Source organism: Schistocerca piceifrons, chromosome 3 (genome assembly GCF_021461385.2).
Source record: "Schistocerca piceifrons isolate TAMUIC-IGC-003096 chromosome 3, iqSchPice1.1, whole genome shotgun sequence".
Classification (NCBI taxonomy): domain Eukaryota; kingdom Metazoa; phylum Arthropoda; class Insecta; order Orthoptera; family Acrididae; genus Schistocerca; species Schistocerca piceifrons.
Window position 1 is genome coordinate 811147672 of NC_060140.1, and position 144179 is coordinate 811291850.

A 144179-nucleotide genomic window follows, 5' to 3' on the forward strand; every position below is an offset into this window, starting at 1 on the left:
GAAATTTCTTTTGAGGGGTAGCCACCCGACCCCATGACGTCTGGACACAGCTTCACCTTGGTTTAGCCACGTGTTGAAAAATCACCAAAGCACTGCTCAAACACCCTATGAGACATGCAGTTTCTAAAAAGCTCGTGCCGGAGCCTCTGGGCCATCATAATCTGCCCTCAGTCAAACTCAGACAGGTCATGCACTGTCCCCCATTCTACACACGGACAGCACACTCACTGATGCTACATGCACCGTGCTTGTGACTGACTAGTAGTCATTCCTTGCCAGGTGATTCTGCTATTACCTGGATGAGTTTATACTGACAGTAGTTAAGCAGTCATAATGTTCTGGCAAATAAATGTAGTTAAGGATAATGAAGGAGGAAGAAGTACTGGTCAGTTTGATTTTTACAAAAACTTACATCTTTTTTTTATTCACAAACTGCTCTACCACTAGTAAATTCCACAGTAATTACAATGTGACTGAGCCAAAAACAAAACAAGTAACTTCAGTCTTTGCATGATATTCACCACAGCATCACAATTCCACAGCAGACAGACTTAACTGAAAGTAACAGAGATTTAAACTTCTTATCCACTGACAGCCTGCATCAGTTTTGGCTGTTTGATCCCAAGTGATCGTAATAGTGCTTTGGCAGAAGGATCTCTACCTCTAAATCTTCTGAAGACTTCACCCGGATGACAAGCTCCACCAAGTGCCAGGTAAGTGGAACGAAACCTGTGCAAACAATCATAACTTACAGTTTGCAATACACAGAGAAGTAACAAAGCAATACGACAAGTAATTTTTATTCTTGCACTCACTCATGAACTTCTGCTAGGTCAATGTAATTACACTTAAAGTAACACTTTTTTAAATTTATCTTTAGATTTCAAACAACTAATGTTGCTTTAACTTTGTAAAATGTTTAACCTAATTTTGACTACATATTACGCAACACAAGGAAGTTGCCCATTTATTTTACACTCCAATAATTACAAGCAATCTACTCGAAACTGATTAACAGCTGTAGCTGCCACTGACAGGGGGAGGTTGGAGCTGTAATAGTATCAACAATGGAAGAAAAAATCAGTGAAAAATACAATGGGGAAACTTACCACATTAAGTAGTAAATACAGAAAATAAAGAGAGACATAGAATAATAAAATGCAAATTTCAGTCTTTTACTACTGAAGCTTAATTGTATTCACAAAGGACAAAATGTGCAATAATCTACATAAAGATGGCAGGAAGACCAAAACAGAAGTTGTTGAGTCACATATCCTCATCCCTGTTCAATCCTTGGTGAATAACCTGGTAGTATTAAAATACTACCTCCCATTTTCTGATTCTATCATTTCTCTTCAGATATTGCTCGTCTGCCTTCAATCTCAATATTTTATGCATCTCATTCATTAGCCAAGACTGAATTATCAGGTCCACCTTTCTGCATCATTTGACTTCTCTTAATTTCAAGAAAATGAATCCAAAAGTTCGCGAAAAATAATGGAGTGAGTAAAAAATAAAGTGAGATCCTGCTTCATAATTGTGAACCAACATTTCAAAAACTTTTACAAGCACCTCCCTTCCTCCACAATGGTTGGAACTTACCTCACTGTTTCATTAGTTCAGCATTCCACTACTTCTTCCCACACAATTAAGCACCCCACTATACGTCAAAGAGAAATAGCACAGCTAACATTTTTATTCGATCATTTTGAAACAGTTATATTTTACAGTCTTCAGGTAAGCAGCTGAAAATACAGCTGTAATTTACAATTCTTTATCCTTCCCCACATTTGATAATGTAAGTGTGGCTGGGTATAAACTGAAATTAAAACTTCAGGCTGTTGTTTGATGAGAGCCAAGTTGGCAAATCACACCAGTTGTTACATCAAACATACTCACAACCAGTAGCAAGTCAGCAGTTTATCAGACAGTTTTTTGTTGTCACTTTGAATTTTACATATCATGAAGTATATTCGCCACCATTGCCAGACAGCAAAACTAATGATTAGAAGTGATAACACCAAAAAGGCAGCACGTAAGCTGAAATTGAAAGCCAAGTTTGATAATGAATAGTGTGATATTTACTCATGGTTTAACAAAGATGAGATGATTATAATGCTCACTATACTGTGTAATCCAACTCATTTTAGTGGGCCTCAAAGAAGCAAAAACAATGATGAAAACACTGCGGTATACCGAAACTCCATTCATCTGTCAGCCTTATAAATTCAAATGAAGGTTCTTTTGGTCTTTCTCAGGAAAGTAGAGGCCTGCAAAATGTGTGAGCTGCAGAAGTAGCATTTGTGTTTCACTCACTCAAACAGTCATTGTTCTACACGTACACATCACAAGCCACTTCATGGTGTCCGACAGATTGATTGTGGGATGCTGTACAAATTTATACTCAGATCTATCTCCAGATTCAAAAAACCTCTGGAAAAATATTTATTGCATGTACAAAGGCAACAAATATTATTTTGTCAGTGCTAGGTCCATAAGCAATTAAGCAACTCATTATTATTGTCTTTCTTTGGTGCACTCAGCAAAAAGGGCACCTCAAAACTTTTCCTCTCATAGCATATTATTTTTCTTGTGAAAAAGCTGTCAGGTCTCTGAACAAAGCTTTTCTCATTTTACAGCAGTGATAGTGAAACATCCAACTGCCAGGAATCAAAAGTGAGCTTAGCAAGGCATCTTTATTCCTCAAGAATAACCTCAGTCTTTGTTCTAATATTGTTGCTGTAAATTTTGTACCAACCTAAAGTGCATGCATCAAGCTCCACATAGAAAATCCCAGCTTGCTCATGGCACCATGTAACTGTAACCTCTTGAATAATGCAGCAAATGCTCTTCAAAATGACGTGGCAACTATCATCAATAAGACATACAATGAATTCTATCAGTCCAAGAAACACTATCATCATTACTCCACAACCTCATGATCTCTCTCATCTGCCTCACCTGCTCCTCCTCGGCCCAGCATGTCACCTTCCTGAACATTGATCTCCAACTCTCTGATGACCCCATAAAAACGTCTGTTCATAGCAAGCACATTTATCATCAACAGTACCTCCATTTTGATAGTTATAGAAGAGATGGCAAAAGAAGACGATTGACAGCTGCATTGGGCTTGTTGAAGGTGTTTCAACCAATCACATAACGCAATTTTGTAAACATCTCAGTGTTGCTGCAGATGTATAGCTGGCATGTTTTTCACCCGCAGCCACTTGTTCTCTGCAGTTGAAAGACGGCAGCAGCAATGACAGCTGTCAAGGATCTTCTCCTGCTAACTGTACTACAGACATGGCAGCTCAAGAACCAATGAGCAGCCAGTTCCTGGATGAAAGTCCTAGCAAGAAGAATGCGATTAGATCAAAAAATTTTACAAAAATGATAATGCACCGATATAAAAGATCCCAAAGATCCCAATTATTTGTAAAAGTACTCATAACTAACACACAACAGCCACTCCTTTGAGAAACACATCTAATCATAACTTATAGCATAAAAAATTAATGATCAACTAACCTTTTACCAACAACCTGGCATTCCTCTTTGTTCTCAAGTCCTGCTTCTAGAAAAGCACTGAACACATCTGCAGCCACTAAACGAGCCCAAATATGACTGTAATATGCTGCTGCCCATTCATCTGAGAATATGGCTGAAAATGAGCAGGGATGAGAATCCTTTTTGTCCAATGGGAGAACATTATATTGTGGCCACATTCGTTCAATCACATCAACCCAAAATTCTGTTCTGTAACAATATTAGAATAATACAGGATACATCTGTTTTTGTTCTCTTGGGGAGGGGGGGGGGGGGGACACATTACAATAGAAAACATAGCTACTATTTTTGTATCAGCTACTTTCAAGTCAAATTCTACATAATTACTGTTGATTAAGTAGATCCCAGCAGGAGGTTTGAATCAAACTAGTCTTTAAATGAAGACCACAACAAACAGATTGTCTCTTTACAGATTATTTCAGATCAGGATTCTTACATTGTATTTGTATAACAGACAATAAAGTTGTCATTATAATAGAAGGAAACATTCCACGTGGGAAAAATTATATATAAAAACAAAGATGAGGTGACTTACCGAACGAAAGCGCTGGCAGGTCGATAGACACACAAACAAACACAAACATACACACAAAATTCAAGCTTTCGCAACAAACTGTTGCCTCATCAGGAAAGAGGGAAGGAGAGGGGAAGACGAAAGGAGTGGGTTTTAAGGGAGAGGGTAAGAAGTCATTCCAATCCCGGGAGCGGAAAGACTTACCTTAGGGGGAAAAAAGGACAGGCATACACTCGCACACATGCACATATCCATCCACACATACAGACACAAGCAGACATATTTAAAGACAAAGAGTTTGGGCAATAAAGTTGTTTCAACTAATTAAGCCTTTGTAATATTTGTGGCTGATTGGCCCTCACAGAAATTGCAGTGTGGTACAATATGGCTTAAACCCAGTTGGGCAACAATTGCTGCATTGTGATCATGTTAATGACATTATTTAGTCTCCTATTAGCTATCAACAGCATACCCTTATAAAGAAGTGTTGCCTTTCCTTGCTTTTGACTAGCTAAGTGTGTGCACTGGGGCAGTCACATACATAATGTGACAGTGCATTTTCATTCAAATTGGATTACGTGCACGCATTACATTCCGAGTGTCACAAAGTGTAGCAGTACACATTGCACCATGGCAATAAAATTACTGTGGTATCCATGAAAAATACAAAATCACTCACCAAGTTCAGATAATCATAGATACTCATTACAGTCATGGCAGTTGTGATCAGCAGAGCTATGGCCGAGAGAGACCTTCTGGGAGGAGGACACAACTATGCAAGATAAAAGGTGAATAGACAGAACTTTCACAGTTTGCCTTAAGTATACATTTTCAACAGCAATGTGGTATGTGCAGCTCTCACAACTAGTCCACCTCATCACATTTTCGGAAGTAATTTCGAGTGGAGATGTTGCACTTTGTCATTACTTCCATATACAACAGTTCAAAGAAAAATGCTGCCTGAATTTAAGAACTTATAAAGAATGATGTACAGGTAAAAACACACAGAATGAAATTAGTTTAAATATGTTTCATGATACTGACTTCCGTTAAAAACAACCTGTTCAGCATAAGACAGTGTCCAATCCAGAAAAATGTTAATATAACTTTTATTTATAGCTATGTTTTTCTATCTATGAGAATGACTGTCATACTAACGAAGAGTGTAATTCAATGTCAAGAGCAGAGAGGTAGAGTTCTCTGCAGAGATCATATCCAGCCATGTGGTTTCGCAGCTGAACCAGTTGCTCTACAATTGGAGTTGGCAGTGGTTCTCCAGTTTCATAGTGTCCACTTAAGGGTTCCAGAAAGCTCCTTTGATACAACCTAATAAAAGAAAAAAATTCTGTGACAGTGTTCACAATAACAAATTCACATTACATTGAAAGCTATTATGAGTGTATAGACGGTGTCTGTATCATATTTTACCAAGATTTTAAAATACTTTTTATATTTCAGCTACAGTTCTTGAAATGTTAATTTACATTTAACAATGAAATCATCTCTCTGATCATATTCTCAAACATTCTGAGAGGAATTCTTACTGACCAATACAACAAAATTAACTTGTGGCCTCATGTTTGTATTTTTCATAATACATTTGCATTGGAAATGTCATATAAATCATTTCATTCACCTAACCTTAAATGTCATGGTGCTTGAAAGTTAAGAAAGAAATTTCATCAACAGACAAGATAAATAAGATTTGAAAACCTAAATAATTGGGTATCATACCAAGAAAGGGCAAGTGGATAACTAAAGACAAATATATTTGGGAGAGATAACATAAGAAATAAGAAATAGTAAAGAGAAAAAACTGGACATTGGGTGAGGTGGTGGTCAATGAATGTGGCATGAGGTGTGTGAAACAACCAATTGAATATTTATCTTCATGTCAATCCACTTTCCTTCACTAGTTACCCATAAACCCCAACAATAAACAAAAATACTTATTTTCTGATGGTTTCCATCCTTACTGTGCATAATTTTCCCTTCCTAAAATCCTTGATAAGTACCTTAATTTTCAAATATGAGAACACACAGCTCAACCATAACCTCAATTTCTTACAATGAATCACCAGACTAGATCCTCAGACAGACTTATGGTACAACCAGAGAAACACTAAAAGCATAACAGTTTGCGAAATGAGAGAAAGAACTGGATTATGTTAAATAATGTATTTGCTGGAGCTATAATTTCCTTAGGCCATGCATTGAAGACAGCTGCCATAATCATCTACAACCACCACATACTTGCAAAAATATACTAAAACTCTTCAAAAAACTGGAGGGAGAACTTTACAACAGGATCAAAAAGTCAAAAACTCCAAAACTGAAGAATAAGAGAGCAAGGAGGGAGGAGAAAGAAGATAAATGACAAAACAAACAACAACTGACTAAATCCGAGAAAAGGGCAGTGAACTGTAAGGCATACACAGAAAGAGGGTTGAATAATGAAAAGATATGACTACTACAGGACAGCAACACATTGACAGTAATACTGGCATGTTGTAGCCACACTTGAGGCCAAAATACGAAAGCACAGTTGTCATTGAACTACAACATTTAGCACTGAAATCACATTTCTTAAGATAATCATCACATAGCCAGAATGGAACTGACCTCCTCAATGGAGAGTGGAGCTATTTATACAAACATCAAATATTCTAGAACATAGAGGCATATGACATTTCAAGTAAAGGGTAACACAGAAAATGGGAACATTTCCACAATCCAATATAACTAGAAGTGATGAAGGAAAGAAATTTCATTCATAGTAATTGAAACCTTACAACTTTCCACTTACAAAACATTGATGGCATTTATTTTTTTTTATTTTTTTTAAATTATATCCTTTAGATGGCGTCATCCTGTGCAAATACATTCGTGAAATCTGCTGTTGAGACTCCACACTGACCACTCCAACATCTCAGTTGGGATATTGTGAACTGCATCTGAATTCTCTGTTTTAACTCATCCAGGGTTCTTGGTCGAGTTATGTAGACTTTGCTCTTGAGGTAGCACCACAAGAAAAAAATCACAAATGGATAAATCTAGCAATCTAGGGGGCCAGGGAATGTTACTGAATTGGGAGATCACACAGTTGCCATACAATTCTCGTACATATGCCATTGATTGCCATGCAGTGTGTGACATAACTCCGCCCTGCTGAAACCAGGCTTCTTGAATGTTTGGAAAGAAGTTCAAAGCAAATGTAACGAAAGTTCATAACATCTCTGTGTAACAATCGGTATTGACAGTTATTGTGTTTCTCTGTTCATTTGCAAAAAAAATACGGTCCGATAATCCCATGTAATGTAACCCCACACCATACTGTCACTTTACTAGTGTGTAAAGGTCATTAGGAATTGTGTTTTCCCAGTAATGGCAGTCCTGTTTACTCACATAACTTTTGAGGCAAAAATGTGCCTCATCTGACATCCACAACTTGTTTAGTAATTCATCATCATTGTTTATTTTTGTTACCATTTGTTGATAGAATCTTAATCGTAACCGGTAATCATTGTCCTTCAATTGTTGCACCATCTGTACTTTGTATGGATAAAATTTTAAATCAAGATGAATTCTGCGAACACTCTCCCGGGACATTCCAACCACTCCTGCTTGCTTATGAATTGAACTCCATGGGCTCCCTAAGACAGACTCGTGTACAACATCAATGTTTGCAGGAGAATGCACACTTTTTGGTCATCCTGATGGTTTCTTCTTGAAGGCAGATCCAGTCTCTTCAAAGTTATTAATCCAACATTATATCGTGTGTTTCGACGGAACAGCATCATGGTGTCCCAAATTATAAAAATGTCTAAACTACCTCTGTGCCGCTATCAATCAATCAATCAATCATTGTTTTTATAAAACATTTTTATGGCTAATGCACACTGTTGTCAGTTTCACTGATCATGATTACTCAAATGGCAGACTGTTTACTCACTAACTGTCAAGAACCCGCAGTGCTGCCACCTGCCCATGGCTGCCACTGCTCATTTCAAACATTCCAGTTATTCTGTGTCACCCTGTATCTCCTAGTAATGATAAATTCTAAATAACCAAGAAACTGCTGGTAGTCGCGTTTGAAGTGGTGACCTGCAGTATATCGGCCAGCAATGCTAAGCACTATGCCATACTGCATACACCACAAGTTGCAGCAATATGCTCAACCTGACATGAACCCCACTGAGGTGAATGATATTCCACTCTATACAATCCATCACGCACTTTTTGTAAATATAAACTCTTCACATTTCTAATTTTTCCTGTATACATTAAAAATAGTTTTTCTTTATGAATTTTGTGTACAATTTCAGGAACAACCACTGATGGTGTTTTTTAAATAAACACAAAACATGGCAGTGTAAAATACTCTTAAATTACTTGAGAAAAAAAAATTAATACAGCCACTGTGGAAGAGGGACATAAAAACAAACCTTTAAAAAAAAAAAAAAAAAAAAATCTTACAAATATTCACAATACAGGAAACAGGTAAATACCTTCATTTCAACTATTACAGTTTGTTCCACTCAAGAAAGTGAAGGTATACATGTAGAGGGAAAATTACATGGTGAAAGGATGCTAAGTGGCTCACAGAAATAGTCATTGCTACAGATATGAAACAGCTACTACTGAGAATTTATAAGGAGAGAAGAGTAGGGCTTAACATTCAGAATGAAGATGAATAGGACAAAGATGGAGCAGGAAACTGGCCATGGCCTTTTCAAAGTAACCATTCTGGCATTCACCTGAAGTGATTTAGGGGAAATCACAAAATATTCTATGCTTGGGTGGCCAGACATTTGTATGAACCGCTATCCTGAATGACAGCCAACTGCACCAGCCATTGCACCACCCTATTCAAGATGAAGAGACATAACTAAAAATTTATCCAGTACTGAAAGACATTTGAACATGGTCTACCCTCAAGAAAGGTTTGACTACTAGAATAATATCTGACATAGAAATCATTAAACAAATGAGGGCTGTGGGGGGAGGGGGGGGGGGGGGGGAAGATGATGGACTATGATCTTGTTGACAGTTAAGTCCAATATGAAAACAATGGAAGAACTAACTAAAGATCACTGGCCAGTTATACAAACAGCTCCTCTTGAATACGAGCCCAATGTTTCAACCACTATAGCACTTTGTTCACTCTTCAATTCCCAAGCAACTGTACATATTTTCCATACGACATACCAAAACATTCAAACTACAAGGGGCATTAGGTAAGTAATGGAACGCTTCTTTTTCTTGGCCGATTCCGGTTGAAAAACTGTGGAATTTGTTGTGGGGCATTGTGGAATAGTCTTACTTCAGTCCCTATAGTTTCATGAAGTTCCGACATTTGGCAGTGCACATAGCCTTCAAAATGGTATCTGCAAATCAGAAGCCTTCCAAGCAGAGAGTTGGCATTGAGTTTCTTTAGGCAGAAAACAAGAGCATCACAGATCTTCATGGGTGCTTGCAGAGTGTCTACAGAGACGTGAAGCATCATCATCATCATCACAACAGGGTCGTGCAAATCTGTCAAGTTTCCCACATGCTGGCCGACTGCACACAGCTGTGACTCCTGCACTGTTGGAATGTGTGTACACTCTCATTCAAGGTGACTTACATATTGCAATCAAACACCTTGTTGCTCAACTGGATGTCTCTGTTGGTAGTGCTGACAACTTGTCCACCAGTTGGAATACTCAAAAGTGTGTGCCTGCTGCACTCCTCACCTAACAGAAAAGCATAAAGAGGAATGAAGGACCATCTGTGCAGAATTGCTTGCATGTTACGAGGCTGATCATGACAATTTGTTGTCAAATATAGTTGTAGGTGATGAAACATCACTTTGAACTGGAAACAAAATGGCAATCCATGGAATGGCACCACACGGCCTCTCCTCCAAAGAAAAAAATTTTTTAAATTATTTTTTATATGGTTTTAGGGCACAAAATTGCTATGGTCATTAGTGCTCATTGTGTGGCTTAGGGAAGGGTAAAAAGTACATAAGCAGCAATGGGAGTGAAACTCAAAAAGTGGGGAAACTAAAAAAACAGGAGAGCTTAGAAAACCACTATAGAAGGGAGGATTGTTTTCCCCAAAAGAGCTTCAAATGACTGATGTCATCTCACTAACACTGATAAACTCGAGGACACGATTGGTTGAGAACGTGTCATCAACTAAAATGGAAGATATATCAGTCGGCAGCTGTAAACGGGCACGTAGCAGAGTAAAATAGGGGCACTGAAGTAAAAGGTGTCTCACCATCCACAGTTGAGAGCAGTGGTGACAAAGCAGGCAGGATCGCCACTTAAAAGATGTAGATGGTTAAAAAGACAGTGCCCTATTCAGAGTCTAGTTAAAATTACCTCCTCCCAACAACACGTTCGGGAGGAGGAGGAGGAGGTCCAAGCACAGGGAAGAGCTTTCACGTCTCACAATTTATTATTGGGACGTGTAGACCAATGTGCATGCCAGGGAACAGCAACACGACGACATAAAACACTCTGTAGATCGGCGAAGGGAACCAAGTGAACAGCAGGCTGAGGAAGAGAGACTGCAGCATTGGCTGCTATATCGGCCGCCTCGTTTCCATGGATACCAACGTGTCCTGGGATCCAGAGGAATGCCACAGAGACGCCCCCCAAGTGGAGGCAGTCCTGAATCCGATGGACCAGAGGGTGGACAGGGTAAAGAGCTTGGAGACTGAGGAGAGGGCTGAGTGAATCTGAGCATATAATATACTGTATCCGCTGATGGCGACAGATGTACTGGACAGCCTGGAGAACATCGCAAAGCTCTGCAGTAAAAAATGAACACTGGTTGGGAAGCCGAAATCTATTTGGGGTGTCGCCGACAATATAGGCACTCCCAACACCAAATGATATTTTTGAGCCATCAGTGCAAATAAATATGGCATCCTCCATTTGCAAATGCCCGACAATAAACGAGAGAAGGGGCACCATCCTTGGGAAGCTGACAAAGGTCACGGAGCAGGTGGATCCGGGGCCGGAGCCAAGGCGGTGCTGTACCCCCAGTTGTCAAGAAAGTTTTAGGAAAGTGGAAGGAAAGACAACGTAGCAGTTGATGGAAGCGGACTCCCGGTGGTGGTAGAGAGGAAGGGCAGCCTGCATACCCTAAATCCAAGGAGGTATCGAAAAAAAAGGTCATGTGCCGGATTAGCAGACATGGAAGACAGATGGCTAGCATAATGACTGAGAAGGACAGCTCGCCGATTGGACAGCGGGGGTTCAGCAGTCTCAGCATAAAGGCTTTCCGCAGGGCTGGTGTAAAAAGCTCCAAACGCTAAACACAATCCACGGTGTGGACAGAGTCGAGACGCTGAAGAATAGACAGCCGAGCACAGGAGTAAACTATGCTTCCATAGTCCAATATCGAGTGCACTAACGCGCAATATAGGCAGAGAACGACCATTCGGTCCACTCCCCAGGAAGTACCATTCAGAGCACGGAGGGTGTTGACGGATTGCAGACAGCGAGCCAAAAGATAGGAAACGTGGGAGGACAAGCACAGTTTTCTGTCAAACATAAGTCCCAAGAATTTAGCGACGTCCGCGAAAGGAAGGTTGACAGGGCCTAGATGTAGGGAAGTGGGAAGAAACTCTGTACGAAGCCAAAAATTGACACAAATGGTCTTACTGGGAGAAAAGCGGAAGCCGGTTTCGATGCTCCAAGAGTGGAGGCAATCGAGATATCCTTGAAGACATCATTCAAGAAGGCTGATCCATTGAGAGCTGTAGAAGATCGCAAAATCGTCCACAAGGAGGGAGCCCGAGACATCAGGAAGGAGACAATCCATAATTGGATTTATGGCGATGGCAAACAGTACAACACTTAGCACGGAGCCCTGGGGCACCTCATTGTTTTGGGAGAAAGTACGGGAGAGATTAGTGTTCACTCGCACTTTAAATGTGCGCTCTGTCATAAATTCATGAATAAAAAGGGGTAGCTTACCTCGAAAGCCCCAAGAGAACAGTGTGCGGAGGATGCCTGTCCTCAAAACAGGTATCGTATGCTCTCTCCAGTCCAAAAAATATTGCTACTGTTTGCATTTCCTTAGAAAATTGTTCATGATATAAGTGGAGAGAGCAACAAGATGGTCAACTGCAGAACGATGCTTTTGGGAACCGCATTGGGCAGGTGTTAAAAGGCTTCAGAACTCCAGCCACCAGGCTACACTCCAAAACCTTACATACACTACTCATGAGAGAAATGGGGTGATAGCTAGAGGGGAGATGTTTGTCCTTTCCAGGTTTCGGAACAGGAATGACGATAGCTTCCCACCATCTTCTGGGAGAAGTACTGTTGGTCCAAGTTCGATTATAAAGGCAAAGGAGGTAATGCAGACTATGGTATGATAAATGCAGTAACATTTGGACATGGACACCATCCGATCCTGGGGCGGAAGAGCAAGAAGAAGAGAGCGCGTGTTGGGAGTTCCCGCATGGAGAAAACAGTATTATAGCTTTCGCTATTTTGAGGAGAAAGCAAGAGCTCACACTTCTGCTGCACATTTCTTCGGGAGAAAGGCTGGCAGGTAATTTGAAGAGCTCGAAATCTCAGCAAAGTGTTGACCCAATGAGTTATGGCAGCGGTCTTCTGGGACACTGAAGAGATTACTCTGTGTGATGTCCTCCATTATGGTGCAACAATCAACTCTGAAGTGTATTGTGCTACCCTCCCAAAACAGAAGAAACAATTTCAGCACATTCATCACCACAAAAATGCAAATGAACTTCTCTTTCTCTGTGACATACAGGGCTATTACAAATGATTGAAGCAATTTCATAAATTCAATGTAGCTCCATTCATTGACATTTGGTCACGACACACTAAAGATACGTAGAAAAACTCATAAAGTTTTGTTCGGCTGAAGCCGCACTTCAGGTTTCTGCCGCCAGAGCGCTCGAGAGCGCAGTGAGACAAAATGGCGACAGGAGCCGAGAAAGCGTATGTCGGGCTTGAAATGCACTCACATCAGTCATAACAGTGCAACGACACTTCAGGATGAAGTTCAACAAAGATCCACCAACTGCTAACTCCATTCGGCAATGGTATGCACAGTTTAAAGCTTCTGGATGCCTCTGTAAGGGGAAATCAACGGGTCGGCCTGCAGTGAGCGAAGAAACGGTTGAACGCGTGCGGGCAAGTTCCACACGTAGCCGCGGAAGTCGACGAATAAAGCAAGCAGGGAGCTAAACGTACCGCAGCCAACGGTTTGGAAAATCTTACGGAAAAGGCTAAAGCAAAAGCATTTCTTAAACAGGAGATTGGAAAACCGATGGATCGGTCATGGTGGAGATCATGATCAACAATTCATGTCATGGCCTCCACGCTCTCCCGACTTAACCCCATGCGATTTCTTTCTGTGGGGTTATGTGAAAGATTCAGTGTTTAAACCTCCTCTACCAAGAAACGTGCCAGAACTGCGAGCTCGCATCAACGATGCTTCCGAACTCATTGATGGGGACATGCTGCGCCGAGTGTGGGAGGAACTTGATTATCGGCTTGATGTCTGCCGAATCACTAAAGGGGCACATATCGAACATTTGTGAATGCCTAAAAAAACTTTTTGAGTTTTTGTATGTGTGTGCAAAGCATTGTGAAAATATCTCAAATAATAAAGTTATTGTAGAGCTGTGAAATCGCTTCAATCATTTGTAATAGCCCTATACTATGGCCATACGCAAGTCTGTGCACCTGAGAAGAGCCCACAGAACTTCTTTGCCCACCCTACAGCCCGGATCTTGCACATTCAAATTTCCATCTGTTTGGACCAATAAAGGATGCATTCCTCAAGAAGCAGTACATGGAAGATGGGAAGGTCAAGTGGCAGAGTGGTAAAATGTTGGTATACAGGCTCTCCCAGTAAGGTGGCAAAAGACAGAATGGACATTATGTTGAAAAATAGGATTTTGTGGCCAAAAGTGTGCAGAATAATATGGTGCCTCTCCCCCAGCCATCAGCCACTCTTCCCCAACCTACCTCCCACTTCCCGCCATCCTGCTTACAAGAAAACAAAGTATTGCATTACTTACTGAAAACCTCTTATACATTAGATTGATGATGTTTCTCTCCATGGATAAGCAGATGAATAATTCAGAAAACTCACAATAAATAAACCACTAAAAAGTATGTCTCCATTCTCTTTCAAGTCTATCAAGCAGACCATTGCAAAAGCCATATTCCATCAGCAGCTGGGCTATCAGTGAAAGCACCCATGTCATAACAGTTTAGCTATAATTTCTACACTGCATTCTATGTGGGCATGACAACCAACCAACTGTCCACCACAATGAACGACAGCCACCAAAATGTGGACACAAGCAGAGCTGACTACATGATGGCCAAGAGCAGAGTTGACCACCATGTGGCAGAACACATTGCTGAGCACAACAAGCTCTCAATGGCAGCTTCACAACCCATGCCATCCAAATCCTCTCCCCGCAAACAACTGGAATTACATAGATGGGAACTGTCCTCGCAACACATCCTTTAGTCCCGCAATCCTCCTGACCTCAATCTCCACTAGCCCCATCCCACGCCAACCCCCACTCTGCCCCAGCAACCCAACTTCACTCAACCTACACCCAAACCCTCTTCTCCACAGTCTCCCCTTCCTTCCTCGTTCTGTCAACTCTTCGATATCCACTCCAGCACATCATCATCCGCTCCAATCCTATTGCATACACCTACTACCTCTTGCTCATGGATTCCAATCCTGTACACCAGCTGCCTCTCTCCTAGCCATCAGCCACTCTTCCCCAACCTACCTTCCACTTCCCACCTCCCTTCTCCCCCTCTCACTCCACCTGGCACAATTCCTCAGTCCAATCAATGAGCAGAGTGTGTGTGTGTGTGGAGGGAAGAGGGGGGGGGGGGGGGGGGCACAGGGGCGCGCTCTAGCTCAAAAATGGATGCATTCCAAAGCTAGCAAGTTTTCAGTCTCGTTTATATGCCGGTTGGTGACTCACCGTCTCTATTATTTGGTAAGTTGCTCTCTTTACTTCTAAATTATTTATATTGTGCCAGAACATTCTACCATCATGATTACATTGTGGTTAGTGATCAAAGCACAGTACACCAACTAAACGCATTCACAGAAAGGCAAATGGAACTGAAGAGAACTTCACAATATTCTATATACATTATGTGAAGGAATTTGCTTCTTCTAGCAGCAGTTTATCACAGGTCACTTTAGCAAAGATCCATTCAAAGATACTGCAAAAAGATTTAGGTCATTCCAATTTTCAGTCAGGGTCATTAAACTTACGAGCTTAAATATACACCTATATTACTTACACAATATGTTGCAGAATTAAGGAACACATTTTTTACACTTAGATATTATGACCTGCCTGGAGGCTGAAAACCACATCTGTAGGAATCAATATGGATTCTGCAAACAGTGATTATGTAAAACTCGGCTCACTCTGTATTTTAATGAGCTCCAGAAGGCCTTAGATAATTTTCCTCCAGGTTGATGCTGTGGTCCATGAAGTATTTTAATACAGTTGCACATTTTTGTCTAATGAATAAAAGATAATGGAAAATCCAACAATAGAATGAAAAGAACAGTTGCTACTCACCATATGGTGCGAATGCTGAGTCACAGATAGGCACGACAAAAAAGACTGTCAGAAAGTAGAAAATAAGATTCTGGCAAAAAGACCTTCATCGGGAATAAACAAAACACACACACACACACACAAAAACACACACACAACGACTGTCTCTGGCTGCTGAGGCCAGCATGCGCACATGTGTGCTGACAGACTGCATTCACAAGGACGTTCTTGTGCACATGTATGTGTGGCTCATCCTAAATTGTACAGTTAGGGGTATCTGTCTGAGGATCTCTTACTCTTCTGCCCTACTATTCATACTAACTTCACACATACTTTGCAGATGTGTTAGGTAACACTTCACTAATTACCTCAACATCTTAATACTAGGCACTGTTCTATCACAGTCTAGTTTCTGAGTGCTCCAGTCTGTATGGACCATAATTATGTTTCCAGCTACTCCCAAGTTACTTATACGATACCCTGCCATCTACAACATTATTCTCTTTATTCACTGAATGTAACAACCCATGTTGTCTAACTGACATTTTCACAGACTATGGTGTTCATACTGTAATAATACACTTGTAAGAAGAAGTTATTTATGTACCATTATATCTTCACAAACATATGGAACAGAACTCACCAGTTATCTAAGACATTGCTGCTTATTTCAGCAGCATCCCATTCCAAATTTGAAAGGCCACTAACTTCACTGTAGGAGGCCTTGGAAAGGAGATGTTGCAATCCATGACCAAACTGTAAAAACAAAATTTTGAACAATTAGCAGCTTCCTTATGTGCACAGTGTAATTTACCACTTCATTCAAACATAAGAAATTTCATTACCGTCTTGAAAAGGCGGTTCACCTCAGCGAAGGACAACAAAGATGGCTTCCCGTAAAGAGGCGGCCGAAAATTGAACACAAGAGCTGCTAAAGGCTTTCTTCCAATTATTGTGCATTTATTTGCCATAGGAATCATCCAACCAGAGGCTCCATCCATTTGCAACTTTTCATCTTCCCTAAAACAAAATTAGAATTTATACAATATAAAATCATTTCATTATGCTGCTTCAAAGCTATTTTAAGGTATGTGAAAACACACAGCACATTTGGAGCTATTTTTTATTTTTCATATTACAAAGAATTCAAAATACCCAGTTTACTGTGATGATAAATGGAAAATGTTATTACTGACATCTTTTGGTTTTTAAGTTCTCTGATTCAGGGCTTTCTGTTGTGGATTGGCAGGAGCCAACCCACGGAGTTTGGAGGAAGCCGAAAGGCACGCGTTTAAGCTCACGCAGGCTGGCGTGAGGTCTGGAACAGGACAAGGTAATTAGAACTTAGAAAAAAGGAGGTAACTGGTAGAATACTTAACTTTAATCCATTAATGTTGAACGTAGCTCTTGTCTGTACAGTATTTACAATATCAATAGCAACTGAACATGGCGCCTTGCTAGGTTGTAGCAAATGCCGTAGCTGAAGGCTATGCTAACTATCGTCTTGGCAAATGAGAGCGTATTTTGTCAGTGAACCATCACTAGCAAAGTCGGCTGTACAACTGGGGCAAGTGCTAGGAAATCTCTGTAGACCTGCCGTGTGGCGGCGCTCGGTCTGCAATCACTGATAGTGGCGACACGCGGGTCCGACATATACTAACGGACCGCGGCCGATTTAAAGGCTACCACCAAGCAAGTGTGGTGTCTGGCGGTGACACCACACTTTCTATATCATTTGCAGTGCCATACTGAACTAGTGAAAAGAGAAGACCACCATGAGAGAAAATAAAATATAAATTAAGTACAAAAATAAAAGCAACTTTGTCAGAGCCTGAAGGGTGGTTTGAGTATTACAGTGCTCTACTAGGCATGGTCCTACTGGAGGTGCTATGTTTTTGCATTCTTCCAATTTCTGAACTGGATTACCCATGCAGTTATATGAGGACAGCCTCTGATAAAATGTCTTTTAATAAGTTATTTGTGTGTCTACAGTCCAACATCGATTCCAAACCACAACACAAATTGGCATTTTTCACATTACCACATCACTGCCAATAGGTCAAAGAAGTAATAATCACAGAAAAATATCTTACATATGACTGAAAATTGAGCCCTCAGATCTTTAGATCTGTAGTCAGCACTTACCAAGTTACAGTTTCATAAATCCACAAATTAATATCCACATAGTACTCTGAATTATAGTTTCAGCAGTGGGTTACAATTATAATTTAGGTTCCTGTTTTGCTTGCAGAAGTCAAAATTATACTGGCTAGAGACTTGCAGTTTGCAGAGAACTGTCATGTAGTTCAAATGACAACATCCTCCCTTTCCTTGATCTACTTGCAACAATAATATCAATTTTTTTTTATTTTTTCCTTTCATCTCCTTGCCCGTAATGATAAAAAGCTTTGATATCAAAGGAAATTAACTGTATATTTACCATTAAATATTTGCAAATGCCTGTCTGAATTCTCTTTTTTATATCAAGCATTTTTTAATCATTAGTCTTCTGACTGGTTTGATACACCCACACCGAATGCCTCTCCTGTACCAACCTCTTACTCTCAGAACTGCACTTGCAACCTAGGTCCTCAATTATGTAATGGATGTATTACAATCTCTATCTTCCTCTACAGTTTTTACCTACTGCAGCTCCCTCTAGTATCATGACTTACCAACCTGTCCCTCCTTCTTGACAGTGTTTTCCATATATCCCTTTTACTCTCCGATTCTGTGCAGAACTTCCTCATTCCTTGCCTTACCAGTCCACCTAATTTTCAATATTCACCTGTAGCACCACATATCCAATGCTTCCATCTGTTATTTTGCTACCTAGGTAACAGACTGCCTTAATTTCACCTAATTTGTGACCACCAATCCCAATGTTAAGTTTCTTGCTATTCTCATTTCAACTACTTCTCATTACTTTGCTCAACCACTCGATTCAGCAGAACCTGTAATTCTTTTTCACTTTCACTGAGGATAGCAATATAATCAGCGAATGTTGTTATTGATATCCTTCCACCTTGAATTTTAATTCCACTCCTGAACCATTCTTTTATTTCCATCATTGTTTTTCATTGTATAAATTGATTAGTAGGTGGTGAAAGACTACATCCGTATCTTACACCCTTTTTAATCTGAGCACTTCATTCTTGGTTCATTCTTGGCTCTTGTACATTAGCCATCTCTCCCTATAGCTTACTCTTACTTCAGAATTTCAAACACCTTGCAACATTTTACATTGTCCAATGCCTCTTCCTGGTCAATAAATCCTATGAATATGTCTTATTTTTCTTTAGCCTTGCTTTCATTATCAACTGCAATGTCAGAACTGCCTACCTGGGCCTTTACCTTTTCTAAAGCAAAACTGACTGTCATCTAACACATCCTCAATTTGCTTTTCCATTCTGATGCATATTATTCTTGTCAGCCACTTGAATTCATGAGCGTTAAGCTGATTCTGTGACAATTCTCACCCTTGTTGCAATCTGTGGAATTGTGCGGATGATATTTTTCTGAAAGTCAGATGATATATCACCAGACTCATACTTCTACACACCAACATGAATAGTTGTTTTGTTGCCACTTCCCAAATGATTTTAGAAATTCTGATGGAATGTTACCTGTATCTTCTGTCTTGTTTGATTTTAAGTCTTTCGAAACTCTTAAGTTTCGATTCTAACACTATTTTAGTACTACATCATACAAATATTATCTCACAGAATGACAGGAAAGAAAGAAGGTTGGAGTTTGATGTTTCAACAATAGTAAGGCCACTAAAAGCAGATAACTCGTTTGAAAGACAAGGGATGGGACCAGATATGATTTCACTGGAGGAACCATCCCGGAAATTGTTTGCTAAGATTTATGCAAATTACAGAAAATCTAAATCTGGATATGCTAAGAACTGTTAGACCACCCATTCCAGTGGTTTTGTTGTTGTTGTGGTCTTCAGTCCAGAGACTCGTTTGATGCAGCTCTCCATTGTACTCTATCCTGTGCAAGCTGCTTCATCTCCCAGTACCTACTGCAACCTACATCCTTCTGAAACTGTTTAGTGTATTCATCTCTTTGACTCCCGCTACGATTTTTACCCTCCACGCTGCCCTCCAATACTAAATTGGTGATCCCTTGATGCCTCAGAATATGACCTACCAAGCAATCCCTTCTTCTAGTCAAGTTGTGCCACAAATTTCTCTTGTCCACAATTCTATTCAATACCTCCTCATTAGTTATGTGATCAACCCATTTAAACTTCAGAGTTCTTCTGTAGCACCACATTTCGAAAGCTTCTATTCTCTTCTTGTCCAAACTATTTATCATCCATGTTTCACTTCCATACATGGCTGCACTCCATACAAATACTTTAAATAAAAAATGAGTTCCAGTGATTTTATGATCACAAAAAGAAAAGAGATTACTGATCGCAGTAGAAAGATAAAAACAGCATTCACACAAAACTGTTACTGCTTGTAAAAGTATAACAGCTACTTTAATAAGCAATGGTTATTACCTTTAAGAGCTAATAAGAAAATAATACAGAAAAGAACATAATACATGAGCAATATGACATTCAGAATTGGAGGCACAGAGACACATGATAGGTGGAATGGTTGATTAATAGTAGAACAAATGAGATCTAAAATGCACACAACTTATAATGGGCTATAGAGCAGAAGACAGTGAAATGATCTAAGAGGACATCCACCCAGTAAATGACCCATAGTCACTAACAAATATACATAACATAGATGAGATGTAAAAGGAAGTCAGAACATGAATAACAAATACATAATGTCTCATATCGGCTACGAAAATTGTCTGCAGGAGGAGTCATTCTGATATCTATTTAAAACTGTATGATAAAAGAAAAAATGTGTGAAAAAATAACACTCATCAGGACTATTACACTTGGGATCTGTGGAAGGGTCATTAGCACCTCTAAGTTTGTTATAAATACATGTTTCACTTGATCCTCTTCAGCTCAATTAGCCACCTTTCTGGAAGTTGACTTCCTATTCTCTGATGGCTCCACAGACATTTCGTGCAATATAAGCCCAAAAATGGTCAACAATATCAGATGTGTTCAAAAAGTAAGGTGACTGTATATTTTTATGAAAAAATATTTATCTATTCATCAATATTCATATTGTCTCCTTCAAAGTAATCCCCACTCAGATACAATACACTTGTGCCAATGCTTCTTCCAATCCTTGAAGCACTTCTCATAAGCACTTTTTGGTACAGCCTTGAGTACTTCCAGCGATACAGCTTTCATTTCCTCAATCATTGAAAATCTTCGTCCTTCACAGGGCTCTTCAGTTTTTGGAAGAGGAAAAAGTCACAGAGAGCCAAATCCAGTGAATATGATGGCTGAGGCATGATGGTCATGTTGTTTTTGGCCAAAAAATCTCTCACAAGCAACGATGAATGAGCAGGTGCATTGTCGTAATGCAAAAGCCATGAATTGTTTTCCACAATTCCGGATGTTTTTGTGTACTGCTTCTCGCAAACAGCACATAACATCAAGGTCATATTCATTGTTGACTGTATGACCTTGAGGCAAAAATTCATGATGCACTATGCCATGGTAATTAAAATAAAAACAGTGACCAAAACTTTGACATTTGATCGAACTTGGAGTGCTTTTTTCGGCCGTGGCTCACCAGGATGCTTCCATTGGGATGATTGGGCTTTGATTTCAAAATCATAACTGTAAATCCATATCTTGTCATCAGTTATGACCCTTCTGAGCAAATCAGGATCATCATTGATGTCATTTAAGAACTCCTGAGCGATGCTCATGCGACAGTTCTTCTGATCAAAATTGAGAAGTTCTGGAACAAACTTCGCTGACACAAGTCTCGTGCCCAAAACATCTAAAAATTGCATGACATGAGCTGACGAATATACCAACATTCTCAGCAACTTCTCTTATAGTAATTTGACGATTTTCCAAAACAATTTTCTCCACAGCTTCGACATTATCTTCTGTTGTTGATGTGCTGGGGTGTCCAGAGGGAGGTTCTTCGTTAGCCATCTTGGAAGAGCTTGAACCACTTTAAACTTTTTTTTTTTTTTTTAAAAAAAAAATTAGAGCAGACTCACCATATGCCACTGTCAACATTTCAAGTGTTTTAGAGCACTTGATTCCATTTTTCACACAAAATTTGATGCAGATTCTTTGCTCTATTTTTATAAAAATCGAAAATCGCCGAGCACACTAAAAAACATCTAACCTTTCTATCTGTAAAAACAAATTAAATGTGCTGTACACTTGGAACTGTGACTTATGTTCGAGACGTGTAGTACCAACAAAACAAAAAAATAGATTGATTATCCAATGTATGTAACCTGTGCAATTTGTGAAGTCAGCTTACTTTTTGAACAGCCCTTGTAAACATATTTTTATGGCTACCATCTCTTTGACATCAGAGTCTCTTCTGTACATGCATGCTACCCAAAAACAGAACATCTTGAGTAGAGAGCAGCCCCCTTCCAGAATGCTGAAAGCCTTCTTGAGTCCGTAACAGGCATGCACTACTCTTTTCCCCAAATCTGGTCCACAAATAGATCTCACTTTCCTTGACCATAATACCCCAGCTGCAACTGCAAACCGTTCGCGAGGGACCAAACTTTCTCATTACGTACCACCACCCAAAACAAACTGCTAAACTACATCCTCTACCACAGCTTTGACTACCATCTGGGCAGAGAGAAAGCCTCCCCAAAAGCATTCTCTTCTCCCACAAGTAGCATTCTGTCAACCACTAAACTTACAAAGCATATTTTCCTAGCCTTACCCCATTCTTGATCCCAGTCCTACATAGCATATCTGAGTGAAAATCCCAGTTGTAGGACTTTTTCTACCCATCCATTAGCAGCACATCGCCTATTACTCGCATAATCTCTCACATCAAAAGTAGGAGTACATGTGTAAATAGTCTTGTGACATGTATACTCTGCAGCAACTACTGCATGTTTTTATGCAGACCTGATCACAGATGAACCACTGAAAAACTGTGGTCAATACCAATTTTATCAGTTAGTAGCATATTGCATCTTTTTCCTGATTCACTTAGCCTCAATCTTCAAAAGTCACTGATCTATATCTGACTCTGACTCCTGCTCCACACAGCTACAATTAGGTTTGTATGTTTAAGAATTATCATCTGCACAATTTTCTCTGCAGTCTCCAATATTCCGCCCCCTCACCCCTTTCTTCATCCAATCTGCTGTATCCAAGACAACAACTTATTCAATTCAGTGTGTGTGTGTGTGTGTGTGTGTGTGTGTGTGTGTGTGTGTGTGTGTGTGTGTGTGTGTAGGCATATGAGTGGGTGAGTGACTGAGTGATTGAGTGTGTGTTTTGCTCACAAAAGGATAACTCCAAAATATACCAAGTTTTCTCTCTTGTGTGTGTGTACTGATGACTCAATGCTTCTGCTTTTTGGTGAGTGGTCTCCTTTAATCCAAAGCATTCGTATTTTGTATTGGTTAGCTGTGAAACACACTGGCTGATAACTCAGAAACTTTTTCAAGTCAATCATGCCAGGCCGCAACTACATGTTGAATTGTTACCTTCATTCCTTCCATTATTAGTATTCCACCTATGACTTTCCCGTATTTGATCAAAATTTTCTTTATGATTCTGCATTTGTGACCAAAATACATAACAGAATTATGCAGTTCTAGTTTGTACTTGTTTCTAGTGAATTTGGTATTTTGGCACAAAACATACAAGAAAAATGGTCTCTGTCAATGGACAAATGCATGGTTCCAAGGGACAACAATAAATGATTGGTATGTTGCTCTTCCCCTTCCCATTCTACAACATTCCCACCATAGCTGACATTTACAGATACAGTGCACATCTTTAATTATATTTTGTAAGATCAAATCTGTTACTTTTGCAAATTTATAAAATACTTGGTAGATACTCCCAACTTATTTTATTATTCCTTTCTGCTCCTGTATCAGTAACAGCCAATGTCTGAAATTTGTTTACTCTTACTAATACCATTTTTTCCTGCTAAGTAGCTACCTGATGTAAGGATCAATAAAGAAACTGCCAACAGGTTCTGTGCTTCCAACCTCAAATATGTTGTAGAACTGGACATCAGGATTCCATTTGTCTACTCCAGATTCTTCAACAAACTGCAAACCCATCAGAGATTCACAAAGCATAAACAATCCAGAGAGCACCTTCGGTAATGGAAAATACTCCCGAATGGAATCTTCATCCAACCTACACAGAAAAATGATTACACCATTAAATATATGAAGTACAAACTAAACACAATCAAGATTATAATATGGAACTAAATTAGCAACTATGTTTCATATACACTGAATGTCATGCACTTTATAAATTAGGTCTTTGGTTGATAACTACATATCTTAACAGCAAAAGATTTATAATAATCTTATACAAGATACTACACATGATTAACAACATGTCTGCTGTTGATCCCAGTCTGCTGCCTGATCCTGAAGGTTCAGTGAGAAAGTCTGGCAAATAGAGATACAATTATAAGTGGCCTGTCAACATCATATCATCATCCACCATATCAGTGCACCTCCTGATATTTTTGTTCCATGCAACCAGTAATCTGAATATCTTCATATATGCACGGCCAGTTTGAGAACATTTATCCTCACAAGCAACTTACTATTTGGCACCCCTCCTCCCTCCTCCTTTCCCTCATGCACTTTCAAACATGTCAGTTTTCATTACTAATTGTGATACACACTGTATACAAATCTTGCAGTTGGGCATTCCTGCCCCCCCCCCCCTTTTTTTTGCAGCTTGGCACACCACAACTGGCTGCTACTACTTGTGATACATCCTGCATAGAAATTTTAAGTTTTGGCGCTTATGGTGCCCCATTCATCTTGGTAACCCAAGAGGCAGCTTTTGTCAGTTGGGCCTTAAGTTGGCCCCACATATGTTCTTGGACCTTTAACACCATCTGAAGGATACACTTGTCTAACTGCCATCGGCCGCTTCGCCAGTTGGTCTGCAGTTTTTCTTATCGCTGATGCCACCACTAAAACCATTGCAACCACCTTTTTTTTCAGGGATGGATCGCTTATTTTGGAGTGCCCCTACATATCACTACTGGCTAAGGCAGGCAATTTGATTCAAGTCTATTTAAATCACTTGCTGTTTTATTACGCACGAAGCATATTCGAACCACAGCTTATCATCCAGCAGTGAAAGGCTTAGTTGAACAGTTGCACCATAAGTTAAAAGTGGCTCCAAGATGCAATAAATCACAACACTGGACAGAAACTCTTCCAACTGTGCTACTGGGAAATGCCACAGCATCAGAACTGGTCTATGGCCAATCAGTTTGATTGCCCAGTGAATTCTTCAGCAATATGCCTAATGACCTTATTGAGGTATCAGACTTTGTTCAAAAGTTGTGTCTGGACATTCACCAACTATGGCCAGTCGAGCTGAGTAAGCAGCTTATCATCGCCCTGCCAAACCTTTGGATATGTAACCAGGTATTTGTTTGGCATAACACACAATGGATACGCCTCTGTAGCCACAATATATAGTTCTGAGTCAAAATGAGAAGACATTTAAGGGTGATGTTAATGGTACTCCAACTCTGATTTCCATCACCTCAAACCAGTTTCTGCACCTTTGGTGTTGGTAACTGCAAGCTGGACAAGCCACAACATTACCAAACAAAACGCCTGAATAATCTATACCAGACTTGACATAATCATCTACATGTTCCAGGATGTGCCTTCAACTTTATGCAAGACGACCAGACTTGAGTCACTATCTCAGCACATATTTCTGTGGGAATTTTTATGAAGACTGTGGCAGTGTGAGTTGCATATCATTTATTATGTGTAGGACACAGTAGTTTTTAGCTCATTGTTGTTTTGGTCAGCTGCAAAGTCATCTGATAAAGTTCATTAAATGAAACTGGTCACATCATAATAAATGCATCAAGAACTGAGATGGTTCTTATTAACATTAACATCCTGCACAGTAACTACTTTAGTCACGCAGTTTGAGTAAATACATTTTACATCAGGAGAGGGCAAGGAAATAAAATGACATGGAGCCAGAGAATATGAATGTATCTTGTGAATAAAATAGCATGAAACATAAGAAAAGATATTTAATTTCTGAAAAATGCCAAAAGTGCTTGTACTCTTGTGATGTTAGCCTGCTTTATTTCTTTGTTGATGGTCCTCAGTGTTGATGTACTGTGTTGCTATACTGGCTGAAAAAATTGGAGGTGGAAGTTCAACATTGACTACTTTAAATGATGTAGCCGACAGGTGCACATTTGCGTTTCACAGTTCTTTACATTCACTGTTCACAACCTCACCCCCCGCCCCGAATAACACAAAGTTATATGGTCAGTGCATTATTGTTTAACTTTCGATAAACCTCATTAATAGTTTGCAGGTAAACATTAACATACTGCTACAATAGTTTAATGTTGACTATCTATGAGCAGTGAAAACCTAACCACACATTTCACAGTCTTTCAAATAAACTGAACAGACACTGTCATTGCTTTACCACAAGGCCTATTTGTGTAACACTTATTTCGCGTTTAAGTTGATGCATTGTTGTTGTTCTAACTAACACAGGTTTCTTGTCTGAAACTTGGCCGTGGACTGACTGTCTCGGGACCAAAAATTGGGTCCTTATATATCATCACAATAATAGGCACTGAAACTACAATTTGTTTGAGGTGTAATTTATAGAAATTACAATTAAAACTTGACTCATTAAAGTAACTGAACACATTGAAAAATCACCTATCATCTATCACAAAGCCAAAAAAGCGATCCAACTAAAACATTCATATTTCTTTACGTACTACACGAATATGTAATAAAAAATGGGGGTTCCTATTTAAAAAAAAAAAAAATGCAGTTGATATTCGTTTGACATATGGCAGCGCCATTTAGCGGGCCAACCATAGCACCATTTGGTTTCCCCCTTCAAGCTAGACAAGTTTCGTTCTTTGTAGTTTTTTCGTTTGATGCTCATTTCGTGAGATATTTGGCCCGGTCATGATCAATGGATCACCCTGTATAGTCACACAAACAATATTTTTGACAAAACTGGTAATTACTTTGTGATTAATGAAGGGCTGGCTTTGCTAACGTATTTTTGAATAGAGCCAAATAGATCCTTTAAGAATACTAGTAATTGTTCCTCCATATGTTTATAATTAGTACACAATTAGTAGTTGTTTGTAAGTCAACAATACAATTTAAGTTACAAAACAATTACTGATTTCACCCTATAATGGAAGATATTAACTAGGAATAGTCAAAATAAATTAGAAAATCAATTACATACATAAAAATACACACAAAATTAGATATTATGTTATATTCTTTAAAACTATAGGCCAACCTTTCCCTTTTATGAAAATGCAGATTACACTCACATATGTTAATGATAAATGAAAAAATGAATTTAAGGAGGCAGATGGCAAAACAAGAGGGGAAGTAAAAAAACATCCCAACTTACTTCGTGACACCCTCAACAAAAACAAAGCGCTAACACCCCCTCTCCCTTTCCCTCCTCTTCAAAACAAGCTTTAATTATTAGAAATTCCTAACATATTGCCTGCCCTCTTTTATAAGGAAATGTGCCTTACTCTTTTTTACTACACTAGCAAAAATCATGTTTCCCATGCTCACTTCAAACGGCAATCAAATAAATAATTTATTCATCACTACAGCATTAAAACCCAATACTGATCCAAGTGATGATTCGTCTTAAAGAAATACCCAAATTCCAGTTTCTGCTGCCTTGTCTTCCAATAAGGTACATCCCATATTTGCATGGGACCTTCAAATCCCTGTTCTGCTGCAAATGTTTCCAGTTGTAGGAGTTCTTCCTCTTGAACAGGGAGTGCTGAAATAATTTTTTACAATTTTATTTTCATTTTACTAATTCAGTACCTAATAATACTTGTATAAATAAAAAACTAGAATGTTTACCTTTGTCTAAAAGGTGACTTAACATCTTTTGAACATTTTCCACACTTCCTGCCATCTTTGTTTCCATTGACAAATCAGCATACTTGTTGTATCCCAAGAGCTTTGCTAAATTCCTCCTGTAGAAAATAAAGAAGTCTGATCCATTTCCATCTCATAATTCATTTAGTAAGTCAAGTATACAGAAATAAAGATGATGTGTAAACTTTATAGGTGGAGTATTATTAACAGAGAATGGTTATAACGACATAGTAGTGTTGATTAATCATATGTACTTGTTTGTCATCATCATCATCATCATCATCATAAATATTTACATATTAACAGTTATTTAATTGATGACTGCAGATGCAGTAATTTAAATCAGCGAAAAAGAGTTCTTAATATTTTATCTATGGTTATTTACTACTCTTATTAATTTCTCTAGGAGTTCTCATTTGGAAACAACTTGTGGCAGCATGCAGTAACTAAGAGTGTGTATTATACTAGCACCACATCATGATAAAATGCAACCAGCTGAGCGCTAAATGGTCCACAACAGAGATTTGTGATAGAGAGAAATATTACAAAAGGATGTTGATGTGCTTGGTCAATGTATATCTATCCAGCTTACCATTTCTTAGCTATTATCAAATCAGAAGTTACATATGAATATGGAAGATAACTGATTTGCTTTTGCTTTCAGTGCAGGCACTCATGTAACAAGATGTCTTAACAAAATTTTTAACTGTATATGTAACTGTAAAAAAATTAATTAAGTACATGAAAATTTATTGACTTTAATAAAAAATAGAATTTAAAAAACACACAAAATAGCAGAATTTTTCAGTATTTGCAAGGGCAGTTTTAAATGAAACTTCACATTCAAAAATGTAGTTGTGCTGACGCCCAAAGTGTAATAGAAACGATGAACTGAAGTGAAAAAAGATGTAGGAATAAATATCTCAAATACTTTCTCAGGATGTATACGTGGACAAGAAAAAAAATTCCTGGCTTTTTCCTGGTTAAAAAATAAACTTTCTCCAGGGTGAAAATACACTTTTTCTGTGGTAAGTGACAGTATACTTTCCCTCAGGGTTGTAAAACTTATCAATCCTTTGAATGGTTAACTCAACGTTAAGGTTTTATACACCGGTGTACAACCTCCTGCCAAACCCCAGAAAGAAATGTGTTTTGGAAAGATCTTTGATTTGAAGCAATATGTACGCAGTATATTTTCATATTACGAAATTATATAGTCGATTTTCACCAAACACAGAAAGTTAGTTTCCGAAGCATTGAAGTCGAGATCGCCATGTGCTTTTGTAAGCCAATCATAAGCCTGCTGGCGACTTCTCAAACGAACCTAATGTTAACTGCTGTGACATCACGCCCAGCAGTTTGTTGTTATGAATAATTGCAGTCTTCGTCCTAAAGCCTTCGACACATTTTGCTGTTGGCAGGCGCTTGTGTGTGTGCTGTGTTTTGTTTCTGTAAATTGCGCATTTCCTTTACAACTTAAGTTTTATTTATTAATTTTTTTCCTCGTTTACATTTTACTGCTGCAGTATTATATTGCAATAACAGGCTAAAGTAAAATTGCTTGTTAGAGTACCAGTTCTTACCAGCCACAACTAAAAAAGTTTAGCTGAAAACAATGAAAAATTCCCGGAATTCTTAAAAATTCCGGGTTTTTCCCAGTTTTCGCCCAGATGAAAAAATTCCCAGGTTTTTCCCAGTTGTCCCGCAGCGTATACTCCCTGTTTCTGTAACACTTGAGGTATTTGCAGTGGATTATTAAGGCATTAACTCACCTCTGTATACGGATCTCCTGGACAGTTGTGCTGTTCTCCAACGATTTCTCATTGTGTGTCGAACAGCGGCGTACACTCGCCTGCCACACATTCCAGCGCTGATCTCTATCTGCACAATGCTCTAGAAATCCAGTGGCCACTGTAGGCTGCAATGTGACTGTCCAAGGACCACGACCTGGTTGGCTTCTGTAGCAAAGTAATTTTGCATATATGATTTACCTATCCTAACTTCTTAACCAATGATGCTACGTATTTTACGAAGAGCATGCATTGCACCTGTGCTGAAGTAGTGCAAACAAGTTCTCTACTTGGCTTTTCACTGACACAAGATTATTAGGCAAATGTCACAGAACCTGAAGTTGGGAATCCGCAATGTGAAATGTACTTCATGGAGTTGAAAAAGAAAGAAAACTAGTATGACAATATCCTTCACAATTTCTGAATTCTCTGTGCACAAGACATTCTCAAGCACAGTGGAGACAAAAATATGTTAATGTAATGGTAACTATGGTATGTCAGATGCTTTCAGTAATATTTGGTGAGGTTCATTCTTTACAGACAGAGCCTACATTTCCATACTCCCTGTATTGATGGATTATTTTATTTTAGCATCTGTACTGTTAGCTTGTCACCTTCTGGTACTAGAATGTGTCCATAAAGAGACTCATACAAACACTGTGTGGAAATCCAAATTTGGAAGGTGTAATGACCCATGCTGATGGTATATTTATGGATGTGATGATAAGTGTAAAACTAACACCAGTGAAACCTTGTGTAAGTCCAAGAGAAAAGATGAAGTACAGATCATGAAGTAAATTTAAATGTACCAAGAACAACAAAGCTGCAGAATCTTCTACGACCTAACAAAAACCTCTACTCAGCAAACTGTGTCTTGTTAATCCACAAAATAGGTGATTATAGGATTAAGAGCAATGTTCTACAGCAACTTACTTCACATTTATGTAATGGATGACAAAAAGTAAATACATTCAAATATTAAAAATTATCCTCCAAATGGATAACAATTACACAAGACGTCCTCTAAGAAACAACAGTTTTCTCTTTGGAGCACATTCACATATGATCCCCCACAAAGTCACCCCTCAATATATGTGTAATATAATTCTTAAAAAATTACTATATCATCACAAACTAACATGGTTTGCAACTGACAAGTATTCTATTCTACAAAACAGTTAAAAATCAGCTACGAGCTTGCCTAGCACCTAGCTCAACTTGTGCAGTCAGGAGAGCTTATGAACTGGCATGGAATAGTGGTGGGGGAACCTTGTAGTAGCAAGCCCCCAGGCACACACATCGGCTGTGCTGCCTCTGTGGAGTTTGTGGGTCATGTTAAAGTGATAGGTGTTGTATTAATAGTGTACATGTCTTTGGCACTTTCATGTTTTTTTTGGAGTTGAAACGTACAATATATCTTAGCAATTGTTGTATTCAAAAATTGTACTAGTGTGTATAATGTCTGGGGTGCACCGAAATTCGGAACTGCAACAACAAAGATTTTCCAATTTGCTGTAGCAAAAGAAGTAGGCAACACAATAACAGATCAAATAAAGGACATCTTTTCATTTGTTCATTTCAGCTCTACTTTATGCCTTTTGAAGTTGAGAGCATTGTGAAACATGTGAAACAATTCCCTTTTCAGCTGATTTCACAGACAATAGCAAGATGCCCATTTTGATATAAGAACTGCCTAAAACTAAACTGAAGTAATATGTTGTGAAAGCTAGAATTTTGTGTGTATATATGTGTTTGTTTGTGTTTCTATCGACCTGCCAGCGCTTTTGTATGGTAAGTCACATCAAACTCTTTCCCTTTACAAATGTCTGCTTGTGTCTGTGTATGTGCGGATGGATATGTGTGTGTGTGCGAGTGTATACCTGTCCTTTTTTCCCCCTAAGGTAAGTCTTTCCACTCCCCAGCGCTTTCGTATGGTAAGTCACATCATATATATATATATATATATATATATATATATATATATATATATATATATATATATATATATATATATATATATATATATATATATATATATATATAAAAACAAAGATGAGGTGACTTACCGAACAAAAGCGCTGGCAGGTCGATGTTTGTGTTTGTTTGTTTGTGTGTCTATCGACCTGCCAGCGCTTTTGTTCGGTAAGTCACCTCATCTTTGTTTTTATATATAATTTTTCCCATGTGGAATGTTTCCTTCCATTATATATATATATATATATACACACATACGTGGAATCTTTCCCTCTATTATAACTATATATATAAACAAAGATGATGTGACTTACCATACGAAAGCGCTGGCAGGTCGATAGAAACACAAACAAACACATATGTACACACAACATTCTAGCTTTCGCAACCAATGGTTGCTTCGTCAGGAAAGAGGGAAGGAGAAGGAAAGACGAAAGGATGTGGGTTTTAAGGGAGAGGGTAAGGAGTCATTCCAATCCCGGGAGCGGAAAGACTTACCTTAGGGGGAAAAAGGACAGGTATACACTCGCGCACACACACACATATCCATCCGCACATACACAGACACAAGCAGATATATATATATATATATAGAGAGAGAGAGAGAGAGAGACACACACACACACACACATATCCCCCCATGAACCATGGACCTTGCCGTTGGTGGGGAGGCTTGTGTGCCTCAGCGATGCAGATGGCCGTACCGTAGGTGTAACCACAACGGAGGGGTATCTGTTGAGAGGACAGACAAACATGTGGTTCCTGAAGAGGGGCAGCAGCCTTTTCAGTAGTTGCAGGGGCAACAGTCTGGATGATCGACTGATCTGGCCTTGTAACATTAACCAAAACAGCCTTGCTGTGCTGCTACTGCGAACGGCTGAAAGCAAGGGGAAACTACAGCCGTAACTTTTCCCGAGGACATGCAGCTTTACTGTTTGATTAAATGATGATGGCGTCCTCTTGGGTAAAATATTCCGGAGGTAAAATAGTCCCCCATTCGGATATCCGGGCGGGGACTACTCAAGAGGACGTTGTTATCAGCAGAAAGAAAACTGGCGTTCTACAGATCGGAGCGTGGAATTTCAGATCCCTTAATCGTGCAGGTAGGTTAGAAAATTTAAAAAGGGAAATGGATAGGTTAAAGTTAGATATAGTGGGAATTAGTGAAGTTCGGTGGCAGGAGGAACAAGACTTTTGGTCAGGTGATTACAGGGTTATAAATACAAAATCAAATAGGGGTAATGCAGGAGTAGGTTTAATAATGAATAAAAAAATAGGAGTGCAGGTTAGCTACTACAAACAGCATAGTGAACGCATTATTGTGGCCAAGATAGACACAAAGCCCATGCCTACCACAGTAGTACAAGTTTATATGCCAACTAGCTCTGCAGATGATGAAGAAATAGATGAAATGTATGACGAGATAAAAGAAATTATTCAGGTAGTGAAGGGAGACGAAAATTTAATAGTCATGGGTGACTGGAATTCGTCAGTAGGAAAAGGGAGAGAAGGAAACATAGTAGGTGAATATGGATTGGGGGGACGAAATGAAAGACGAAGCCGTCTGGTAGAATTTAGCACAGAGCATACCTTAATCATACCTAACACTTGGTTCAAGAATCATAAAAGAAGGTTGTAAACCTGGAAGAATCCTGGAGATACTAAAAGGTATCAGATAGATTATATAATGGTAAGACAGAGATTTAGGAACCAGGTTTTAAATTGTAAGACATCTCCTGGGGCAGATGTGGATTCTGACCACAATCTATTGGTTATGAACTGCAGATTGAAACTGAAGAAACTGCAAAAAGGTGGGAATTTAAGGAGATGGGACCTGGATAAACTGAAAGAACCAGAGGTTGTAGAGAGTTTCAGGGAGAGCATAAGGGAACAATTGGCAGGAATGGGGGAAAGAAATACAGTAGAAGAAGAATGGGTAGCTCTGAGGGATGAAGTAGTGAAGGCAGCAGACGATCAAGTAGGTAAAAAGACGAGGGCTAATAGAAATCCTTGGGTAACAGAAGAAATATTGAATTTAATTGATGAAAGGAGAAAATATAAAAATGCAGTAAATGAAGCAGGCAAAAAGGAATACAAACGTCTCAAAAATGTTATTGACAGGAAGTGCAAAATGGCTAAGCAGGGATGGCTAGAGGACAAATGTAAGGATGTAGAGGCCTGTCTCACTAGGGGTAAGATAGATACTGCCTACAGGAAAATTAAAGAGACCTTTGGAGAAAGGAGAACCACTTGCATGAATATCAAGGGCTTTGATGGAAACCTAGTTCTAAGCAAAGAAGGGAAGGCAGAAAGGTGGAAGGAGTATATAGAGGGTCTATACAAGGGCGATGTACTTGAGGACAATATTATAGAAATGGAGGAGGATGTAGATGAAGACGAAATGGGAGATAAGATACTGCGTGAAGAGTTTGACAGAGCACTGAAAGACCTGAGTCGAAACAAGGCCCCGGGAGTAGACAACATTCCATTAGAACTACTGATGGCCTCGGGAGAGCCAGTCATGACAAAACTCTACCATCTGGTGAGCACGATGTATGAGACAGGCGAAATACCCTCAGACTTCAAGAAGAATATAATAATTCCAATCCCAAAGAAAGCAGGTGTTGACAGATGTGAAAATTACCGAACTATCAGTTTAATAAGTCACAGCTGCAAAATACTAATGCGAATTCTTTACAGACGAATGGAAAAGCTGGTAGAAGCCGACCTCGGGGAAGATCAGTTTGGATTCCGTAGAAATGTTGGAACACATGAGGCAATACTGACCTTACGACTTATCTTAGAAGAAAGATTAAGAAAAGGCAAACCTACATTTCTAGCATTTGTTGACTTAGAGAAAGCTTTTGACAATGTTAACTGGAATACTCTGTTTCGAATTCTGAAGGTGGCAGGGGTAAAATACAGGGAGCGAAAGGCTATTTACAATTTGTACAGAAACCAGATGGCAGTTATAAGAGTCGAGGGGCATGAAAGGGAAGCAGTGGTTGGGAAAGGAGTGAGACAGGGTTGTAGCCTCTCCCCGATGTTATTCAATCTGTATATTGAGCAAGCAGTAAAGGAAACAAAAGAAAAATTCGGAGTAGGTATTAAAATTCATGAAGAAGAAGTAAAAACTTTGAGGTTCCCCGATGACATTGTTATTCTGTCAGAGACGGCAAAGGACTTGGAAGAGCAGTTGAACAGAATGGACAGTGTCTTGAAAGGAGGATATAAGATGAACATCAACAAAAGCAAAACGAGGATAATGGAATGTAGTCAAATTACATCGGGTGATGCTGAGGGAATTAGATTAGGAAATGAGACACTTATAGTAGTAAAGGAGTTTTGCTATTTAGGGAGTAAAATAACTGATGATGGTCGTAGTAGAGAGGACATAAAATGTAGACTGGCAATGGCAAGAAAAGCGTTTCTGAAGAAGAGAAATTTGTTAACATCGAGTATAGATTTAAGTGTCAGGAAGTCGTTTCTGAAAGTATTTGTATGGAGTGTAGCCATGTATGGAAGTGAAACATGGACGATAACTAGTTTGGACAAGAAGAGAATAGAAGCTTTCGAAATGTGGTGCTACAGAAGAATGCTGAAGATAAGGTGGGTAGATCACGTAACTAATGAGGAGGTATTGAATAGGATTGGGGAGAAGAGAAGTTTGTGGCACAACTTGGCTAGAAGAAGGGATCGGTTGGTAGGACACGTTTTGAGGCATCAAGGGATCACAAATTTAGCATTGGAGGGCAGCGTGGAGGGTAAAAATCGTAGAGGGAGACCAAGAGATGAATACACTAAGCAGATTCAGAAGGATGTAGGTTGCAGTAGGTACTGGGAGATGAAGAAGCTTGTACAGGATAGAGTAGCATGGAGAGCTGCATCAAACCAGTCTCAGGACTGAAGACCACAACAACAACAACATATATTAAACTGTGGCACCCACAGATGACAGTGGTCATAAGTGTGTGTGAGTTTTGCTTGAGTAAATGTGACAGAGTTTTGTCTTGTCCACATCTAATGAAGGACTTAGTCCAATAGCTGAATAATATCCAGCAATCTTTCATCGTACCTTTTGTCACTCAATGCTTCCTCTATGCCCTGAGTTACAACCTACTTTTTCCACTTTGTTGTCGTTCAATTCAAGATTTTCTATTGCTTTGATTAGTAGTATTCTGCAGATAGAAAGACTTCTGAGTCATGAGTGTCATTAGCAACATGCTTCAATTCCATATTGAAAATGACCTGGAAATAATATCTTTAAAAAAATACAAACTTTTGACAGCTGTCTATACAACATCTAAGACTATAACAGCTGAGAGAAGCAGCTGGACTCTGGAGAGGTCCACAACTATTTAAGCAGCACAATGTCATAGTTAGTTTGAGTCAATTACTAACATTCTCCATACAAAAGGAAATGATTCAGAAATTATCTAATTTCATTGGAAAGTTATTGACATGTATGCTTCAAAAATTCAAATTTCAAAAGACAAAAAAAAAACAGTTGTGGTACATTTGATTTATAGTTAAAGATCCAAAAGATGGTGTAGATCACTTGAAATGTAAGTACACCATACACAGTACAGATTTGTAATGGTCCATAGGATTCATAAGGTAGTGTAAAAACAGTGTCCACTAAAATAACACATTTGTCCTTATACATGTTCAAGCAGGATAAATAGTAGAATTTGAGTCATATAGTACATTGTAGCTATTGTGCATGTGTATAATAAATACGCGTGCACTGCATTGAGGAATGGCCGACATTTGTAACTAAGGCCGTTTAGAATTCACAGCTACGGGCATTCACTGTCAAGGTGTATCTGAAAAATAATGAGTCTCCCATTATATTTCTGTGACTCTTTTGTTGCCATTTCGAGTTGAAGCATATGATAAAGTCCTGGATGACTGGACGACTGTAGGTCGGTGCAACGATTCATGACTATTGCATCTTGTGCAAAGAAGTCCAGGGTGACAAAGATCACAGCAGACTGTAGAGCAAGTGGAGGAGTCGTGTCAGGCACTTATCTCAAGTTTTCACCATTCTGCTGACAGACATGACTTGGTTCTATGTCAGATTGGTCCCTGTGGTGTATCATCTGTGATAACCTGCACTTCCACCCACATGAATTGCAAGTTGTACAGAAATTAAATGAGCAAGATGAAGTTACCAATGAAGCTTCACCTTGCAGTTCCTGGAACTTGCAGCAGCTGACCTGCACACACAAGACAACATACCAATGTTGGATAAAGCCAATTTGCATCTAAACAGTCATGCAAATAAACAGAACTGGGTGCCACATAACCAAGGTCATCCCCTTCATCTGTGGTAGAAATATCTGTAATGTGAACATGTGACTGCACAGTGTGGCATGGCTCCATTTGGCACCATCAGTCCATATTTTTTTGAGAATTTGGCCACACAATAACAGTTACTAGCGATCATTATGTGCAAGTGGAAAATGGTTTTGTCCTTCCAAGGTTCAATGATATATGGTTCCAACAGTCCATAATTTTCCAGGTTGATTTGTTTCCAGGCCTGGAGTTCATTGGCCAGCACAATCACCTGATATAACTACCCAATGTCTTGTGGGCATACTTGAACGGTCAAGCGTATGCTACACATCCTCATACCACGGCTGAAATCAAGGAAAGGCTGCATACAGCTGTGGAGGAGATCCCACTGAACATGCCAAATCAGGTGATGGAAGCTTCTGTTTGCTGCTGGGAGGAATGCACGGAACGTGATGGCAACCATTTGTATTGTGTCACATTCAAAATCAAGCAGAGGACATATATGATACACAATATCATATATTTTTCTTTGTTTTCAGTGTCTATCTCAATAAATTTTGTAATTTGTTTCAAAGGTCTGTCTTTTTAATATCCTAATATTCATTCTGCTGGACCCTGTATCAAGATACTATACAGTAAAAGAATAACTTTCTGCACAAAATCATTAAAAAATTAAGTCAGAATACATATGATAAATGGTTTTCTTTGTCCATTTGCAAGGAGTACAATAAACATGTACCTGTCAGCTGCCATCATCTTCAAAACATCTTCAGGAAAGTCAGTCATGATAGATGAACCTTTAATCACATGTTTAAATTGATTCGTGGCAATCTGTAGACAAAATAAGTGCAACAAATTAAAAATGGTTTACACATTGCAACATGAAAAACTTCAATATAAACTTCATTACTGACCTCCAGTTTATCTCTATATGCTGTCTTCGCTTTTGCCAGTTTAAAAAGAATATTGTTAAGATTGGCCTTCTTGCTTCTTTCTAAATCTAAGCCATTTAAACGACCCTCAAGTAAAAATTTTTGGACTATCCGCTTTTGCTCCTCTGTCTTCGCACAACCACTTAATTTCTGTGGAAGATATGAAACATTTACTGAAGCATTCTTCATTACATAAAAGATGCAAATATAAACTGTGACAGCATCCATGACAACGAGTCCTACAAGCAATGTTAAGGAAGGTAGGAAGATATATTTGCTCAGCAAGGGTGACAGGATACAAATTTCACAATAACTCAGCAGTCACAAATATTCGATGATGATGACAAAGATGTGGAGAACAAACGGAAAAAATTCAAAGGCATCATTCAATATGCCCTAGACAAGTATGTTCTGAGTAAGTTTTTAAGGGATGGGAAAAATTCACCATGGTTTAATAGCCGTGTTAGAAAAGCGCTACGTAAACAAAGAGCACTTCATCTCAGATTCAAGAGAAGTAAAAACCTAGCTGACAAACAAAAGCTGACAGAAGCGTAAATGAGCTTAAGAAGAGCAATGAGAGAAATGTTCAATGATTTCGAAAGCAAGCCGTTGTTAACCGACCTGAGTAAAAACCCTAAGAAATTTTGATCGTATGTAAAATCAGTAAGTGGGTCAAAATCATCTATTCATTCTCTCAGCGACCACACCAGCACCGAAATGGAAGATAACAGAGAAAAGGCCGAAATACTGAATTCGGTCTTCCGAAGTTGTTTCACCGCGGAAGATCATAACACTGTCCCTCCTTTCAATCGTTGTGCAAACGGCAAAATAGCAGATACTGAGATAACCAATCGCAAAATTGAAAAGCAGCTACAATCACTTAGTAGTGGAAAGATTATGTGAAAGAACTTGCTCCCCTTCTAGCAGTAATTTATCACAGATCGCTTCAGCAACGAAAGGTACCTAATGACTGGAAAAAAGCGCAGGTCATGCCCATTTTTAAGAAAGGCCATAAGACAGGCCTATATTGATGACGTCAATCTGTTGTAGAATTATGGAACATGTTTTATGCTCAAGAATTATCTTGGAAAATAAACAGTTCCTCTATAAAAATCAATATGGATTCCGCAAACAGAGATTCTGCAAAACTCAGCTCGCTCTGTTCCTCCATGAGATCCACAGCGCAGTGGACAATGGTGCTCAGGTTGATGCTGTGTTCCTTGAAATCAGAAAGGCATTTGACACCATACCACATTGCTATTTAATGAAAAAAATATGAGCTTACAGAGTATCGGAGCAGACCTGCCATTGGATTCAAGACTTTCTTGCAGATAGAGCTCAACACATCGCTCTTAAAGGAACTAAATCGACAGATGTAAAGGTAATATCCTGAATACCACAGGGAAGTGTGAGAGGACTCTTGCTGTTCACAATATATATAAATGATCTAGTAGAAAGCATTGGATGCTCTTTAAGGTTGTTTATACCAAAGTAAAATGCCAGAAGATAGTAAGAATTTGCAGAATGACCTGCAGAGAATTGATGAATGGTGCAGACTCTGGCAGCTGACCCTGAACGTAAATAAATGTAACATATTGTGCAAACATAGGAAAAGAAATCCACTACTGTACAGCTACACTATTGAAGACAAACAGCTGGAGACAGCGTCTGCCATAAAATACCTATGAATAACTATCCACTGCAACCTTAAGTAGAATGACCATATAAATCAGATAGTGGGAAAAGCAGACACCAGACTCAGATTCATTGGAAGAATCTTAAGGAAATTTAACTCACTGACAAAAGCATTGGCTTATAAGGCACTTGTTCGTCTGATTCTTGAATATTGTTCATCTATCTGGGATTCCTATCAAGTAGGACTGATAGAGAAGATCCAACAAAGAGCGGCACGTTTCGTCACGGGATCATTTACCTGGTGAGAGAGTGTTATGGAGATGCTAAACAAACTCCACTGGCAGGTGTTACAAAAGAAATATTGTGCATCACGGAGAGATTTGCTACTGAAATTTCTGGACAGCGCTTTTCAGGGGGAGTCAAACATATTACTTCCGCCCCACATACATCTCATGTATTGATCACGAGGAGAAAAATTCAGGAAATTAAAGCCAATACAGAGGCTTACCAACAATCATTCTTCCCATGCACTATCCGCGAGTGGAACAGGGTTGGAGGTATCAGATAGTGGTACAGAAAGTACCCTCCGCCACACACCATTAGGTGGCTTGTGGAGTGCAATATAATATGCATAAAGTTCACACCTTAATAAGAATAATTATTATTCTCATGACACCATGTTCATACCTACATCAACTCCCAAGCAAACTGCCTCCTTTCAATTTAACCTACATCTTGCACTTTGCTATAGACCACACTACCACCGCAACGTACACTCTAGAAGATTATATGAAAATTAAAATAAATATTGTCAGTGTTCTGTTTTATATTCACTTGTACCACACGACACAGCACCATTACGTCAAGGGTCAAAACTAAGAGGGGTCAAAACTAAGTTCAATCCTCCTACCAAACACACTCATGTAAGATAGTAGCTTTTGTACCCCACAACAAGCAGACAATAATGGATGGTGTTGTTGTTGTTGTTGTTGTGGTCTTCAGTCCTGAGACTGGTTTGATGCAGCTCTCCACGCTACTCTATCCTGTGCAAGCTTCTTCATCTCCCAGTACCTACTGCAACCTACATCCTTCTGAATCTGCTTAGTGTATTCATCTCGTGGTCTCCCTGTACGATTTTTACCCTCCACGCTGCCCTCCAATGCTAAATTTGTGATCCCTTGATGCCTCAAAACATGTCCTACCAACCGATCCCTTCTTCTAGCCAAGTTGTGCCACAAACTTCTCTTCTCCCCAATCCTATTCAATACCTCCTCATTAGTTACGTGATCTACCCACCATATCTTCAGCATTCTTCTGTAGCACCACATTTCGAAAGCTTCTATTCTCTTCTTGTCCAAACTAGTTATCGTCCATGTTTCACTTCCATATATGGCTACACTCCATACAAATACTTTCAGAAACGACTTCCTGACACTTAAATCTATACTCGATGTTAACAAATTTCTCTTCTTCAGAAACGCTTTTCTTGCCATTGCCAGTCTACATTTTATATCTTCTCTACTTCGACCATCATCAGTTATTTTGTTCCTTTACTACTTTAAGTGTCTCATTTCCTAATCTAATTCCCTCAGCATCACCCGATGTAATTTGACTACATTCCATTATCCTCGTTTTGCTTTTGTTGATGTTCATCTTATATCCTCCTTTCGAGACACTGTCCATTCCGTTCAATTGCTCTTCCAAGTCCTTTGCTGTCTCTGACAGAATAACAATGTCATCGGGGAACCTCAAAGTTTTTACTACTTCTCCATGAATTTTAATACCTACTCCGAATTTTTCTTTTGTTTCCTTTACTGCTTGCTCAATATACAGATTGAATAACATCGGGGAGAGGCTACAACCCTGTCTCACTCCTTTCCCAACCACTGCTTCCCTTTCATGCCCCTCGACTCTTATAACTGCCATCTGGTTTCTGTACAAATTGTAAATAGCCTTTCGCTCCCTGTATTTTACCCCTGCCACCTTCAGAATTCGAAACAGAGTATTCCAGTTAACATTGTCAAAAGCTTTCTCTAAGTCAACAAATGCTAGAAATGTAGGTTTGCCTTTTCTTAATCTTTCTTCTAAGATAAGTCGTAAGGTCAGTATTGCCTCATGTGTTCCAACATTTCTACGGAATCCAAACTGATCTTCCCCGAGGTCGGCTTCTACCAGCTTTTCCATTCGTCTGTAAAGAATTCGCATTAGTATTTTACATCCTCCTCCATTTCTATAATATTGTCCTCAAGTACATCGCCCTTGTATAGACCCTCTATATACTCCTTCCACCTTTCTGCCTTCCCTTCTTTGCTTAGAACTGGGTTTCCATCTGAGCTCTTGATATTCATACAAGTGGTTCTCTTCTCTCCAAAAGTCTCTTTAATTTTCCTGTAGGCAGTATCTATCTTACCCCTAGTGAGACAGGCCTCTACATCCTTACATTTGTCCTCTAGCCATCCCTGCTTAGCCATTTTGCACTTCCTGTCAATAACATTTTTGAGACGTTTGTATTCCTTTTTGCCTGCTTCATTTACTGCATTTTTATATTTTCTCCTTTCATCAATTAAATTCAATATTTCTTCTGTTACCCAAGGATTTCTATCAGCCCTCGTCTTTTTACCTACTTGATCATCTGCTGCCTTCACTACTTCATCCCTCAGAGCTACCCATTCTTCTTCTACTGTATTTCTTTCCCCCATTCCTGCCAATTGTTCCCTTATGCTCTCCCTGAAACTCTCTACAACCTCTGGTTCTTTCAGTTTATCCAGGTCCCATCTCCTTAAATTCCCACCTTTTTGCAGCTTCTTCAGTTTCAATCTGCAGTTCATAACCAATAGATTGTGGTCAGAATCCACATCTGCCCCAGGAGATGTCTTACAATTTAAAACCTGGTTCCTAAATCTCTGTCTTACCATTATATACATGACGTCTCGTCAGCAACGCGTCCTGTCTGGGGATATAAAATCACAATGGCGGCAGGTAGTGTCATGCGTTCCCCAAGGCTCAGTATTAGGTCCTATACTCTTCTCTCTTTATGTCAATGATGTGTCATCGGTCCTGACCTATTGCAAATACCATATGTATGCTGATGACCTTCAGTTGTATCTAAGTGCGAAACCAAGCAATCTCAAGAAAGCTATTGAAAATTTCAATACTGACCTCGACGCACTGTCAAAATGGGTGCAGGACATAGGTCTAAAACTAAACCCATCTAAAACCCAAGCGGTACTTGTTGGTCACTCTAAGCTCATTAGCCCAAAACATCGGGAATCCGTACCACCTCTTATCCTAAATGGAACAATTATTAACTTCTCGCCCTCAGCAAAGAGTTTGGGAGTAATAATAGATGAAAATCTAAATTGGACAGAGCACGTAACTGCAGTGTGCAAAAAAGCATCAGCATCCCTTCATGTCCTACAAAAATATAAAAAACTCTTCTTTGAAAAAGAAATTAGTACAAACGCTTATACTCCCAATCATTGACTACAGCGATATTATCCTACAAGGCCTCTCTTAGGAAAATTCCCGACGTCTAGAACTGGTCACGAATGCCTGCGTCCGATATATCTGTGACGTTCGACTTTTTGATCACATTTCACCAGCATATGCAAAATTGTCCTTGCTGCGTGCAGACAAACGCAGAGATTTCCATACACTCTGTCTCATCTACTGCCTTATAAATGTACACTGTCCCTCATATCTCTCCTCGTCCCTAACACTCATGTCGGAACAGCATGACAGAAACACACGTTCCCATCATAATAAAATCCTCTCCGTTCCACTGCATTGCTCAGTCACCTTCTCCAAGTCCTTTACAGTAGCGGGAACCCGACTCTGGAATAACCTCCCTCGTTATGTTAGAGAACTTAAAAACATGACCGGCTTCAAAAAACAGTTAATGACGTATCTACTTAAGCAACAGTAATGCCTTCCTCTGTACATGAGTGCACTTCACCTCATTACTTCTCTCTCTCCCCCTCCTTAAACCTCCCTTACCCAAAACTCGCTATACTAGTAAACATCTACTTTACACACCAAAATATTAATGTACATCTGCACAAACCTTCATTACTATTGCGAATCTTTCTCATGTTGTCATTATTATTTGATTTTTTTTTTTACTGTTATTATTATTGCTTTCACCATAATCTGTATGTATAGCACCTGATGTAAAAATACTGCCAGCATTTACTTTATTAGGTCTTAGTCATGTTAATCATTATTATTTGATTTTTTGTTTTACTGTTATTATTATTGCTTTTATCATAATCTGTATGTATAGCAACTGTTGTAAAAATACTTCCTCATTTACTTTATTAGGTCTTAGTCACTAGTCTTTATTCATATTGTCACTAGAGTAAGCTAATTTTCTCATTTGAACTATGTTCATGATGTTACTCTGATGTGTGAAATGCTGCATGTGTGGAACACTGGTCCGATGTAAGAGAGGGCCTGATGGCCCTAATCTGATCAGGTTAAATAAATAAATAATAAATAATAATAATATATAATCTATCTGATACCTTTTAGTATCTCCAGGATTCTTCCAGGTATACAACCTGCTTTTATGATTCTTGAACCAAGTGTTAGCTATGATTAAGTTATGCTCTGTGCAAAATTCTACAACGCGGCTTCCTCTTTCATTCCTTCCCCCCAATCCATATTCACCTACTATGTTTCCTTCCCTCCCTTTTCCTACTGACGAATTCCAGTCACCCATGGCTATTAGATTTTCATCTCCCTTCACTACCTGAATAATTTCTTTTATCTCGTCATACATTTCATCTATTTCTTCATCATTTGCAGAGCTAGTTGGCATATAAACTTGTACTACTGTAGTAGGCATGAGCTTTGTGTCTATCTTGGCCACAATAATGCGTCCACTATGCTGTTTGTAGTAGCTAACCCGCACTCCTATTTTTTTATTCATATTAAACCTACTCCTGCATTACCCCTATTTGATTTTGTATTTATAACCCTGTAATCACCTGACCAAAAGTCTTGTTCCTCCTGACACCGAACTTCACTAATTCCCACTATATCTAACTTTAACCTATCCATTTCCCTTTTTAAATTTTCTAACCTACCTGCCCGATTAAGGGATCTGACATTCCACGCTCCGATCCGTAGAACACCTGTTTTCTTTCTCCTGATAACGACGTCCTCTTGAGTAGTCCCCGCCCGGAGATCCGAATGGGGGACTATTTTACTTCAGGAATATTTTACCCAAGAGGACGCCATCATCATTTAATCATACAGTAAAGCTGCATGCCCTCGGCAAAAATTACGGCTGTAGTTTCCCCTTGCTTTCAGCCGTTCGCAGTACCAGCACAGCAAGGCCGTTTTGGTTAATGTTACAAGGCCAGATCAGTCAATCATCCTGACTGTTGCCCCTGCAACTAGTGAAAAGGCTGCTGCCCCTCTTCAAGAACCATATGTTTGTCTGTCCTCTCAACAGATACCCCTCCGTTGTGGTTGCACCTACTGTTATATCCTAGCCAGTAATGCCACCCGAGCCCCCTGCCAAAAGGTTGGCAGCATCAAAGTCCGGACGCCGTCCGCATAAGCAGCGCCAGCGAGACAGGAAATCGCCGCTAGTCTGCGCGCGCCACCACTGGCTTCTGGCTTCTTAAGCGCTGGAGTCGCGAGCGCTAGGACAGTTCTGTATTCGCCGCTCAGTTGTATACTCGCCACCGAATTGTGTACTTGCTAGTCAGTTGTGTGTTCATCGCAGCAGAGTTGTTGTTTGTCGTCAGCCGACGCTGACCTAGCCGCTCCGACTCGAACTAGACAGATTTCTGTAGACACGGAGTTCACCACTGTGTTTCTGTATCTTCGTTAATAAAGTTAAGTACCGACTTTTATATAATCAGAGTGTTTGGGTTTTCATCTTTCTGTTCACTGTTCCAGCGGACCGGTCGGCCCGCTATTAAAAGTGTGGCGGTGACTTCGTAAGCCGTTTCTACAGCGAATTGTTTGTCGCTACGAACGCCGCCACAAAACTGGCGACGAGGCCTTCCAAACTCGTGTGCAGGGCTGGTTCAACTTGTTTCTGGTTATACTAATTATAGCGATAAACTTTTGGGGGCTGGTTTAATTTGTGTTCACTATGTCTGCCGAATTACAACAGTTGATCTTGTTACAGAGTCAGCAAATACAAAGTCTGGTGGAAGCAATCGCCAAACAAGCGGCTAATCCTCCAACACAAAAGGAACAAGCACAGGCAGCACCACCTTTCCGTGCTTTTGATGCATCAAGAGAAGAATGGCGAGAATATTTCGCGCAGTTGCAGGTGCACATGACAGTCTACAAAATCACAGGTACTGAGCGGCAGCTTTATTTAATTTCCACTGCAGGCGTGGAAATCTATCGACTACTTTGTAAGTTGTTCCCGGAATCCAAGCCAGAAGCTTTAGACTATGACGTTGTTGTTGACAAGCTTGCTGAGTATTTCGAGTCGCGAGTTCATGTGGCAGCAGCCAGATTCAAGTTCTTCAGATTAAAGAAACTGCCACATCAATCTAATAAACAGTGGTTAACAGATTTACGGGGCCTCACCCGTCAGTGCCGATTTAATTGTGTGTGTGGAGCTTCCTTCAGTGATGTCATGTTACGAGACGCTATTACTCAAAACATTGCAGATTCTCGTATTCGTGCTGCTATCTTAAAGTTGCCTGACCCGTCATTAGAGACTGTGATGAACATCATTGATGCCCCAGATACTTTTGACTATGCTGAGTGTGAGTTAGATCAGCCATGTATTTCTCAAATTGCCTGTGCTAAGCAAGTTCTGTCACGCCCGCGGCCCCACCGGCAGAGTCAGACTGTAAATACTAGCCGGCCGCGTGTGCAAAATGATAGAGTTAAGTCTTGCCCTAAGTGTGTTCTTGCTCATCCTCGTGAACGTTGCCCGTTAAGAAACGCGGTTTGTCACTTTTGTCAAAGGAAAGGACACATCCAGACTGTTTGTTTGCGTAAACGCAAGAACAATTCTAGTGCTGCCCAGCCCATGGATATTCATGTTCTTCAAAGCCAGCCCGCCCAGAAGGTCGCGTTTAAAGACTCTTCCACGGTTCGTGTGGGTAATAAACTTGTTCGCAATAAGCCACCCACCCAGCCCTCTGCTATGCGACCCAAGCGTAATTCAAACGCTGTAAAAAGTAATGTACAGACTGCAAGTGAAGCGGAAGTTGTTGTTCCACCCGCCCAACCCACGAGTTGTCGTAAGCAGCGAACACGCGCTAAACGCGCTGATTTTGTGTCTTCCGCCTCCACTGCACCGATCCAGAGACAGTGTAATAAACTATTTGTGAAGCTACGCATCCAGGATAAGACCTTCAATTTTCAATTAGACACTGGTGCGTCTGTGACTCTCATAAATAGTGCTATGTATGCGGCTATCGGCCGCCCTAAACTTTCAGCGGCAAAACATTCTTTGGCTACTTATAGTGGAGAACAAATTCCTGTGTTAGGTGTATGTAGCATGCCAGCCACATTCCGTGGCAATACAAAAACAGTTTCATTCACAGTGCTCCGCGCTACAGACAGTGTAAACATTTTCGGATTAGACTGTTTTGACTTGTTTGGCCTGTCTATTCAAGACAATGTGTTGCAAATTAATTCTGTTGTTGTTCCTCAAGACAGCATAACCGATTTGTGTAAACGATACAGTTACATATTTAAAGACGAACTAGGTTGTGGTGCGAACTTTGCCGCTCATATTACGTTAAAAGATAATGCTCAGCCTCGATTTTGTCGTGCTCGTCCAGTGCCTCACGCCCTCCGGGCACCTGTAGAAGCTGAACTTCGTCGTTGGCAAAACAACGGTGTTATTCAACCCGTTTCAGCGAGCCAGTGGGCTTCTCCCTTAGTTATTATAAAGAAACCGTCTGGCAAGTTACGTTTGTGTGCTGATTTTAAGTCGACAGTTAATCCTCAGACTGTCATTGATTCTTTTCCTTTGCCTAGACCGGACGAGCTGATGGATAAGTTAGGGGAAGCTCGTTTCTTTTCCAAAATTGATCTCCGTGAAGCATATTTGCAATTGCCCCTCGACGAGCAATCACAACGGTATTTTGTCATAAACACGTCGTTGGGGTTGTTCCGTTTTCTGCGTTTGCCTTTTGGTTGTGCATCAGCTCCAGCTGTTTTTCAGCGTTTTTTGTCACAACTTCTGGCTAATGTGCCATCGTGTTGCAACTATTTAGACGATATTGTTGTGTCCGGTCGGACGCCTGCTGAACATTTCCGTAATTTGGAGTGTTTGTTTAAAGTGTTGTCTCAGGCAGGCCTATGTTGCAACATCGATAAATGTTCATTTTTCCTTACGGAGCTGGAGTATCTGGGACATGTTATTAATGCTCAAGGCATTCATCCCTCCCAGTCACATTTAGCAGCTATTTGTGATTTGCCCGCCCCTCGCAATCTGCATGAATTGCAAGCAGTTCTTGGCAAATTGACAAGGGATCGGTTGGTAGGACATGTTCTGAGGCATCAAGGGATCACCAATTTAGTATTGGAGGGCAGCGTGGAGGGTAAAAATCGTAGAGGGAGACCAAGAGATGAATACACTAAGCAGATTCAGAAGGATGTAGGTTGCAGTAGGTACTGGGAGATGAAAAAGCTTGCACAGGATAGAGTAGCATGGAGAGCTGCATCAAACCAGTCTCAGGACTGAAGACCACAACAACAACAACATATTAGGTTTATACCTAATGCATCACAGATTGCTGCACCGTTGCATCGTCTTCGCCGTAAGGATGTTCCGTTTGTGTGGTCAGCTGATTGCCAATCAGCCTTTCAGCAGCTTAAAGAGGCTTTATTGAATGATCGTTGTCTGGTCCATTACAACCCTAACAAGCCTCTGGTGTTAGCTTGTGATGCCTCTTCTTTCGGCCTCGGTGCTGTGTTGTCTCACCGAGTCGGTAACACCGAACGTCCTATTGCGTTCGCATCTAAATTGCTCGACAAAGCTCAGTGTCATTATAGCCAATTGGACAAGGAAGCGTTGGCTATTGTGTTCGGTGTCACAAAATTCCATCACTACCTCTATGGTAGACCATTCTATTTAGTAACAGATCACAAGCCCCTGACGTCACTGTTTCATCCGTCTAAACCAGTTCCTCAGCGGACAGCTCAGAGACTACAACGTTGGGCTCTTTTGTTATCACAATACCAGTATGAGATACTGTATCGCCCTACATCTCAGCATGCAAACGCTGACGCGCTTTCTAGATTGCCGATTGCTGCGGATGATGTCTTCGATTCCTCTGACGACTCTTGCCATCAGATTGATGCCGATGAGCATCAATCCCTCCGGGATTTTCCGATTGATTATCGTCAGGTGGCACGTGAGACAGCTACGGATCCTCATCTGAGTTTACTATTACGTTTTGTTCAACGTGGTTGGCCGTCCAAGGCAAAGGACATATCGGATCCTGTGGTTCGTCGCTATTATCCGCAACGTCATCTGTTGTCTGTTTCGCACAGAGTTTTACTGTTACGCACCGAGAATGACCAGCTTTGTGTAGTGTTTCCCCAAGTGCTCCAATCCAAGGTCCTCGACTTGTTGCATCAAGGTCATTGGGGAGTGGTCCGCACCAAGCAGCCAGCCCGCCGTCATTGTACATGGATCGGCATTGATAAGCAGATTACGCAGATGTCTACAGATTGTTCGACGTGTGCCGAAAACTAAGCTGCTCCGCCTCAATGCTATTTTGAGTGGGCAAGCCCTGCCGGTCCCTGGCAGCGAGTACATATTGATTTCGCTGGTCCATATTGGAATTCTCGTTGGCTCATTGTGATAGATGCATTTAGTAATTTTCCGTTTGTTGTGCCCATGCAGTCTACAACGTCTGCACAAACTATACAGGCGTTGACTTCAATTTTTTGTATTGAGGGTCTTCCAGAAGTTTTAGTGTCTGACAATGGTCCACAATTTACCTCTGCTGACTTTGAAAGTTTTTGTTCTGCCAATGGCATTTGCCATGTTCTTACTCCGCCGTTCCACCCTCAATCGAAGGTGCAGCGGAATGTTTTGTACGCACATTCAAGGATCATATGGACCGCCTTCGTGCTACGCACTCTCGTCAGCAGGCCCTCCTCACGTTCCTGTCGTCGTACCGGACCACGCCACGCGACGGCCCTTCGCCTGCGGAGCTTCTCCACGGCCGTCGTCATCGCACCCTACTACGGTTGTTGCACCCCCTGGATCGACCCGCCGCTTCTGAGCATCGCACGCGTTTTCAGCGCAACGACGCCGTTTTTTTCAGAGTTTATCACGGTCGCCATCGTTGGGAATGTGGTACCGTGATAAGTGTCCAGGGTCGCAGTTTTTATACTGTTCAAGGTGCTACTGGGGTGCACAGGAGGCATCAGAACCAGTTGCGCCGCGCTGGCCGCCCGGATTCTGCCGCTCGTTCTTTGTCCACAGATTTGGTCCGCGGCGGGTTCCAGCCGCGCCTTCCGACTTCGCTGCCGCCCTCAGGGCAGCAGCAGCAGCCGTCGCCGCTACCACGCCGACAGCCCGTCCCGTTGATGCCTCCCGCGCAGCTTCCTCCGGGAGCGCCCCAGGTGGTCGCTCCGGCGTCTGCGGTCCCTCTTCAGTCGCCACCGCCTTCGGAGCTGATGGACGTCGACCCCTCAGCCGGGCCGCCTTCCCAAGCGGTGGCTGTGCAGCCTGTCCTGCAGCCGCTTTCCTTGGGCACCCCCAAGGAGTCTGACACCGCAGCGCCTTGTCCGGCGCCCACTCAGCAGCCGTCGACGCAGCGTCAGGAGACGCTGCCTCTCTCCGTGGGTCCCGACGCCCTGTCGCGTCCAGTACCAGAAGCTGCGCCCGTGGTCACAGACGTGCACCCTGACCTCGGTTTTCCGTCGGTGTTTCCCGAGGCCCTGCGCAGCCAATGCTGGGGTGCGGACCGGGGACTGCCACCGACAACAGTCTCCGCCCCGGTCTCTTCTGCTACGCCTGCGGCCAGACCCCTCCCCCGCCGTCGACGCTCGCCACGTCATTACTCAACGACGGTGCGGCGATTTGGGGGGGAGGAGTGTTATATCCTAGCCAGTAATGCCACCCGAGCCCGCTGCCAAAAGGTTGGCAGCATCAAAGTCCGGACGCCGTCCGCATAAGCAGCGCCAGCGAGACAGGAAATCGCCGCAAGTCAGCGCGCGCCACCGCTGGCTTCTGGCTTCTTAAGCGCTGGAGTCTCGAGCGCTAGGACAGTTCTGCATTCGCCGCTCAGTTGTATACTCGCCACTGAATTGTGTACTTGCTAGTCAGTTGTGTGTTCATCGCAGCAGAGTTGTTGTTTGTCATCAGCCGACGCTGACCTAGCCGCTCCGACTCGAACTAGACAGATTTCTGTAGACACGGAGTTCACCACTGTGTTTCTGTATCTTCGTTAATAAAGTTAAGTACCGACTTTTATTTAATCAGAGTGTTTGGGTTTTCATCTTTCTGTTAACTGTTCCAGCGGACCGGTCGGCCCGCTATTAAAAGTGTGGCGGTGACTTCGTAAGCCGTTTCTACAGCGAATTGTTTGTCGCTACGAACGCCGCCACAAAACCTACGGTACGGCCATCTGTATCGCTGAGGCACGCAAGCCTCCCCACCAACGGCACGGTCCATGGTTCATGGTGTTCCTAGCAAACACACTCATGTAGGATAGTAGCTTTTGTACCCCACAACAAGCAGACAATAATGGATGGTGTAGCTGTTCATATTGATACTGAAAAACACTGTAGTGGTGACAGAGCTGTTGCAGTGTGGTTCAATCACCTGCTGTTACAAGAAATTGTGGGCAAGGCAAGAATAGAAGATGTCAGTGATTAAATAGTCATCAATCTGAAGTTTGGTTTTGACAGCACAATGCTTTATTATAATGGTCCTGTTCCAAGAGTTGTATTCTTGTCTTCCTTTGAGCTGAGAACTGACTTTTTCATCCAGTCATTAATGAGACTTATTATTTAACAATGAATTCGAAGCAGTGTGCATTTGACAAATGTCGCATTTGCAAATCAAGGCCAGAGCCAAGTCATGTCAAGCAGCAGAAAGAAAAAACAGCACTAAAAGGTGATCAAATTAAAATCTAATACTCGGCACGTGAGCCATTAAGCCACATCACATTAAGAATTTTCAAGAAATATCCAAACAGCACAAGACAATATCAAAAGATAAAAAAAGAAATTGAAATATAGGTTAATCTCCAAATTATGATGGTTAACAAACAACGCAAGCTTTAAAAGGATACATTAATGCCCATTCACATAATATTCTATATACTTTCATAGATTCGGTCTATTTTTCTAGGTAAGCTTGGCACTGGAGAAATCTAATTCTATGTGCTTCTCCAGTAATATTTCTTACAAATGTGTACTGCAAAATGGTTTTAGAAGATGACAGACTAGAAACGTTGTCTGACATGCCACACCACTATTTTAAAGAAGACATCCCCCACCAATTCCAACAGGAGCTCACCGGGAAGTCTTCTAAGCTTTTACATACAGTGCCTGAACAGTTACCTTTAGCCTTGAGAAAATATAGGTTTCATACTTCATGGACAACTGAAGAATCACATTATTAATACACTTTAAATAGATGTCACTTACAGTCCCTATAGCGTGCATTTTAAATCTAAGCTACATACCATACAAAACAATGGAAAATCGAGGATGGAATGTAACAATATTATGAAAAAGAAATTTCCTACTCACCATATAGCAGAGATGCTGAGTCGCAGATAGCCACGGTAAAAAGAATGTCACAAATATAGCTTTCATCCAGTAAGCCTTCGTCAAAATTAGATGACAGAGACATACATACATACACACACACACACACACGCAAACACAACTCACACACACATGACTGCAGTCTCAGGCAACTGAGGAGGACCAGGTGAAACAAATGGGGAAGTTGTTGAAGTCCTGGAGGAATGTGGATAGGGTGTCCTCACCCTCGATCCAGATTGCAAAGATGTCAATAATGAATCTGAACCAGGTTCTAGATGGCCCATGAATAGATTGGCACATGATGGTGCCATGCTGGTGCCCATAAAAGTACCCTAGTTAAGATTCACTGTTGACATTTTTGTTATCTGGATTGAGGGTGAGGACACCCTGTCCACATTCCTCCAGAATCTCACAACTTCTCCCCCATTTGCTTCACCTGGTCCTACTCAACCCAACAAGGCACCTTCCTAGATGTTGCCCTCCACCACAAACATAGCTATATCAGTATCTCTGCCCATTTCAAACCTACTAACCACCAGCAATATCTCCACTTTCACAGCTGTCACCTGTTCCATACCAAGAAGTCCCTTCCATACAGCCTAGCCATCCATGGTCATCGCATCTGCAGTGACGACCGGTCCCTCTCGGAATATACCAAGGGTGTCACTGAAGCCTTCACAAACCGTAATTATCCTCCAGACCTTGTACAAAAACAAATCTCCCGTGCCTATCTTTCCACCCTCCCAACACCTCACAAAGTCCACCGTCCGACAACAGAGAACCATTCCCCTCATAATAGTACCACCCAGAACTGGAGCAACTGAATTACATTATCTGCCAGTCTATCCACATGAATGGCCACCAACAAACTGTGTCCAAGAAACATGTGGACCACCTGGTTGCTGAGCACGCTGCAAACATGACATCATTTCAATGACTGCTTCACAGCCTGTGCCATATGGATCCTTCCCACCAACATCAGATTTTCTGAATTGTGCAGGTGGCAACTTTTCCTGCAATATATCCTACATTCTGTAACCCTCCTGGCCTCAACCTTCTCTGTTCCCATTTTAGGACTACACAGCCCTCAGTCCACCATCACACCCAGTCTTTTTACTTCTCTCATTTGCCGCTATCGCCCCCTCCCACCCTCCTCCCAACCACTCTGCAGCCCTCCGTCTAACCTCCCGACTGCACGTAGCTACGCTACCCTCTTTCCACCTCGTCCCTGCACGCTCTCCGACAGCATGCCACTATCCACCATCACCACCCTACTATCCTTCCCCCTGCCCGCACCAGCCTTCTCCTTACTCCCATCCAGCCACCTCTACCATCATGCACTGGTGCTGCTTCTCGCAGTTGGCCTCAGTTGCTTGAGACTGCAGTCATGTGTGTGTGAGTTGCATTTGGTGAGTGTGTGTGTGTGTGTGTGTGTGTGTGTGTGTTTCTGCCATCTAATTTTGATGAAGGCCTTACGGCCGAAAGCTATATTTGTGACAGTCTTTATCATGCCTATTTGCGGGTAAGTATCTCCGCTATATGGTGAGTAGCAAGTTTCCTTTTCATAATATTGCTATGTACAATATAATATCTATTTGTTGTTGTATGTGACAGCAGTGATCCCCTTATTTTACATATCATATAATATTTGAAATAAAATTAAGAAATTAAGTAAAACAAGCAGAAATGATACTTATTAAATTCTGCTTCTACCTTGAAAGTAGAATAGATAGGTTCACTGGTATACTTTAATGAACGAACATGTTTGGCTCGTTCATGAATACCCATGTAAGCTTTGCGAGGTACCACTTTTGTATTTGCTATGTGAAGAGTCTTAATAGTGCCCCAAGTTGCATCAAGAGGTGCACCAATTTTTTCTATAGGAGCCAGAACATCTTCAAATATGTCTGTTGTAGAAGTTTCAGTTGCTGCAAAATAAAAACAATTTTCAGTTCCACAAACATGATCTCACTTTAACTTCAAATCAGTTTTAAAACCATACTGATGTGTTTACAACTGTTTTGTGCAAGATACGAAAACAAATCAGAAATATTATTGTACTATAGTATGGTAAATTTTCATGGAGGTTCAGTAATAATGAAAAGTTCATACATATTCTCCACAATTTCTGTCTCGTGTACGACATGGAAGTCCTTACCTCAATGTCATGTTTACTGTTTGCCCACAATTAATGTTCTTTTTCTTTCAGTATTTTGTGATGCCTTATGCCTCACTCACTCCACTGGACTTATGCCCATCTTTCAGCATTATTAATACATTTTTTTCATTTCAATTAACATTCTACAACAAATGCAAAAAAATTATGTTGTTGTTTTCCAAATGAACAATTTGGGGTCTTAGAGTCATAATGATATATCCACAAAAAGTGTGTTTTGAGATGAAGGCAAAAGAAATTATGGAACCATACAAACACTGTCACTGCTACCACCAAATTCACATTTCTGATAATTGCTTTTGCTCTCTCAGTCTATCGTAATCTCTCTGACATAACAATTTTATACATACATATGCGTTCACTTGTATGTTTTCCTAACTACAACTTGTTCTTGATACCACCTGTTGTTTTACCATTTGCACAAGTTCCATTACAGTTATTTATCAGAGAGAGCAAATATGGTTATGAAATCTCTGAAATTATCTGAATTGTTCAGCATAATTATAATCCCTGCTAATGGAAAGCAAAGTAGTTTTTTTCTGTAACTCTATAACAACAGAAATTTTAGCCATAAACTTTTTTGTGGATCAACAAACAGTCTTAACTCTGAAACAAAGTTTCTTGTTTGTGAATTAGCAAGATTGATTTTAGTTTAACATTTCACGAACATCACAGTTACTGAAGATCAAGCTTTCAGCCATGCTGTTCTTTACAAAATCCTTTCCGCATTCACATGATGTGCTTCTGGAAAGCTAAAGGGGAAGTCTAAATCACAATGGGCATACGGAGATCTTAAAACCCTTCCTCCCTGTTACGAGGCCCCTGTCTTAGTCTGCACCACATAGGCTAATATGAAAGCAATATAAGAAGTATGCTACACTGGACAGCTGTCATAATCCCCATTCACTGTTACCAAGAAGGATAATATATGGTAATTTTTAATCTCAACAATATTTCAAAGGCACAGCTTAAACTGCAATCGTCTATATCAAAAGCAAGCCACTGTCGGGATATTTCATACATTTTTTACAATAGTAAGACAAGTCACCCACAAAAAATTAAAAAACTTCAGTTCGTCATTAGACTGCTGCACTGCAACAGCATACATCATTATAGTCGTATTTTGCACTATTTTGTGAAAACACATGATGCTGGCAGAAAAAAATTAAGTGTCTAAAAATATGTTCAGATCATTATTTACCTTTAATTAAATGACCTCATGATGTTAAGTAAAGTCTTCTATAAGTTTTCACAGTGCATCTCCAGAATGTAGAGCATAATAAGGCACGTAAATATGCATTAATGGAAACTTTACACATTAAAAGTAATTTTTGCATGTTTTACATTACTGCCACTACGTTTTAACCCATTAGATTTTTTTAGTTGTTTACCACTCTTTACACAGTTTCCCACCTTACAAGCCTCTCAATCCTTGCATAAGCCTTCTCACAAATTTCTTCATTGCATGTCCTCCCTCCTGCACATGATTTTTTCCACTGCTGCACAGGATCATCATCTTTTTTTCTTGTATAGAGGTTACCAACATGGTACTTTTCTCTGTCACTGTTCATCACTTAGTCTCATCATATGTCCGCACAATTTTAAACACTGCTTTTCCACCTCTTCAATGATGTATGAAGGAGTTTTCATTCATTTCCCGATTTCTTTATTTGGGATCTTCTCCTGTCTTGAAACCATTACTTCTCAAACCATTCATTTACATAGCTTCCACCTTGTTTTGTCTTTTCCCGGGACTCTGTGTGAACAAACACTTTGTATTACTAATTCACGTAACCTTTTTTTTTCTTTTTTGTAATTTTATCTGACCAAAGGACTGCTTGTTTAGCTTGCATTGTCCTCTGCCTTATTTTTTGTTTATGGGAATCTGTAACTCCCAGATATTCCTGCTTTTGATATGCCTTAATTTTTTTTAAGGAAAAATTTATTGTTAATCTGGCCTTAATGTACGTCGGCCTTTTAAGTAATTAAACCACAGCTTTCTTTCTTTTTTTTTTTTTTTTTTTACATTCAAAAGTTTACAATCACATGATTATTAGTGAAATTTTAAAATCTTTCTTCCAATTGCATTTTCGACGAACAATTACTCTTAGTACAGACAGGCTTATTAATAATCTGCCACCATTCATTCCATGGAAACCTTGTTTTGTATCTTTTACCCCCTCCCCCAAATTAAGTTTTATGCAGCTTTACTGTATGATTACATGATGATGGCGTCCTCTTGGGTAAAATATTCCGGAGGTAAAATAGTCCCCCATTCGGATCTCCGGGCGGGGACTACTCAAGAGGATGTCGTTATCAGGAGAAAGAAAACTGGCATTCTACGGATCGGAGCGTGGAATGTCAGATCCCTTAATCGGGCAGGTAGGTTAGAAAACTTAAAAAGGGAAATGGATAGGTTGAAGTTAGATATAGTGGGAATTAGTGAAGTTCGGTGGCAGGAGGAACAAGACTTCTGGTCAGGTGACTACAGGATTATAAACACAAAATCAAATAGGGGTAATGCAGGAGTAGGTTTAATAATGAATAGGAAAATAGGAATGCGGGTAAGCTACTACAAACAGCATAGTGAACGCATTATTGTGGCCAAGATAGATACGAAGCCCACACCTACTACAGTAGTACAAGTTTATATGCCAACTAGCTCTGCAGATGACGAAGAAATTGAAGAAATGTATGATGAAATAAAAGAAATTATTCAGATTGTGAAGGGAGACGAAAATTTAATAGTCATGGGTGACTGGAATTCGAGTGTAGGAAAAGGGAGAGAAGGAAACGTAGTAGGTGAATATGGATTGGGGGACAGAAATGAAAGAGGAAGCGGCCTGGTCGAATTTTACACAGAGCACAACATAATCATAACTAACACTTGGTTTAAGAATCATGAAAGAAGGTTGTATACATGGAAGAACCCTGGAGATACTAAAAGGTATCAGATAGATTATATAATGGTAAGACAGAGATTTAGGAACCAGGTTTTAAATTGTAAGACATTTCCAGGGGCAGATGTGGACTCTGACCACAATCTATTGGTTATGACCTGTAGATTAAAACTGAAGAAACTGCAAAAAGGTGGGAATTTAAGGAAATGGGACCTGGATAAACTAAAAGAACCAGAGGTTGTACAGAGATTCAGGGAGAGCATAAGGGAGCAATAGACAGGAATGGGGGAAATATATACAGTAGAAGAAGAATGGGTAGCTTTGAGGGATGAAGTAGTGAAGGCAGCAGACGATCAAGTAGGTAAAAAGACGAGGGCTAGTAGAAATCCTTGGGTAACAGAAGGAATATTGAATTTAATTGATGAAAGGAGAAAATATAAAAATGCAGTAAGTGAAACAGGCAAAAAGGAATACAAACGTCTCAAAAATGATATCAACAGGAAGTGCAAAATGGCTAAGCAGGGATGGCTAGAGGACAAATGTAAGAATGTAGAGGCCTATCTCACTAGGGGTAAGATAGATACCGCCTACAGGAAAATTAAAGAGACCTTTGGAGTTAAGAGAACGACTTGTATGAATATCAAGAGCTCAGATGGAAACCCAGTTCTAAGCAAAGAAGGGAAAGCAGAAAGGTGGAAGGAGTATATAGAGGGTCTATACAAGGGCGATGTACTTGAGGACAATACTATGGAAATGGAAGAGGATGTAGATGAAGATGAAATGGGAGATATGATACTGCGTGAAGAGTTTGACAGAGCACTGAAAGACCTGAGTCGAAACAAGGTTCCCGGAGTAGACAATATTCCATTGGAACTACTGACGGCCGTGGGAGAGCCAGTCCTGACAAAACTCTACCATCTGGTGAGCAAGATGTATGAAACAGGCGAAATACCCTCAGACTTCAAGAAGAATATAATAATTCCAATCCCAAAGAAAGCAGGTGTTGACAGATGTGAAAATTACCGAACTATCAGCTTAATAAGTCACAGCTGCAAAATACTAACACGAATTCTTTACAGACGAATGGAAAAACTAGTAGAAGCCAACCTCGGGGAAGATCAGTTTGGATTCCGTAGAAACACTGGAACACGTGAGGCAATACTGACCTTACGACTTATCTTAGAAGAAAGATTAAGGAAAGGCAAACCTACGTTTCTAGCATTTGTAGACTTAGAGAAAGCTTTTGACAATGTTGACTGGAATACTCTCTTTCAAATTCTAAAGGTGGCAGGGGTAAAATACAGGGAGCGAAAGGCTATTTACAATTTGTACAGAAACCAGATGGCAGTTATAAGAGTCGAGGAACATGAAAGGGAAGCAATGGTTCGGAAGGGAGTGAGACAGGGTTGTAGCCTCTCCCCGATGCTATTCAATCTGTATATTGAGCAAGCAGTAAAGGAAACAAAAGAAAAGTTTGGAGTAGATATTAAAATCCATGGAGAAGAAATAAAAACTTTAAGGTTCGCCGATGACATTGTAATTCTGTCAGAGACAGTAAAGAACTTGGAAGAACAGTTGAACGGAATGGACAGTGTCTTGAAAGGAGGATATAAGATGAACATCAACAAAAGCAAAACGAGGATAATGGAATGTAGTCGAGTTAACTCGGTTGATGCTGAGAAAATTAGATTAGGAAATGAGACACTTAAAGTAGTAAAGGAGTTTTGCTATTTGGGGAGCAAAATAACTGATGATGGTCGAAGTAGAGAGGATATAAAATGTAGACTGGCAATGGCAAGGAAAGCGTTTCTGAAGAAGAGAAATTTGTTAATATCCAGTATTGATTTAAGTGTCAGGAAGTCATTTCTGAAAGTATTCGTATGGAGTGTAGCCATGTATGGAAGTGAAACATGGACGATAACTAGTTTGGACAAGAAGAGAATAGAAGCTTTCGAAATGTGGTGCTACAGAAGAATGCTGAAGATTAGATGGGTAGATCACATAACTAATGAGGAAGTATTGAATAGGATTGGGGAGAAGAGAAGTTTGTGGCACAACTTGACCAGAAGAAGGGATCGGTTGGTAGGACATGTTCTGAGGCATCAAGGGATCACCAATTTAGTATTGGAGGGCAGCGTGGAGGGTAAAAATCGTAGAGGGAGACCAAGAGATGAATACACTAAGCAGATTCAGAAGGATGTAGGTTGCAGTAGGTACTGGGAGATGAAAAAGCTTGCACAGGATAGAGTAGCATGGAGAGCTGCATCAAACCAGTCTCAGGACTGAAGACCACAACAACAACAACAACACACCTTAATCAGTTTATTTTACAATTACACATCCCAAGTGCTTCTATTCTTTTGGTATCTGGCTTATTTGTTTTCTGGGTGTATATAACAGGTCCATGTTTTACAAATTCTGAAATACGAAGTCTGACTGGAACGTTTTAAGAATGGGCTTGTAATTGTACAATGGTGGTACTTACATGCTAATGTGATGCATCTCCTTCAAAATAGTCCCCTTCTAACTGAACACACTGACTCCAACGGTGTTTCCACTTTTGGAAACATTCCCGGAAATTTTTTCCTGAAGTGTGTTAAGGACGCTCTCCATATTTGTCTAGATGTCTTCAATTGAGTCAAATCACTTCCCTTTCAGTGAAAATTTCAGTGTAGGAAAAAGGTAGAAGTCCGCAGGGGCCAAACCAGGGGAATATAGCAGTTGTGGAAGCACAAGAACTGTCATTTACTTTGGTCAAAAATTCAACAATGGACAAGGCACGATGAGACGGAGTATTGTCATGGTGCAGCACCCAACTCCTGTCTTTCCACAATGCAGGACTTTTCTTCCGCACCTTTTCATGCTAATGCTCAAGGACACATTTGTGGTATTCCTGGTCAACTGTCTGTCCTCCAGGGGTAAATTCATGCTGCACAATACCGGTAGAATCGAAAAAAATCACCAACATTGTCTTCACCTTCAACCGACTTTGCCATGCTTCTTTCGGTCGTGGTGAACCTGGAGTCTTCCACTGCGAAGACTGCACTTTGGTTCCAAGATCATATCCATATACCCATGAATCGTCACTAGTAATTACCCTATTAAACAAATCTGGGTCATTTTTAGTCTGATTAATCAGTTCTTCCAAGTCGGTATTGTCTCTGGTCACTTGACAACACTTTGGAATTTATTTTGCGGACACTTGACGCATGTTCAGATCTTCAGTTAAAATTCAATGAACTGCATAGAAACTTAAATTAAGTTCGTCAGCCATCTCCCTACTTGTAAGTCTATGATCAGAGCACACAAAGTCGGGAACTTTCACACCATTTTCATTCATTTTTGAGGTGGAAGGATGTCAGGACCATGGTTCATCTTCAAATGATTCATGGCCGTTTTAAAATCTGATGAAGCAGACAAAAACATTTGACTGGCTCAAACAATTATCTCCAAAAGCTGTTTTTAATAGTTCATAAGTCTCAGAAGCTGATTTCCCAGTTTTAAAACAAAATTTCACACGAACTTGTTGCTCTGTTTTTACGTCCATTTTCATGCAGACAGAATCCGGCAACAAGCCCTAACTGACCCGCACTCAACCAGCTCCCACAGTAAAATGAATAAAGGAAATGCAGTTTCCTGTCACAGGGCGTTCAAGGACAGGGCAATGACTCACTTCCCACCCTCCGTGTACCTGCCTGCCAAACCAGTAAACAGTAGCAGATCCGTTCTTAAAACTAAAATCACACCTCATATCTTGATTTTTATTTCTTTCTTTTAGATCTAATGATTATATTGCTACCAACTACTGTTCATGAAAAGTTTCAATTTCCACTCATATCACCAATTAAGTTGTTCTTAATTACCCTGATGCAAAACTGCCTGGTCAAGCTGATACCTATTTTGTCCATTTCTGACACTTTGCATGAGGGTCATTCTATGTCAATTCAACCAATTTGAGAAAATGTTCTAGCTGATAGTCTCAGATTTGGCGGAAATGTAGCACACCAATGCTACCAAGTGTGGAACACTCATGTACAAAATTATAAGTTCCCCTGCCAAATAGCTCCAGAATTACGGCTTGTGAAAGAAGGTGGTGTGACCCGCATCTGGCAATCTATCTTCAGACCCAACTTCAGGTCTTAATAACTTTGGAACTATTCCGCACAGTCCACTGAAATTTTTGCAACCCAGTAACATCCACTTAGAGAACACACTCTATGAATCAAAACACCAACAACATATTTCGGAGGGAAAATAAAAAATTCCAAAATGTGATTTAAAAAATGTAATACATTAAAAGGCACATATTGTAGGTGCCCTCTATGCCAAATATAATTTACTCAAAAATGGTATAAATTTTTTTTGTGGTAAGCTTAATGTGGCCTAAACACACGCAGAACTCATCTTGCCCATATCAGTCACACAAACAGTTACTTGCACATGAAAATACAAAAATTTGAAAAATTACCTGAAAAACATGGATTTTCTAAGTGTAGTAGCACAAAACGGACAAGTGATACATGGTAGCACAAAAGGGGCAAGTGATATCCAAGCCAAATTTCAAACACTGCATAAGTGGACCATAATATAATATGTGGCAAAATTTCAACTTGTTATTGCAAGGCATCTGTGTACAATAAAAGTTGACAGAGATGTATTTGGTTATGTTTCTTTTAACACGATTTAGCAAGTAATAGTGACGATGCAGACAGCTTGTTTCAGATAAAGCTTCAGCAATTGTTGGGAACCATTAGGCAGCAGAAAGTTAAACAATTGCAGTTTCCAGGGACAGAATGAGTCATTGTTAGGCAGGAACAACAAAGGAAACAAGCAATAATTACAGGTTACTCATGTTTTTAAGAGTCTAGTTCAGACTGGTCAGTAATGTTGTGGAAAGTCAGTATGGAGGCAGAAGAGTGTACTAGTGGTGCTTTTGTTTAAACAAGTTGCAGTATTGGTAGAGCACAAGCATCTGAATGTCATAAAACAACATATGGAACAAAATGTGGCATTTGCTTTGTACTGTTTGATCTGGATGAATCAGACCAAGGTTTGTTGCTATGGAGATCTGGGATACACCCCGTGGGCACAAGAAGTACAGTTCCAGGAAACTTTAGTGTTTGTTATCATCATATGAAAGTGTTTCTGCATAAGTATTCTTTCCTACAAAGAAGTTGTTTTGATCCATTTTGGATTCATAAGAAGACAGTGAAGTGTAGCCTCAGAGTAATTGATATAAAATCAGTATTGAAAGTGAATCAGTGCATGGGACTTAACATGAAACCAGGACAAAAGTTATGTACCAGGTGTGTTACATTGCTAAAAAATGAAGAATATTCTGATAATTTACATGACAGTGATGAAGAGTATCAGCCACCTACAACCACAGCGGATGAGCAATTAAATACTTCAGTGACTGCTCTTGGTTTGTCTCTCATGAAGACACACAATGTTGGGAAAAAGACACAGGCCCAGCTATGGTAGAAGAAAACTACAAGAAGCTTAAATGTAATTAAAACAAAAAATAGCTGACACACTAATGGTGGAAGAGGAAGGACTATCTGCTCCAAAGGAACAGAAATCATGCCAGAAATGCTCTGATTTGGACAAAATTGTGCATGATTTGAAAGAAAAATGTGCCATATCCACACGTCAGAAAAAAGTAGCTATTCTTACCCTTGCACCTTCCAGCTGGTCTATTGACTACACTGCAAACGAATTCCATGTTTCTACATATATGGTAAAGCAAGCTAGGAAAATAAAAGCAACCCAAGGAGTGCTCCCACAACTTCAGCAGGCTCAGGGTAAGCAATTGAGTTCAGAAATAAAGGTACTAGTGTCGGAGTTTTATGAAAATAATGACTACAGCCGAATAATGCTTGGAAAAAAAAAGACTGTGTAATGGTGAAAATGGGAAATGTATGTGTACAGATGCAAAAAAGACTGTTGCTATGCAACATATCAGAACTATATGTAGAATTCAAGGAAAAGTATCCCAATACCAAAGTAGGTTCATCATCTTTTTTCAATCTTCGGCCAAAATGGGTTGTGCTTGTAAGTGCAAGGGCACACACAATGTTTGTGTGAGACCCATCAAAATGCTAAGCTGATGTTTGCTGCTATAAAGGATTCTGGTATGGATTACAAAGGGGCAATGAAGCTGCTAGTGTGTGACATCAGTTCCTACCAGTGCATGATACAAAGGTGTGAAATGTTTCCTGGTAAGGCAAATCTCGCAGAACACATGAATAACAAACTGTATGTTGAACTCCTTATGGATGACGATGAACTTGTTTCTTACAAACAATGGACACACATGTATTGCACAAGTCTTGAAACACAGCAAAGTACAGTGGAATATTTTGTTGAAATGTGTTGTCAAAAAATGGACAAACAGACCACACACAGCTTCACAGCAACAGCACAATTGGCTTATCTCCAGTTTTGTAAGGATAATTTGAAACAAGATGAAATTTTAGTAATACTAGACTTTTCTGAAAATTATGCAGTTATAGTTCAAGATGCCATCCAAGGATATAAGCCATCGAAGGATATCATTGGGACAACAGTCAAGAAACTCTCCAGCCATTTTCGATTTACTACAGAGGTGAATCAGGTTTAGATTAGATTAGATTTACTTTAATTCGAATTGATCCGTAGTGAGGAGGTCCTTCAGGATGTAGAACATGTCAGAAAAACAACACTACATGACAAATACTTACAATTAAAACAAATAAGCTAATGTACCATTCCACAGGCCCCAAGTGGAATGATCGTCATTTTTTTAATGAACACTATATGAAAGAGTCATTTTACAAACACTAATGCACTGAATTTAAAATAAAAAAGTTTTTTATTTATTTACAAGGTAATAAACTTGTAATACAACTACTATAATACTTATTTACAATGAACACATTACTGCACTGAAATGGTGCAGCTGGTTTTACTGAGAAATTCATCAATGGAGTAGAAGGAGTTGGCCAGCAATAAATCCTTTAGGCTTCTCTTAAACTGAATTTCATTGGTTGTTAAGCTTTTTATGGCTGCTGGCAAGTTATTGAAAATGTGTGTTCCTGAATAATGCACACCTTTTTGTATAAGACTAAGTGACTTTAAATCCTTGTGAAGATTACTCTTATTTCTAGTATTGATTCCATGAATTGAGCTGTTGGTTTGAAACAGTGATATATTTTTAATGATAAATTTCATTAAGGAATAAATATATTGGGAAGCAGTAGTTAGTATCCCTAGTTCCCTAAACAGGCTTCTGCAGGATGTTCTTGAGTTCACACCAAATATAACTCTTACTGCACATTTTTGTGCCATAAAACCTTAGCTTGGCTTGATGAATTACCCCAAAAAATAATCCCATATGACATTATGGAATGAAAGTAAGCATAGTATGCCAGCTTTTTCAGTTTCATATCCCCTATGTCTGACACAATTCGCATTGAAAATAGAGATTTGTTAAGTCGCTTCAGCAGTTCTGTGGTGTGCTCCTCCCAGCTCAATTTATTATCAACCTGTAATCCCAAGAATTTAACACTGTCCACTTCTCCTATCTGCTTGTCATCGTATGTTAGGCATATACTCGTGGGACACCCCTTACAAGTTCTGAACAGTTTAGTGACAAAGAATTGGCTAGAAACCAGTGATTAATGTCCACAAATATTATATTAGCTGATCTTTCTAAGACTACACTTGATTTGTTATTTATTACAATGTTTGTATCATCGGCAAACAAAACGAACTTGGCATCTGGTAATGTTAATGATGAAATGTCATTGATATACACAAGAAAAAGTAAGGGCCCCAAAATGGATCCTTGGGGGACCCCACATGAAATTAGTTCCCAGTTGGATGATGCCTGATAGCTTGACACATGTCTCTTTCCTAATAACACCCTTTTGTTTCCTGCCAGAGATATAAGATTTGAATCATTTTGCAGCATTTCGTGTTACACTATAATATTCTAATTTACTTAAAAGGATATGGTGATTTACACAGTCAAATGCCTTTGACAAATCACACAATATACCAGTTGCCTGCAATTTTTTGTCTAATGAATTAAGCACATTTTCACTGCAGGTATAGATAGCCTTCTCAATATCAGAACCCTTTAGAAATCCGAACTGTAACTTTGACAGTATGTTATTTGAGATAAGATGGTTATAAAGCCGATTGTACATTGCTTTTTTCTAAAATTTTTGAGAATGCTGGCAACAGTGAAATTGGATGGAAATTTCATGCTATTTCTTTATCTCCCTTCTTAAACAGTGGCTTAACTTCAGCATATTTTAACCATTCAGGAAATATTACACTGATAAACGACTGGTTACACAGAAAGCTTAATATCTTACTTAGCTCAGAATCAGGTTCTTTAATTAACTTTGTTGATATTTCATCATATCCACTAGATGTTTTTGATTTTAAAGATTTTATGGTGGACATTATTTCTGCTGGGGTGGAGAGGGTCAAATTCATATTATGGAAGTTACTTGAAATGTCTGGTCTGAGGTATTCCATAGCAGCATCTACAGAACCTGACAACTCCATCTTTTCAGTAACAGTTATAAAATGTTTGTTAAAAAGTTCTGCAACACTATACACATCTGTCACCGATGATGTAGCAAATTACTCTTAATGCTATTTGTTCCTCTTCATGTCTGGTTCGACCAGTCTCTTCCTTCACTATATCCCATATTGTCTTTATTTTGTGATCTGATATGACTATCTTTTTCTTGTAATATATTTTACAGTCTTTAATATTTTGTAGTATTTCTTGTAATGTGCTATAGCATCAACATCGGAACTGTTTCGGATTGACACATACAGTTTTCTTTTTGTTTTACGAGATACCCCTATTCCTTGAGTAATCCGTGGCTTCTTTGTAGACTTTGCTCTAACCTTGGTAAGTTTTGAGGGAAAACAGTATTCGAATAATGTAAGCATTTTGGTTCAAATGGCTCTGAGCACTATGGGACTTAACATCTATGGTCATCAGTCCCCTAGAACTTAGAACTACTTAAACCTAACTAACCTAAGGACATCACACAACACCCAGTCATCACGAGGCAGAGAAAATCTCTGACCCCGTTGGGAATCGAACCAGGAAACCCGGGCGTGGGAAGCGAGAATGCTACCACACGACCACGAGCTGCGGACTGTAAGCATTTTATTAGCAAAAGTGTTATATTTTTCATTCATGCTATGAGCACTGTAAACATCAGCCCAGTGAATGTCTCTGAGGAATGTCCTAAAATAATCAATTTTTGGCTTATTGATTACCCTCTTGAGCTCAGATTTAACAGATTTTATATCCTGTTCAGTATTAACATTTAACAGAAGGAACTGCATTTCATGGTCTGAGAGGCCATTGACTATTGGTTTTGTAATATAATTTTGTTCACTGGACTTTTCTATAAAGATATTATCAATGGCTGTTTGTGTGCAATTGGCTACCCTAGTGGGGAACTTTATATTGGGAATTAAGTTGAATGATAGTGTTACTAACTCAAATAAGTTCTTACTGGGAGAGTCTTTAAGGAAATCTACATTGAAATCACCAGTAACCACTATTTCTTTGTTTTTGGTTGTGGTTTACAAACAGATTAAAGTTACCTGCAGGTTCTCAATATACACTTAATATTATGAAGGATTTTTTGTGAAATTCTACTTCTGTTGCACATGCTTCCATATGCTGTTCTAGGCAAAATTTATGAATGTCTATGTTCTTAAATTTATGACAGTTCCTGATGAGTGTGGCAACTACTCCTTTCTCCATTTCTGATCTACAAAAGTTAGATGCTAACCTAAACACTGTAACACTTAAAAGTTCTATACCAGTGGTCACATGATGTTCAGAGAGGCAGATTATGTCAGCTGGGTTTGAAGACTCTAATTCATCTATACAGATTGTTAATTCATTAATTTTATTTCCCAGTCCTCGAATATTTTGATGCAATAAAGATAGCAGACATTTCACAATGACTGAGTTAAAATTGGGTACAGTTAAAATATCTGCTGACTGTTGAAAATTCTTAACCAATAGCTGTTTTCTCAAACTGAAAGTTTCTCTCAGTTTTAACCTCTCTTAAAATTTGGTTTCTTTCTGTCCTCCCTACCCTAAAAAAGAGTCTTTTCTGAACTCTATAACCACTGGTATTTTACCACTCATGACAGTGCCTCCCCCCTTTAACTTTCCTGCTATTTTCCCAGCCAATTTACCCTTCCCCTTCCTGTTGAGGTGAAGGCCATGCCTAGTATAATCCCATCTATTGAGAGAACCAACAGGAACCACACCAATGTGTGACCCTACATCCGACATAAGCAGCCGTTCCAGCTCCAAATTAACTCTCTTGACAGAAGAGTTCAAATGAGGTCGGTCATGGCGCTCAATAACAGATACAAACTCAACACTAGTATGCTTTGATGCTGATGCAATCTTTGCCAGGTCACACTCTACACTGTATTCAGGATCTCTGTCAATACTGTTACCTGCCCCACCCACTATAACCACAGTGTCTTCCTTAGTGAAATCTTTACAAAGTGATCCTAAATCCTCTGTCACCTGCTCCATACCCGCACTAGGTTTAAAAAAATTGGTGACCTAGTATTCTGATCCTAGTTCATCCGGCAAAAGTTGGCCAACACCTCTTCCATGGGAACTACCTAAGAACAACACTTTCTTTCTCTTTACTGATTTCCTTACATTCTTTCTTTTCAATTTGCTGCTGAAAGTTTGTTGTGTCCTGTCTACAACTGCAACTGCTTGAGGTTCACCAGCTTCTAACTGAAGCAACAGATCAAATCTATTTTCCACATTCACCACAAAGCTGTCAGAAAAAGTTCTAGGCCTGTTCCTCCTGTTGCCACTTCCCACCTCTCTCTACCCTTTTCCCTCCTTAACCTGTCAATATCTCCCCTGGCCTTGTCTACCTCAGCCTGAAGGGCGGCAATTTCCCCTCCTGTTCTAGTATCTTCCTATCTCTACTACAAATCCTACAAAACCACTGATGAGTCTCATTTACTTCCCCTATTCCCACGCCACTACAGTCACCCACACGGAAAAAACTACAGCACCCATCACACCAAAGCCCCGACCTAACAATCCTACGGCAAGTCAAGCACTTTCCACTCATGATAAACGTAATAGTTTATTAAGAATAAGTCAATTAAATTACAGATAAACACGAAAATATGGTTCCACAAATTTGGCCTATACGCAAATTTGTGTAAACAAAAACAACAGTGCAAAGTTTCTGAAACAACAACTTAAACTTTACGCTACTTTCCGGAAGTGCTAGTTAAATAATGAAGAGGTACGCTAAGTTAAATTGCTGGAGAGAGCAAAGAACAACTAAACTAAATTCTATAGATTTGCTGCGGCAAAACGTAAACAGAAAATACAACTGTACGATCTTTTCGCGTTTTCTGCTACATTACATAAAGAAAAATGAAACCTTTAATGGTTCACTTAAAAGTCACACTGATACACCTATTTACCACGTAATCAGTACTAAACTGTATGTTTTATAATCTAAAATAACTTATCTGTACGAGAACACCAAAACTTGCGCTAGTCGCCTGGCTCAGGTCTTTACTATAGAGGTGAATCAGGTGATGTGTCTCTGCATTTTTAGTGACTGTTTAATTCATGATGCCATTGCAGTTAATGCCCACATTCGCACTGTCATGGCATGTGTGAAAAACAAGCTGCCTCACATACATTTTGTGAAATACTTCAGTGATGGGGCAGCTAGTCAGTACAAAAACTGTAAAAATCTCAAAAATTTATGTATGAGTCTCATTTACTTCCCCTATTCCCAAGCCACTACAGTCACCCACACGGAAAAAACTACAGCACCCATCACACCAAAGCCCCGACCTAACAATCCTACGGCAAGTCAAGCACTTTCCACTCATGATAAACGTAATAGTTTATTAAGAATAAGTCAATTAAATTACAGATAAACACGAAAATATGGTTCCACAAATTTGGCCTATACGCAAATTTGTGTAAACAAAAACAACAGTGCAAAGTTTCTGAAACAACAACTTAAACTTTACGCTACTTTCCGGAAGTGCTAGTTAAATAATGAAGAGGTACGCTAAGTTAAATTGCTGGAGAGAGCAAAGAACAACTAAACTAAATTCTATAGATTTGCTGCGGCAAAACGTAAACAGAAAATACAACTGTACGATCTTTTCGCGTTTTCTGCTACATTACATAAAGAAAAATGAAACCTTTAATGGTTCACTTAAAAGTCACACTGATACACCTATTTACCACGTAATCAGTACTAAACTGTATGTTTTATAATCTAAAATAACTTATCTGTACGAGAACACCAAAACTTGCGCTAGTCGCCTGGCTCAGGTCTTTACTATAGAGGTGAATCAGGTGATGTGTCTCTGCATTTTTAGTGACTGTTTAATTCATGATGCCATTGCAGTTAATGCCCACATTCGCACTGTCATGGCATGTGTGAAAAACAAGCTGCCTCACATACATTTTGTGAAATACTTCAGTGATGGGGCAGCTAGTCAGTACAAAAACTGTAAAAATCTCAAAAATTTATGTATGAGTCTCATTTACTTCCCCTATTCCCAAGCCACTACAGTCACCCACATGGAAAAAACTACAGCACCCATCACACCAAAGCCCCGACCTAACAATCCTACGGCAAGTCAAGCACTTTCCACTCATGATAAACGTAATAGTTTATGTCTGACACAATTCGCATTGAAAATAGAGATTTGTTAAGTCGCTTCAGCAGTTCTGTGGTGTGCTCCTCCCAGCTCAATTTATTATCAACCTGTAATCTCAAGAATTTAACACTGTCCACTTCTCCTATCTGCTTGTCATCGTATGTTAGGCATATACTCGTGGGACACCCCTTACAAGTTCTGAACAGTTTAGTGACAAAGAATTGGCTAGAAACCAGTGATTAATGTCCACAAATATTATATTAGCTGATCTTTCTAAGACTACACTTGATTTGTTATTTATTACAATGTTTGTATCATCGGCAAACAAAACGAACTTGGCATCTGGTAATGTTAATGATGAAATGTCATTGATATACACAAGAAAAAGTAAGGGCCCCAAAATGGATCCTTGGGGGACCCCACATGAAATTAGTTCCCAGTTGGATGATGCCTGATAGCTTGACACATGTCTCTTTCCTAATAACACCCTTTTGTTTCCTGCCAGAGATATAAGATTTGAATCATTTTGCAGCATTTCGTGTTACACTATAATATTCTAATTTACTTAAAAGGATATGGTGATTTATACAGTCAAATGCCTTTGACAAATCACAAAATATACCAGTTGCCTGCAATTTTTTGTCTAATGAATTAAGCACATTTTCACTGCAGGTATAGATAGCCTTCTCAATATCAGAACCCTTTAGAAATCCGAACTGTAACTTTGACAGTATGTTATTTGAGATAAGATGGTTATAAAGCCGATTGTACATTGCTTTTTTCTAAAATTTTTGAGAATGCTGGAACAGTGAAATTGGATGGAAATTTCATGCTATTTCTTTATCTCCCTTCTTAAACAGTGGCTTAACTTCAGCATATTTTAACCATTCAGGAAATATTACACTGATAAACGACTGGTTACACAGAAAGCTTAATATCTTACTTAGCTCAGAATCAGGTTCTTTAATTAACTTTGTTGATATTTCATCATATCCACTAGATGTTTTTGATTTTAAAGATTTTATGGTGGACATTATTTCTGCTGGGGTGGAGAGGGTCAAATTCATATTATGGAAGTTACTTGAAATGTCTGGTCTGAGGTATTCCATAGCAGCATCTACAGAACCTGACAACTCCATCTTTTCAGTAACAGTTATAAAATGTTTGTTAAAAAGTTCTGCAACACTATACACATCTGTCACCGATGATGTAGCATATTACTCTTAATGCTATTTGTTCCTCTTCATGTCTGGTTCGACCAGTCTCTTCCTTCACTATATCCCATATTGTCTTTATTTTGTGATCTGATATGACTATCTTTTTCTTGTAATATATTTTACAGTCTTTAATATTTTGTAGTATTTCTTGTAATGTGCTATAGCATCAACATCGGAACTGTTTCGGATTGACACATACAGTTTTCTTTTTGTTTTACGAGATACCCCTATTCCTTGAGTAATCCGTGGCTTCTTTGTAGACTTTGCTCTAACCTTGGTAAGTTTTGAGGGAAAACAGTATTCGAATAATGTAAGCATTTTGGTTCAAATGGCTCTGAGCACTATGGGACTTAACATCTATGGTCATCAGTCCCCTAGAACTTAGAACTACTTAAACCTAACTAACCTAAGGACATCACACAACACCCAGTCATCACGAGGCAGAGAAAATCTCTGACCCCGTTGGGAATCGAACCAGGAAACCCGGGCGTGGGAAGCGAGAATGCTACCACACGACCACGAGCTGCGGACTGTAAGCATTTTATTAGCAAAAGTGTTATATTTTTCATTCATGCTATGAGCACTGTAAACATCAGCCCAGTGAATGTCTCTGAGGAGTGTCCTAAAATAATCAATTTTTGGCTTATTGATTACCCTCTTGAGCTCAGATTTAACAGATTTTATATCCTGTTCAGTATTAACATTTAACAGAAGGAACTGCATTTCATGGTCTGAGAGGCCATTGACTATTGGTTTTGTAATATAATTTTGTTCACTGGACTTTTCTATAAAGATATTATCAATGGCTGTTTGTGTGCAATTGGCTACCCTAGTGGGGAACTTTATATTGGGAATTAAGTTGAATGATAGTGTTACTAACTCAAATAAGTTCTTACTGGGAGAGTCTTTAAGGAAATCTACATTGAAATCACCAGTAACCACTATTTCTTTGTTTTTGGTTGTGGTTTACAAACAGATTAAAGTTACCTGCAGGTTCTCAATATACACTTAATATTATGAAGGATTTTTTGTGAAATTCTACTTCTGTTGCACATGCTTCCATATGCTGTTCTAGGCAAAATTTATGAATGTCTATGTTCTTAAATTTATGACAGTTCCTGATGAGTGTGGCAACTACTCCTTTCTCCATTTCTGATCTACAAAAGTTAGATGCTAACCTAAACACTGTAACACTTAAAAGTTCTATACCAGTGGTCACATGATGTTCAGAGAGGCAGATTATGTCAGCTGGGTTTGAAGACTCTAATTCATCTATACAGATTGTTAATTCATTAATTTTATTTCCCAGTCCTCGAATATTTTGATGCAATAAAGATAGCAGACATTTCACAATGACTGAGTTAAAATTGGGTACAGTTAAAATATCTGCTGACTGTTGAAAATTCTTAACCAATAGCTGTTTTCTCAAACGGAAAGTTTGTCTCAGTTTTAACCTCTCTTAAAATTTGGTTTCTTTCTGTCCTCCCTACCCTAAAAAAGAGTCTTTTCTGAACTCTATAACCACTGGTATTTTACCACTCATGACAGTGCCTCCCCCCTTTAACTTTCCTGCTATTTTCCCAGCCAATTTACCCTTCCCCTTCCTGTTGAGGCGAAGGCCATGCCTAGTATAATCCCATCTATTGAGAGAACCAACAGGAACCACACCAATGTGTGACCCTACATCCGACATAAGCAGCCGTTCCAGCTCCAAATTAACTCTCTTGACAGAAGAGTTCAAATGAGGTCGGTCATGGCGCTCAATAACAGATACAAACTCAACACTAGTATGCTTTGATGCTGATGCAATCTTTGCCAGGTCACACTCTACACTGTACTCAGGATCTCTGTCAATACTGTTACCTGCCCCACCCACTATAACCACAGTGTCTTCCTTAGTGAAATCTTTACAAAGTGATCCTAAATCCTCTGTCACCTGCTCCAGACTCGCACTAGGTTTAAAAAAATTGGTGACCTAGTATTCTGATCCTAGTTCATCCGGCAAAAGTTGGCCAACACCTCTTCCATGGGAACTACCTAAGAACAACACTTTCTTTCTCTTTACTGATTTCCTTACATTCTTTCTTTTCAATTTGCTGCTGAAAGTTTGTTGTGCCCTGTCTACAACTGCAACTGCTTGAGGTTCACCAGCTTCTAACTGAAGCAACAGATCAAATCTATTTTCCACATTCACCACAAAGCTGTCAGAAAAAGTTCTAGGCCTGTTCCTCCTGTTGCCACTTCCCACCTCTCTCTACCCTTTTCCCTCCTTAACCTGTCAATATCTCCCCTGGCCTTGTCTACCTCAGCCTGAAGGGCGGCAATTTCCCCTCCTGTTCTAGTATCTTCCTATCTCTACTACAAATCCTACAAAACCACTGATGAGTCTCATTTACTTCCCCTATTCCCACGCCACTACAGTCACCCACACGGAAAAAACTACAGCACCCATCACACTAAAGCCCCGACCTAACAATCCTACGGCAAGTCAAGCACTTTCCACTCATGATAAACGTAATAGTTTATTAAGAATAAGTCAATTAAATTACAGATAAACACGAAAATATGGTTCCACAAATTTGGCCTATACGCAAATTTGTGTAAACAAAAACAACAGTGCAAAGTTTCTGAAACAACAACTTAAACTTTACGCTACTTTCCGGAAGTGCTAGTTAAATAATGAAGAGGTACGCTAAGTTAAATTGCTGGAGAGAGCAAAGAACAACTAAACTAAATTCTATAGATTTGCTGCGGCAAAACGTAAACAGAAAATACAACTGTACGATCTTTTCGCGTTTTCTGCTACATTACATAAAGAAAAATGAAACCTTTAATGGTTCACTTAAAAGTCACACTGATACACCTATTTACCACGTAATCAGTACTAAACTGTATGTTTTATAATCTAAAATAACTTATCTGTACGAGAACACCAAAACTTGCGCTAGTCGCCTGGCTCAGGTCTTTACTATAGAGGTGAATCAGGTGATGTGTCTGTGCATTTTTAGTGACTGTTTAATTCATGATGCCATTGCAGTTAATGCCCACATTCGCACTGTCATGGCATGTGTGAAAAACAAGCTGCCTCACATACATTTTGTGAAATACTTCAGTGATGGGGCAGCTAGTCAGTACAAAAACTGTAAAAATCTCAAAAATTTATGTATGAGTCTCATTTACTTCCCCTATTCCCAAGCCACTACAGTCACCCACACGGAAAAAACTACAGCACCCATCACACCAAAGCCCCGACCTAACAATCCTACGGCAAGTCAAGCACTTTCCACTCATGATAAACGTAATAGTTTATTAAGAATAAGTCAATTAAATTACAGATAAACACGAAAATATGGTTCCACAAATTTGGCCTATACGCAAATTTGTGTAAACAAAAACAACAGTGCAAAGTTTCTGAAACAACAACTTAAACTTTACGCTACTTTCCGGAAGTGCTAGTTAAATAATGAAGAGGTACGCTAAGTTAAATTGCTGGAGAGAGCAAAGAACAACTAAACTAAATTCTATAGATTTGCTGCGGCAAAACGTAAACAGAAAATACAACTGTACGATCTTTTCGCGTTTTCTGCTACATTACATAAAGAAAAATGAAACCTTTAATGGTTCACTTAAAAGTCACACTGATACACCTATTTACCACGTAATCAGTACTAAACTGTATGTTTTATAATCTAAAATAACTTATCTGTACGAGAACACCAAAACTTGCGCTAGTCGCCTGGCTCAGGTCTTTACTATAGAGGTGAATCAGGTGATGTGTCTGTGCATTTTTAGTGACTGTTTAATTCATGATGCCATTGCAGTTAATGCCCACATTCGCACTGTCATGGCATGTGTGAAAAACAAGCTGCCTCACATACATTTTGTGAAATACTTCAGTGATGGGGCAGCTAGTCAGTACAAAAACTGTAAAAATCTCAAAAATTTATGTATGAGTCTCATTTACTTCCCCTATTCCCAAGCCACTACAGTCACCCACATGGAAAAAACTACAGCACCCATCACACCAAAGCCCCGACCTAACAATCCTACGGCAAGTCAAGCACTTTCCACTCATGATAAACGTAATACTTTATGTCTGACACAATTCGCATTGAAAATAGAGATTTGTTAAGTCGCTTCAGCAGTTCTGTGGTGTGCTCCTCCCAGCTCAATTTATTATCAACCTGTAATCCCAAGAATTTAACACTGTCCACTTCTCCTATCTGCTTGTCATCGTATGTTAGGCATATACTCGTGGGACACCCCTTACAAGTTCTGAACAGTTTAGTGACAAAGAATTGGCTAGAAACCAGTGATTAATGTCCACAAATATTATATTAGCTGATCTTTCTAAGACTACACTTGATTTGTTATTTATTACAATGTTTGTATCATCGGCAAACAAAACGAACTTGGCATCTGGTAATGTTAATGATGAAATGTCATTGATATACACAAGAAAAAGTAAGGGCCCCAAAATGGATCCTTGGGGGACCCCACATGAAATTAGTTCCCAGTTGGATGATGCCTGATAGCTTGACACATGTCTCTTTCCTAATAACACCCTTTTGTTTCCTGCCAGAGATATAAGATTTGAATCATTTTGCAGCATTTCGTGTTACACTATAATATTCTAATTTACTTAAAAGGATATGGTGATTTATACAGTCAAATGCCTTTGACAAATCACAAAATATACCAGTTGCCTGCAATTTTTTGTCTAATGAATTAAGCACATTTTCACTGCAGGTATAGATAGCCTTCTCAATATCAGAACCCTTTAGAAATCCGAACTGTAACTTTGACAGAATGTTATTTGAGATAAGATGGTTATAAAGCCGATTGTACATTGCTTTTTTCTAAAATTTTTGAGAATGCTGGCAACAGTGAAATTGGATGGAAATTTCATGCTATTTCTTTATCTCCCTTCTTAAACAGTGGCTTAACTTCAGCATATTTTAACCATTCAGGAAATATTACACTGATAAACGACTGGTTACACAGAAAGCTTAATATCTTACTTAGCTCAGAATCAGGTTCTTTAATTAACTTTGTTGATATTTCATCATATCCACTAGATGTTTTTGATTTTAAAGATTTTATGGTGGACATTATTTCTGCTGGGGTGGAGAGGGTCAAATTCATATTATGGAAGTTACTTGAAATGTCTGGTCTGAGGTATTCCATAGCAGCATCTACAGAACCTGACAACTCCATCTTTTCAGTAACAGTTATAAAATGTTTGTTAAAAAGTTCTGCAACACTATACACATCTGTCACCGATGATGTAGCAAATTACTCTTAATGCTATTTGTTCCTCTTCATGTCTGGTTCGACCAGTCTCTTCCTTCACTATATCCCATATTGTCTTTATTTTGTGATCTGATATGACTATCTTTTTCTTGTAATATATTTTACAGTCTTTAATATTTTGTAGTATTTCTTGTAATGTGCTATAGCATCAACATCGGAACTGTTTCGGATTGACACATACAGTTTTCTTTTTGTTTTACGAGATACCCCTATTCCTTGAGTAATCCGTGGCTTCTTTGTAGACTTTGCTCTAACCTTGGTAAGTTTTGAGGGAAAACAGTATTCGAATAATGTAAGCATTTTGGTTCAAATGGCTCTGAGCACTATGGGACTTAACATCTATGGTCATCAGTCCCCTAGAACTTAGAACTACTTAAACCTAACTAACCTAAGGACATCACACAACACCCAGTCATCACGAGGCAGAGAAAATCTCTGACCCCGTTGGGAATCGAACCAGGAAACCCGGGCGTGGGAAGCGAGAATGCTACCACACGACCACGAGCTGCGGACTGTAAGCATTTTATTAGCAAAAGTGTTATATTTTTCATTCATGCTATGAGCACTGTAAACATCAGCCCAGTGAATGTCTCTGAGGAGCGTCCTAAAATAATCAATTTTTGGCTTATTGATTACCCTCTTGAACTCAGATTTAACAGATTTTATATCCTGTTCAGTATTAACATTTAACAGAAGGAACTGCATTTCATGGTCTGAGAGGCCATTGACTATTGGTTTTGTAATATAATTTTGTTCACTGGACTTTTCTATAAAGATATTATCAATGGCTGTTTGTGTGCAATTGGCTACCCTAGTGGGGAACTTTATATTGGGAATTAAGTTGAATGATAGTGTTACTAACTCAAATAAGTTCTTACTGGGAGAGTCTTTAAGGAAATCTACATTGAAATCACCAGTAACCACTATTTCTTTGTTTTTGGTTGTGGTTTACAAACAGATTAAAGTTACCTGCAGGTTCTCAATATACACTTAATATTATGAAGGATTTTTTGTGAAATTCTACTTCTGTTGCACATGCTTCCATATGCTGTTCTAGGCAAAATTTATGAATGTCTATGTTCTTAAATTTATGACAGTTCCTGATGAGTGTGGCAACTACTCCTTTCTCCATTTCTGATCTACAAAAGTTAGATGCTAACCTAAACACTGTAACACTTAAAAGTTCTATACCAGTGGTCACATGATGTTCAGAGAGGCAGATTATGTCAGCTGGGTTTGAAGACTCTAATTCATCTATACAGATTGTTAATTCATTAATTTTATTTCCCAGTCCTCGAATATTTTGATGCAATAAAGATAGCAGACATTTCACAATGACTGAGTTAAAATTGGGTACAGTTAAAATATCTGCTGACTGTTGAAAATTCTTAACCAATAGCTGTTTTCTCAAACGGAAAGTTTGTCTCAGTTTTAACCTCTCTTAAAATTTGGTTTCTTTCTGTCCTCCCTACCCTAAAAAAGAGTCTTTTCTGAACTCTATAACCACTGGTATTTTACCACTCATGACAGTGCCTCCCCCCTTTAACTTTCCTGCTATTTTCCCAGCCAATTTACCCTTCCCCTTCCTGTTGAGGCGAAGGCCATGCCTAGTATAATCCCATCTATTGAGAGAACCAACAGGAACCACACCAATGTGTGACCCTACATCCGACATAAGCAGCCGTTCCAGCTCCAAATTAACTCTCTTGACAGAAGAGTTCAAATGAGGTCGGTCATGGCGCTCAATAACAGATACAAACTCAACACTAGTATGCTTTGATGCTGATGCAATCTTTGCCAGGTCACACTCTACACTGTACTCAGGATCTCTGTCAATACTGTTACCTGCCCCACCCACTATAACCACAGTGTCTTCCTTAGTGAAATCTTTACAAAGTGATCCTAAATCCTCTGTCACCTGCTCCAGACCCGCACTAGGTTTAAAAAAATTGGTGACCTAGTATTCTGATCCTAGTTCATCCGGCAAAAGTTGGCCAACACCTCTTCCATGGGAACTACCTAAGAACAACACTTTCTTTCTCTTTACTGATTTCCTTACATTCTTTCTTTTCAATTTGCTGCTGAAAGTTTGTTGTGCCCTGTCTACAACTGCAACTGCTTGAGGTTCACCAGCTTCTAACTGAAGCAACAGATCAAATCTATTTTCCACATTCACCACAAAGCTGTCAGAAAAAGTTCTAGGCCTGTTCCTCCTGTTGCCACTTCCCACCTCTCTCTACCCTTTTCCCTCCTTAACCTGTCAATATCTCCCCTGGCCTTGTCTACCTCAGCCTGAAGGGCGGCAATTTCCCCTCCTGTTCTAGTATCTTCCTATCTCTACTACAAATCCTACAAAACCACTGATGAGTCTCATTTACTTCCCCTATTCCCACGCCACTACAGTCACCCACACGGAAAAAACTACAGCACCCATCACACCAAAGCCCCGACCTAACAATCCTACGGCAAGTCAAGCACTTTCCACTCATGATAAACGTAATAGTTTATTAAGAATAAGTCAATTAAATTACAGATAAACACGAAAATATGGTTCCACAAATTTGGCCTATACGCAAATTTGTGTAAACAAAAACAACAGTGCAAAGTTTCTGAAACAACAACTTAAACTTTACGCTACTTTCCGGAAGTGCTAGTTAAATAATGAAGAGGTACGCTAAGTTAAATTGCTGGAGAGAGCAAAGAACAACTAAACTAAATTCTATAGATTTGCTGCGGCAAAACGTAAACAGAAAATACAACTGTACGATCTTTTCGCGTTTTCTGCTACATTACATAAAGAAAAATGAAACCTTTAATGGTTCACTTAAAAGTCACACTGATACACCTATTTACCATGTAATCAGTACTAAACTGTATGTTTTATAATCTAAAATAACTTATCTGTACGAGAACACCAAAACTTGCGCTAGTCGCCTGGCTCAGGTCTTTACTATAGAGGTGAATCAGGTGATGTGTCTGTGCATTTTTAGTGACTGTTTAATTCATGATGCCATTGCAGTTAATGCCCACATTCGCACTGTCATGGCATGTGTGAAAAACAAGCTGCCTCACATACATTTTGTGAAATACTTCAGTGATGGGGCAGCTAGTCAGTACAAAAACTGTAAAAATCTCAAAAATTTATGTATGAGTCTCATTTACTTCCCCTATTCCCAAGCCACTACAGTCACCCACACGGAAAAAACTACAGCACCCATCACACCAAAGCCCCGACCTAACAATCCTACGGCAAGTCAAGCACTTTCCACTCATGATAAACGTAATAGTTTATTAAGAATAAGTCAATTAAATTACAGATAAACACGAAAATATGGTTCCACAAATTTGGCCTATACGCAAATTTGTGTAAACAAAAACAACAGTGCAAAGTTTCTGAAACAACAACTTAAACTTTACGCTACTTTCCGGAAGTGCTAGTTAAATAATGAAGAGGTACGCTAAGTTAAATTGCTGGAGAGAGCAAAGAACAACTAAACTAAATTCTATAGATTTGCTGCGGCAAAACGTAAACAGAAAATACAACTGTACGATCTTTTCGCGTTTTCTGCTACATTACATAAAGAAAAATGAAACCTTTAATGGTTCACTTAAAAGTCACACTGATACACCTATTTACCACGTAATCAGTACTAAACTGTATGTTTTATAATCTAAAATAACTTATCTGTACGAGAACACCAAAACTTGCACTAGTCGCCTGGCTCAGGTCTTTACTATAGAGGTGAATCAGGTGATGTGTCTGTGCATTTTTAGTGACTGTTTAATTCATGATGCCATTGCAGTTAATGCCCACATTCGCACTGTCATGGCATGTGTGAAAAACAAGCTGCCTCACATACATTTTGTGAAATACTTCAGTGATGGGGCAGCTAGTCAGTACAAAAACTGTAAAAATCTCAAAAATTTATGTATGAGTCTCATTTACTTCCCCTATTCCCAAGCCACTACAGTCACCCACACGGAAAAAACTACAGCACCCATCACACCAAAGCCCCGACCTAACAATCCTACGGCAAGTCAAGCACTTTCCACTCATGATAAACGTAATAGTTTATTAAGAATAAGTCAATTAAATTACAGATAAACACGAAAATATGGTTCCACAAATTTGGCCTATACGCAAATTTGTGTAAACAAAAACAACAGTGCAAAGTTTCTGAAACAACAACTTAAACTTTACGCTACTTTCCGGAAGTGCTAGTTAAATAATGAAGAGGTACGCTAAGTTAAATTGCTGGAGAGAGCAAAGAACAACTAAACTAAATTCTATAGATTTGCTGCGGCAAAACGTAAACAGAAAATACAACTGTACGATCTTTTCGCGTTTTCTGCTACATTACATAAAGAAAAATGAAACCTTTAATGGTTCACTTAAAAGTCACACTGATACACCTATTTACCACGTAATCAGTACTAAACTGTATGTTTTATAATCTAAAATAACTTATCTGTACGAGAACACCAAAACTTGCGCTAGTCGCCTGGCTCAGGTCTTTACTATAGAGGTGAATCAGGTGATGTGTCTGTGCATTTTTAGTGACTGTTTAATTCATGATGCCATTGCAGTTAATGCCCACATTCGCACTGTCATGGCATGTGTGAAAAACAAGCTGCCTCACATACATTTTGTGAAATACTTCAGTGATGGGGCAGCTAGTCAGTACAAAAACTGTAAAAATCTCAAAAATTTATGTATGAGTCTCATTTACTTCCCCTATTCCCAAGCCACTACAGTCACCCACATGGAAAAAACTACAGCACCCATCACACCAAAGCCCCGACCTAACAATCCTACGGCAAGTCAAGCACTTTCCACTCATGATAAACGTAATAGTTTATGTCTGACACAATTCGCATTGAAAATAGAGATTTGTTAAGTCGCTTCAGCAGTTCTGTGGTGTGCTCCTCCCAGCTCAATTTATTATCAACCTGTAATCCCAAGAATTTAACACTGTCCACTTCTCCTATCTGCTTGTCATCGTATGTTAGGCATATACTCGTGGGACACCCCTTACAAGTTCTGAACAGTTTAGTGACAAAGAATTGGCTAGAAACCAGTGATTAATGTCCACAAATATTATATTAGCTGATCTTTCTAAGACTACACTTGATTTGTTATTTATTACAATGTTTGTATCATCGGCAAACAAAACGAACTTGGCATCTGGTAATGTTAATGATGAAATGTCATTGATATACACAAGAAAAAGTAAGGGCCCCAAAATGGATCCTTGGGGGACCCCACATGAAATTAGTTCCCAGTTGGATGATGCCTGATAGCTTGACACATGTCTCTTTCCTAATAACACCCTTTTGTTTCCTGCCAGAGATATAAGATTTGAATCATTTTGCAGCATTTCGTGTTACACTATAATATTCTAATTTACTTAAAAGGATATGGTGATTTATACAGTCAAATGCCTTTGACAAATCACAAAATATACCAGTTGCCTGCAATTTTTTGTCTAATGAATTAAGCACATTTTCACTGCAGGTATAGATAGCCTTCTCAATATCAGAACCCTTTAGAAATCCGAACTGTAACTTTGACAGAATGTTATTTGAGATAAGATGGTTATAAAGCCGATTGTACATTGCTTTTTTCTAAAATTTTTGAGAATGCTGGCAACAGTGAAATTGGATGGAAATTTCATGCTATTTCTTTATCTCCCTTCTTAAACAGTGGCTTAACTTCAGCATATTTTAACCATTCAGGAAATATTACACTGATAAACGACTGGTTACACAGAAAGCTTAATATCTTACTTAGCTCAGAATCAGGTTCTTTAATTAACTTTGTTGATATTTCATCATATCCACTAGATGTTTTTGATTTTAAAGATTTTATGGTGGACATTATTTCTGCTGGGGTGGAGAGGGTCAAATTCATATTATGGAAGTTACTTGAAATGTCTGGTCTGAGGTATTCCATAGCAGCATCTACCGAACCTGACAACTCCATCTTTTCAGTAACAGTTATAAAATGTTTGTTAAAAAGTTCTGCAACACTATACACATCTGTCACCGATGATGTAGCAAATTACTCTTAATGCTATTTGTTCCTCTTCATGTCTGGTTCGACCAGTCTCTTCCTTCACTATATCCCATATTGTCTTTATTTTGTGATCTGATATGACTATCTTTTTCTTGTAATATATTTTACAGTCTTTAATATTTTGTAGTATTTCTTGTAATGTGCTATAGCATCAACATCGGAACTGTTTCGGATTGACACATACAGTTTTCTTTTTGTTTTACGAGATACCCCTATTCCTTGAGTAATCCGTGGCTTCTTTGTAGACTTTGCTCTAACCTTGGTAAGTTTTGAGGGAAAACAGTATTCGAATAATGTAAGCATTTTGGTTCAAATGGCTCTGAGCACTATGGGACTTAACATCTATGGTCATCAGTCCCCTAGAACTTAGAACTACTTAAACCTAACTAACCTAAGGACATCACACAACACCCAGTCATCACGAGGCAGAGAAAATCTCTGACCCCGTTGGGAATCGAACCAGGAAACCCGGGCGTGGGAAGCGAGAATGCTACCACACGACCACGAGCTGCGGACTGTAAGCATTTTATTAGCAAAAGTGTTATATTTTTCATTCATGCTATGAGCACTGTAAACATCAGCCCAGTGAATGTCTCTGAGGAGCGTCCTAAAATAATCAATTTTTGGCTTATTGATTACCCTCTTGAGCTCAGATTTAACAGATTTTATATCCTGTTCAGTATTAACATTTAACAGAAGGAACTGCATTTCATGGTCTGAGAGGCCATTGACTATTGGTTTTGTAATATAATTTTGTTCACTGGACTTTTCTATAAAGATATTATCAATGGCTGTTTGTGTGCAATTGGCTACCCTAGTGGGGAACTTTATATTGGGAATTAAGTTGAATGATAGTGTTACTAACTCAAATAAGTTCTTACTGGGAGAGTCTTTAAGGAAATCTACATTGAAATCACCAGTAACCACTATTTCTTTGTTTTTGGTTGTGGTTTACAAACAGATTAAAGTTACCTGCAGGTTCTCAATATACACTTAATATTATGAAGGATTTTTTGTGAAATTCTACTTCTGTTGCACATGCTTCCATATGCTGTTCTAGGCAAAATTTATGAATGTCTATGTTCTTAAATTTATGACAGTTCCTGATGAGTGTGGCAACTACTCCTTTCTCCATTTCTGATCTACAAAAGTTAGATGCTAACCTAAACACTGTAACACTTAAAAGTTCTATACCAGTGGTCACATGATGTTCAGAGAGGCAGATTATGTCAGCTGGGTTTGAAGACTCTAATTCATCTATACAGATTGTTAATTCATTAATTTTATTTCCCAGTCCTCGAATATTTTGATGCAATAAAGATAGCAGACATTTCACAATGACTGAGTTAAAATTGGGTACAGTTAAAATATCTGCTGACTGTTGAAAATTCTTAACCAATAGCTGTTTTCTCAAACTGAAAGTTTGTCTCAGTTTTAACCTCTCTTAAAATTTGGTTTCTTTCTGTCCTCCCTACCCTAAAAAAGAGTCTTTTCTGAACTCTATAACCACTGGTATTTTACCACTCATGACAGTGCCTCCCCCCTTTAACTTTCCTGCTATTTTCCCAGCCAATTTACCCTTCCCCTTCCTGTTGAGGCGAAGGCCATGCCTAGTATAATCCCATCTATTGAGAGAACCAACAGGAACCACACCAATGTGTGACCCTACATCCGACATAAGCAGCCGTTCCAGCTCCAAATTAACTCTCTTGACAGAAGAGTTCAAATGGGGTCGGTCATGGCGCTCAATAACAGATACAAACTCAACACTAGTATGCTTTGCTGCTGATGCAATCTTTGCCAGGTCACACTCTACACTGTACTCAGGATCTCTGTCAATACTGTTACCTGCCCCACCCACTATAACCACAGTGTCTTCCTTAGTGAAATCTTTACAAAGTGATCCTAAATCCTCTGTCACCTGCTCCAGACCCGCACTAGGTTTAAAAAAATTGGTGACCTAGTATTCTGATCCTAGTTCATCCGGCAAAAGTTGGCCAACACCTCTTCCATGGGAACTACCTAAGAACAACACTTTCTTTCTCTTTACTGATTTCCTTACATTCTTTCTTTTCAATTTGCTGCTGAAAGTTTGTTGTGCCCTGTCTACAACTGCAACTGCTTGAGGTTCACCAGCTTCTAACTGAAGCAACAGATCAAATCTATTTTCCACATTCACCACAAAGCTGTCAGAAAAAGTTCTAGGCCTGTTCCTCCTGTTGCCACTTCCCACCTCTCTCTACCCTTTTCCCTCCTTAACCTGTCAATATCTCCCCTGGCCTTGTCTACCTCAGCCTGAAGGGCGGCAATTTCCCCTCCTGTTCTAGTATCTTCCTATCTCTACTACAAATCCTACAAAACCACTGATGAGTCTCATTTACTTCCCCTATTCCCACGCCACTACAGTCACCCACACGGAAAAAACTACAGCACCCATCACACCAAAGCCCCGACCTAACAATCCTACGGCAAGTCAAGCACTTTCCACTCATGATAAACGTAATAGTTTATTAAGAATAAGTCAATTAAATTACAGATAAACACGAAAATATGGTTCCACAAATTTGGCCTATACGCAAATTTGTGTAAACAAAAACAACAGTGCAAAGTTTCTGAAACAACAACTTAAACTTTACGCTACTTTCCGGAAGTGCTAGTTAAATAATGAAGAGGTACGCTAAGTTAAATTGCTGGAGAGAGCAAAGAACAACTAAACTAAATTCTATAGATTTGCTGCGGCAAAACGTAAACAGAAAATACAACTGTACGATCTTTTCGCGTTTTCTGCTACATTACATAAAGAAAAATGAAACCTTTAATGGTTCACTTAAAAGTCACACTGATACACCTATTTACCACGTAATCAGTACTAAACTGTATGTTTTATAATCTAAAATAACTTATCTGTACGAGAACACCAAAACTTGCGCTAGTCGCCTGGCTCAGGTCTTTACTATAGAGGTGAATCAGGTGATGTGTCTGTGCATTTTTAGTGACTGTTTAATTCATGATGCCATTGCAGTTAATGCCCACATTCGCACTGTCATGGCATGTGTGAAAAAACAAGCTGCCTCACATACATTTTGTGAAATACTTCAGTGATGGGGCAGCTAGTCAGTACAAAAACTGTAAAAATCTCAAAAATTTATGTATGCATTACCATGATTTTCAGATTCACGCAGAATGGAATTTTTTCACAACAAGTCATGATAAAAATGTATGTGATGGTATTGATGCTACCAATAAGCGCATGGCATCACGAGCTAGTCTGCAGCACCCTACAGAAGGTCACATTGTAACACCTCTTCAATTATTTACCTTGGTACAGAAAAATATCTCTGGCATACAATCATTCTATGTTTCGAAAGATGAGGCGAAATCAGTCGAAGAGTTGCTAAAAAGTAGACTAGAACACGTTAATACTGTTGCAGGCACAAGGAGCCATCATCACTTCTCTCCAGCGGACTCTGACAATGTGCAGATGAGCAGACTGTCCAGTTATAACTATAGGTTCATGCACAACATGTGTCTTCACAGTCAGTCTGACTCAGGGTTCAGAAGCAAAGGCAGCAACATACAACCAGGTTGCTATGTTATTGCTGTTTATGATGGCAAATGGTTCTTAGGATGTGTTGCAGAGTGCTGTGAAGCAGAAGGTGCATTTGTGAACTTCATGGCACCAGCAAGATCATTTCACTGGCCACGTTTGGCAGACAGGTGTTGGATTCCTTTTGAACATATTCTTATGACAGTTCCAGTTCCTACCACAGCATCAGGAAGACAGTACAATCTCCCACTCAATGTACAGAGTACAATAGCTAAAGTGTGGGAGAACTTCTGTTCAAAGAACAATCAGCTGGTTTTTAGCAGTTAAGGTGCAGTAAAAATTAATGATAGGTTGTGTTACTCTGTCTATATGTTGTTGCTTAGTGATTAAACAGTTGTGGGAGAGGATAAGAAGAGGCAGAACAGTTTACGATATGTTTTTACAAAATTGTGTTGTGGAACAATGGCCACATCACCAAATACATCTGTCAACTTCCATTGTACACAAATGCCTTGCAATAACATGCTGAAATTTTGAGATATATATGATTATGGTCTACTTATGCAGTGTGTGAAATTTGGATTGGATACCATTTGTCCCTTTTGTGCTACCACACTTTGAAAATCCATGTTTTTCAGGTAATTCTTCAAATTTTTGTATCTTTGTGTGTATGTAACTCAGATTTTGTGACTGAGGGCATAGAGGGCAGACACAATATGTACCTTTTAATGTATTACATTTTTTAAATCACATTTTGGAATTTTTTATTTTCCCTCAGAAATATGTTGGTGTTTTGATTCATAGAGTGTGTTCTCTAAGTGGATGTTACTGGGTTGTAAAAATTTCACTGGACTGTGTGGAATAGTTCCAAAGTTATTAAGACCTGAAGTTGGGTCTGAAGATAGATTGCCAGATGTGGGTTGCAATTTCTGGGTCACACCACCTTCTTTCACAAGTCATAATTCTGGAACTAATTGGCAGGGGAAACTAATACTTTGTACACGAGTGTTCCACACATGGTAGAATTAGTGTACTGAATTTCAGTCAAATCTGAGACTATGAGCTGGAGCCCCTGGTTGAACTGACATAGAATGACCCCTATAGGACATAACATCTGAAGTCATCAGTCCCCTATAACTTAGAACTACTTAAACCTAACTAACCTAAGGACATCACACACACCCATGCCCGAGGCAGGATAATCTCTGAAGACAGAGAATTATAACTGCAGAAATGAATGCACAGCTTGGGACAAACAAAACTGGTTTAAAAAAAGCAGTGAGACTGCATGGCTGCAGTAAAATAAACCTGGAAGGAGAATACCTACTGCACTTCTGTATGAGGAGTGAGTTGGTTGTGTAAAACAATTGGTTGAAGAAAAGAGTCAATTACATGATCACAAGATAATGTTGGAATGGACAATTTAAATTTGCAATTGAGTATATAATGTGCATAAAGCAAGAAGTATACTTGTGACTGGTGTCAAGGTGATAGTGTTTCAAGCCGTGGAGCATGTAGAGATGCTTGATATAATAAAATGCCCTATCAGAATGAACAGGGAGGGTGGCTACAAGTTGTCTATTGCCTGGCTGCTAGCAATTTAATTACAGCGGACCACGTGTGTTCACCAGCCAGCAGCTCCATTTGACACAGGCTTAAAAGCATAAACAGCAGCCACAAGAGAACTGCTGTGCAACTTCAGTGCTTCACTGTGGGACAAGACTAACCCTAGGTACAAGCTGCTGATAAGCTATTGCCTACCAGTCATCTACCATGCAATACGCTACTGTACAGTTGTTCCCTTCCATAGCAGCCTCACATCAAATTGTCTAATGGCATTCCAGATATGTGGCATCAGTAGCCACCCAACAACCGATGTAGAAAATGTATATGGTAGGAGGAGATACTCACCAGTGTCTAACTGTTAACTGCCCTAAAGAGGGCAACTGGAAAGACTACTGAAGGGTCAGCAATGTAACTGCTTTAGTGTTTCATAATGATGTAGCCTAATAAAAAAAATCCTTTTATTCAAAATGAGCTAATATTTTAGTATGGGTATGAATTCCCTGTCATTACGCAAGTTTCAAACCAGGCCATTCAAGCATTGCAAACACAAAATTGCTACATGCATGAGTCGTGTAATGTATGGCATATTCCACTAATTATCATAGACGTCCATGTTTGCTGTAATTCACATATTATGAGAATGTTCTTATTGTGTAACACATAATGTATGTTCTGGACATATCAGAAAATATACAAGTTGTCAGAGCAATGACATGATTATATGTATATCTGTTGGGCAAACTGATTACTATAAGAAAGTGCTTTCATTCCCTTTCCTCTCTCTCCCCAAATTAACACAATAACAACAGTGCGGTTATTTCTACACATGTCACACAATGAGTGACGTGTGCCACACGATGTTTCATTAGGAATATATCTGACACCACAATGCAACAAATTGTGACTTCCAGGTAGTGTATGGAATGCAGTATGGTATTCATACATGCCAATGCTTCCTCCAGACGCTTTATCTTCGTCTCGTAGTCCATAGTCTGGACACCGATTGCGGAAACGCAGTTTTCTGCAGTGATGTCACTGAATTTTGGTGTAGCAGCACTCTGCAGCAATGGATTATTTGAAACATCTTCACCGTGCCCAGTCTCCGGTAACCTATTGCATTACAATCATTCATCATGGAGGTTAATAACGTCCAATCGTCAAGTTATAAATCAATCGGTACTGAGCAGTTTCTTACAATACATAATATCCGTATCTCCGACTTAGGGTTAATTGATTTGTTGTAGCTACTGCTACTCTCCTGCCAAACGATACCGCCATACCAACACAATCAACTTACTAACAGCAAACATTATATTCGACCAAAATAACTCGACGAAATTATCGATTATAATTGTGTCCACATCGACCATATTTACTGGTCGATAATTCGACATTTTAAATTATGACATAAAAGTAGAGTCGAAATGATTCAAAAATCAAAATGGTAAGAAAATCACATTTTCCATTTTTAAGCTTATAAAATAATTTGGCATCAAACTGTGTTCGCGTATAAGGCTTCGCATTTACGAAAACAAAGGATTTCACTCTTTTGTATAAGAAACTGCGATCTTCCAGTTGGTGCATTGTCATAGCAACCAGCTGTGTTTACAGTCCAGTTTTTTATCTGTTACGTTTTGGTTCTTGAGTGTCGTTGAAGTCTCGCCAGGAGTATGTTAATTTTTTTATTCTTGTTAGCCTACTTATATTGCTGAGTGTCATAGTTATAGTTCCTATGATGCCTAGAAGTTCGTCATTAACCGAAAAGTGTTAAGTTCTGCGGAAACTGATTTACAAACATTTATTTTGTAAGTGATTCTGCTTCATCACCCGTTGATCACAGTGAAAGTTATAACGTTTGTTTAAGTGTGAAGAGGACACACCCACAACTGCATATAAAAAAATGTCATTAATCCATGTAAATAAAGTTTCATACGAAAATTCTGATGAATAATATGTTTCAGTTGACTTTTGTACTTTTTGTGTGTCAGGAATTGTTTATGTTGGAATCTTTGTGGACCTCATATTGACATAAAAATAATTGAGAAAAATGTATTGGGCTTTCCTGCAACATTGCAATTGTAGTCCCAGTTGTGATAATTATACCTGTTTTTGGAACCCAAAAAATGCAGTAGCCATATGTTTGAGAACAATATCGGACCACTGTATACACTGCAAGCAGGTGATTAAGGATGTACTGTTCTTCAAACACTTTGTAACTTGGTGAATACTCACCCATCCACCAGCTAAAACGGAAAAATAAACTGAAGTGATGGGAAACTAATGAGTCTATAGCAGATTTATCTGTGAAAGCTGTTGTCGGTAAAGTCAACTATCGGAATGAAGGAAAGGCAAATGACCCCAGTTGGTGTTGAAGGAGCTTAACCAAAAGGAGGTCACACATAAAAGGAAGAAGCGTCCAACTGCACCCACGTGCTTTGACCAATGACGTCATCAGGATGGCGGAAACGCCTAGCCTACTTCGAGCCTATTCAATATGGCTGCCATAACATCATTCCATATGTAAACAAACATGAAAACAACATGAGAATATTTCACTCCAGCAAAAAAACGAAGCCAATGGGACAATCTCAGGAAGTACAGGGTTTTCAGATATGTATCAATACAAAAACAGCTTCGTCCCAAAACAAATAGGCCTATATCCGCAAAATCAAACACAATAAAATATTCTGTCATACGACATAACGACACAAACACAAAAGCCATTGGAAACATACATTTCTTTTTATGATTTAGCTCAAACAGAGGTCTTGATACCAACATATGCAACTCCAAAATGAGGAATCACAAAATTCCCTCCACCTACTTAGCTAAACGAAGCATCCAATACCAACACATGCGACTCCAAAACATGGCACCCCACAATTCGCTTCACCTGTTTAACTCAGAACAAACTGTCAATACCAAAAAAACCAACATACATTACTCTGAAATGTGGAAGCACAAAATTCCCTTCACCTAGATAGCTAAAACAAAGCCCTCAATACCTACAGTCCAAACACAAAAAATACCAGTACCACAAACTTCACACAACTTATGTAGCTGACAAGGAACCAGTGATACCAGAACCCCAACAATAACTCGAAAACCCACTATAACAATTAAAGTGCAACCAAAATACCATAAAACTAAAACAGACAAAGCACCAAAATTACATTAAAATAACACCAACAAAAAGTTACTTAGCAACAAAAGCCTCCGATAAAAAGAACTAGGTTGTGACCCCCCCCCCACTCCTCACACACACACACACACACACACACACACACACACACACACAAAAGCGAATCCTGTAAGAACACCCCAGGCCCCACAACATCCTTCCCATAAATTGACCCCAACCCACCAGATACCAATCCCAAACACAAAAACCATAAAAAAAGAACAAACAAAACCAAAATCATTCAAACCTTAATAAAATAAAACCAACCAAACTGTTTCTCTCAAAACAAAACAAACTCAAAAATCACCTCTCCCACCCATAACTTGTCCCATCAATCTTACAAGCCATGCTCACAGCTTCCCCCACTCCAACCCAACCCCCTCAGCTCACCATCCTCGACCTATACATCCTCCCTACTGCCCTCCCAAAAATTCGCAGGGTCATTCTTCTGCCAGTTGGAAGAGCAGTTCATATCCTTCCTTATAAGAGAATTAATTGCCACTAAGCCCCTCTGTGGTATTAGTGCAAGCCCCAGTGTCGCAATACTTCAACTGAATGCTATGGTTACCCACTAAATGTTCATAACCCCTCTTCTCCAGAATCCTATAGGACAAAGATGCATCTGACGTTGCAGTATTACCCTCTGTAACATATCCCTCAATAAACCCCACAGGTCCCTCTTGCTAAGAATGCGTAAACCCTTGAAAACACAATCAGCATACCCACCGTCCCCTCCCCCACTCCAAAAATATAACTACCGACAAACCAATCTACAGATCACCCCTCCCATACTTCTTACTGAACTGGTACTCATCAATTTCAGCCACAGTCCCCGGCACACCCAACTTCCTCTTATGCTTAACATAATTGGAACACTCTCCCTACATAAAGAAAACCAATCTAACACAGTTTTCTGTCTGTCTGTCTGGCTCTGTATCTCTCTCTCTCTCTCTATCACTCACTCGCTCATGCACACGCACACACACACACACACACACACACACACACACACACACGCACCACACACATGTTGCATGCCCAGGACCAGGTACCACACTGAATCAATCACCAGATGTTATTGCAAGGCCACCTTCAGATGTGTAGGTCCATGGTCCGAAACGCCGGGACTCTTGATGGAGAGTAATTGTAAGCTGTAGAGGTAACTTCAGTTATGCCCTAGGGACGTGTGTTGGGACCATTGCTGTTAATATAACTTCAGACTTTTTTGCAGATGATGCAGGTATCTAAAAGAAGATGCATAAATATGCTGTCAGATCTTGAAAAGAATTCACAGTGGTGCAAAAATTGGCAACTTACTTTAAATGTTCAGATATGTAAAACTGTGCACTTCACAAAACGAAAATGCTGTGTCATCCAAACAAGACACAGTCAGGGCAATAGCACCACGGGTGCAAAGATGCGAGCTGGTGAAAGTGCAATAGAACATCACCACAGGCGTCACTGAGGATGAAGATATCGACTTCGCTTCAGCCATTTGCCAGCTGAGTACGATCCGCCAATGACCAGATGACAACCGACAGAAGCCTACTCAGAAGATAGAAGAGCTGCTCTCGCCCACTTGGGTATAGATGATCGACCAGGGCTGACTTAGAGAGGGAACATCGTTTAGTGAACTCTTAGAAGTGAACAGACAGTTGTTGTAAATTGCATTTGCTATGTACTGTGAAGTATCTTTACGATTATTTGCTATTAGCCATTGATGGCCTTTTTTTATGTTAAATACTACAAGTAGGGTTGCAGACTTCTTATTCGTCAAGACATAAAGAGAAGTAAGTCATTTAACTCATTTGTGTGACTTTGTTACTAATTTATTGGAGTGTTGCAGAACCTTTGTTCTGTTATCCTGTTACCTGACCCTGGGTCAAAGCTGTGTAATAGTGGCAGGGAGAAATTGTGTTAGCGGTGTACTGCACCAGAAGCCATTTCATGAACTCACAAACTCAGCCTACCTTAACAACAGTGGCATCTCTGCCTCTACAGCAGTAGCAGCGAAGCCTTTACGAAAGAAAAATCTTAATACCCTATGATTATAATATGAATGAGTCACTGTTTGAATCAGACAACTCGTAAAATACCTGGATGTAAACTTTGGAGGAATATGAAATTGAATGATCACATGAGCGCAGTCGTGGGTAAAATAGGTGGCAGACTCTGTTTTATTGGTTAGAATACTGGGGAAGTGCAGTCAGTCTATAAAGAAGATTGGTTACAAATCACATGTGTGATCCACTCTAGAATATTGCTGAAGTGTGTAGGACTGTATCAAACAGGACTAACAGGGGATATTGAACATATACAGAGAAGGGCAGCATGAATGGTCATTGTTTGTTTGACCTATGGGAGAGTGTATCTGAGATGCTGAAGAAACTGAACTGGCACACTCCTGGAGGTAGGTGTAAACTATTCTGAGAAAGCCTACCAACAAAGTTTCAAGAACTAGCTTTAAATGATAACTACAACCTCCTACTTATCACTCACCTAGGACTCCGTGAGGACAAGATTGAATAATACAGCATGCACAGAAAGCATTCAAACAATTGATGTTCCTACACTCCGTAACGTATTGTGCTATCAACCAAAAGGCTGCAGAAACTTAACGGTCAACAACATGTCTTTGCCTAAAGCCGCATGTAAAGGATAGCTTGTAAATGTATCAGTCATATCGATCCCTAATGAAAAACCATTAAAAAAATTAAATTTAATTCCAAATGGTAATCATGAAACTAATAACACCTAGCAAAAATACCAAACACATAAACCACAGCAGTCAATAAGTTATAATAACTCAATGGAAACAAAGCACACATTTTCAGATTCATGTTACCACACTCATTATTCAGACACAAATGAATCCAATACCACATATTATATGAACAACTTCAAGTGTCATCATCCATGACCATAGTGTGCCATTAAATGTAACCCAGAGTGTGCCACTAAATCTAACTACCTATTACCTACAAACATGGACAAATTCAAAAGCAACAAGCCACAGTGATCACAGCAGTCCCGTCACGGGTCAATGCAGGTGGATAGAATCAGACACTTTCAATGACCCAAACACGCTGTTGCTACTGTCACCACCAGTCAGTAGAAATGGCAGTGATGAAGGGACGATTTGGTGAACTGTTCACCCTCTCATGAGAGGCTATAGGGCAGGACTGGGGATGGCATCTCCGTAATAATGTACTTGTCATCATCAGCAGTTAATGCTGGAGGCATCGGCGGGGCCATCAGAGATGACGAGACCCAGCAACAGAGGTGGCTGTGGCGTCAGGGGCAGTGGGTGCTGCACTGGCGACAGCAGTTAAAGGGTAGGGGTAGAGGCAGGAATCTCAGACAGTGATCTGTCAGGCAGCAACCCCCATTGCAGCATGAACTGGACTGTCTGTGGCACAGGCATTAGCGGCAGTGGGGGAGGCAGTGGTCCCTCTGGAACAGACACCACCATGTGCAGCTGCAACTGGTCTAAGCAATGAGATGTGGACAGTGCAGAGGCACCTGCTCTAGTGACGCTCAATGATGTCAGGAACCCAGATCGACCAGCAGCCAAAACTACGAGCCCAAAAAACACATTTTGCTGGAATGGCTGTGGTGTTGGATGCAGTAGTTGAAGAAGAGCCCATGGTTGGCATCCATGTAACAGCTCCACCGGGCTCTTGTCCTCCATTGGAGTGAAATGGTACAAGCTCAAAAAAAAAGGTCTAAAGCAGCTTCAGCAGACCTGTTGGATACATAGATCCACATCTGAGTTTTAAATGTCCGAACCATGCGTATGGCCTCACCATTAGATTGAGGATGAAACAGGGGAGCTGTGAGATGGCGAACACCCCTGCCCTGGCAAAAACATGCAAATTCTTGAGAAACAAACTGGGGGGCTGTTATCAGTAATCACAGTTTATGGAAGTCCCTCAATTGCAAAAATCTTGAACAGGGCCAAAATAGTGGCAGCCGTGGAAGTGGATGGACAATGTGCTATCCAGGAAAACTCAGAAGAGGCATCCACGACAATGAGCCAATACTGGTTTAGTAAGAGCCCTGCAAAATCAACATGTAGATGCTCCCACAGGCACTGCGGCATCGACCAGGGGGAAAAAGACGCCCATGTGGGCGCCTGTTGCTGAACAGAGTGAGTGCAAGCACAATAAGCTGTGTAATGTCCCCATCTATGCACCAGCAATAGACATGCCATTGGGCCAAAGCTTTGGTGCAAAAGATCCTTCAATGACTGACATGCATAAATCACAGTATGTTACAGCATAAGGAAGCGGGAATCACAACTCGTGGAGCAGTGTCCTCCTTAGCTAGCAAAAGAACCCCAGCAAACACGGAAAGGCAGTGTTGGAGGGAGAAGTAATTACGCAAGGGATCTGAGGCATGGCCCAGGAGTTTTTCTGGCCAACTATGCTGCACAAAAGAGAGGACCCAACTAAGTGCAGGATCTGCAGTGTGCTGTCATGGCACTAGTGATGAGAAAACCATTGATCACGTACTGATTCTCAGTATCTATATAAAAACAAAGCAACTCATCCTCATCAAACACCAGGTCTGGCCCAATCGGAAGGTGAGATAAGGCATCGGTTTTGGCATGTTGCGCTGTTGGCCAGTAATTGATCTGATAATGATAACAAGAGAGGAAGAGAGCCCAGTACTGCAAACAGTGTGCTGTCTTGTCTAGCACAGAAGCTGAAGGTTTAAAAAGAGCACCCAGTGGCTTGTGATCCATGGTAAAATGGAACTTAGAACCATACAAGAAGACATAAAATTTCTCGAGGGTGAACACAATTATTAAAGCCTCCTTTTCAATCTGAGAATATCAAGCTGAGTGGGAGTTAAAGTCTTAGACATGTTATCACTGGGTCATTCAGACCCAGCTGCACATCTGTGAACCAACACCACACCAAGACCATGATGAGAGGCATCTGTAGCCAACATGAGGTACTGACCCAGCTGAAAAGTAGCCAGACACAGGACAGATTGGAGCTTCAATTTAAGCAAAGTGAATGCTCCACCACAAGCTGGGGACCAAAGAAAAGGCAGATTTTTATGCAAAAGCGTGTGCACTGACTGAGCAGCAGTCAATGCATCTGGTAAAAACTTATGGTAGTATGCAACTTTACCGAGAAATACCTGCATTCTTTAGCAGAAGTTGGCCATGCCAAGGCTGCAATTGAGTCAATATGGTGATGCAATGGCTTAACTCTTAGGTGCTCAATTGACAGCTGAAAAAATTGAGATTTGGCTAGATTGCATTTGAGACCCACAAACTGCAAAACAGGAAACAACAATCGAAGATTATGAAGGTGGTCATCAGTGGAAGAATCTGAAACAACGAGATTGTCCAGGTAATTGATGCAGCCAGGTACAGAGGCTGTCAGCTGTTCTAAAAAATGCTGATAAGTTACGGGCGCACTAGCGACACCAAAAGGTAAGTGTCGATATGAGCATATGCTGAAAGATGTATTGACAACCAGAAGGCACCTAGGGACCTCATCCAAAGGGAGGTGGAGGTATGGTTCTGATAAGTCAATTTTGGAAAAGTAGAGGCCGCCTGACAATTTTGTGAGCAACTTGTCAGGGCGAGGCAAAGGGTATGTATCTATCATGGGCTGTGCATTAATTGTGACAATGAAGTCACCACAGAGATGATGCTTACCAGTTGGCTTCTTAACAATGACCAGTGGTCATGGAAATAGGCTGAATGACATCAAGCAACATATAATTTAGCCTTGACAGAGTCGCGCAATGTGACAGGCACATGCTGCTTGGGGAAAAAGAAAAAAAAACAAGGGTGAGAAGACTCTATCAAGGTAATGTTGGCCTGAAAACTGGTAGCACAACCAAGCCCAGGGGAAAACAGAGACAAAAACTCAGAGCAGAGAAACTCTAGTTGCTGATATGAAACTTGATCTAACACTAAATTTATCTCATTGGCAATGGAGAAACTGAAAGCGTTAAACACTGCTAACCCAAACAGGTCTGCAGTATGGGAATGATCCACTACAAGGAAGGTGAGAAGGCGAATCACAGATTTGTATGAGATAGGAGTGGAGAACTGACCTAGAACCAGAATCTGCTGTTTATTGTCGCTAATCAACTTCTATGAAACCTGTGTGAGTGGAGGGGAGCCCAAGTCCAAATACGTTTGTGCATTTACTCAAGTCACTGCAGCGCCTGTGTCCACTTGCATTTTCAGCAGTTTATCAAACATACACAGGTCCATAAACAATTTGTTCGGGGAAAGACATAGAGATACAGTTTATGTCCGTCAGTGCTACTGTATCTACCACATTTGAAGAGGAGTTACGTATCCATGCCATGTGACCTTTCATTCAACACTTGTTGCAAACCACCCAACACTTAGGGCAAGCAGCACGCTAGTGTTGAGTGAAGCAGTAAAGCAACATGGGAGGGGGCACACAACCACTTCTGTGATGCACAGCCTGTTGCTGCTGTGACCGTAACCGACACTGCCCCATATGATGCTGAGTCAAAGGTTGTAACTGCTACAATGGCTTACCTGTCAGACCCAGCTGCACATCTGTGAGCCAACGCCACACCAAGACCATGATGAGAGGCATCTGTAGCCAACATGAGGTACTGACCCAGCTGAAAAGTAGCCAGACACAGGACAGATTGGAGCTTCAATTTAAGCAAAGTGAATGCTTGAACACTTGCAACATGCCTAACAGTGTTTGACTGAGAAACTTCTGGAACCTCCCCCCATGCAACACTCCCCGATCGCCTGCGGCCCATGACACTTCAAAGGACTGTGCTATATTGAGCACATCCGTAAGCGTTGGGCTGTCATGCAGAAGTGCTTTTTTGCAGACTTTCAAGTCCAGACAAATAGTAACGTAATGCACGGTGTGATCAGCATAGGGTTTGTGGTGGGCACTAGTGACAAATTTCAAATGACATATCGACCCATGTAATTCTGCAGCCCAGGCTTTGTAAGTTTGATTTGGGCATTTCTGACAATGGCAAAATTCTACACGCATTGCAGTGGCAGGGTTTCTGTCACCATAATAAGTTGAGAGAAGTTTGCACATTTCATCAAATGATAAGATGGCCATTTCTCGCAAAGGCGCAAGTTGGGGAAACAACTGACAAATGCACAGCGGAAGTCAGGAGAGAAAGAAAGCCCTACACAGGTTTGCATTGTCCACACAAAAAACCTGGAAATGTTGGCATAACCATATGTTGTAGGAGTCCCATATACAGCCACTTCATCATATGCTGAAAAGGACAATGGTTGCACTGACAGGAGAGTAGCCTGCGGTGAACAAGCAGATGCTGCTTGATTTAGAGCAGGGGTAAGAGCCTGCTGTTGTTCCACAAAAGCTTACTTCCGGGCAATGAGACATTAGAGTATTTCCTCTATCAAGACATTCGTCGGGTGACTTAACACTGACACTAACATGTGGAGGAAACGTAACCCTTACTCATCGCCAAGTTTGCTATAGCAAAAACAAACTCAATTAATGGAATGTAGTACTTTGTAGGGAAACATGCAAGTTACAATGAAGTAAAGGTTGGGCATAACACTGAACACAATGACTCGACGTTACAGAATAGGCCAAGCATTTGTTTGTGATCACTTAAATAATACTGTTTCCTTTGTAGCTCACCTGAGCGTGCCAGGGGGCTGAACCAGGTGGCCTCTGTAAGTGGCCCTATGAACTGTATGGACACACAGTCTCTGAAATCGTGTGTGTCATGAGTGAAGGTACATTAACTTTGTAATAAATAACTAAAGAATAAGTAAATTATGCAATGTGTGTCACGTGCCATAGTGTTTTGAATTCACACCTTATGATTAAGTGGCGTTTGCACATGGAAAGATGCCTGGCATTCTTTCCCCACCATTCTCTCTCGTTTTAACCTACCATTGATACCATTTACACAGCTCTTCTTCTTGCCATGTTCTCTAAATTAATTTTATTTTCTTTGTCCGTAACTTCTTTTAAGTTTTCCGTCATTCCCTTTTTTCTCAGTGTTGAAGCTATAACCAATAGAATAATACTGCAAAGGCATTAGAATATGCAGTTTTTTCTTTTATTTGCTGAGAAAAATTTAGAATTTCTCTTCTACACCTACACAACACCGAGAAGTCTTGAGTGGTCATATATCTGTCCTAGCATTGAAGCCATTGGGAACAACAAGGTGGAAACACAGGGTTGATGCAGACGCCTCTCGTAAGTATAACACAGGAGAAGTTTTTGATGCACTGGATGAAATAAGCATAGATGAAAATACAGACAGAACTGTTGCACATTAGGCTATGTAACACCCCAAATATAGAGCCCCTAATGACATCCATTTTGACAGCAAAAGATATAAAAATTAGTTCTCCTGACCTTGACGGTAGCTACTGGCAACAAAATATTAACATTATGGAAAGTTTGACCAACAGAAATACTAGGGAACTAACAACATCTATTCCACGGAAAGAACTAAATGAAAGACTATCAGATGATCACTTAATCTACAAAGCATGAAACTCTAAATAAAGAATTCAAAATACATGCTTTACGAAGGTTAAAACCCAGACGAGATAAAGTTATCAGAGATAACATTTATCCAAGAAAAGAGTTGTAGCCGCATCAGGCTGTAAGTTTGCTGCGACTACAATGAAAAACTTTAATAGAGATGTTAATTCGCTCTCTTCCAGACGTTGTGATAGAAGCAAGCTTATTGACTGATATTAGATTGTTTCAGACTGATCTGGAATTTTAAAGTTTTTCAAGTATCATCTTGACGTATTAGTTAAAGTTCTGAAGAAAGGTGATAGAACATTTACTGTTTAGCCAGACAATGGAACAGATATTAAATGTGAGGGAAAAGTAACTTGTGTGTTACTTAATCAATTCTGGGACTTAGTCATTGTGATCTGTGGTTGTCATGAACATTGATAGTATCTGAAACTTACCAAACAAAGTGAGGAGTTTGTTTTAACGGTTACAGATCGGAGTTGCTATGATCAACAGATGCCAAACTGTGTCAACCAGACTTGAACATCCATTTCCACTGAGCCGACCAGACACACTCGCTACAGCTAGCAATTCTGGAACTTCATCCATGATTTTACGTTCCTTTGTTCAGTGGTGACATAGTATGATATATTGCTTCAAATTAATGTTGTCAGCAAAAACACACTAAGTATTACCACAGATATGTCAAAAACTACTGACACTGAAAAAGACAACAGAGTGTTTCACAAACTACCGAGAAGACCTCAGATTCCAAGATTGTCTGCTACACCCTAAGGAACTACGCTAAGGAACTGGCAACCTAACTTGATAAAGGAAACCTGGCTGTAGGAGGTGCAATGCAGACACAAAAGAGATGGAAGAAAGAACAGTTCCATCCTGTTGAGAAAGCAACTTACATAAAATTTAATCATGTAAATGTTCCACCAACTTCTCCTTTTGAAAATACAAAAAACATATGTTCACTCAAAAATAAAAGCTCATCTGGATTTGATGGCGTTTCCAATGGTACTACAGACTTGTTCCTGTTTAATAAACACTGTCTTTTATAAAATATGTAATGCATCACTGACTCTGGACAATTTCCCAGAGAGATTGAAATATAACATTGTTAAACCCCTGTAAAAGGGTGATTTCTATACATTAAAATAAATTGTTCAACAGTTATATTGGTTTTACATGAACAAGTTGCGAGGAGCTACTACGATTTTTAGGAAGAGCTATGGATAGTTTGTTATGTTAATGCCTAATGGCTGTAGACATTTTGACATTAGAAAGGCACTGTACAAACAATTGTGGTAACAGTTCCACTACTTTAATAGAACAAAAAATCCTTTAAGAGAGGCACAGTGAAGCCATCCCAGAAAATGGCCTCAAGGGTAGTGAGGTCTCCCTGTTGTGATGTAAAATTTTGACGATCATTCAACCCAAAAAAAGGAAAATAAAGAATGGACACATAAATTTGAAAATTATGTGAGTTACCATCATCATCGTCATAGAGCACAAATTATTGAGAGACTAGTTTATATATTCACTTTGTTCAAAATGGCCCTTATTACACTTCTTGCTCCTGCTCTTATAAAGGTTGATTGGGATATATTGGCCTCAGAAGGACATGTAGATGAATGTGGTAACCAAACTACAGAAATGACAGGTGGGTATGAAAGTGAGGTGCCATTGGCTTCAGATGAAGAATGGGACATGCCTATGTCATGCACACCAAAGTATGTATTTTAAACTTGTTGGGCACTCACTGTGTGGGGATGCATGCATCCCAGTGAGCACAAAAACCCTTCACTAATATTAAATTAAATGAGGCCTGTCCACTAGGTGAGTCATTACTGGCAAGATTGTTGACTCCAGCAGGTAAGGATGTTCCTGACCCTCTCAGCTACATTTCAAGGCTGTCCTTGTTGATTGCATTATCAGCTACCCATGTCAGGGATGAAGCGGACTGATGTAAAAAGGCTGGCACCTACTTCTTTATTACAGTAGAAAGTGCAAGTGTCTCCAGAATGAAATCTTCAGTTTTCAGTGGAGTGTGTGCTGATACAAAACGTCCTGACAGATTAAAACTGTGTGGCCACCCGAGACTCGAACTCAGGACCTTTGCCTTTCATGGACAACTGCTCTACTAACTGAGCTTCCCAAGCACAACTCATGACCCCTCCTCACAGCTTTATTATTTCTGCCAGTAGCTCATCTCCTACCTTCCACAGAAGTTCTCATGCAGGCTAGCAAGACTAGCACTCCGGAAGAAAGGATATTGCAAAGACATGGCTTAACCACAGTCAGGGGGATGTTTCCAGAATGAAATTCTCACTCTGCAGTAGAGTGTGCATTGTTATGAACCTTCCTGGCAGATTAAAGCTGTGCTGGACCAAGATTCAAGCTCAGGAAGTTTCACATCAGTGCACACTCTGTTATAGAGTGAAAATTTCATTCTGGAAACATCTTCCAAGCTGTGGCTAAGCCATGTCTCCACATACCCATTCTTCCAGAAGTGTTAGTCTTGCTAGGTTCACATGAAAGCTTCTGTGAAATTAGGAAGGTAGGAGATGATGCACTGGTGGAAGTAAAGCTGTGAGGATGGGTCATGACTTATGCCTGAGAAGCTCAGTCAGGAGAGGACTTCTCACAAAAGACAAAAGTCCTGAGTTTGAGTCGTGGTCTGCCACACAGTTTTAATCTTCCAGGAAGTTTCAGCGCAAGTGTCAATGGTAAACACAATTTTTGTAGTGTTCTTAAGGAACTTTATTAAAGTGAACATCACTGTATGGACATTACTGAAGTGCTGTGCTACAGCAGAAAGATTCCAGTTTCTGAGCAGAAAGTGAGGCAAGAGAGTAATGAAGAATGTACCTCCCATCAGCACACGTTTTATAATCAATAAACAAATCTTGGAACCTATCTTTAGCAAGAAGGCAGATGAATGACAAGTGTGATTATAATGCTCATCAGAACACAATTTTGATCATATTCTTTGATTGTATTCTTGTTCAGTTTTGTCTGTTTCTAATTTTTAATACTTTTAGCAGTACCTTTTGTGGTTATTATATTAAATGTTAGTCTGTACAGAGATTTTCTGATACAGGTAGTCATTATTTAGGTCTGGCTAGAAAATGCAAAATATGCAGCAGGAACAGACTGACAGAGGAGTGGGAAGGGAATATCTGTACACTTCAGCCACATTTTCATCAAGCTAGGAGAGAGCGAGTGAGGATGAAGGAAGGTAATGGTGAGGGGGTGGCTGAGAACTCACAGTTGATAGTGAAGCAAAGCAAGCGCTGTATCATGTGAGATACAGAGGCGAGCGAATGTGCCGGGACTTACCCCAGTTCACTGCTAGTAGCGCCACGTCACCTTAACGCATCTGCATGTAGTGCACAAGTATTGCACCAAATTAAGTATAAAATTAAAGATCAAAATTTACGTTTAAAACTTTGTTAAAATATAGCTCTGTGTAATAATGTTCTAAATATCAAGTTTTATGTACCTAGACTTAATAGTTTACATAAAAAGGCCATTTTAAGAAAAAATAAGTGGTGCTAAATAATAAAGCTAGAAAGCCAGAATTTGGTCACAATGTGCCTTTAGAACTCATAAATACGTGGTGCAAGTTTCAAAACCAAAAAGCAATCATTACGACCAGAATACACGTTTTTAGGAAAAATCAAAAGCCCTCTATATTGGACTTAGAAACATAAAAATTTGTTTTATGCTTCAGTTCACCCTACAAATCATAACTTAGAGGCCACATTAAGCTACCTCTTACAGTTTTTGAGTAATTAAGTAAAAATCAATTTTGTAACTAAAATATATCTAATTGTAGTAGATTAAGTACCTGTAATTTTAAGAGGAGAATTTTGGTTGAGGCAGATGATAAAACCTACCAAATAATAGAGTTGCACCAAATTTGAGAGTTGTAGTATTAATAACATACAATACAAATTTTAGTAAAGTTACAGTTCAGAGGTAATGATCTACAATTAATTCCAGTATAAAAATTCTAGAAGGCAAAGTTTTCATTCATGCAAGCTGAAACTTTTTTCTGTACTTTTAAACAACTTATCTGAATACATGTAAAAATTAAGAAGTTTCTTAATTAATTCATAACTATGTTATTGCAGATTATGTGCCCGAGTAAGCTGTTGTTCGGAGGCTGCTGCAGTATGCAGAAAGCCGTAGCAACAGATGTTCCCTCGGCTGTCTGCTCTGGCACCTATATAAATACAGCCTGAGAGGCAGTAAAGAAGGTTCACTTCGCACTCAGCCACTGTAAGATCCACGTCTGTTAAATGTCAGATCATGCTCTGCCTTGGATGACATCAGAGCTGGACTGTATCAGATCGTGTATTTGCAGTAAAAATGGGTAGTGAACTCACAAGGACTGTACACCTTACTGGATTGCTAAGGATTCACCAAAGACTGTTTGTGTGCTGTCTGTGAGAATTATAAATCTGCATTGCAAGTGGCAACTATTATTTCCACTTCTATGGCGAACATTAATTTCGAACATTTATGTTGAACATTCAATTGAGTATTATTAGTCAGGGTGATAGACAATCTGGTAGGAATGTACCGTAGAGATCACCTCTGAACTACTAAATATGCTGTTAGAATAGAAAGATTTACTTTCAATTGAACATTGTGTATTTCCAAGTGTTGTTCATGTGAGAAACTTTACTCAGTACAAGTATTAACTTGAACTCTATACTTTTATTTAAAATCGTAGGCCTGATCCTGCTAAGTAGAAGGAGAATAGAAACTTTTCTTTAGGTAGGCTGGACCAGAATGTGGCCGTGCAGACTGGAAACTAAGGTCAGTTCGTTTTCCTTTGCTTACTGGTGACCACAAAATCAGTTGCCAGGCGCGTGAGAAAGACAGCAAATTGAACAAATACCATCTTTAACTATAATAATTCAACCCACCACCCCACAATAGGAAGGCCAGCAGGAGGAGGGTGTAATCTGACATTGTGCTTGTGTTTACCAGCAACAGGTTCCAACTGCCAGAGTTGAGGGCTGTCGAATCTCAAAATGGTGTAGGAGAAGGGAATATGCACCACACTGTCTGTGAGTTGGAAGTATGGGAAGAACACAAATGTTAGAAAGAAGAGAATTTTGTTGCTAGGTAGCAGTTATGACAGAGGTTCAGGCCCACAACTACAGAAGTTAGGGAAAGGGTGTCAGGTCACCAGCATTTTTGAGCCAAGTGCTGGGCTGGATCAGATGACTGGGGGCTTAGGGTCTCTGTGTAGGGATTTTATAAAAGAGGATCAGGTTGTGGTAGTGGGAGGGGCAGGAACAGCTTGGATAATGACAGGACGTACAAAATACAAGGTGACCTGAGTAAGAGCGCTTTTCGATGTGGAGGCACCAGCGTGAGCATGATAGGGTTGTTCTGATGGCATGATCAGACTTGTCTTGACAGTTTTGTTCAGTGAGTCAGTGCAGAGCTTCAGATAGCACTGAAGACTGGCTGACTGGGCACACATTACACTGGTCCCAATGGGGACTATTGGGAGATGGGGCTACACTAGGCATAGTCTGCACCTCACCAGGACTGAGACAGGGAGATTGACCAAGTTAATTAGTGAGTATTAATTAGTGAGTTGGTTGTGGGGCAGCACATTTTCAAACACCTGTGACCATGGGTACGAGAAACTAGACCTGTTTTTAGGATAAAACATGACAACAGGCTCCCCTCCCTTGTAAATATCTCAACCAACATAGGGATGTCTTTACTTGTGCCCAGATATTGATTGTTCTACATCAGAGTGCATAAACACCACAAAAATTTTGTCAGAATTACCTGTTATTAATCAAAAACTGTAGTCCATTAAAAATACGTACATCAATTTGAAGTTGAATTACAGTCTTTGAACGGTGTGATGGAATGCATTACATAGCACTGGTGCAGAGATAATGAACTGCATCATATAGCGTTATCACCATATAATGCACTAGTTGCTACTTTAGAGCTAATGTAAAGGGAGGGAGAATATCTGTTTATGTCAGAAGTAATACATATTTTAAAGCTAGGATGATCTGATCTCAGTTAGTGTGGATAAACATTTTGAATCGGCAGTTGTTGATTTATATACCTATAAGTTGAGTGACTGTGGTGGATACGGGGTGACTTAGACAACATTTCCAGTTTATGTGATGAATGGCAGCTAGCTCTAAATGTTGAAAAATGTAAGTTAATGCACATAAATTGTAAGAACAATCCTATAATATTTTAATACAGCATTAGCAGTGTGCTGCTTGACACAGTTGATTAAATATTGAGGTGTAATGTTGCAAAGAGATATGAAATGGATTGAGTATGTAAGGATTGTAGCAGGTAAGGTGAATGGTTGATTTTGGTTTATTGGCAGAACATTAAGAAAGTGTGTTTCATTTGTGGAGGAGACAGCATGTAGAACACTAGTGTGACCCATTTTTGATATTCCTTGAGCATTTGGGCTCCCCACCATGTTGGACTGAAGGAAGACACCGAAGATATTCAAAGATGGGCCACTAGATTTGTTATCAGTATGTTCAATCAACATGCAAGTATTACAAAGATGCTTCAGGAACTCAAATGGGAATCTTTGGAGGGAAGGCGATGTTCTTTTCTAGTAACACTGTTGAGAAAATTTAGAGAGCTAAGATTTGAAGTAGACTGCAAAACAGTTCAACTGCTGCCAACATACATTTCATATAAGGACCATGAGGAGAAGATAAGAGAAATTAGGGTTTGTACAGAAGTTCATTATTCTGTATGCATGTATCACTTGCCTAGTAGTAATGTGGACACTTTGTTTAATAAGTTAACCCAAGTCCTAGAAGTTAAAATACATACTTTTTGTAGGACATTGGCAAATCAAAGCTGGTATGAAGTGTGTGTGGAAATCAATATAGATACTAAGTGCTCTAGATTGTGTGCATTGTTTTAATTAATTTTTGAGGAGACATTTACAAAAGTAGCCACTTCTGCAGCAGCAGCAGCAGCTAAGAAAGATAAATGGATAACTGTTGGTATTAGAAACTTCTCCCAAACATGTAAATTTCTCAATTCTTTGAAAAGGCACTGCACTAATAGCCAGTTCCTAGATTACTATCACAGGTATTAAAAATGTATGGGAGGGTACTGCTTGCTGCAAAAAGAGCATTCAACCATAGAATAATATTTATGGCAGAAAATAAAAAAACAAAGTAGTGTGGGATGTCAGAAGACAAGAAACTGGAAAAGACTGACACAAGTTTAATAACACACAAATCAGAGACGGGGGTAAGATAATAGAAAATCTTTAGGTATAGGCAAATTTTGTGAATGACGATTTCTCTGGCACTGCAGAGAAGTTGCAGCAAAATCATCCTAAAACACACATAACACTCACAATGACCTAAATAGCAATCACAATTATGTTGCTTCCCATAACAGAGCTTGAAGTAAGGAAAACAATACAGAAATTAAAAAATAAGGAGTCAGCAGCTTTAGATGAGATTCCAGTCTCTGATCTGAAGGAGTCCTTCAGTTTAGATATTTTCCAGAAGATCTAAAGCATGCACAAGTTGTGCCCTTACGAAGAAAGGTAATGCATAAAGTATGGAAAATTACAGGCCAGTTTCACTACTGTCTTCTTTCTCAAAAATAACTGAATCTATTATGAAGGACAGACTAATGAGTTACATTTATAAATAGAATCCATGTAATGAAGCACTGTTTGGTTACCAATGTGGTAGATGTCATTACTGAGTTCACAAAAGTTATACTTGAAGCTCTTGACAGGGGTGCCTGTTTCAGGTACATTCTAAGACTAATCCAAGGCTTTTGACACTGCTGACCTTAAAATATTGCTAAACAAGCTAGAAGTACTAAGTGCAAAAGGAATAGTGAACAAGTGGTTCTAGTGTTACCTCAAAAACAGGATGCAAAAGATTGAGATATTCCACACATCTAAACAATTGTCACATGAGAACCACACAAATATAGGTGTTCTTAGGGGTGCTGTATTGGATCCAGTTCCATTCTTAAGTGACTTTCTAAATAGTGTAAGATACAGAGAAAAAGTTCTCTTTGCTGATGACAGCAACATCATAGTCACTTACAAAACACCAGAGCTCCTATTAGACAAAACAAATGAAACCCTCCAGAATATTTACAGTTGGGCATTGAACATAAAGAAAACAAACAGTATGCTTAAGCATAAAGAGGAAAAGCAACTCTCAAACAATAGGCATGGTCAATAAATCTGCAGATTGTGTAACAAATACAAAGCTATTATGGATTAATATTGATTATCAGTTAACGTGGAATGAGCACACATGTTATGCTCTTAGAGTTTTATCATCAGCCTACACAGCCAGTGCCTTGTGGTGCAAACTATTCCTGCTTACACTCAAATCTTAGGTAAGGGATTATTTCCTGGAAGTCGAAGGCATGATATAGAAACACAATTTTTAAATTGCAAAAAAGTCCAGAAGAATAATAACTAGAAGTAGTAATCAGGTTCATTGTAAAGAGCTATGTATTCAGAAAATTACGTTCCATGCTGCATAAGTGAGCACATGCTACCAATCTATGGTGCATATCAGGGATAACTTGCTAACTATTCCACTAACAGTTCTCTACATAATCATAGAACAAGAGCCAGGATATTTACCAAAGAAAAACAAACAAAATGCCCAAGACAGTATTTTCTGTCAGGGAATAAAATTATATAATAAACTCCCCAAAGAAATGAAAAACGTGACAAATGCATCTGCTCTAAAAGGCAGCTAAAACATTCATTGTACAGGGTGTTCAAAAAGTCTCTCCGCAGTGCTGTACGATTGTTAGCTGCGCATACCGTATGCCGCAGTGAATATACCGAAATGAAACTCAGTGAAATTCAAGTTATTAACTATATTAAACAGACCTTAAGCAACACAACATCCAAGGTCAAGTTCAGAGGAAAGCTTTCAGAGACCTCTAGGATCAAAACAAGAGTCAGTCATAAATTTAAGAACATAGACATTCATAAATTTTGCCTAGAACAGCATATGGAAGCATGTGCAACAGAAGGCGAATTTCACAAAAAATCATTCATAATATTAAGTGTATATTGAGCACCTGCAGGTAACTTTAATCTGTTCGTAAACCACCTTGAAGCGGTACTGGCCCATTTAACAACCAAAAACAAAGAAATAGTGGTTGCTGGTGATTTCAATGTAGATTTCCTTAAAGACTCTCCCAATAAGAATTTATTTGAGTTAGTAACACTATCATTCAACTTAATTCCCACTATAAAGTTCCCCACTAGGGTAACCAATTGCTCTCAAACAGCCATTGATAATATCTTTATAGAAAAATCAAATGAACAAAATTATATTACAAAACCAATAGTCAATGACCTCTCAGATCATGACATGCAGTTCCTTCTGTTAAATGTTAATACTTAACAGGATATAAAATCTGTTAAATCTGAGCTCAAGAGGGTAATCAATAAGCCAAAAATTGATTATTTTAGGACACTCCTCAGAGACATTCACTGGACTGATGTTTCCAGTGCTTATGGCATGAATGAAAAATATAACACTTTTGCTAATAAAGTGCTTACCTTGTTTGAACACTGTTTTCCCCCAAAACTTACCAAGGTTATAGAAAAGTCTACAAAGAAGCCATGGATTACTCAAGGAATAGGGGTATCTTGTAAAATAAAAAGAAAACAGTATCTGTCAATCCGAAAAAGTTCCAATGTTGATGCTATAGCACATTACAAGAAATACTGCAAAATATTAAAGACTATAATACGGAAATCAAAGCAAATATATTACAAGGAAAAGATAGTCATATCAGATAACAAAATAAAGACAATATGGGATATAGTGAAGGAGGAGCGCGGTAGAACCAGACATGAAGAGGGACAAATAGCATTAAGAGTAAATGATACATTGGTGACAGATTTGTATAGTGTTGCAGAACTTTTTAACAAACATTTCATAACTGTTACTGAAAAGATGGAGTTGTCAGGTTCTGTAGATGCTGCTGTGGAATACCTCAGACCAGACATTTCAAGTAACTTCCATAATATGAATTTGACTCTCACAACCCCAGCAGAAATAATGCCCATCATAAAATCTTTAAAATCAAAAACATCTAGTGGATATGATGAAATATCAACAAAGCTAATTAAAGAATGTGATTCTGAGTTAAGTAACATATTAAGCTATCTGTATAACCAGTCGTTTATCAGTGGAATATTTCCTGAATGGTTAAAATATGCTGAAGTTAAGCCACTGTTTAAGAAGGGAGATAAAGAAATAGCATCAAATTTCCATCCAATTTCATTTTTGCCAGCATTCTCAAAAATTTTAGAAAAAGTAATGTACAATCAGCTTTATAACCATCTTATCTCAAATAACATACTGTCAACCGAGCGAGGTGGCGCAGTGGTTAGCACACTGGACTCGCATTCGGGAGGACGACGGTTCAATCCCGTCTCCGACCATCCTGATTTAGGTTTTCCGTGATTTCCCTAAATCGTTTCAGGCAAATGCCGGGATGGTTCCTTTGATAGGGCACGGCCGATTTCCTTCCCAATCCTTCCCTAACCCGAGCTTGCGCTCCGTCTCTAATGACCTCGTTGTCGACGGGACGTTAAACACTAACCACCACCACCACCATACTGTCAAAGTTACAGTTCGGATTTCTAGAGGGTTCTGATATTGAGAAGGCTATCTACACTTACAGTGAAAATGTGCTTAATTCATTAGATAAAAAATTGCAGGCAACTGGTATATTTTGTGATTTGTCAAAGGGATTTGACTGTGTTTAGGTTAGATTAATACTTGTTCCATTGATCATGAATACGACACTTTGTAATGATGTGGAACGTGTCAGGTTAATAAAAGATGTCTGTACAAGATATTACATTACACAAAATATTGCATGACACTAATGTTTAAGTTGTTTTCCGCCCCCCCCCCCCCCCCTAAATTTATATCTAAAAATTCAGCCAATCAGTAGAAGGAGTTGTCATCTAAAAATTCTTTTAATTTACTTTTAAATGTTAGTTGGCTATCTGTCAGGCTTTTGATGCTGTTTGGTAGGTGACCAAAGACTTTTGTGGCAGCATAATTTACCCCTTTCTGTGCCAAAGTCAGATTTAACCCTGCATAGTGAAGATCATCCTTTCTCCTGGTGTTATAGCTATGCACACTGCTATTACTTTTGAACTGGGTTGGATTATTAACAACAAACTTCATAAGTGAATATATATACTGTGAGGTTACTGTGAGGATCACTAGATCCTTAAATAGATGTCTGCAGGATGACCATGGGTGGACTCCAGCAATTATTCTGATTACACGTTTTTGAGCAATGAATACTTTTCCACTCAACGATGAATTATCCCAGAATATGATGCCATACGAAAGCAGTGAATGAAAGTAGGCATAGTAAGCTAATGTACTGAGATATCACAATATCCTTTTAAGTAAATTATAATATTATAGTGTAACAGGAAATGCTGCAAAATGGTTCAAATCTTATATCTCTGACAGGAAACAAAGGGTGTTATTAGGAAAGAGACATGTACCAAGCTATCAGGCATCATCCAACTGGGAACTAATTTCATGTGGGGCCCCACAAGGTTCCATTTTGGGAGCCTTACTTTTTCTTGTGTATACCAATGACCTTTCATCAGTAACATTACCAGATGCCAGGTTCAGTTTTGTTTGCTGATGATACGAACATTGCAATAAATAGCAAATCAAGTTTAGTCTTAGAAAGATCAGCTAATAAAATATTTTTGGACATTAATCAGTGGTTCCTAACCAATTCCTTGTCACTAATCTTTGAAAAAACACACTACATGCAGTTCAGAACTTGTAAGGGGTGTCCCATGAGTATGTGCCTAACATATGATGACAAGCAGATAGAAGAAGTGGACAGTGTTAAATTCTTGGGATTAGAGCTCGATAATAAATTCAACTGGGAACAGCATGCCACAGAACTGCTGAAGCGTCTTAACAAATCTCTATTTGCAATGTGGATTGTGTCAGACATAGGAGATATAAAAATGAAAAAGCTGGCATACTATGCTTACTTTCATTCCATAAATGTCATACGGGATTATTTTTTGGGGTAATTCATCAAGTCAAGCTAAAGTTTTTCGGGCACAAAAAAGTGCAGTAAGAGTTATATGTGGTGTGAACTCAAGAACATCCTGCAGAAGCATGTTTAGGGAACTAGGGATACTTTATTTATTTATTTTACAGCTCGAAACATGTATTTAACATGCATGGGCAATGTTATAATAATTACATTCAGATTATTGATACACAATATAAATAGATTACATGCTACTAAGTAAAATATCATTGAATTATATTTAATATAGCATTCCTGAGGTCAAATCATGTCAGCACCATACTGTATGGGCACTTCAATACAAGCCATTTTTTTAACTCGTTTTTAAAAATTCTACCAGAAAGCTGTTTCAGGTTGTTTGGCAGAGAATTATAAAATATTGCTCCCTTAATGAATGGGGTATTTGTTGTTAGATTCAATCGTCTGCTCACCATATGAAAGTCTGATTTTTGTCTTGTATTGTAATCATGGATTTCCATATTCCTGTTTGTCACTTTTTTGTCTTTTTTCACTAGTAATATTGATTGAAACATATATACTGCATAGATAGTCATAATATTAAACTTAATAAACAGGTTTTTACATGAAGTTCTGGGTCTTACTTTTGCCATAGTTCTTATTACTCTTTTCTGCAATACAAATACCCTTTTTATATTGTATTGGCTACACCCACCCCACAATACAATTCCATAAGATAGATGGGGATACACCAACCCAAAATACGCTATTTTTATTGCTTCTATATCTAAATATTGAACTAATCTCCTTAGTAAATACAGACTAGATGTTATTTTACCACAGACATGATCTATTTGCTGATTCCATGAAAGCCTGTCATCTATATATATCCCCAGAAATTTACATTCTGAACAGGTATTTTCCTGAATGTCCTCATTTAGAAAAGTATTTTTATTTGAACTACTTGTCTTAAAATAAATTAAATTAGTTTTGTTAACTACTGTTTCCCAATATATTTATTCTTTAATGAAATTTGGCATTAAAAATATATCACTTTTTCAAACCAACAGCTCAATTCATGGAATCAATACTAGAAATAAGAATAATCTTCACAAGGATTTAAAGTCACTTAGTCTTGTACAAAAATGTGTGCATTATTCAGGAACACACATTTTCAATAACTTGCCAGCAGCTATAAAAAGCTTAACAACCAATGAAATTCAGTTTAAGAGAAGCCTAAAGGATTTATAGTTGGCCAACTCCTTCTACTCCATTGATGAATTTCTCAGTAGAACCAACTGATTTCTATATATAAGTACAATATAACTTCTGCACAATTTTAGTGCAGTAATGTGTTCATTGTAAATAAGTGTGTGTGTGTGTCTGTGTGTGTGTGTGTGTGTGTGTGTGTGTGTGTGTGTGTGTGTGTGTAAGTACACTCTAACTTCTGCACCATTTCAGTGCAGTAATGTGTTCATTGTAAATAAGTATTGTAGTAGTTGTATTACACATTTATTACCTTATAAATAAGTAAAAAAACACTTCTTTTATTTTAAATACAGTGCATTAGTATTTGTAAAATGATTCTTTCATATAGTGTTCATTAAAAAATGATGATCATTTCACTTGGAACCTGTGGAATGGTACATTAGCTTATTTGTTTGAGTTGTAAATATTTGTCATGTATTGTTGTTTTTCTGACATGTTCCACATCTTGGAGGACCTCCTCACTGCGGATCAATTGGAATGAAAGTAAATATAATCTAATCAGGGGGATAGACTATCTCCTTTGTTCCTTAAAGTAGCACTTTGATAAGGGATAAGGTGATCGGGGAGCCGTGACAAGAAGTGAATGGGGAAGGTCGAATGTGACTGGGGTGCAAGAAAAAAGGAATATGATTATATTGTCTGCCATTCACAGATGATTTTGTCAAAATCATTGGAAAAGGACGTTAACCAAACCACACAAGTACATTGACTAATGGCTAAAGCATGCTTACAGATCTCTGTTGAGAAGACACAGTATGTAACCAACATCAACTTACCTTCTACATAGATGACAATAAGAGATTGGAAAATCTCAAAGGTGAAGAATCCTTAGAAGAATGAACAGAAACTCGTCTGACAGAAAAATAAGTGCTGAGAGCACGAAAAAACAGAATGAATTTAACATACAAAATAACTATGTACATCCAAAAGATGAAGAATCATTTGATCAATTTAAACTGACCCCTTACCAGGCAGTATACACCTTGAAGCCTTATACGCAACTGAGGTTCCAAAGCACGTAAGAGTAGGATTATGTGAGAGGCTAGAAGATGTGGAATGAAGTATTCTCAGAAGGTTATTGTGAACTCGAAGAACAGGAGACAGCCAGTATAGAAGATGAACTGTATATCTAGATACAGGGAACCATGGACCAGCAGCATCAGGTAAAGAATAATCATGTCCTTCACACACATCCTTAGAATGGACTAAAGGACGTTGACAAATTGGATAATGCAGTATGGTGTTGACCTACACCACATAAATAGAATACACATACCATATAATGGATGAACTAAACTCTTTGTTAGTTCGAATCTTGTCAAAACTATTTAATGACAACTAGAATCAACAAACACTTAACATGACACCAAAGATAGAAAAATAACGTCCACCAAAGAAACACCTTGCACACACTGACATTACATTGCGCAAGAGCTTGAAAAAATATTACTGCCATACAGCTCCCTCCCCATTAAAGTGCAGAGCCCCTGGGATGTCTTGATACTCGAATTTAATCCAGTGGCTTGCTCTTGTGCACATCAGGTGTGTCAGGAGTGGTGATGCTATTTTTTGTGGTGGTGAAGAATCCACCAGTTGTGGTGCTGTTTCAGATGACATGCTATGAATCCTTTTACTTCATTCTGCATCTTGATCCACAGGTGCAGGGTCTGAGGTTGGTATGTGTAAAACCCATACTGGCTTGACATGATACCTTCATTGAAATGCCACTGCACAATATGTCCATGGTGTGCTTGTCTCTACCCAACACGCGGAAAGGGACAATACATGGTGACTTTGGGTGGTTGAATCAGTTCATAACATTACGTGAGAGCAATCATGTGGTCTTTGAAACTTCCTGGCAGATTAAAAGTGTGTGCCAGACCGAGACTTGAACTCGGGACCTTTGCCTTTCACGGGCAAGTGCTCTACCAACTGAGCTACCCAAGTACGACTCACGCCCCGTCCTCACAACTTTTACTTCTGCCAGTACCTCGTCTCCTACCTTCCAAACTTAACAGAAGCTCTCCTGCACACCTTGCAGACCTAGCACTCCTGAGAGAAAGGATATTGCGGAGACATGGCTTAGCCACAGCCTGGGGGATGTTTCCAGAATGAGATTTTCACTCTGCAGCGGAGTGTGCACTGATATAAAAATTCCTGGCAGATTAAAACTGTGTGCCGCACCGAGACTCGAACTCGGGACCTTTGCCTTTCACGGGCAAGTGCTCTACCAACTGAGCTACCCAAGCATGACTCACACCCTGTCCTCACAACTTTTACTTCTGCCAGTACCTCGTCTTCTACCTTCCAAACTTAACAGAAGCTCTCCTGCAGACCAGGTCCCGAGTTCGAGTCTTGGTCCGACACACAGTTTTAATCTGCCAGGAAGTTTCGTATCAGCACACACTCCGCTGCAGAGTGTAAATCTAATTCTGGATGTAAGTCTTTGTGTATCAACACCTTACGAGTTTCATGACAGGAAACTGGTGGGCAACAGTATTCATGCAGTCATGTTTTAGCTGCTGCACACACTGCATGAGGTCCTCTGAGTTTGACAGTGAGGTTGGTACTAAATAGTCTGCTGATCTCCATAGTGGTTCACTGTAACCATTACAGTCAGTGATGCACCAATGTTGAGTTTGTGAGTTGTTTGCAGATCTAATAACACTAACAACACTTCCATCCATCTCACTTGATGACACATCAGTGTGGTTTTCAGAGTCCTGTGCCACCATTCCACCATAGCATTACTGATGGGATGACAGCTAGTCATGTGGTGGCATTGGAAACTGCACATTTTGCCCTTCTCTAAGAACAGTGTAGTTTCAAACTGACATTCTTGATCAGTCACAATATGGAGGGGGCATACAAAACATGTGACGGATGTATACAGAAATATCTTCACTGTAGTTTTGGCTTATATATTGGCTATTGCAATTTCTTCTGCCCACCTTGTACACCTCTCTATGACCCTAAATAAATACCTGTTACCCTCCGACTGTGGAAGAGGTCTGACTGGGTCCACATGAACGTATGTGAATCTAGCAGAGGTACCTTATTTCCAGTATAAGTATGTACATGTCGGCCCACATTACTGTGCACGCAAAAGGAATAGAGGAACATACCCAAAGGTGTGCAGGACACATCAAGCTGTCTGTTGGCAACATGATTGTAGTGTTGGCTTCTGGGTGTGAAAGGCTCTGACCACTAGTGAATGCCATCTTTCAGAACTTCTATGAAATGAATGGTCTTGGCTTGCCTTGAGAAACATCACACTACAGCTTCTATCTGGGATGGTCCTCAAGCTTAATGCCAAGTAATCCCCACATGGCCTCCACTATCTGTCCTCCTCTCACATCCAAGTTATGGGCTAAGACCACAGGCTATCTGACTGGCGAATCACTTCCAACTGTAACATTTCTTTGAAAATTGCCTTTGTTTCTTTCAGCTTCTCTGGCACAATTCTCCATGCTCGTTGTGAGACTGGTTGTCTTTGCATGGTACAGATAAAGTGTATCATACTACGTTTAATTTCTTTGCAGTGAACCTATTTAGTCAACTCGTTCATTGTTCCTATTGCCTGGTCATCCAAAAGTTTCTAGTTTTCCTCTTTATTACTTAGCTCCTCAGATACAGAGTTGACAGTGATCTGAAGCTTATCACAAGTTTCATGCCCTTCAGCACCTGATATTTTACTTTTGTCTGTCAGATTTAAACATTCTCCCTGTAAGTTGACTACCAGTGCAAAATGTGATAGAAAATGGTGACAAGTGCCCAGTATAGGTTCTGATACATCAGCTATCACAAAAGACCATGTAAATCATTTGAAGAAACCCTCATAAATCCTGCATATTTTATGTTCATACATGTTAATCACACAGTTATCACTGCATTCAAACATGACTGTACATCTCCCTTGTTGCATGGTGCTTGGCTCACAGGTAACAATCTGATGTCTCACCTGGTATCCACCAAAGGCATTGTGCCCATTATCTGTCTAATATATACAACCTCTTCAAAGCAGAACTAGATGTATGTATTGGCAGCTGCTGTTGCTGACATGACAACACTGTACTGTGACTGTAAGTACCTTGGTTCGTTGAGTAGGAGCACAGTGATGTGCATCTTGCAGCATCTCTCCCAGAATGTTGATGATATCAACACATTTTACCTACATCCTTTTGCTGGCTTTGTTTGTGTCTCACATCTAGACAGATTTCTCCTCTGATTAATGCTGACTTGTCATCACAGTTGCGTGCACAGTTGTGTTCTCAGGTCCTCTATTGTTGCTTTTAAATCTGTAATCTCATTTGAAATGTTTGTTGCATGTTGTGGCGTGACTGCAGCACAGTTTATCATTGTGGTTCCAGTTTCGTCTTGCTGACCATGGTGGTTACCGTACACAGAATCTGGCGAGTGTTGCTGTTGGCTCATGTCTCTCGTAGATTCTGTCACAGCAAGTAATAGTTTTTCAGCTGGTCTTTCCTTGCATATGGCTAGCACAGTACTTACTTGTGCTGAAAGCTGTTGTTGCCAAACATGTAACAGTAACTGTCTATCAGGCTGCATAAATGTCGCCAATATTCCGATGGGGTCCTGTCTCCCCACTTCTCTTGGTGCAGTACCTGCCTGACTCTGATGTCAACTGACTTCATGCATTGAGAAAATAGTACTTCTTTCAGTCTGCTATACGCTTCTTCTATAAGGAAGTTCACTTTAGATTAGATTAATTATTCATTCCATAGACCCATAAAAGAGGGAATCCTCCTGGGTGTGGAACATGTCAGATAATGTCTGATATTAAATGCCAAGGTCGAGGCCACTTATCATCAAAGTGAAATTCTCATGATCATTGACTACTCTCTGTTGTTGAAATATATTTTCCATTACTGTGAACCACATATGTGGTTGGGAAGGCATAAATGAATGTGCTCGTAATTGAAGCCAATGAGTGGGTGAATTGCTGCAGGTAGATCCATTGCTGTTTCTCACTGTGGTTGTTCTGTAGCGATCCTAACCATTTCTGATGATGTTACCTTACTGGGTTGTGCTGACGTTGTTGAACCAACATCATTTCTTTGGTCTGACATATGTTTAAAATACATATCTTCTGAAAGATGTACCTGAAAGGTTTGTGTTTCATTCTGAAGCCTGCAAATTTCTTCCCCCCCCCCCCTCATGAACCATGGACCTTGGCGTTGGTGGGGAGGCTTGCGTGCCTCAGCGATATAGATGGCCGTACCGTAGGTGCAACCACAATGGAGGGGTATCTGTTGAGAGGCCAGACAAACGTGTGGTTCCTGAAGAGGGGCAGCAGCCTTTTCAGTAGTTGCAGGGGCAAGAGTCTGATGATTGACTGCTCTGGCCTTGTAACACTAACCAAAACGGCCTTCCTGTGCTGGTACTGCGAACGGCTGAAAGCAAGGGGAAACTACAGCCATAATTTTTCCTGAGGGCATGCAGCTTTACTGTATGGTTAAATGATAATGGTGTCCTCTTGGGTAAAATATTCCGGAGGTAAAATAGTCCCCCATTCAGATCTCCAGGCGGGGACTACTCAAGAGGACGTCATTATCAGGAGAAAGAAAACTGGCGTTCTACAGATCGGAGCATAGAATGTCAGATCCAGTGTGCGATTTGCAGGGGGAGATGGGGGGGATTTCCCCCCCTCTGCATCAGACCACCCCCTCCTCTGGTTTTAGTTTATGCATCCCAACCTGGGATGTTTATTTCCCACGCACTGGAGTAAAACTTCACTTATAATTTAAATTTGTGGAGCCTAACACTGAAAGTTTTTAGTACAGTCTTACTATTAATACTATTAATATGTTTGCTTATTAATTTTGAAAAAGTGTTATGTAGTAGGTAAGCATTTCAAAACATTTAGAACTAAACAACAAGACGACGTTTGCCACATTTCCGTAGCATGCTACAGTGTTGCCAGACGTCACCCCAGCATAAACGAGGCTTTAGAGCCAGGTCTGTATTGTATGGTGGATGTGTTGTGTACGAAACTAAAACCTGCAATCAGTCCAAACGTCGTGGAAAACTGTGAAGAGGTGTCATCCAGCAACAAGATATCTCTCGCCCACATTCTGCCAAATGGACAGCTGATGCAATAAAGGAGTTTAGATTCCACCATACAGTCCAGACCTGGCTGCAAGCGATTTTCACATGTTTGGACCCTTAACGGAAGCACTCAAGGAAGAAGATTTGAAAGTGATGAAGATGTCATTGCTGAGATGCAAAATTGGTTACAGATGCAGCCGATAAACGTTATTTTCTGATGAAATAAAAAAAGCTTGTAAAACGTCAGGAAAACTGCATTGAAGTCCAGGGAGGTTACGTAGAAAAATAACACATGTTTCAGTTTTCTATCATCAGAATAAGTACAGCTTTTCACAAATGTGCCTTTACTTTTTGAATTCCCCTCGTATACCTGTATGTAGATGATTCTGTAAATAAGCTTTACCTATAATGTACTTTTAAAGATATAACAAGGGATGGCTTTTCTGATAGTGCTTATGCATGAATAGTGAGTTTCGGCATTAACATCTATTTATAAAGAACTGTTTAACCATAGGTAACGCCACGGTCTGAGCTAGTAACATATATAATTATACTAACCCCCTAAGACATCCCCCCCACTGGTAAAAGCACAAATCGAACACTGGTCAGATCCCTTAATCGGGCGGGTAGGTTAGAAAATTTAAAAAGGGAAATGGATAGGTTAAAGTTAGATATAGTGGGAATTAGTGAAGTTTGGTGGCAGGAGGAACAAGACTTTTGGTCAGGTGAATATAGGGTTATAAATACAAAATCAAATAGCGGTCATGCACGAGTAGGTTTAATAATGAATAAAAACATAGGAGTGTGGGTAAGCGACTACAAACAGCATAGTGAATGCATTGGTGAAGATAGACATGAAGCCCACGCCTACTACAGTAGTACAAGTTTATATGCCAACTAGCTCTGCAGAATGTTGATGGTATCAACACATTTTATCTACATCCTTTTGCTGGCTTTGTGTCTCACATTTAGACAGATTTCTCTGCTGCAGATGATGAAGAAATTGATGAAATGTGTGATGAGATAAAAGAAATTATTCAGGTAGTGAAGGGAGATGAAAATTTAATAGTCATGGGTGACTGGAATTCGAGAGTAGGAAAAGGGAGAGAAGTACATAGTAGGTGAATATGGATTGGGGCTAAGAAATGAAAGAGGAAGCCGCCTGGTAGAGTTTTGCACAGAGCATAACTTAATCATAGCTAACACTTGGTTCAAGAATCATGCAAGAAGGTTGTATACATGGAAGAATTCTGGAGATACTAGAAGGTATCAGATAGATTATATAATGGTAAGACAGAGATTTAGGAACCAGGTTCTAAATTGTAAGACATTTCCAGGGGCAGATGTGGACTCTGACCACAATCAATTGGTTATGAACTGTAGATTAAAACTGAAGAAACTGCAAAAAGGTGGGAATTTAAAGAGATGGGATCTGGATAAACTGACTAAACTGGAGGTTGTACAGAGCTTCAGGGAGAGCATAAGGGAACAATTGACAGGAATGGGGGAAAGAAGTACAGCAGAAGAAGAATGGGTAGCTCTGAGGGATGAAGTAGTGAAGGCAGCAGAGGATCAAGTAGGTAAAAAGATGAGGGCTAGTTGAAATCCTTGGGTAACAGAAGAAATATTGATTTTAATTGATGAAAGGAGAATATATAAAAGTGCAGTAAATGAAGCAGGCAAAAAGGAATACAAATGTCTCAAAAATGAGATTTACAGGAAGTGCAAAATGGCTAAGCAGGCATGGCTAGAGGACAAATGTAAGGATGTAGAGGCTTATCTCACTAGGGGTAAGATAGATACTGCCTACAGGAAAATTAAAGAGACCTTTAGAGAAAAGAGAACCACTTGTATGAATATCAAGAGCTCAGATGGAAACCCAGTTCTAAGCAAAGAAGGGAAAGCAGAAAGGTGGAAGGAGTATATATAGGGTCTATACAAGGGCGACGTACTTGAGGACAATATTATGGAAATGGCAGAGGATGTAGATGAAGATGAAATGGGAGATATGATACTATGTGAAGTGTTTGACAGAGCACTGAAAGACATGAGTCGAAACAAGGCCCCGAGAGTAGACAACATTCCATTAGAACTACTGACGGCCTTGGGAGAGCCAGTCCTGACAAAACTCTACCATCTGGTGAGCAAGATGTATGAGACAGGCAAAATACCCTCAGACTTCAGGAAGAATATAATAATTCCAATCCCAAAGAAAGCAGGTGTTGACAGATGTGAAAATTACCGAACTATCAGTTTAATAAGTCACAGCTGCAAAATACTAACACGAATTCTTTACAGACGAATGGAAAAACTGTTGGAAGCTGACCTCGGGGAAAATCAGTTTGAATTCTGTAGAAATATTGGAACACGTGAGGCAATACTGACTCTACAACTTATCTTAGAAGAAAGATTAAGGAAAGGGAAACCTACATTTCTAGCATTTGTAGACTTAGAGAAAGCTTTTGACAATGATGACTGGAATACTCTCTTTCAAATTCTAAAGATGGCAGGGGTAAAATACATGGAGCGAACGGCTATTTACAATTTGTACAGAAACCAGCTGGCAGTTATAACAGTCGAGGGGCATGAAAGGGAAGCAGTGGTTGGGAAGGGAGTGAGACAGGGTTGTAGCCTCTCCCCGATGTTATTCAATCTGTATATTGAGCAAGCAGTAAAGGAAACAAAAGAAAAATTCAGAGTAGATATTAAAATCCATGGAGAAGAAATAAAAATTTTGAGGTTCGCCGATGACATTGTAATTCTGTCAGAGACAGCAAAGGACTTGGAAGAGCAGTTGAACAGAATGGACAGTGTTTTGAAAGGAGGATATAAGATTAACATCAACAAAAGCAAAATGAGGATACTGGAATGTAGTCGAATTAAGTCGGGTGATGCTGAGGGAATTAGATTAGGAAATAAGACACTTAAAGTAGTAAAGGAGTTTTGCTATTTCGGGAGCAAAATAACTGATGATGGTCGAAGTAGAGAAGATATAAAATGTAGACTGGCAATGGCAAGGAAAGCGTTTCTGAAGAAGAGAAATTTGTTAACATCGAGTATAGATTTAAGTGTCAGGAAGTCGTTTCTGAAAGTATTTGTATGGAGTGTAGCCATGTATAGAAGTGAAACATGGATGATAAATCATTTAGACAAGAAGAGAATAGAAGATTTCGAAATGAGGTGCTACAGAAGAATGCTGAAGATTAGATGGGTAGATCACATAACTAATGATGCAGTAGTGAATAGAATTGGGGAGAAGAGGAGTTTGTGGCACAACTTGACAAAAAGAAGGTACCGGTTGGTAAGACATGTTCTGAGGCATCAAGGGATCACAAATTTATCGTTGGAGGGCAGCATGGAGGGTAAAAATCGTAGAGGGAGACCAAGAGATGAATAAACTAAGCCGATTCAGAAGGATGTAGGTTGCAATAAGTACTGGGAGATGAAGAAGCTTGCACAGGATAGGGTAGTATGGAGAGCTGCATCAAACCAGTCTCAGGACTGAAGACCCCATCAACAACATTGGTCAGTGTTCATTTTTCCAACTGCTTAGGCTTGCCATAGGCATATGCCCATCAATGAAATGTCTGAAAATCCTTAGTTGTAGGTCCCCAGTTATGTAGGAAGTGACCTATACCACATAAATAGAATACATGTAGCATATAATGAATGAACAAAATTCTTTATTCGTTTGAATCTTATCAAAATTACTTAACAACAACTAGAATCAACAGTTCGCAAAGACGGTTGCAAAGTATGTGAAAGAAAGAATATTGGACAAGGATAAAGATTAGAAGAAACAAAGCTGACTTGAATTAAATCAGATGGTCAAAAAGAAAAGATAATGAAGAAACAACAGTAACAAGATCCACTTCATTCTCCCTCCTACAGCTGCTAGAGATGACTGTGTTGTCAGAAATTTCAGTAGAGTCTGAAAATGCTATATAATATATGGGTTGGGTTGTTTTGGGGAAGGAGACCAGACAGCGAGGTCATCGGTCTCATCGGATTAGGGAAGGATGGAGAAGGAAGTCAGCCATGCCCTTTCAATGGAACCATCCCGGCATTTGCCTGGAGCGATTTAGGGAAATCACGGAAAATTAAGTCAGGATGGCCGGACGCGGGATTGAACCGTCGTCCTCCCGAATGCGAGTCCAGTGTCTAACCACTGCGACACCACGCTCGGTTATGATATATGCCACAGCAAAGTAATTACTATTTCACAATCACCACTGCATTACATAGAATTATAATTATCACATCTATTACTGAATGTGCCACAAAATGTCTTGCTGGCATGATAACTTTTGTTGAAATTAATCAGAATTCTTCTGTTGTGAGCTTCATTATTTCATACACTATTCTTTTTATTTATTTTTTTTAAGTATGTCATACTTAACTTTTAAATGCAGTGATTTCAGCACTGAAAATCTGACGTGCCGTTTCTCATGTTTTATTCTGAAATTTGGAATCACTTGACTGACATTCCATTAATGGTCAAACAACAAATATCTGATCTCTGTTTAACTGACTTCAAGATTCAGCATTGTGTTGCATGTACATGAAGCTTTCGAGCTTGATAAAATGTTTTTCATACTCTTTTAATATGCTGTGACAATATTAACTCTCTTACTTTCTCCAAGTTTTCATGAGGCCCGATATGACATCCACTAGTCTCGGAGTGTCTTTGCAACAAATGACATTGGCTGCTAAACATGACAGTCAAACAACCATAATACTCCAAATTATCCACTAGTAAACTAGACAAAGAGGCAGTGGTATCACATTTCAAGTAGTGACTCGCAACATTCACCTTAGGGCATGAATGTGTATGGAAATTGTGCCTCAAATTTACAGCAGATGACTGAGCAATGGACAGGGTTTAAATGTACTTAACAGAACAGTTCACGGTGGGAGATTCCTTCCATGGTATTCAGTGTCTTTGAAGAAATGTCTAAAGAAGTGGAGACCACTGGATAATAGGCATAAAACAAAGAACATGGCTGTATACATACAGAGTTGCTAAATGGAACAAGTTTGGCTGTCGAAAGGACATTGCATGAAACCGTCAGTGACTAACAGCAGAATATTAGTGATAGTCTCTCCCAAAATCCAAAAAAAGTCTCATAATATATAAAGACATCAGTGGCACCTAAGTCTGTGTTGTTCCAGACACTCGTTGTTGACACAGGAACTGAAATTGAGAATATTATAGCAAAATCAGAAATATTAAACTTGGTTTTCCTATGTCCCTTTACAAAGGAAAACACAGGAGTGTTGCCCAGTTTACTTCACACTGCTGCATGTATAAGCGATATAGGTGTTAACGACAATAACTTTGAGAAACAGCTGAAATTGACAAGGTCTCAGGATCTGATGGAATTGCTATCAAATACTAAACTGAATTTGCCACTGGTTGTCCTTTCTTCTATCCAATATGTATCATAAATCCTACAGGCAAACAGTTCTCAGTAGATGGAAGGAAGCACAAATCACACCCATCTAAAGAAGGGTAGTAAAGGTGCTTCCCAAAAAAATACAATCCAGTATCATTGAACAGAATGACATTCTCCATGCCATTCAACGTGGATTCTAAACATATTGTTCATGTGAAACCTAACTTACGCTTTCCTCGCGACGTCTGAAAGCCGTGAATCACAGTAATTAGATACTGTGGTCAAATCACAAGGAGTCCACAGTCAGAGGGGCAAGGGGCATTTTAAAAGCAAAGTGCTCTGTGCTCGTGCATAACACAATTAGCAAAGTCCTTGCAGCAAGCATCAGTCACCTAATTGTTAATGTGGTAAATGGGCAAATGTCAGGAGTTAAGGCCATGGTGTTGACACCAGCTGACACGCCTAGTAGTTGCTGTGACTTCTCCTGCAGTGAGGATAGTAGATGCAGTATTTCTTGGCTTACAAAAAGCATTTGACTCAGTACCACATTGATGCCTACTAAGAAGAGTATGATGTATGATCAGGTGGGATATCAAAAGACATTGGAGTCCAGATTGATGATTTCATTGTAGGGAGAACACAGTATGTTATTTTGGATTAAATGTCATTAACAAAAATAGAAGCTTCTGGAGTGCTCTAGGTAACTGTGTGGGAACACTTACTGTTCATGTTTTACAAGTTATGGGAGTAGTGTAGCGACAATATTAATAGTCACTTCAGACATATTCCAGATGATGCAGTACTACCTGAAAGAAGCTGTGTAGAAATTCAGTAAGATCTTAATAAGGTTTCAAAGTGGTGAAAAAGATTGATAACTGGCTTTAAAAGTTCTGAAATGTAAAAATTCACACTTTAAGAAATGAAAAAAATGTATTATTTTGTGACTGCACTATCAGTGAGTCACAACTGGACCCAGTCAGCTCAAACAAATATCTGGGTATAACAATTTGTGAGGATATGAAATTGGAAGACTATGTAGGCTCAGTCGTATTTAAAGCAGGTACCGACTTTGGTTCATATGTGGGATATTAGCAAAATACAATAACTCTGCATATGAAATTACCTACAAAACAGCTGTGCAACCCATTCTTTGATATTGCTCAGTTTTGTGGGATCCAAACCAAATCGGTCTAACAAGGGATATTGAACATACACAAAGAAGAGAAACAGAAATGGCCTCAGATTTGTTTAACCCATGGGAGAGCATCACTGAGATGCTGAAAAATCTGAACAGGCAGACACTTGATGACAGGTATTCCAAAAAGCCTGCTTACACAATTCAAGAACCAGTTTTGACTAAGGAATTTATTATAGCCTCTTATGTATAACTCCCAAATGGACTGTGAAGACGAGATTAATCTTATTACAGTACACACAGACACATTTATGCAGTCACTCTTTCCTCACTTCACAGACAAGTGGAATGGGAAAAAACCTTAAAATATGATACAATGGAATGTACCCTCAGCTTTGCACTTCACAATGGTTTGCAGAGTATGGACATAAACAAAATTGATGCAAGAAACTTACTTGCAATGCTGCAACACAATTTTCACTAGAATATCTAACACCACATCACTGTAACTGTGTGTTTTGTTGCAGCAAATGGATCAGAAATTTAAAGAGTAATAGTTCTAGTCTGGGACATGGAAGTGCATGGAAGTGGTTTTCAGAAAGGAAACTGTCAGACATAGAGTTAAAACATTTGCATTTCATAGCAATAATCCATCTCTAATGACAGCACTTGTGACATTCACCTGCTTTATTTCCTCGTTGATTGTCACTGTTCACAAACCCCAAATAATACACATTTATATGGCCAGTTCAATAATGGTAAATGTTGGTAAGCCTAATTAATAGTTTGCAGGCATATGTCAGAAATCTTATCAAAACTACAGTACATACGTTTTTTTTTTAACTTCCTACTTACATGAACTGGCCATATGAAAATCCCCATACAAAATAATTACTTACAGTGTATTGTACAATGGCACAAAATACCTACAAGTTATAGTTTTAATAAAAATTAGGCCTCTTCATCATAAGTAATTTCACTTTTGGGTAAACAAGGATTACATACTAAGATACATATCACGTTATACAAGTTCTGTCTTGCTTAAAAAAATAAATCCTCATGGGTTGCAAAAAGTTAAATTACACTACACCTTGCAGTTCAGTTTCAGACAGAAAATTTCACTTGCTCAATGTTCAGTATTTTTCACGAGTACTTTCACACTTTTAATGAGCTTTTGCACACTTTCTCACCAAGCTGTCCATGACTTCAACAGGTCCAAGTGGCAGTTAGTAATGAAATGCACTGCTATCAGTTCCCTTGGAGGTGCTTCTCCTCCTCCATAGTACATGAAAAAATTAGAAAATATATCCTGCTTTACTACTCTGCTTTAGTACACTCACTTTTACTTCTAACTAAGTCCAAGAAAAATGTTTCACACTATAAATGATAGCCATTACATCATAAATAAATACATTACACAGTTCTCATAACATCACACTAATTAGCACTAAAATTGACTATAGTACAAAGGGGGGACTAGTAAAAATTTAAAATCAAGTGCATATTACACTACAAAACATCACTCTAGGTCATAACTGTTTCTGAAAGTGGTTAAACTTGAAAAATTTGGGTCTCTTTCCCAATTGGAAAATATCACTTTAGTATCTAAAATATGTACATTACCTCTAGTAAAAACTCAAAATGTGCAGTAGCATAGATTTACTAATCATTACATAATGAAAAAAAGTAACCATCACATAACTGAACAACTACTCAAATCAAAATTAAGGGGATGGAAGTTGTACCAAATCATAGCCCCACTTCTCTACTCAACACTGAGCACTACTCTCATTCAACCAGAAAATTAAATCCTCACAAAATGTTGCCAAATAGTTGACCTGTCAGAATATTCACATCAGTCTAGCACCACAGTTATCAGTTAAGCAAAATTACTTTTCATTGTTACAGTGTTACCACTTTAAGCTCATAATTCCTCCAAACACAAATAGATGTTTTCAGATAATCTATAGATCTAATGATGCAGCATTATATGACTTGTACTTCACCAAAGTACTGCTTTTTCTGTTACACTCTCGTTCCCAACTGAAGTGACATGAATTGCACAATATACACAGTATCCAATGTTGCTTAGTTCAAAAATAGCTAATATAGTTACACCACATTTATTTGTATACAGTTATCTTTTTAATTAATCATGTCTGTCAGCTCCATTATTTTACTTCCCTTTCTTACCTCATTAACTAGCGGAGTGCATTCTCAAAAAATATCCCTACTGCAGAGACAGGCTCCCTAACCATTAAGACCCTAACATTGTTCATTATTTTATTATTTCATTATTGCTTCATTATCTAATAAATAAACACCTGCTCTGCTTATCCAACACAAAATTTATTCTACTGAAAACCATTCCACCATAGCAGATCCTTATGCTAAGGCAAACATAACTCTCATCAGACAAAATTATTACTCAGAAAAACCATTATCTCACTGTATTCCATCAAATTGCTTGAGGCTCTAGCCTGAAGGGCATTATACATACAAATCTGGCTTATTCTTTCCATACATTACTCCAAGCAACTATGTTTGAAGTTGTAATTTCTTAATGTTAGAAGAGGCTGTACCATGGCACACTTCTATCAGTAGATAGTTATCTCAATATACTGATGGTATTGAACACAAACACTTCTACTATACCACAATTGATAAAATGGTTTTTACCACATATTGCCTCTGTTGCTACACCCACGAGCTGATTACTTCAGATGTTAATCAAAGTTTTCAGATAATAAGCACCGTCTCCTTCACATATGCCAACACCTCTCATTTTCTGTCTACCTTACCTCTTTGTTTGACAGAAATTCTTTAACCATGGTACCAATTTACTTTCGTCCATCCTCTTGTGATTCCAGTACTTATCACTAACAACAAAATATTTCTATACCAAAGTATCCTTCTGTACAAAATCACGTGAAAGTCGAAGAGACAATGTTTCTGATTCACTTACAAACTACAGATAGGATAGAAGAGTCTGACTGCCTCAGAAAACATGAAAAATGAGACAGACAGCTGAGGTAAGCATTATTGCCACATAATGAATCCAATATAGAATGTTGAACCCCCTACTTGCTCGTAGGTCTGACTTCTGGTTCAATGCACATGTTTCTATTAAAAAATTTGTCAATGGAGTAGAAGGAGTTGGCCACTAGTAAGTCTTTCAGGCTGCTTTTAAACTGATCTTTATTTGTAACTAAATTAGAATTTACACTTGTCTTACTACTATCATTTACATTACCATATCTTTGATTACAGTACATTTATAAACAGGTGGCTCTTCATCACTACCTGCTCTAGTGCGAGCCAAAACTGGAGCGTTATCTAGTATAAATGGTTTGATCCAGAACCAAAATCATCTCCTCCATTTCTGTTACTTGAATTCCTGCTACCATTTCCGTGCCCATTCTGGCTATCCTCCCTCCAACCATGCCTTGAAATTCTACTGTAATTAGTCCTGTTCATCCTATTTATCTGAAATTCTCTCCCTGATTGATTATTGTCATCAAAATTCCTCCTCTGATCTTCCACTGAGGGCTTCACCCTCTTTACTTTATCAACATAATTCAAGAAATCACTAATATTACCCCTAGGGGCAGGTACAAGCAATTCTGATGCAACTTAGTTTCTAAACCCATAATTATTGATTCACTGCCTAGCTCTTTGTCCAAATATTTCAGTTTGTTTATCCAAAGTTGACAGTAACCTTTCACAATACCTTTCCTAGAGTCAAATCTCTCTCCTCTCCAAAATTCAGTCAAAATTCACTACTGCTTCTCTTTGGACCAATATTCATCTAAAACTGCTTTCGCAACTTTTCCATGAAGTACCACTATCAGCTACCTGAGCTGCCCATCCATAAGCATCCCCTTTCAAAAAATCTCTCACAAATAACATTTTCTCTTTGTCATTCCATGTCTCAGGAAAATCATTAAATTCCCTAATGAAATCCAGTGGATGCACTTCCCCATATGGTTCAGAGTTATTAAATTTCTTACAACTAACAAATGAAGGACTGTTTGGGATGCTACATACTCTATGCTTTAGATTTTGTACCTCTTCCATCTTTTTCTCCATTTCAGCCAATTTCGAATCTACATTTTTATTTTATTTTACCAGTTTTTCCTCTACCACTACTGCAAACTTGGTTCCTACCTCCATTTCTAAATCATTTTTAATCTGATCGATTTGGTTCACAAGTTTAACGCTGTTTTCAGCATAAAATTTCCTGGTTGCTTTGACTTCATCTTTACACTGTTTTTCAGATGCCTCCACCCTCCTACTATAGTCATTATAAAGCTTCTTTCTCTCTTCTACATATTTATTACTCATTAATGTTAATTTCTTTTCATCACAATCTTTTCCTACTGCCTCAATCTTCTAATTTAACTCTGAAAGACTAGAGCTAACTACCTTAATTTCCTATTTAATTTCTTTATTCAGTTCATCCCTTAAGCTAGTCATGTCAGTTTTAATACTACTAATGTCTACTTTCATACTAATTATGTCTCCTTCGTGCATATACTACTCATAATTTGCCTTAACATCATTTCCAATTTTCTGTCTGCCATAAACTGTTGCCCTTGCTGACCTTCGTTACTAGATTCCTCCACCTTAACCTTAACAATTTCATCCACTTCAGTACTGTTTTCGTCCACTTCACTTACCTCACTATACACTGTAGATGATGCTTTTATCATTTCATCTACAATAGGACTTTCGTCCCCATCATTCAAAGTTACGTTCATGCCTGATTTATAACCACGATTGTCTTCAGAACCAGTCCCCTGTTGTCCATGTTCTCTCATCACACTGTCTTGTTTGTTAAGGCCACTCATTATGTATCAATTAATACAAAATGGCTTTTACTATGAAATTACCTTATTCTTACTCATTCATCTCCTGCTGCTGCTGTTGTCATTTTGATTCGTCGCCTGCACGGCTACTGCAAGTTGTAATTCTCCCAGCGCAGCGTCTTGTTTACCTGAGTCTGATGTGTCCACCTGCATGCTGCTTGGCTGCTCCTGTACTCAGTGGCTGCTTCCATAGAACCCACTTGCTGATTAGCTGCTGTTCTATTGTGGCCATGGAACCCATGCACTGACTGGCTGTTGTATCTCCTTCATTAAAACTGTACTGTAAACTGCTCTTGAGCTTACTGTTCAAAGTTTGCTAGTCCTAGTTTATTGTGCCCAATTACAATAGTCCTCACCTGCAACGGCACCATATGTGATGTTAGTCTGCTTTATTTCCTAATTGATTGTCCTCAGTGTCGACGTACTGCATTGCTATACTGGCTGAAAAATGGGGGATGGAAGTTCAACACTGACTACTTTAAATGATGTAGCCAACAGGTGCATGTTTTCTTGTCACAGTTCTTCAATTTCACTGTTCACAAATCCCCAATATACACAGTTATATGGCCAGTTCACTAGTGGTAAATGTTGATAAGTCCCATCAGTAGTTTGCAGGCATACGTCAGCATATTGCTACAATAGTTTGCAGTTGAATACCTATGATAAGTAAATACCTAAGCACACAGTTCTTGTACAATAATACAGTACATATTGAACAGACACTGTCATTATTTTAACACATGAGCAACTTGATGCATTGTTGTTGATCTAATCAATACAGATTCCTCGTCAGATACTTGGCCGTGGACTGACTGTCTCGGGACCAAAAATTGGACCTTTATATATCATCACAACAATAGGCACTGAAACTACACATTGTTTGATGTTTAAGTTGCAGAAATTACAATTAAAATATAACTCATTAAATTAACTGAATGTATATAAAATTACTTTCTTTTTAACAGTTTCTTCTACTGCAAGGGCTAAGCCTAAGCCAAATTATTTGTTTAAATGATGAAAGAAATAGATGTAGTTACACAAACAACACTTTTGACAAAATTGGCAACTACTTTGGAATTAATTAAGAGCTGGCTTTGCTAATATGTTTTCGAATAGAGCCAAATAAATACTTAAAGAATGCTATTAGTTGTTCCTCCAAATGTTTATAATTAGTACAGAATTTATATTTGCTTATAATTCAACAACAGATTTAAGATATGAAACAATTACCAGTTTCATCCTATAACAAAAGTATTAATTAAGAATAGTCAAAATAAATTAGAAAATCAATTACATACATAAAACTAAACCCAAAATTATATATGGTGTTATATTCTTTAAAACTGAGGGTCAGTCTTTCTCTTTCATGAAAATGCAGATTACACTTGCCTGTGTTAATGGTAATTAGTCAGAAATGAAAAAAATGAATTTTAAGGAGGTAGGTGGCAGAAGAAGAGGGGATGTAAAGATATCCGAGCTTGCTTAGTCACGCACTGTCATTAGAACATTAAACTCCTTCATTCCTTCCTTCACAGGAATATTCTGTTTCATGTGCTTTCTTTAAGAGAGAATGCACATGTTTAACTGACACATACTATCTCTTGTTGTTTAAATATGAATTAACTACATCTGAGTTATTTATTCCATAAAACTGCAGTTTGGCAAATAAGATGTCAAAGGGAATACAATCAAATGCCTTACTTATGTCACGTAGCACAAGAGACATCATATTTGTGTTTTCAAATGCTGTTAATGTCTCATTCACAGTTTCAAGGACAATGGAGATAAAATTTTTCCACGTGTGAAAACTATGCTGACTATTGTAGAGGTGGTCATGTTTTTCAAAATAGTTACTAAGCTGTGTACAAATAGAGCGGCTGAAATATTTTTGAAAATATTCAATCAATAGACACCAATTTGTAGTTCTGGTAGAGACACTTCTCTCACTTTTGGAATACTGGAACAACTTTTGAAACTTGGAGCTGACAGAGAAAAATTTCAAATTTGTAGTGGTTTGCAAACAAATGTGTTATTATTATTATTATTATTCTTTCTTTTCTCAGACGTTATGTCTGGTCAAAAATGGAAAGTGATGCGGACCTTGATCAAGCATGACTTCCTTTTAACTGTAAAGTATATGTTACATTGCATTTAGGAACTTCCGGGTAATTGAACATGTATCAATAATTACAGATTTCTGTAGTTTATATATAAGTTTGGATGTAGCTGTATTGCATTGATGTACTGGTGGATATTGTGTGGTATGACTCCTGTAGTTGATAGTGTAATTGGTATAATGTCAACTTTATCCTGATGCCACATGTCCTTGACTTCCTCAGCCAGTTGGATGTATTTTTCAATTTTTTCTCCTGTTTTCTTTTGTATATTTGCTACAGATATCTGCAATTATTCACTTTCAAGTGGTATCTTTCCACAGCAGCTAAAAACAGCAAAAGTTGTACCACTTTATAAAAAGAGTGAGCAAGAGCAGATGGTGGCGTTTCTGACTATCTGGGAGGAGACTGAGTAATGGAACGTGTTACTTTTACACATAAACTAGAACGATCTGTCACACTACTACACTTTAAAACACAGTTTATATGTAATTCATGTCACACAGTCTCATACGGAATGTACATCCGCGTTCTTTTATATACTGTATATGATAAGATACTGTCATCCCCCTTCCCTTCTGTGTGAGAGGATGAATGAGCAAATGTATTTCTAGTTGCATGCTGGGTGGTAGCAGACAAGCCTGTCTGCTAGAGAACAGTAGGACCAACGTCGGAACAGGTAGCTACGCTTTCTAAAAGCAAAGAGGTTTCTATCCTTAGTATGGTCCTGTCCGTCCCTTGTCATGTTGGTATAGGAAGCTGCCTCTCTAGTCACTTCCGTTTTGTATACGGAAGCAGCCCTGGTAGGAGCCCAGGTCAGTCTGTCGGCGGCGAGCGTCTGAAGTGGTAAGATCTCCGGCTAAGCGTGTGTCTGCTAAGTCCGTAGCATAATGGATTTCTTAAGTTCAGCCTAACTGAAAATTTAATCACCTTTATTTCAGGTTTAGCTCTAAAACATCTAATGTTATCTTAGATTGCAACGCAGCGTATTTCGAGTGTGAAGTACAGAATATCTTCCAGTAGTTACTTTGTCACTACTTTGTGAGTAAAGTGGAACCACGTGTTGATCAGTAACTCTAACTAAGATCATTAATCTTAAATGCGAATGTGCATGAGATTATAATGTCTCGTCTTGACAATATTTTTCAATATAGCAACTTATCTTTATGTTCAACCCACGTGGGCTGTACTTTGTGAGACCAGTACCACGTGCTTATACAATTGTTTGACCCATCAGGTTAATAGTAAGACGATAGTAACCAGTTCGAGGTTTTTCGTTTGTAAATTGCTTTTCAATCTAATTGATTTTAACTATCAAAATTATTGTGGAGTTACACTCTTTGTGTAAACCAAGTTGAACACGTGAAGCATGTGGTGTAATCATAAAAGTAGCCCTCAGCTATTCTTTTCAGGAAGATTTCACAGATAATTAGTATGAATTTAGTATACCAGTGTGTGGTAATTACATGACGGACAGTATTGCGCTACGAATGTAACTTCTTTGGGTGAAAATTGAATCGGTTGGTTGTGGTTAATTTCCTCTTGCATATGTTTCAACATTCTTCGTGTGTTATTTTATGAATGCAGTGTTGTATGTAGTCTCCCAATCTTGGCTCCATATTTGATGTGTTCCGTAAGATTACCAACTCACATTTTCACAGTCGTAAATAAGGCACCAGCTTAGTTATGACTCAAGTTTAATATGCTGAAATTTCAATGATCAATGTTAAAATAAATGTCCTAATATAAACTGATTTATTTCTTTTTATTTAAATTCTCTTATATATATATATATATATATATATATTACCGGTTGTCGTATGACTATTAAAAGATTATAATTAATATTGGTCTGGTTGGGAATTTGGTAAGCTAGACTGGATACCTGGTGAAACAGTTGCTCAGTAATGCAAGGTTAACTTCCCCAGACAACTCACAGCTTTTAACCCGCTTTTATTGTCTATCAGCACCGCTTTCATAGCAAATTAAAGCAACAACATTACAAAATAATATTACCTCAGGATGTCAGCATGGCTTCAGGCCACAGTGCAGTACTGAAACAACCACTTTTACCCTCATAAATCGTATTTTAAATGCAGTGGGAAATCACAGAAATGTTTCAGGAATCTTCCTAGATTAACCAAACCCCTCAGCCTAATAGAGCATGAAATTCTTCTAAGAAAGTTAGAGTGCTATGGTGTAAGATGTTTGCCAAGCGAGTGGCTGAAATCATGGTAAGAAAATCTCTCTCAGATAACAGAGATCAAACAAATGGAAAAAAATGAACTCCAAACTTATTACTCAAAACTTTCCACTTTAACCCATGATTCACCACAAGGCTCAATTTTGGGTCACTTTCTCTTCTTAGTTTTCATAAATGACTTCCCTCTACATGTTTGGCACTCCAAAGTAGTCCTATTTGCAGGCAACACCAGTGTACTGATTGAAGGTGAAAAGCTCTTAGTCTGTGTGCAAAAGTCACAAATCAAAAGATTTCAGAGTGTTTGTGAGGAATAAACTACTGATAAACCATCAAAACACAGTCGTCATACATTCCACATGCAGCAAAAGAAAAATCCATTAAAACCAAATATGTCAAAGGAAAACCAAAAAATTAATTGTCCCTGAAACAAAATTTCTTGACATTTAATTACAAGGCAATCTGAAATGGAATTCCTTCATCACATTCTTAAATTCTAAACTATCTGAAATGACCTATGCAATGACAATTATATGGAACAATGCAAGAGCTGTAACAGTTAGAGAGGTATATTATGCTTGTACACATTCATTTTTCAGGCAAGGCATCATATTCTGGGGAAATTCCCCTCACAGCATAACAACTTTCTAGAAACAAAAGAAGATTTTATGATAAGGAAAAATGCAAACAGCTGAAAATCTTGTAAACCATTCTTTAAAGAACATAGAATCCTACCCCTACCATGTACCTGCATACTTGAGGTTGTCATGTATGTAAAAAGAGGGCGCTAAAAAAGGAAAATGAATTTATTCAAAATAAAACTGTACATAAATACCATACAAGGTCAAATAGTGACATACACAGATATCATTGTTATATCACCCTATGCAAGAACGGTGTATATCCTCAGGATCACAATTGTTTAATAGACTGCCAAGTCACTTAAATGTTGTTAACCACACACATATCTTTAAAAAAATCTGTAACTTTATATATTCTGGAAAACTGTTTCTACTCAGTACCACAGTATCTTCAAAACTGAATTTGAAAATATACTGCACATCTGATACCAAGAAGCTCTCTCCTGGAAAATATGTACCTACAAGTATCGAAAAATGAGTCCAAAAGAGCCAAATTAAAATCATGTAAAATGCCTGTGTTAAGTGTATTGTACTACATTTACACATCTCCCACTTAACAAATTAAAATGATGTAAAATGCCCATGTATAGAATTTTCTCTGTTGTAAAATATGCTTCTGCAAACATCATGAAAATGACCCTACCAAATAATATTCAATGTAACAATGTTTGAACTAATGAAATTTTGTCCAGCATCTAGGGTATAATATATGCACCTCAAAGATTTCAGGACATAAATAAATAAATAAAAAGAGCATGACAAATGGGAAACAGACAAAAGTGACATATTCGTGTGGTGCCTAAATCACAAAACTGTATACTGGTCACATTCAGAACACAGTCCACTTTAAAATTCAGGAAGTTCTGTTCCAGGCACATATGAGCAATTCTAACTGCCCTTCTGTCACAGTTCAGCACCATGAAATAATTGAGTTATCATATCTTACACCACATCAGTAGTACGGTACAGTAACAATGTGGTGCACTGTTTTTTGCTTTACCTTTTATTCCCACCTGCAGTCATGTTTGCTTACTTTGTATGTAATTTATTTAATGATTGACTGCAAAATAAATGTCATTGAAGGTAAACAGGTAATGTTGGTTGATGCAATATTAAAATGTACAATTGACCTGACCTTTCTCAGGATTCATGTCCAAGGTCGCTGTCATACGAGGGTAATCCCAAAAGGAAGGTCTCCTATTTTCTTATAAGTATGTAATATCTCTTTATATTCTACTAATTATCCCTGCACAATTCTATGAGTGAATTACTTTTCCTACTTGACCATCTATATACTCGCAGAATCGATGCGCAAAGTAGTACAGTACTATTACTATTCTATGAGCGCATAATTACTCTTTATAATATTCTCTCTGGTGTGTTGAGAGGACTTCTAGGATCTTCTCCGTGCCGAATAGACGCATTGAATAATTGTAATTTTGCTATCGAGATTACTGGAAGAAAGAGATTGAAAATATATTGTATGCTACTCAAGGAAGTATATACTGAGCATTTACATCAAAGGTGTGTAAGGAATTTCATTATATATGTATTTTCTAATTGGAAATTTGCACAGGGGTGTCATTTCGCTCTGGTAAGAGGTCGGCAAGATGGCGGCAAGTGATGTTGTTCGATCATGTGAAGCGTGCAAAAAAGTTATTAAAACGACAGATATAGTGCTAGTTTGTGGATTATGGTGTAATAAATCCTTTCACAACGAGTGTATAGGCGTTAGTAACAGGGAAGCTCGTACGGTAGCATGTTCTAAAGACCGAATTAAGTTTCACTGTGTGTCCTGCGAAAAGAGGTTAAGTAGCGAAAATTTACATGAATCTGAAGTGCATAAACACAAAAGTGATATTGAAGTGAACGGTGACGTAAAATTATTAGAATAATTGCAAAATATACTCAAATTAACAAATAAAATATCGGAAGATAACCTATCAATGAATAAAAAGCTGGATACAATTATCAGTGCTGATCCTAAGATCAAAGAATTGCAGTCTCCAAAATATAACGTAAACATATGTGAAAAACCACTTGTAAACGGTGCTGACTCCTTGGAAAGTGGTTATAGCAAAGTAAGTGAATTTGTGCAGGAAAACTTTGGTACTGCAACTGGCAAACAAACGGATTTGGCGGCAGATAAACATAAACACCATATTGTGGTTAATGTGCTGTGCAACCCGACTCACACATCCAAAACAACTGTTGGTGATCGAGAAAACGGCGCTGATGAATGCTGTAATAATGTAAGTAGTGACAGAAACTGTTCAAATCCCTTTCTACAACAAGGAAAACAGATCATTCCAGACGAAAAATCTCCAACCGTAAATTGTAATCAAACTGATATCATGGAATCAAATGAGTGTTTTGATGTAAACAATGTATTGGTCAACAAAACTGGATCTGGCGTTAATAAAGACGAAAATAGTCTCTACAACAGATTCCTCAGAAAATAAACTCTAACCCAATACAGAGTGGCGTGTAGTAAGTTCTAGGAAAAGATGTTTTCGCCATAGGGACAAGAAAACCCCAACAACTTCTGCAGAACAACAAACAAATAATACAGCGCTAAATACAGATATACCATGCAAACTGCCACATACAGTGACTATCAGATCAACTCCTCCAACCAATGCCATCTCAGTAGTTGGAAATTCAAGTGTTAGTGACAGGAAAAATAAAATAATAGGCACTGGTGATGACCAAGGAATGCTGTATGGGGAAAAGAGAGCATGGTTTCATTTAGGAAAGGTGAAAAGTGGAACGACAGCAGAAAACGTAATTAACTTTTTGAAGAAAATCCTACCAGGTCATAGCAACTTTCACGTAGAAAAATCGGAATCTAAGGGTGTAAATAGTAGTTTTAAGATTGGTGTAGACTTTCATCTAAAAGACAAGCTAATGGACGCTGCTGTATGGCCCAAAAATGTTGTAATTAAGCGTTTTTTGTTCCGGAGACCATCCGTTATGCCAATAAAATAGATTATGAAGTTAAAAACAAGGATCACTGCACAAGAATGTTTCTAGTACTGAAAACAATATGCCTATAATCATTGCAAGTGTAAATGTGCAGTGCATAAGAACCAAAATGGATCTCCTATCATTTTTTATAGAAGAAATTAAACCAGATGTTTTATGCATTTGTGAACACTGGCTAGCTGAAGCAGAAGGTGATTTCTATAAATCTGTTGAATACTTAGACATGCTACTGCTTGGTTTCGAAGAACTGCAACCCACGGTGGGGTCTCTGTGTATGCCAACAGAGATCATAGCATCAAGGAAATTGATTTAAGCAGTTTTTGCGTGGATTTTGATCTTGAATTAGCTGCACTGTTATTAACAAATATTGATTTAGTTGTTGTTTCTGTGTACCATTCACCAGATGGTGACTTTCAGAATTTTATTGGACATACGGAGAACTGTTTGTGTTACCTAACACGCCTAAAGTCAAAAATTGCACTGTGTGGAGATTTTAACATACACATAGGTGATGGAGATGCCAGAGAGAGGGTCTTTATGAGATTAATTACCAGTTATGGGTTGTTTATTGCAAATAAGCTCCCAACAAGGGGTGGTGCATGCCTGGACACCATAATCACCAACCTCAACATCTGGGATTATAAAATCAGTGTAGTTGAACCTATGATAGCAGATCACTGTGCACTAGTAATGGAAATCAGTATGAGGAGCAAACCGCAGATAAGCACATGGCATTCAAATTACACATTCAAAAGAAGATTTGTTAAAGAAGAGAGACTAAATGATCTCAAAGCAGCTCTGTCTTGTGTAAACTGGCAGCAGAAAATTGCAGAGTTAGTAGGCAGTGATTCTTTCTTATGTCTGTTCCAAACCTTAAAAGCAATATTTGATGACATGTTTCCGGTAAGACCAGTGAAGAATCCTCTGGACAAATCACAAGGCAGGCAGAAAGTTATCAATGTGAAACAATGGTACACCGCCGAGCTCAATAAATTGAAGTGTATTGTAACAATGTGCAAGGACCGAATGAAATCAGCTTTAGACATTCCAGCTAAAGAATTACATCACCGCAACTACCTAAAAGCCAAAAAAGCTTATAGGAAGGCAGTAGAGGAAGCAAAAAATAAATATAATGATACATACATTAAAGAGGCCCAAAATCCTTGTAAAGCTGCCTGGAATCTTGTAAATGAGAACAGAAAGAAGACTACCTCCTGCTTAAATTCGTGTAGCCCTGATGATTTCAATGAATATTTTGTCAGAATAGTGGAAAATACAGTGAGTGAAATTCCACACTCTGACCTAGATCCAACTGCAAACATAAGAAATGCAGACAGTTGCAGTATTCAAAACTGGAAGGAGGTACACCCTGAAGACATGACAAAAATTGTGAACTCCTACGAACATTCAGAAAGTGTAGACATCTATGGCATGTCCTGCACACTGCTAAAGAAAGTTATTGCAGAATTAGCTCAGCCACTAGCCATAGCAATAAACAAATGTCTATTTTCTGGTGTCTTCTCAGACTTCCTTAAACTGGCGCGCACAGTACCAATATATAAGAAGGGGGATCCTTGTGAGGTGTCCAGCTTCAGGCCAATCTCAGTGGTACCAGTGCTAGCCAAAGTTACTGAGTGTGTGATGCACCGCCAGGTACTGAATTACTTTGAGGAAAACAACTTATTCCAAAACACACAGCACGGATTCCGCAAAGGGAGATCAACAGTGACAGCCACACTGGACTTATTAAAAACAATTCGACAGAGTTTTGAAGAGAGAGAGAGTGTGGCACTGACACTCTGTGACCTCAGCAAAGCCTTTGACTGCATCTCACACACAACACTAACAGCCAAGTTAAGACGCTATGGTGTAGGAGGTGTTGTTCTATCAACACTCCAATCTTATTTGGAAAACCGAAAGCAGGTAGTATCAGTGCATGGAGCAACTTCTCTTGAACAAAACCTAGAACATGGAGTGCCCCAAGGATCAGTCTTAGGACCTCTCCTATTCCTCATATATGTCAATGATATGAGCTGTAATAGTTTGCAGATGACACTACCCTTATTGCCAAAGGACATACAGCTGCAGAAGCTCTTGGTGCATCAAATTTGATGTTTGAAGAAATAAAAGAATGGTTTGTAATAAACAAAATGAAGATCAATGAAGAAAAAACCCAACATTTGATATGCAGTCTAACCAACATTGAAGACCAAGAAAACATGGAGACTGTCAGACTACTGGGCTTCAAGATTGACAGCAAACTCTCCATGAATGATCACACTGCATATGTATGCACCAAACTTTCTCGTGTGATATACCTCCTGAGGAAGCTGAAGAGGGTAATAACTGACCAGTTTCTCACAATAGTCTACCATGCACTCTTCCACAGCCACATTAGCTATGGACTGTTGTTGTGGGGACACTCCTCAGGCAGCAAAGATGTGTTGCTATTACAAAAAAAAAGCCATCAGGATCATATCCTCTAGCAAAAGACTGTACCATTTTCACCAGGCTGGGCATAATGACTGTCTTTAGCCAGTATGTGTATTTCTGCCTCATGTATATAAAAGAAAATCAAGGGAATTTTAGCATAAGACAAGAAATACATAATCATGACACTCGCTGTAAGAGGAACATTGAAGTGCCAAGGTGTCGCCTATCAAGTACACAAGACAGCTTTCCAACAGTCGCCCTAAAAATGTACAATCAACTGCCTCCAGAAGTGAAATCCCTGCCACCTGAATTATTTCGGAAAAAAATTGCCCAGGACTTGAAACAACATCCACTATATTCATTGGAAGAGTTTTTCAACAGCGGTTCTACTGAATGGACAAAATAATAAATATTGTTATGTTTTATGTATAATTTTGCCTAAATTTAATCTTCTTATGTTAACTACACATTTAATTTTGTGTTTTACTTAAAGTACATGTTTTGCCAAAATGAAACTTTGTGTGTGTGACATTTTGCTTTATGGTATTTTCACTTGCTGTTATGAAGTTTTACTTTCCTGTTTAGTTATATTTCATTCCCACTATGTTCTATGTGTTTTTGTGCACTGCATAAATATTTTCTTTTATTTGTAATATAAATTTTGTATATGGTGTTGTATAAATGTTAGTTGATAAACATTGTATTTGTGACGCAGTCTGTCCAGCCATGGCTGGTAAATGACGAAGATATAATAAAGTAAAGTAAAGTAAAGTAATCAGAAGGGAACTTCCGATTAATTGGAAATGAACCTGCAATTATTAGATCCAAGAGCTCCATTATTTAATCGGATAATTCAATGCAAACGTTCCGCTTGATCTGAGGTTTCCCGACTGACTACGCAACACAAGAAAACCAAGACATTTTATTTACACAAGATTGCAGGTCGCTTCGAATCATCGAGAATGCGGACAAGAAGAGACATCGTCCGATTCTGATTAAACAAGTAAAGTTTAATTCTAACTTTCTTGAGTGACTGTGATGACTGTGATATGGCTGCTTATGAATGAGATCCTTAAAAAAATACTAATAACTAACTTTCCTCCTCACCTACAACCGGTATAAACACAATATTAATTAAAATTATATTGGCGCCAGTGTGACAGGACTCTCTTGGATTGTTCTATAATGCATGTATTTTCTATTTCATGATAAACTACGAGAACGAGCTGGAACTAAGCTGCAGAGATATCCTGTGCTGATAGTAAAGGTTGCCGACAGGAAAGGTTTCACCTACTAGACAGGTATTGCACTCCAGATAAAGGCCAGAACAAACCAATTTTTAATTTTTTAGTTAAAATGGTATTTGAAGTATCTTGGAAAGAAGTTTTTCAGAGAGTAGTTAGCTTGTAGAATTTTAATGTTGTGTGATTATTATCATGTGTGTGAGCATTTAACTTGACTACCTCAGTGAATTAATCTGAATGTTAAACTTGGTTAAGACATTAATTTTGAAACAATATTCAGTGATTTATAAACTGTTATAGATAATTATTTCATGGTATTAACTAGAGCTGCATGTAAAATGTCCATGCATCAGCAACAAGACGTGCAACAGCCTTCAGCTGTTTGCGCCGAAGCAGAGGCCACAGAGAGCAATTCTGAGACTGTTGTGGATTGCGGTAGCAATACAGAAACCCCCGCTGGTTCAGACAATGTTCGTACGACACCACATCAAAATGTTGTGGACCCGTTAATTGTGATAATGCAGCAGCTATACCTCTTAGCAGAAGGGCAAGCAGAAGTCAAACGAGAATTATCAGCAGTACAGTCTGACCTGCATAATAAGTTAAGTGAAAATCAAACCGAATTACAGAATCGAATACAAGAAAGCTTTAATGAACTAGATCACAGGTTAAATAGCAAGACAGAGGAAATAAAAGAATGGGCAGAAAGAACCGAACAAAATCTCGTTGCTCAAATTGAGCAGGTCCGTCAGCAATGTCAAGAAACTAGCAGTAAATTAAAGGCGGAACTAACTGAATATGTATGTGTCAAGACAGACACGATAGAAAAACAAGTCGAACTTGTTCCTCAATTAATACAAGCACAAGAGAACATGCAGTGTACTGTAGCTATGATACCTGAAATAATAGAATCACAAGACAATCTAAACAAGCAGTTCGACGAAGTCAAGGAAAACCAGACGAATGTTGAATATAGAATCAATGTACTTACCGGAAAATTTTCAGAAATAACATTAAAATGGCAGAATTTTTCTTCTGAAAAGATCGAAGAAACAGTGAAAGTAGCTTTGCAGTCGATTTCTGATAGTTCCGAAGAGAATTTCTTTAACAAAGGGTTGAAGAAAGTCTGTGACCAACTTGGTGAGGAATTTTCGCGTTGGAAGGAGAATATTGAGAGATCGTTAAATCTATCGCAGGAGGATTGGAAACTGCACGAAGCAATAAACAAAATTCTCAATCTATGCGTGACATTCTGTCAACGTCAAGGTCAGACACAGACAGAAGCATAACGTCACAGGTTAGAGTTGATCTACCAGATTGTCACTGTGAAGATTTTGGAATCATAGTGCAGTAGAAGAAAAAATGATTAAACAAATACAATTCCAAATCTTTAATCGTGATAAAAGGAATGTTCATCCTGTCGTTTTCATTAGAAGCTTTAGAGGTCTATTTCCACGATCTTAGACATAATGGCAAAAGATTAGTTTTGCGTCAGGATATATTCAAGGATCAGGAGCATTGTGAGCATCTGAGCAAATATTGTCCTGTAAAGTATATAAAGAATTTGAGCAGGCTTTTCTATCAAAATTATGGTCTGCTGGAATACAAGAAAGACTAAGGCAGGAAGTGTTATATTCTGAGCCTTTCTCATTCTCTAGAGGATCCCTAAAGAAATATTTTGAGAAATGTATTAACAAATCATTATACTGGGACGTACCAATTGCTTTACCTGACATACTCAGAATACTTAAATCCAGATTACACGCGAATATAAGGAATGAGCCTTTGTACATAAATGATAAGGACTTAGTCTCGATTGTGACCACTCTTGATCACATTGATTTAATTGAGGAGGACGATCAAAGGTCAAGAGAAATGTTCCATCAGATAAGAGGTACACCAGGAACGGAAATGGCAATAACTGTAACGGTAATAATAATAACAACGACCAACCATCTTATCCGCAAAGACTTGGAAAAGGATTAAATGGAGACAACAATTATTATTATAATGGAAATTTCAATAACAGTGCCACGAGGGGCAGTTTCAGGAACAACAGAAATTTTAATCGATTTAATCCTATGTATGGGAATGCAAGACAGTTCTACCAACAGCCGAAGAATAGTAACAATAGCTGCATGAACCAATCGAGGCAATACCGACCAAATTCACTTCAACAGACAGAACGGAATCACGACTCACCACAACAACCGATCATTACTGAAATAATTGGCGATACAAATAGCAATCGTAATACAAATCAGTCAAACTAATCGTGACCACATCGTGCCTTGGTGGAGCGGTCTGGGGATCTTTTAGGGGCGAGTCAGTAAAAGTGCAAATGTTACGATATAATGACGGTGAGCTATTAACTGAAGAGCTGACGAAAGATTTAAAATGTGTCAGAATGAAAGATCGAGTGTTCCTGTATCGGAGGTATTTGTCGAAATAGAGGAGAATCCAACGAATGTGATACTAGACACCACCGCTTCCG

The 144179-nt window shown here is 39.1% G+C and overlaps 1 protein-coding gene and 1 long non-coding RNA gene across 2 annotated transcripts; one reads left to right on the plus strand and one right to left on the minus strand.

Moving 5' to 3' along the window:
- Positions 1-390: 390 nt before the first annotated feature.
- On the minus strand, positions 391-88891 carry LOC124789459 (probable cytosolic oligopeptidase A). Its single transcript, XM_047256828.1, has 14 exons — positions 88752-88891; positions 88500-88666; positions 53761-53975; positions 37666-37833; positions 37491-37582; positions 29462-29647; positions 27672-27787; positions 27459-27585; positions 23719-23922; positions 16517-16691; positions 16315-16427; positions 5240-5407; positions 3529-3756; positions 391-729 (listed from the first exon to the last, which is right to left on the minus strand). The coding sequence occupies exons 1-14, from the start codon at positions 88832-88834 to the stop codon at positions 582-584; spliced, it is 2190 nt and encodes a 729-aa protein (XP_047112784.1). The 5' UTR covers positions 88835-88891; the 3' UTR covers positions 391-581.
- Positions 88892-88944: 53 nt separating this feature from the next.
- LOC124787603 lies at positions 88945-103761 on the plus strand. The gene is made up of 3 exons (XR_007015972.1): positions 88945-89000; positions 98385-98487; positions 103381-103761. It is a non-coding gene; the product is annotated as an uncharacterized LOC124787603 (long non-coding RNA).
- Positions 103762-144179: the final 40418 nt, after the last annotated feature.

What these genes read in the sequence shown, in the direction of transcription:
- LOC124789459 (XM_047256828.1), bottom strand. Translation starts at nt 88,834, where the DNA reads ATGGCGGTATCGTTTGGCAGGAGAGTAGCAGTAGCTACAACAAATCAA. An exon ending in TCTGGAGGAAGCATTGGCAT is followed by an intron (nt 53,976 to 88,499) that starts GTATGAATACCA and finishes TTTATTTTGCAG; the next exon opens with CAACTGAAACTTCTACAACA. An exon ending in CTATCTATTCTACTTTCAAG is followed by an intron (nt 37,834 to 53,760) that starts GTAGAAGCAGAA and finishes TATCTTCCACAG; the next exon opens with AAATTAAGTGGTTGTGCGAA.